At 39.1% G+C, this 144,179-nt stretch overlaps 2 protein-coding genes, 1 non-coding gene and 1 pseudogene across 5 annotated transcripts; 1 reads left to right on the forward strand and 3 right to left on the reverse strand.

Moving 5' to 3' along the window:
- The first annotated feature begins 3,194 nt into the window (after positions 1-3,194).
- CHMP2B (charged multivesicular body protein 2B) lies at positions 3,195-40,088 on the forward strand. 2 transcript variants are annotated; one of them, XM_070406028.1, is made up of 6 exons: positions 3,195-3,455; positions 21,118-21,209; positions 29,587-29,781; positions 33,273-33,375; positions 38,081-38,187; positions 38,388-40,088. In XM_070406028.1, the coding sequence occupies exons 1-6, from the start codon at positions 3,422-3,424 to the stop codon at positions 38,496-38,498; spliced, it is 642 nt and encodes a 213-aa protein (XP_070262129.1). In that variant the 5' UTR covers positions 3,195-3,421; the 3' UTR covers positions 38,499-40,088. The 2 variants fall into 2 exon arrangements, with proteins under 2 accessions (XP_070262129.1, XP_070262130.1); XM_070406029.1 differs by lacking the exon at positions 21,118-21,209.
- A 7,376-nt stretch (positions 40,089-47,464) lies between these two features.
- On the reverse strand, positions 47,465-63,914 carry POU1F1 (POU class 1 homeobox 1). 2 transcript variants are annotated; one of them, XM_070403500.1, is made up of 6 exons: positions 63,773-63,914; positions 60,621-60,692; positions 52,270-52,494; positions 49,382-49,546; positions 48,572-48,632; positions 47,465-47,675 (listed from the first exon to the last, which is right to left on the reverse strand). In XM_070403500.1, exons 1-6 carry the CDS (start codon positions 63,912-63,914, stop codon positions 47,465-47,467), a joined length of 876 nt encoding a protein of 291 aa, XP_070259601.1. The 2 variants fall into 2 exon arrangements, with proteins under 2 accessions (XP_070259601.1, XP_070259600.1); XM_070403499.1 differs by having other exon boundaries at positions 60,621-60,770.
- A 6,653-nt stretch (positions 63,915-70,567) lies between these two features.
- LOC139004613 (U6 spliceosomal RNA) lies at positions 70,568-70,678 on the reverse strand. Its single transcript, XR_011470474.1, has one exon. It is a non-coding gene; the product is annotated as a U6 spliceosomal RNA (small nuclear RNA).
- Positions 70,679-75,992: 5,314 nt separating this feature from the next.
- Positions 75,993-78,593, reverse strand: LOC139003773 (eukaryotic translation initiation factor 5 pseudogene; annotated as a pseudogene).
- Between the last annotated feature and the right edge of the window lie 65,586 nt (positions 78,594-144,179).

The following is a 144,179-nucleotide window of genomic DNA, read 5'->3' on the forward strand; positions in this document are numbered from 1 at the left end:
TCTAATTATCATCTGTCACTATACAGGGTTAATACAGTATTATTGACTATAGTCCCCATGTTGTACTTTACATCCCTATGATTTAGTGATTTTATAACTAAAACTTTTTTTCTTACACTAAGCCAAAGCCTGCTTCTCTGTGATGGACAAGTGTAATATTGTGATTTACAATAAGAAATATACATTTGGTCTTTGTCCCCATTTCTAGCAGAGCTCCTAGAACCCTTGGAATTTCTTAAGCTATGAGAGCTCTAAGGGTGCCTTGAATTCATAACAAACCCCTTTCAACCATACCTCAGGGGACTTTGTAAAGTACCTAAGGATGGGGGCTGGTCACCAGGGGAACCAACCACATGATGAGAGGATTAGATTCTCAGTCTCATCTCCTCAACTGCTGGAGAAGGGAGAGCAACTGCAATTCAGTTTAGCCCCCACTGGCTAATGATTTAATCACTTGTGCAATGTAATGAAAACCAAAAAAAACAGGGTTCGTGGAGCTTCCAGGTCGGTGAACCAGAAGGTTTCATGCGCCACCATGAATTCCACTGCAAATTCCAAGGGAAACAGAAGCTCTGCATTCAGGACCTTGTCCTATGTATCTCTTTTTCTGGCTGTTGATTTTTACCCTTTAATATCTTTCATAATAAGCCTGTAATCTAGTGAGTAAAGTGGGTTCCTGAGTTCTGTGAACTGACCTAACAAATTAATGAAAACCAAGGTTGGGGTGATGGGAACCTCGGATTTATAGCCGATCTGTCAGGTGGCAACCTGGACTTGCTATTGGCATCTGAAGTTGGGGGTCTTTTGGAACTTTACCTTTAACCTGTGGAATCTGAAACCATCTCCAGGTAGATAGTGTCAGAATTGATTTGAATTCTACAACACCCCACTAGTGTCTGAGATTATTTGGTGTGGGGAGATAAAAAAAAAAAAACCACATTGGAATTGGTGTAAGAATTGTAACAAGTGAATGAGAAAAGATGAAAAGCCTGTTAGGAAGGTGGGTAAGAGAAAAAGGGGGAAGAAACTGTATTTGTGTTTTCACTGCTATGTCCCCAGAATAGCATGGTATGTGTCATTAGGTATGCAATAAATATTTTCCACTGTCTGAGCCATTTGGAAGAAGAGTATTGGATCATAATGATGTGATCATAGTATATTAGTTAATTATTTCTTAATGAGATTTAAAAAGAGTGACATTACAATGTTTTCTCTTTCCACTATGCTTATATGTATCTTGTTGATTTAGTGAGTTTGTATGGGCAGATAGCGGTTTTAAACAAATGAAAAATATATTGTTTGTAGTTTATGGCTTCTTTGGTGGCTTAAATCTCAGTTATATTTAAATGTACATGCCTTTCACATAAGAAGTGTTGTACATATCAAATATGCAGCACTGGAGTTTGGCCGACAGTCTCGTGCATATCAGCTTAAATGTCAGCCTATTTCAAACTATGGGAGAACCAAGCTCCTAGAGTGCTGGGTTTACACATCACATATTTCTATTTTATCTTTATTGTAATGAACAAGCCCTGTCTTTAGCTCCTGCTGTGCACTTTTGGAGGGTCTTCCATATGGTTGCTGTTAAGTATGTTGGCATTTTCCCAACTGTTACAATTGGGTCAGTGGGGGGGAATCTGTAGGAGCAATAAAACAAGGGTGACTGCAGCAGGGAGGAGTCTGATTACCACACTCAAACAGCTCCTCGCTGCTCAAGCATTCAAGCACAGCTCAGTGCCATCCATTACAGCAGGCAGCCAGGGAAGCCGCCTTTCTGCCAGAGTTGACTCCAGGAAAGACCAGGTCTTGGGTGCCCAGACGAAGTCCCCTCACTTCTTCACCTTCCCATAGTATCTGGAATGACGTGAGGAGTAATGCAGGTTCACCTTGCCTATTATTGTCATTCTGAGCAAGTTTTTATGAGCAAACTCTTAGGTAAATTTTAGTAGGAACCGCAGGGTTGTCAGTGACCCTGAGGGCTTTCATACCTAAGGGGGGGGGGGGGGGGCGCGCAGGGACACGGGTAGGGGAGATTGGGAAGGGAAGTCTGAATACCACAAATACTTAAAAATCCTTGAGACATGATTCATATAGCTAGAGGTGACTGATAATATTGACACGATTATTGGAGTGTCTTCCCTATCAGAAAACACATCTACGAAAAAATATAGGCCATTATTATTTTTATCCTGTGGAAGGCAGTGTTGCTCAAAGCACTAATAAATACAGTGGGAGGGGAAAGTTCAAAGCAAATAAGATTCTAAATAGTGAAATAATACATTAAACTGAAATATGTGTACACATCAACACACACACACACACACACTCACAATGAAGTAAAACAATGACCTGAAAGACCTGATCCAAAGATTGTATTTCCCATATTTATGCTTATATACACAAGGATTCTTTAAATTATTTTAACATGATATGGGGGGGGGGGTGTCTTTTTTTTCCCCACGGCAAAAACAATGTACCGTTATATAGCAATCTAATAGGTTCACATTATAAGCCATGAATTTTTCTTGAGCAATCTATATATTTTTTTAAAATAGGGTTGACGTGTTTTGTTGTTCATGTTTCCAGTTGAGAACATGAAAGTGTTGCATTGAGAAAGTTGCTCCCCAGGTCCTTCCTCCCCGCCCTCGCCCAGCCTAGAAGCCGCATCACCGGAGGCGACCCGGGGTCCGAGCCCCGCGCCCCGCACCCAGGGCCGCCGGCCGGCGCTTCGTCCCGCCCCGCCGGGAGCGGCTGAGCAGCTGGGGCGGAAGGGAGCGCGCGCTCCCTCCGGAGCTGACACCGCGGCGCGCACCGCGGCGTGGCCACCGGGCCTGCCCTTAGCGCGGTGACGATGTGACAGCTGCGGGACGACCTTAAACCCCCCGGTTCCGGACCACCCACGCGGGTCCCAGGACGGCGAGGACCCCTCCTTCCCGCTTCCCCCGGGCGAAGGGGCAGGGGCTGAGCAAGGCTCCTCTCTGCCGACGCTCAGCACGGAGCCCGCGTTCAAGAAGGCCCCCGAGCCGGCCGGCGGCCCCCAGACCCGCTACCTCCGCAAGCCCCTGCGAGGTCGCGGCTCCCGGACCCCGAACGCGGGAGGACCGGGCGGCAGCCGAGGTGAGGGCAGCGGCGGCGGCTTCAGGCGCCTCAGTGCGCAGGCGCGGCGGACAGCGCGCAGGCGCCGCCCAGAAGTGACTTCTCAAAAAGTGTCTTAGTTCGCAGTCACCTGAGCGCCGGCGAGTCGGCGGCGGGAGGCTGCGCGGATACCGCCTTCTGCGGTCCTGCCTGGAGACCCTGCCCTCTCCTCCGGTCCTTCGGCCTCGCCTCCCCGAACCCGCCCAGGGCCTGTCCTTTCCCCCGTCCTCTCCCGGTCGCGCACCGAGCCGGGCCGAACCGGGCCGCCTGGGAGCGGTGCCTGACCATGGCGTCCTTCTTCAAGAAGAAAACCGTGGATGGTGAGTTCCGGGCCGGCCCGAGGGGGCCCGGCGCAGCGTTTCCCAGGCGGGTCTGGGGGCTTCGGGCCGCGGTTCCCGCGGCAGCCCCTGGGGGCGGGGCTGGCTCCGTGGCCCCACAGGTGACCGCCCTGGTGCGTCACTTTTCTGCTTCCTCCTCCTCCGACGCGCACCCAGCCTCACCCCTGGGCAGTGGCTCCCTCCTCCTGGTGACACCGACCCCCGCCCCGTTTTTTCCTTTAGCCGAATCCTGAGCGTTTGGAGGAGGCAGGATGCTGCTGGCCCCTGAGGGTCATTGGACTTGGTGATTTAATGAATTTCTCGTTAGTTTCGTCCGTTTGGCTCCTTCTCCAGTTTGGATTTGTACTACTTCTAGGCATGGAGGGCAGAAACTTGTACCTGCGGAAGGGGAAGGGGTGTGTGTGTGTGTGTGGGCGAGGGGGGGGGGGGGGGAGGTGTTAAACGGGCTCCAGTTGCCAAGATGAACTTGGGTCTGGGTTGGTCTTGTCCTAAGAACACCCCATCCGTACAGATGTGAAACAGGTCTTGACTGACAGCAACAGAAAAAAAGAAAAGGAACCCAAGGAAAATAACTGGATTTAGTTTCATAATGGATTTTTCTCCCTTGTGTTTATCTTCTGCTACCTAAAGTAAGAGATGTGGTGTGTGTTATCCACATAGAAGTTTACATTTTAAGGTACTTTCATTGTTTCAAACGTTTAGCTCAGTGTTATCCAAAGAGGAAGAAAAGTGAATGAACAGGAATGTGCAAATTGGTGTTTATAAGCAATGTTTGTCATGTATGTTCATATCACACTGATTATGGATAGTCTTGATACTTTCATTGACGGCCACCAGGAATCAAATTCATTCATGTGTTTCTCATTGCATATTGAGTCTAGGTTGCTGCTGGTTCAACCAAAGAATCACTTCTTTGTAAGGGTCTAACTCTGCCACAAAAGGAGCAGCAGCAGCTAGACAGTGATTGGTACAAACAGGATGCTCAGCCCAGACCTGGGGTGACTCCTTCATTCTTGGTATGGACTATGCCAATCCAAGCAAAATTATTTGGGGGAGGATAACAAAGACATCATTTTTACTCTGCCACTCCACCCTTCACTTCAACATGTAATGTCATCTTACCCCTAATAATAAATTTTTACTTACCCTGAGTGGGTGAAAAGATATATATATTTTTTTAATTTCTAGATTTTTTAAATTAACTGAGAGTTTTTATTAACCATTTACAATACCAGAATAACTACCAAGTTGCCTTAGGATGCAATACAATGATGTGAAGTGGGTTTTATGTGTGTTACTCCTGAGAATGTTATTTATTTAATCTTTAACGTGGCACTTTATTTTTTCAGTGTTCCAGTACTACTATTGTGATGTTCAGGTATTATATAGTACTCCAGGGTAGGAAAAAAAGGTTTATTTCTTTGTTTCAGTTTTATATAGTGAGAATTTTACTAAGCAGAGAAAAAGGGTTGCATCTTTCTTAATGTGGTGTTAAAAATTAATTTTTTTAAAAAATTTAACATTAAAAGCCAAACTTGTTAGCTTTAATTGCTTAATATCTGTCAAATGTCAGTTCTGTATTCTCATGTCTGTGCTTTCTGGTGCTTTTAGCAATCTGATGACTACTGTGCTTGAAGTATAGAGCTGAATAAAAATAAAGACAATGAGGGTGTGCACTGAGGGTGTTTAAGTGTATACTCACTTGCAGTTGGGTTAATTCATCCAAGAAATAATGTTTTTGCTAATTAGACTTATTTGGGGGTGGGGGAGAAAGTCTTAAAGATTTTTGCTAGAAACTATGGTACTGATTTAAAGATCTGTATATGAAATTTCTGAATGTAAATTTGCCCATCATCTGCATCTACTATAACTACCAAACTACATACTTGATGGGGTTTTTTTTTAAATTATTATATCAATTCAAATCACTTGATGACATCTTAATTCTAGAACTATACTTTTATAATTTTGATGCAGAGCTTTACTGAGGATTTTACTCCTTGTTTTATTAAATAGTTGGTTTTTTGTTTGTTTAAAAGGTGATGGTATTCTTAGCAGTAATGAGGCTATATATTATGAAATGTATTTTTATGCATTTCTCCCATATTTTTGGACTTGTTGACTACTGATCATAAGATCTTTTACTATTTGCTGTCTTTTTATCTGTTTCAGCAGTAATGAAATTCTGATATATAAGGAAGTATGTAACTGCTTATAGATTTGGAAAATAATTGAATCTTTTTGTCTCCTTGGATTGGCTGGAAGAGTTGCATGCTATATCATTAAAGATTACTGCACATGTAAATTAAAAAGGGAGACAACATACAGCACTTATTACTATTCAGAGTTATGTTTAATTCATTCTTGACACAGAGATGAACAAGTCCCTGCACTGTATACTTTGTTATAGAAATTAATGAGACCTGTACCTCAGTGCCATATAAGAGAAAGATTCTTTTGAATTTGAAATTACAATTGATTCCTTGTTTTTCCTTTTCCTGATTTATAAGATATATGCAAATTTGTTAGGGTAAAGTGTTTACAGTGTGTTGTTTTTCCTTAAGTAGATGAATGGTGACCTATTTATTGGAGCTAATTATGAACCTGTAAATCAGAATGCCATGAGGACTTGTCATAAATGCATTATGCACTATGTAGTTTTTGTCTGTTATACTAAACTAGAGGCCCAGTACACGGATTTGTGCACCAGCGGGGTCCCTCAGCCTGGCCTGTGCCCTCTCACAATCCAGGACCCCTTGGGGGATGTAGTAGTGTGCAAAGTAGCAGGCAGCCAGGGAGGAGCCCGAGCATCCCGGCCCTGCGGCACCTGTCGCTGCAGCTCAGTAGTGCTGCTGCAAAAGCGGGAGAGATTCGTGCCGCCGCAGCATCCCTCACCAGCCGTGAGCCTGGTGTCTGGCGCCCGTCAGTCAGCTGAGCAGCACTCCCGCTGTGGGAGCCCACTGACCACCGGGGGCAGTTCCTGTGTTGAGCGTCTGACCTCTGGTGGTCAGTGCGTATCATAGCGACTGGCCGACTGGTCATTCGATCATTCAGTTGCTTAGGCTTTTATATATATACTAGAGGCCCGGTGCACAAAAATTTGTGCACTCGGGGGGTGGGGGGAGAGGAGGTCCCTCAGCCCGGCCTGTGCCCTCTCACAGTCTGGGACCCCTCAGGGGATGACCACCTGCTGGCTTAGGCCTGCTCCCCGGGGGATTGGGCCTAAGATGGCAATCAGACATCCCTCTGGCAGCCCAGCAGCCCTCAGGGGATGTCCACTTGCCAGCAGGGAGCAGGCCTAAACTGCAGTCGGACATCCTTAGCGCTACTGAGGAGACAGGAGAGGCTCCCACCACCACCGCTGTACTGGCAGCCACCAGCCTGGCTTGTGGCTGAGCAGAGCTCCTCCCATGTGAGAGCGCCCTGACCACCAGGGGGCAGATCCTGCATTGAGCATCTGCACCCTGGTTGTCAGTGTGTGTCATAGTGACCAGTCATTCCCAGTTTTTCTGCTGTTAGGGTCAGTTTGCATATTACCCTTTTACTATATAGGATAGAGGCCTGGTGCACGGGTGGGGGCCGGCTGGTTTGCCCTGAAGGGTGTCCCAGATCAGGATGGGGGTCCCGCTTGGGTGCCTGGCCAGCCTGGATGAGGGGATGATGGCTGTTTGCAGCTGGTCGCACTCCCTTTAGGGTGGGGGTCCCCCCTGGGGTGCCTGGCCAGTCTGGGTGAGGGGCTGAGGACCGTTTTCAGGCTGGAGGGTGACTGAAGCTCCCAACCTCTCCTTTTTTTCTTTTTCTTTTTTATTCTGAGATTTATTTACCTTCTATGGCTGTCACTGGAGCTGAGAGCTGGCTTTAGCTCTGAGGCTCGGCTCCAGCTCTGAGACCTCGGGTGCTGAAAGCAGGTATCTGGGTTTGTTTGGCTTCTATAATTGAAACACTGTTGCAGCTCCAGCTCTGACGGCTGAAAGCAGGTATCTGGGTTTTTTTTAGCTTCTATAATTGCAACATTGTTTCTTAGAGTGCAAGCTCAGAGCGCAGCAGCAGCAGGCAGGGAACCTTGGCTTCCTCCTTCACTGGAGCAAGCAAGCCTCCTGTTCGCTTCAGCTGCCTGGCTGCCGGCCGCCATCTTGGTTGGCAGTTAATTTGCATATCTTGTTGATTAGCCAGTGGGAAGGGTAGCGAAGTTACAGTTAATTACCATGTGTCTCTATTATTAGATAAGGATCAGATATTGACAAATTTGAGGTCCTACACTAAGCCAGCACCAAGTTAGCATTTTGTATGCAGCATCTTATTATAATTCTCACAACACCTGTAAGTACTGTTATTATCCCCACTTTGAAGATGAGGAAATTGAGAGGCAAAGGATGAAGTAATTTGTCCAAAGTTACACAACTACTAAGTGGCAGAGCCAGGGCCTAATCTTTTTGAATATTATCAATGTTATTTTTTTTTAATAGATAATCCTATGGCACAGTTTAATTTTGCTGTTCTTGCTAAGTAATTGGAATTCTCAACTTTTGTTAGTTATCATGTAATGTTACCTTTTGTCTGTGAGCCAGACTGTTCTCTCAGAGTGAGTGGTAGAACTTTAGTATCTAATAACGATAGAACTGGAAACAACTCTCCTTTTCCTGATTCTCTCTTGACCCAATATTTCTTAGGTAGCATTGTCCTACCTCTTTTTGCTCTTCATCTTAACCTCTTGCAGGAATAGTAATGGCTCCTATCTCCACCTCTTTATTTCTCAGATGCTCCCCATTTTACAGCAGTTTGCTTTATATCTCATGAAATGAGATTTTGTTAAGATCATCAATTATTGATAGATCACCAAATCCAATAGCCATTTGTTAACTATCATCTTTTGGGCCTATGTTTTACATTTGAATCTGATAAAAATTTCTTCCTTAAAACTCTCTTGGCTCCCATGACATATTTTTCCTCATATTCCTCTTTTTCTTTCTCCTTTCAGGTTTTTGTTTTCTTTTTTTCCTTCCTGCCTCCCTCCATCCCTCCCTCCCTTCCTCCCTCCCTCCCTCCCTCTCTTCCTTCTCCCTTCCTTCCTTCTTCTAACTTACTCCTTAAATGTTAGTGTTCTATTGGTTCCACCTTGGACTACCATTATGCTAATTGTACATTCTCTATCTGCATGATCTTATTCAGACTCTTATTATTTTAATTTTAACCTAAATCTTGATGTATCCCAAATTTGGTTTTCTAGGTATATTTTTCTAAGAGTTAAATCAAAACATGCAGTAGTTTGATGAGTATTTCTACCTAGATGTCTCAAAGTGTGTGAAATTAAAGAGATCCCCAACAGAAATCATCACCATCCCCTTTAAGTCACTTCCTTTCCTGGTTCTCCTCCTCCAGTGTTTGGGAGTTCTTGATTTTGTCCTCTACCTTCAGTTAATTACCAAGTCTGCTCCTTTTGCTTCTTAAATATTTGATCTTCCTCTGCATTTCTTCAAATCCCTGTTGTCATTCATATCCCATTTATCCTGCACTTTACTGTGTCACCTGTTTTTCTTTGCTATAGCTTCATGGCCTTTAAATCGTTCACCTAGGATGATGGGTGTTCCCTTAGTGCTTATTATTTTGCGTATTTAAAAACTCAGATTGTACTTTCTACTTGGCTCCTACTTCTTGGCATACTAAAATCCTATTATTATTATTATTATTATTATTATTGCTTGTGGGATTCAGGAGCACAGTACAGTCTTCCTAGCATTTTTTTCTGAGCAAAAGTCTCCATGCTTTTAGAATGGATATTTCTAGAAAATGTTTCCCTGTGTATTTTGCCATCCCTATCATGATACCAAAGACTGGTATTTCTTTTCATGCTACTATTACCTACCTTCAAGTCCAGGTGTCTGTGAGACAGATGATCTTTCCCTCTCATTTCCCTATTTATTTAAGCTGAAAAATGACCTTGGACCATTTTCTGAAGCTGTTCTTGAAGGCAGGGCCAGAGCCTGTGTCTTTTAGAACCAAATGTAACCTATAGTAGGCCCATCTAAATACTTCCCTTCAGCTCTCCAAAAACTGATATTTTAATAATAGTAATAAATTCGTTTCAATGAATTCCTCAGGGCTTGAGTGACTTTTGAGAGTTTACTGGTAAGGGAAAAAAACAACACATTCCTTTTTACTTCCTTCTATGCCACCATAGGGCTACATTCTCCTGTTCTCTCTTTAGTGTTGTCTTTCCAAGCAAGTTCTGCTTAGTTTTCCAACTTCAGCCTGGTTCTTAAGTGGATCCTTGGCTACCTGGACCATATGTAGAGTAAAGCTGTTGGCATGATCTTCCACTGTCTTTTCTGTTTCCCATAGTTGTTTTTCTTTTTTTTTTTTCTTTACCGTGTATCAAAACTGGTTCATTAAGTTGATAACATTTCTCCCTGATTTCTGAGATACCATTTCCAAAGCCTGAAAAACGAATTTACTTTGCATATGAAATTCTCATTGCTCCTCACCTACTCTCTCATTGTCATTTTCCTTCTGGCTTTGAATAAATTTGGTTCCTAGAGCCAGCATTTTGTAGGTTCTGACCTTTCTTACCCCTTACTCTTTGAGCTGGTAACATTTTTGCAGCGCCTCCCCCCCCTCCCCACCCCCCATCTACAGAAGAAGATTGCACATCCCCACATAGTCAGGACTACTTTCTACCTTATTGTTCATTGGTGAGCTCCACCATGCCTGCTTTTGCTGAACTCACACTCTTGGCTCTTGTTTTTACTGTCATGATCAGGGTTTCTCAAATACCCATTATCCCACTATACCAGTGCCACTATACCCACTATTTCCAGTGGTACCAGCTGATGCAGAGCTTGCAGATCAATCTAAAGGGAGAGTTCCCTCCCCTCTTGGGATCTGGGTACCAAAAGCCAATTAACAGAAATGGTAAAGCAGGATATGGAACATTTTGTGCTCCTATCTCAATGCATGTGATGGTTAGATTCAAGATAATTGATAGAAGTAAAGTTGCATAAATCAAAATGATTTTTCCTAAAGAATGCACTTAAAAGCAGAAAATATGATATATTAGATTTAAAAGTCTATCATGACTTTAAAGGACAACACCCAGTATATGGTAGAGTAGATGCTGTCTAATAGACCAGCTGACATCCCACTGAGTGGTACAGTCTGCATGTTGTGCCTCATGCTCATGAGACAGTAATCCTGAACTGCCCTGCAAGCTTGAGACAGCCCCCCCTCTCTCATAAGATAGGCACTTAAAACAATATTCTCCGCAGATTAATGAATGTCCATATTTACAGTTGATAATTAATTTTTTTTTCTTTAATCCTCAAATGTGCAAATTGTATGTAAATGAGCATGGTCTAAAAGGACAGCCATAATTCAAGTTGGGCCTTGGCCTCAGACCTCATTAGGGAGGCCCTTGTAGATTTGTTTTGAATTTTCAGCTTTCTTTTTCCTTTTCTGTAAGCAGATAGACCTTACTGACTTGGAGTCAAAGAAAGCAGAAGGACCTTTTCTGTCTATGTCTTCCTACGTCCAAAATTTAAATAAAATCTGAGACCTTATTACTCTAGTGCATGCATGTGTTATCTGGTTCAGTACTAAGAGTCTTAAAGGCTTGAGACAGGCTTTTATTGCCAAGAGTGGCCTGCGTGGTTTTCTCTAAGTGTTGTGCTCGGTATAGGTCAGGGAGGGTGGTGGCAGGGACAGCCCCAGACCCTTTTTACCTCATCAAATGGTGACAGAGAGAACACATCATAGGTGTCCTTTTGACATTTGCAGTTTAAGTTTTCTATTACCACGTACTGTGAAGTGCTTCACAACAGCCCACAAGGTGTAGATGAAGTGCTGGAGTGTAAGGATTCAGGGCATGCTCTTTTACCTGGGGAGGGAAGCAAAGGGTCAGCAGGGGAGCAGGATGGACAGGGGCCAAGCTCCTAGATGTCAGCAGTACCCTGTACATGTTGCTGTCATTGTCCGAACTCAGTGAAAAGAGGGGAAAGCATTGATTACTTAAATGCTCCATTTTTTCTGTTGTAGAACAATATCTGTCATAGTTCAGATTTTACTATTAATATCAACCTTCTTCCTTGATAGCCAGTATATTTTATTATACATTTTAAAGGAATATGTTTAATTATTTTACATTTCAGTATATATGTTTATACTCCTTTAGGTCACTGTTAATTAACATATTGGGATAATAGTTGGCATGAAGTCAGGTGGAAATACAAATGGATAAATAAATAAAATACATGCATTCCCTCCTCTTAAAGAGCTTGTAATTTGGGAAAGAAATCAGACCTATTAAGAAATAAATATAGCCGAAACCGGTTTGGCTCAGTGGATAGAGCGTTGGCCTGCGGACTGAGGGGTCCCGGGTTCGGTTCCGGTCAAGGGCATGTACCTGGGTTGCGGGCACATCCCCAGTGGGAGATGTGCAGGAGGCAGCTGATCGATGTTTCTCTCTCATCGATGTTTCTAACTCTCTATCTCTCTCCCTTCCTCTCTGTAAAAAATCAATAAAATATTTTATTTTATTTTATTATTATTTTTTTAAATATATTTTATTGATTTTTTACAGAGAGGAAGGGAGAGAGATAGAGAGTTAGAAACATCGATGAGAGAGAAACATCGATCAGCTGCCTCCTGCACATCTCCCACTGGGGATGTGCCCGCAACCCAGGTACATGCCCTTGACCGGAACCGAACCCGGGACCCCTCAGTCCGCAGGCCAACGCTCTATCCACTGAGCCAAACCGGTTTCGGCAATAAAATATATTTTTTTAAAAAAATAAATATAATGGAAAATAAACTTGGCCTTAAAAACATTGAAAGTGCCTTAAAACCTTTCCTCATGTTATTCCTTCTGAATTATCTAGAAGACAAAATCATTAAATGTGGGTTTAGTATAGAGATTATTTTTTAAAAATTAAAGAGCAATTTGTTTGTTTTATAGGATATACCTATCATTTCATATGAAAATATTTTACTACCTTTTTCTACTTACCATAATGTGTTTTAAAATATTATGACTGTGTTTTAGTGTATAACATTATATGCTTTCAGTTTATAGCTTAGAAATGTTTAAATATTAATATGTCTATTAACAATAGGCTGTGGAATTTGCAGTAGTTAATTTTCTTTATTTTCCTTCTCTAATATACAGTGACAGTTATGGTACACATATTTACATAAAATTAAGAAAGGGAAAGTAAAACTATTTGATTGAATTATGTTTTGTTAAAATTTCATGTCATGAAACTGTTTTGTTTTTATTACTGACACTATTACAGATGTCCCCCATTTCCACCCCCCTTTGCCCACTTCATAATACTTGGTTTTTCAACAAAGATATCTATAACCTTTACTCTGATTCTTTGACACTAACTGGGTGTATCCAACAATTCAGTTAAATTGTAACACTATCTATCTGGAGTTAGCACAGACTCTACAGGTTAAGGGCTCAGTCCCATAAGACTGTCCTCACTTAATATTTCAGGAACAAGTCCCAGGTTGCTACCATTACTTCTGACCAACTTGTTATAAATTCAGGTGTCACTACAACTCCCTCCTCACATTTGAGAATCATTAGAAAAACTCTCAGAACTCAGGAAAGTGCTTTACTTACTATTATTGGTTTGTTATACGGATAAAACTCAAGAATAATTGGTCAAATGGAAGGAAAGTATTGAGGGGGTGGGAGAAAGAGCTTCCATGCTCTCTCTGGGCATGCCATCTTCCCAGCCTGTCCATTTGTTTACCAACCCAGAAGCTCTACCAGTCTCTTTGTTCAAGAGTTTTAATAACCCAGTCTTCTCTCATTCCCCTCTCCTGAGGGATGAGACTGAAAGTTCCCATCCTCTAATCAAGTATTTGATCTGGTAACCAGCCCCATCCTGACACTGTCTAAGCCCCCCTACCCCCCGCCCCTTCCTGAGTCAAAAGACATTTCTATCACTCAGGAAATTCCAAGGATTATGTGAGCTCTGTTCCAGGAACTCAGGATCGATCTATCTATCTATCTATCTATCTATCTATCTATCTATCATCTATCTATCTATACATACACATAAATACATACACATCCTAGAAATGAAAAAGTATGTATTATTAGAATTCTAGATCTGAGCAATCCAGGCTTCAGCAGTTGCTTTGTACCTGTGTCAATGATCTGGCCACAAATTAACTTATTAAACTTATTAATATGGTGGATACTTTTATTGCTTAGTACTATTGTAACCTTAGACTAGTGGTTCCCAATGTGGGGCACATGCCTCACAGGGGGACAATTTGATTTTTAAGGGAGGCAATTTGAAAATGAGTTATTAACGGTGAATTTTTTGCCTTTCTTGTGGTTCTAGGGGCCTCATATACAGTATATAAATATATATATATATACATATATATATAGTGATGTATTTATGCATTTCATTTCTCTATTATATGTTTTGAAACTTCGCTATTTTTTCATATCACTTAATATTGTTATTTTTTTAACAGTTTCTTAGTGATTTCTTCCTCAGTATTTCAACTGTCCTTTCATTCTTTTATTTTTCTTTTTATGGATGCCATGTTCTTTGGAAGCTTTAGACCAAGTTAATGGCCTTTTAGGTTTATTAGGAGTTCACTATTTGAATAATAAGAATTATATGTCATGGAGGGGGGACATCAGGATTTTAGAGATGCTTAGGTGGGGCATGGCCAAAAAAAGGTTGGGAGCCCCTGCTTTAGACCATCATCACTATTTCAATACTTTGTCTTATACTAAAAACTAAGGGGTTTTTAGTACAGGAAGGGGTTATATTTGAAAAGTTCATTTGTAATTTCACAGTTTTAAATTTAGAGCATATTTTTATTGAAACACTAGGGTAAATGGTAAATGTTTTCATATCAATGAGGAAAAATTGAACAAAACTGTGAGTGTTTGAATATTAAGGATGAAAGGCTTATGATTTTTTTTGAAAGAAAAAGAAATGAGAGCTTTCTTTGCTGTTTTGTTTAGTCTATAGGTTGGACCCCTAACCCCTTTGTGACTATATTTGGAGGTAGGGCCTTTTTAAAGAGGTAATTGAGATTCCATGAGGTAATGATGCTGAGCCCTAATCCAGTAGAATGGGTATCTTTATACGAGAAAGAGATACCAGGGATGGGCACACAGAGAAAAGGCCATTTGAGGATACAGCAAGAAGTCAATTAAATACAAGCCAAAAAGAGAGACCTCAATAGCAATCATCTGCCAACAACACCTTGATCTTGGCCTTCCAGCCTCCAGAACTGATAAAATAAATTCCTGTTCTTTAAGCCACCTAGACTGTGGGGTTTTTAATGACAGCACTAGCAAACTAATAAATCATATTGTTTTAGAATAGGATTTCAGCCAATGCTCCGTGAAACATTAGTATCTAGGAAATGTTAATGGAGATTTCTTAAAAAGGATCCTTGGTTTAATAAATTTGGAAAATAATCTATAATATATTCTTCCCTTAAGGATTTACAATGCATATTCATGTTAAGCATACTTAGAAGTTTGAAGTAAAGAAATATGTTTATTTTTTTCAACTTCACCATTTCCCAAGTATATTTGTCTACAGAATGTCCCTCTTTTTGTTGAATGAATTGTGCATTTCCCATCCAGAAGAAAGAGGTTGGGGGGAGAGACATATGCCTCTTCATCTCCCTTAAAGATATAGTATGGCTTTATATTTCTGTGTATAAGGAACATATAAAATGTGTTCTTAGTAAACCCTCAGCATGAGATATTTGCTGATATAACTTAGCTGAAAAGCAGAGTAAGCAAAGAAGGGGAAATGGATATCTTGTGTGTAGGATATAGGAGCTCTGGCATCTTATTTTAACTTTTATTTAGAAAGTCATTGTAATTGATTAGTTTTATATAATGACTAATGTTTTTCATTTAGTTTGAAATACTGTATATTTTTATTGATATGGTTCTATATTTATAAGGATTATGTCTCTGATAACTTTATTTCTTGTTTACCCAAAAAGCATCACAGCAGCATAATACAGTAGTTAAAATCCTAGGCCATGGTATCAGATCATTTGTATATGAATCCTAGCACTTTTTCTCCCTTGGGCAGATTATCTCATCAGATATATCCTCCTCTGAAATAAGTGTGAAAATAGTATCTAACTACCTTTTGGGGTTATTGTGAAGCACTTGCTATACTGTCTACTACTCAGTATTATTTTTATTCTGAGAAAAGTTACACTCGACACAGAAATGTGTAGAACAGCGGTTCTCAACCTGTGGGTCGCGACCCCTTTGGGGGTCAAACGACCCTTTCACAGGGGTCGCCTAAGACCATCGGAAAACACATATATAATCACATATTGTTTTTGTGATTAATCACTATGCTTTAATTATGTTCAATTTGTAACAATGAAAATACATCCTGCATATCAGATATTTACATTACGATTCATAACAGTAGCAAAATTACAGTTATGAAGTAGCAACGAAAATAATTTTATGGTTGGGGGTCACCACAACATGAGAAACTGTATTAAAGGGTTGCGGCATTAGGAAGGTTGAGAACCATGAAGGTGTAGAACATGAGTTGTGATGCTCCATCATTACAAAAGATGGTGGTTGCTGGCTTTGTTGCTATGTTAGTTGAGGTGAAATTCACATAATGTTAACCATTTTAAAGTGAAAAGGTCAGTAGCATTGAATACATTCACAGTGGTGTATGACCATTACCTGTAGTTCCAAAACATTTTCATCACTTTAGAATCAAGCCTTGCACCCATTAAGCAGTGACTCATCATTCCCACTCACCCCAACCTTGGCAAATACCAATCTGTTTTTCTGTTTTTCTGTATTTATGAATTTCTCTATTCTGGGTATTCCATATGGGTATAATCATAAAATGTGACCATTTATATCTGGCTTCTTTCACTTAGCGTAGCATTTTTGAGGTTTATCTATGTTATAAAACTATCAGTACTTTGTGTCTTTTTATAACTAAACTTGTGACCCAGTGCACAGATTTGTGCACATTGAAAGAAAATTAATTAGAAGGTGACTGGCGGGGTGGGACTGGGAGAGACAGGCCGGACACACCCTGGAGCCAACCTCCCTCGGTCCCTCCCTGGCTTCTGCAAAGTAAGTGGGGTCCCTCCGGCAGGTGGGGTCCCTTGGCCTGGCCTGCGGGGATCAGGCCGAAATGGGCTCTTTGACATCCCCCAAGGGATCCCAGAGTGCGAGGGGGCACTCAGCAAAGTTTCTGTAGTACAGGGTGTGGAATGCAAATGCAGGAGCTGCCCCCTGGTGGTCAGTGCGCTCCCACAGGTGGAGTGCTGTTCAGCCAGAAGCCGGCTCACAGCTGGCAAGTGCAGTGGTGGTGGTGGGAACCTCTCCCACCTCCATGACAGCACTAAGGAACGGAGAGCAGAGTGGTAAGGAGCAGCGAGCAGGCAGGCGGTAAGGAGCGAGGGCTCGTGGACATCCCTGAGAGCCCCCGACTGCAAGAGGGTGCAGGCCAGACTGAGTCGTCCCCCCCCACCCCCCACCAATGCATGAATTTTGTGCACTGGGCCTCTAGTGTATAGATAATATTCCATTATACATATACTAGAGGCCCAGTGCACAAAAATTTGTGCACTGGCAGCGGGGGGGGGGGGGTGTCCCTCAGCCCCACTTGTGCCCTCTCACAGTCTGGGACCCCTCGGGAGATAATGACCTGCTGGCTTAGGCCCGCTCCCGGGTGGCAGAGGGCAGGCCCAATCCCTAGGTGCAGCCCCTGGTTGGGCTCAGAGCAGTGCCGATTGGGGAGTCCGGGCGCCGCCCCCTGTCATGCACAGAGCAGGGCAGATTGGGAGGTTGCGATGCCACCCCCAGTCACACTCAGGGTAGGGCCGATTGGGGGGTTGGGGCATCGCCCCCTGTCACACTCAAGGCAGGGTCAATGGGGAGGTTGCGGCGCCACCCCCTGTCACGCACAGAGCAGGGCCGATCAGGGGGTTGGGGCGCTGCCCCCTGTCACGCACGGAGCAGGGCCCATCAGGGGGTTGGGGCTCCGTACCCTGTCACACACAGAGCAGGGCCCATCAGGGGGTTGGGGAGCTCCCCCCTGTCACACACAGAGCAGGGCCGATCAGGGGATTGGGGCGCTGCCCCCTGTCACACACAGAGCAGGGCCGATCAGGGGGGTTGGGGCTCCGTACCCTGTCACATACAGAGCAGGGCGGATCAGGGGGTTGGGGCGCCGCCCCCTGTCACCCACAGAGCAGGGCCAATCAGGGGGTTGGGGAGCTCCCCCCTATCAGGCACAGAGCAGGGCCGATCAGGGGGTTGGGACGCCTTCCCCTGTCATGAACAGAGCAGGGCGGATAGGGAGGTTGTGGCCCTGCCCCCTGTCACACACAGAGCTGCAGGGCGATCAGGGGGTTTGGGCGCTGCCCCCTGTCACGCTGCTCCAGGGGCCAGGAGGCTTCGCGGCTCCGCTGATCCCAGTGCTGGGAGGCCTCGTGGATCCGCTTGACACCGGGGCATTGCGGCCTCGCTGCTCAGCTGATCCCGTTGCTAGGAGGCCTCGCTGCTCCGCTGATCCTGGTGCTGGGAGGCCTCGGTGCTCCACTTGACACAGGGACAGTAAGGTCTCGCTGCTCCGATGATCCCGGTGCTGGGAGGCCTCGCTGATCCGCTGATCCCAGTGCTGGGAGGCCTCGCTGCTCCTCTGATCCCGGTGCTGGGAGGCTCCGCTGATCCCGGTGCCAGGAGGCCTCACAGCTCCACTGATCCCAGGGCGTGAGGCCACGCGGCTCTGCTGATCCCGGTGCTGGGAGGCATATTACCCTTTTACTATATAGGATAGAGGCCTGGTGCACGGGTCAGGGCTGGCTGGTTTGCCCTGAAGGGTGTTCCGGATCAGGGTGGGGGTCCCACTTGGGTGCCTGGCCAGCCTGGATGAGGGGATGATGGCTGTTTGCAGCTGGTCACACCCCCTTCAGGGTGGGGGTCCCCACTGGGGTGCCTGGCCAGTCTGGATGAGGAGCTGAGGGCCATTTTCAGGCTGGCGGATGACTGAAGCTCCCAACCTCTCCTTTTTTTCTTTTTTTCTTTTATTCTGGGATTTATTTACTTTCTATGGCTGTCACTGGAGCTGAGAGCCAGCTCCAGCTCTGAGGCCAGCTCCAGCTCTGAGGCCAGCTCCAGCTTGAGGCCTCGGCTGCTGACAGCAGGAATCTAGGGTTTGTTTGGGTTCTATAATTGCAACATTGTTTCTTAGAGTGCAGCTCAGAGGCCGGCAAGGCAGGCGGGGAACCTTGGCTTCCTCCATCCCTGGAGCAAGCAAGCTTCCTGTTCGCTTCAGCTGCCTGGCTGCCGGCTGCCATCTTGGTTGGCAGTTAATTTGCATATCACCCTGATTAGCCAATGGGAAGCGTGTCAGAGGTATGGTTAATTACCATGTTTGTCTATTATTAGATAAGGATATCACAATTTGTTTATTCATTCATCTGTTCATGGATATACGGGTTGTTTCCACCTTTTGGCTATTGTGAATAGTACTTCTATGAACATTTATGTAGAAGTATTAGTTTAAGTACCTGTTTGGATTCTTTTGGGTAAATACCTAGGAGTGGAATTGTTGGGTCATATGATAATTTTATGTTTTTTAACTTTTTGAGGGACCACCAAACTGTTATCCACAGGGGCTGAAATAATTTACATTCCTACAAGCAATGTACAAGGGTACCAATCTCTATATCTTCACCAATACTTGCCGTTTTCCGTTTTTGTTTTTGATTATAGCCATTATGGTGGATGTGAACTGGTATCTCATTTTCCTAATAGCTAATGATTGATATCAACTATCTTTTTCGTGTGTTTATTGGCCTTTTGTATATTTTCAGAGAGATGTCTATTTAAATCCTTCACCCAATTTTAAGGGGGTTGTTCGTCTTTGTTTTTGAATTGTAAGAGTTCTTTATATATTCTGGAAAACAGACTCTTACCATATAAATAATATGCATATATTTTGTCCCATTCTGTAGATTGTCTTTTTACTTGATAATGTCCTCTGATACACGCAAGTTTTAATTTTCACAAAGTCCCATTTATCTATTTTTTCTTTTGTTGCTTATGTTTTTAGTGTCTGTTGTATTTAAGAACCCATGGCCAAGTACCAGATCATGCAGATTTACTCCTGTGTATTCGTCTAAGAGTCCTATGATTTTAACTCTTAAATTTGAATCATTAATCTTTTTTTTTTTTAGTTAATTTCTATATGTGGTGTGTCGCAGGAGTCCAGTTTCATCCTTTTTCATCCAGTTTCCCATCACTATTTGCTGATAAAACTATTATTTCTGTTGTTATTGTTTTTAAATATATCTCTTCAATAAAAATTTTCTCTAGTGAAGTGATTAAGATCACTGGTTCTGGAGACAGAACACTTACGTCCAAATCTGGCATTACTGCTTATCCCCTGTGACCTTAAGCAAGTTTTTTAAACTTCCTAATACTCAACTTTGTTATATACAAAATAATAGAAAATCAACTCCCTAGCATTATTATGAATATTATATTGTATAATATATGTAAAATAGTTATAAGATTCCTGACAATGATAGATCAGTTTTGGTAAGAATTACCATCCATATCTGTGATCCTTTGAAAAAATCACTGTCCTATGTAATAAAAGGCTAATATGCAAGTAAACAGCGGAACAACCGGTAGATATGACACACACTGACCACCAAGGGTCTGATGCTCAATGCAGGAACTGCCCCCTGGTGGTCAGTGTGCTCCCACAGGGGGCGTGCCACTCAGCCAGAAGCCAGGCTTGCCAGAGGGCTCACAGCTGGCAAGCACAGCAGCGGTGGCGGGAGCCTCTCCTGCCTCCACAGCAGTGCTAGACTACGAGAGGGCGCAGGCTGGGCTGAGGGACACCCGCCCCCCCCCCCCCGCCCCCCCACCCCACACACACACCAGTGCACAAATGTTGTGCATCGGGCCTCTAGTTTAATAATAATTAACCCTAATTATCATCCATCGGGCCTAGATAAATATTTTAATTCTTCAAAGGGTAAGACTGATGAATTAAGATAAATTTCAGGGCATTGTGTATGTTATTTACTCTTAACAACAATCCCTATTTTATCAGAAACCTGAGATTTAGAGTGTTAACTAACTTTGCTAACAAATAATGATCAAGTGGCAGAGATGGGATTCATTGGAGCATCTGCTGCTTCACTCTGTTATGGTGACTTAGTGCAGAAAAAACCTTTAGTAAACATAACCTTATTTCTTTCTGGAAGTTCATATAATACTGGAGTAGAGAAAGATGAAAAGGATGTGTGTGTATGTGTGACATACACATGTGCCGTATAAAACATTGTATATTAATCAGTTCTCTACAGGAATATTTTACCGTGATTTATGTGTACTTTTGGCTAAACCTCAGACTAGAGCACAGTGCACTCATTTTTATAATTCTGTATATAATCAATATTTATAATTCAAGTTTGAATATTTGATGTTTTTAGTGCACTGAATTGAAAGAAAAATTTAATATCAAATAATTCAATGTGTATTTTTCACTGAGATCTCTGAGCCCAGTTTTTTAAATGGTATTAAAAAAAATTTTACAGCCCATACATTTAGTTTTTCTTTTGTGTGTGGTTCTCTCAGATGTAATAAAGGAACAGAATCGAGAGTTACGAGGTACACAGAGAGCTATAAGCAGAGATCGAGCAGCTTTAGAGAGACAAGAAAAACAGCTGGTAAGTAGAACATTAAATTTCAGTTTAACTTTTCAAACAAATTTGGAAATTATTGTTGGAATAATTAGCTAACTAGGAAAAAGACAGATGGTAGGTGCTAAGAGATTTGCTTTACTAATAAATGGCATTGAACACCTTTCTGCTCTTTCTGCTTGCCTTTGTTTATTGTGTCATTCTGCTGACTCATCAAGATTCTGTGTATTCTGCTATTATAAAATCAAAGTATTCTTCAGTTTGTAAAAGTTATGAATGCCTAGGAAGAAAATATTGCTCAAAACAGAGCCAAATTCTTCTCAGCTAATAACAAAGATAATGTAGTCTTCAAAAACAAGAGAGGGTTACAAGACACTCATAGGTGTCTTACTTGATATTTGAACTTATTTGATATTTTAAGTATCATTGTGTCTGTGATAATGAGTGTATTTTTAAAAATAGATCGACTATCTTTAACTATTTTGTTATGTTTTTTAAATATATGTTGCTTAAAATATTTTAATAAACAGCATGAAGTATAATTGACATGCAATAGACTGTACATATTCAAAGAATACAGTTTGATACATTTTGACATACCTATTAACTACAATCTAGGCAATGACCATATCCTTCATCCCTAAATTTCCTTATTCCCTTGGTAATCCTTCCTACCCATCCCTCCCTGTCTTCCTCCTCCTCAGTCAGGCAATCACTGATCTGTCACTGAAGATTAGTTTACATTTTCTAGAACTTTATATAAATGGAATCATAGAATATGAATTCTTTATTTCATATGGCTTCTTTCACTCATAACTTTTGAGATTGATCATTTTTGTTGCATGTATCTGGATTAATTTCTTTTTATTGATGAATGTTATTCTATTGTGTGGATGTTTCACAATTTGTTTATCTGTTCACAGGCCAATGGACATTTGGGTTATTTCTAGATTTTGGCTATTTTGAATAAAGTTGCTATAAACATCCAATTGAAATCTTTTTGTGAACATATGTTTTCATTTCTCTTGGGTATATTCCTGGAAGTGGGATTGCTGGGTCATAGATTAAATGTATATTTAACTGTATAAGAACGCTCAACAGTTCTACGAAATGGCTGTGATGTTTTCTGTTCCCACCAGCTATATATGCAAGTAAAGCTGTTTCACATCCTGGCCAAGAGTTGAAGTTAACAGTCTTTTCCCCTGTAGCCATTCTAGTGGTGTGTAGCAGATTGTCATTTTAAATTGGATTTCCTAATCGCTAATGATGTTCAGCATCTTTTCATGTGCCTGTTTGCCTTTTACATATCGTCTTTGCCAAAGGGTCTACTGAAATATTTTACCTATTTTTTAAAAGTTTTTTTCTAATTATTTAGTTGTAAGAATTCTTTATATATTTTGGACACAAGTACTTTATTAAATATATCTTTGCAAATATTCTCCCCAGTTCTTGGCCTGGTCTTACATTTTCTTAATAGTATATTTTGAAAAGCAGATGTTTTTATTTTTATCAAGTATAATTTATTATTTTTCTGTTATTAGTACTATTAATGTCCTAGGAAATCTTTGCCTAACCCAAAGTCACTAATATTTTCTCTTATATTTTCCCCTGGAAGTATTAAAGTTTTAATTCTTACATTTAGAACTGTGATCTGCATTGAATTAAATCACTATGTTGTGAGGTAGGGTAGAGATTCACTCTTGCATATGGAAATTAAGTTATTCCAACATCATTTGTTGATAACGTCTTTCCCTGTTCAAATACCTTATCATCTTTGTAGAAAATCAATTGTCCTAATACATGTGGGCCTAATTCTGGACTCTATGCTATTCCATTGGTCTGTGACTATTCTTAAGCCAATATTACACTTTTTAGTGTATCTTTATAGTAAGTTTTAAAGTTATATATAGTGTTAACTCTTCAACTTTGTACTTCTGTTTTCAAAATTGTTTTGGCTATTTCAGGTGCTTTGCATTTCCAAATGAACTTTCAAATAAAATTGTAAATTTCTACATAAAAGTTTCTGTTTTGATTGGGATTACATTGAATAAGTGAACTAATTTGGGAAGACTTGACATCTTAATACTATTGAGTCTTACAATCCATGAACATGTTGTATCTCTTCATTTATTTAGATCTTTCAATTTTCTCAACAGTGTTTGTACTTGTAATTAGGTTCTACACTTCTCTTATCAGGTTTATCCCTAACTATTTCATATTTTTGACGCTAGATATTTTAAAAACAAATTAAATTTCTGTTTTTTTGTTGCTGTTATGTAGAAAGAAATAAATTAATATTTTCAGTATTGATCTGTAATCCTGTAATCTTCCTAAACTCCCTTATTGTAGTAACCTTTATGTATAACCTATTAGATTTCTACACAATCATGTCATCTATGGATAAATTAAACTTTTTATCTTCCTTTCCAATCTTGATGCCTTTTTTTTTAAGATATACCTTATTACACTGGCTAAAACTCTTAATGTTAAATAGAAGTGATTATAGCAGTCATCCTCCTATTTACTGATCTTAGGAGGAAATATTCAGTCTTTCACCATAAAGTATGATATTACAACTAGGATTTTTGTAGACTTCCTTTCTCAGGTGAAGTTCCTTTTTATCTATTATGCTGAAACTTTTTATCAGGAATAAATTTTGTCAAATGTTTCTTATTTTTATTTTTTGTATCTATTGAGATGATTATCACATAGTTTCTCTTTAGTGTATTAATTTAGTGAATTACTTTGATTTTCCAAAGTTGAATCAAGCTTTTGCTCCTGGGATAAATGCTATTGGTAATGAGGGGTGTGTGTGTGTATGTGTGTGTGTGTGTGTGTGTGTTAATATATATATGTATATGTATATGTGTGTGTGTGTGTGTATGTGTGTGTATATATATATATATATATATATATATATATATATATATATAAACTTTGTTTCAGTTTGCTGAACCTTTATTAAGAATACTTGCATTTGTGTTCCTGAAACATATTCATTTGCAGTTGTCTTTTTATGTAGTTTTTTTCTAATCTTTATTGCTGAAAATATTACATATATCTCCTTTTTTGCCCCATTGACTTGCTTTAGCCTGCCCCATCCCCAGCCCCTGGCCTTCTCTACCCTATTATCTGTGTCCATGGGTTATGCATATCTATATGTATAAAAGGCTAAGTGTCCATCCGACTGGTAGCTATGATGCGCACTGACCACCAGGGGGCAGACGCTCAACGCAGGAGCTGCCATGACGCACACTGGCCATCTAATCTAATAAAAGAGAAACATGCAAATTGACTGCACCTCTGCTACACACCAAGCCACACCCACCAGCCAATCAGAGTGACTATATGCAAATTAACCCAACCAAGATGGCGGCCAGCAGCTGCGGAGCTGGAGCAAGCAGGAGGCTTGGTTGCCCTGGCGATGGAGGAAGCCAAGCTCCCTGCCTGCCCTGGCTGGCTGTGACCTCCACTCAAGGCAACAAAGTTTCAATTATAGAAGATAAATAAATCCCAGATACCTGCTTCCAGCCAGCCTCCACTGGGAGCTTGGGTGGCTGCGGGCCGTGGCCAGCCTACAAACAGCCATCAGCCCCTCACCCAGGATGGCCACACTCTCATGGGGTGAGGGTCCCCACTGGGGGCCTTGACCAGCCTGCAAACAGCCATTAGCCCCTCACCCAGACTGGCCAGGCACCCCAGCAGGATCCCCACCCTGAAGAGAGTGTGGCCAGTCTGAAAAGAGCCCTCAGCCCCTCACCCAGGCTGGCCAGGAACCCCTGTGGGGACCCCCACCGTGAAGGGGCTGTGGCCAGCCTGCAAACAGCCATCAGCCCTCACCCAGGCTGGCCAGGAACCCCAGTGGGGACCCCTACCCTGAAGGGGCTGTGGCCAGCCTGCAAACAGCCATCAGCCCCTCACCCAGGCTGGCCAGGCACCCCAATGGGGACCCCCATCCTGAAGGGGGTGTGGCCAGTCTGAAAACGGCCCTCAGCCCCTCACCCAGGCTGGCCAGGCACACCAGCGGAATCCCCACCCTGATCCGGGACACCCTTCAGGCCAAACCAGCTGGCCCCCACCCATGCACCAGGCCTCTATCCTATATAATAAAAGGGTAATATGCAAATTGACCCTAACAGCAGAATGACTGGTCACTATGACACACACTGACCACCAGGGGACAGACGCTCAATGCAGGAGCTGCCCCCTGGTGGTCAGGGCGCTCTCACAGTGGGAGCTATGCTCAGTCACAAGCCAGGCTGACGGCTGCCAGTACAGCGGTGGTGGTGGGAGCCTCTCCCGCCTCCTCAGCAACGCTAAGTATGTCCGACTGTAGCTTAGGCCTGCTCCCCACTGGCAAGTGGACATCCCCCGGGGGTTCCCGGGCTGCCAGAGGGATGTCTGACTGGCAGCTTCCCGGGGAGCGGGGTCATCCCCCAGGTGGTCATCCCCCGAGCGGTCCCAGGCTGCGAGAGGGCACAGACCGGGCAGAGGGACTTCCCCCGCCCCCCAGTGCACAAATTTTTGTGCACTGAGCCTCTAGTTTAAAAATAAACAGCACCACAGACCTGGCACCAACAAACCAATACTCAGCTTCCCCCAAGTGGGATACCCCACTAAATTGCAGCCAACGCTGTCACAACCCCATAGCACAAAATGTGACCCACAGCCCAGCCCAGCCCAGAAACGGTTGCTATGGGCGCCAGGTAATGACATCACATAGCAGCGCCAACTTCCTCTCCCAAACCACTAGCCTCCTTGTAGTTCCTTTAGCCAAGGAACTTGACTTGCTTTATAGCCAGGTGCAAACATTTTACAGTTTAACCAAATGTCTGTGAAGCATTTTCACATTTGATCCTCATAGAAGTCCTGGAGTAGATAGATAGGAGACTCTGTAGAATCCTATTTTCTTTTCATTAGCCAGAAAATGGAGATTTAGAAAGTTTAGAAACTTGACCTGACTGAAAAGAAGTAAGAAATGGTGGAACTTGAAAAATGACTTCTGGTTTTCTCACTGCGCAGAATATAGTTGAACACTGCTACAGTTAATTATTTCACCCTTCGTTCTCCCTGCATGATCTATAATAATAATCTGCTTCGTGTTAATATTTACTGCTGTGTTGCTGAGAGTTACCTGAAAGAGAAGTTGGGGTGCTTCACTGGGCTGGAAAAAGTTTAGCTAAATCAGAAAGTAGGTCTAATTAAGCAAGTTTATTCTATACATATAAAAGGCTAAGTTGACTCGCACATGTGTGATGCATATAAAGCTCTCACTGGCGCCAATCGCACGCGTGTATTTCGATCTCTCATTGTCGATCCTGAATTTGGTTGACATTTCTATTATAGAGAAAGGGCGGATAGCGATATTAAAATATTTCTTCTAATTAATTTCCTTTCAATGTGCACGAATCTATGCACTGGGACATTAATATGCATATAAGTTTTTGGTTGATCTCTTCCCACCCACCCACCCAGCCCAGCCTTCCCGCTGAGAAGTATCTTTATTTACTTTTGACATCAGAGTAATGCTGATGGTAAAGCATGAGTTGGCAAATATCCCCTTACTTTCTCTTTTACTAAAGAGTTTGTTAGGATTTATCAGCAAATCCATTGGGAGTGACGTTTTCTTATGGATAGGTTTTAAACTACAAGTTCATTTAAAAACTATAGATCAGGTTCTCTCTCTTTTTGACTGAGCTTTGGTTTGTGTGTCTAATTTGTCCATTTCTACCAACTTTTAAAATGTGATCACATACTATTGTTCATAATATTCTCGTATTGTCCTTTAACATCGTTAGGATATGAAGTGATGCCCCTGTTTACATTCCCAATACTTATAACTCGTGTGTTCTCTGTCTTTTTTTTATTTTTTTTAATCCTCACCCGAGGATATTTTTCCATTGATTTTTAGAGAGAGAGGGAAAGACAGAAAGAAACATCGATGTGAGAGAAACCTATAGATTGGTTGCCTCCAGTGTGCGCCCTGATCAGGGCCCAGGCCAAGGATTAGCCTGCTTCTGAGAGGTATGTGCCCTTGACTAGAATCAAACCCGGGACCCTTCTGTTCATAGGACGACACTCTATGCATTGAGCCAAACTGGCTAGGGCTGTTCTCTCTCCGGTTGTTTTCCCTCATCTGTCTGGCTAATAGTGTGCTGGGCTGCATATCTGGCGCTTTGGCCAGTTGGGTCATGCTGTGCTGTCTGTTCCTAAAGCACATAGATAGGAAGGTACTGACATCAGGCCAGGCCTTGAGATATGGTCTCATGGCCCCTTCCCAGCACGCAGGCCTTCTTTCTCAGAAGGCCCGGAAGTCTCATTCCAAATTTGGGAGACAAAGGACTGGATAAAGTATAAATAAAGAGAGTTTCCTCCATATTGGGGGGCCCAGAATTTGAAAGACACATTTTTCTCTGGGCCTCCACAAAATTTAATAATAAAATGTAACTCTTGCAGTCGGTGCTACAGTTCAGCCTCTGCTTCGGCAGGGTGCTGTGACTGTAGTCAGCTGGCCAGCTTAATAAAGGCTCTTAAATTTAAATTCTGAGTCGGTGGTCTATCTCGCTGAGTGAACCCATAACAATAGTATATCAATTTGATTATTTTTTTGCAAAAACACACACACCAAAAAAATACCTGCTTTTGATTTCATTAACTTTCTGCAATTTTTTTACTTCTCCAGTTTATAGATTTCTTTGTTTATATTATTTCCTTTCTTTTGTTTACTTTGTTATATATTCTTTTTTCTATGTTAATGCTTTAGACATTTTTAACATAATATTTTTGCCTTTACTATTTTGTTTAATTAATTTTTATACCTATTTTTATTTTTCAATTACAGTTGACATTCAATATTATATTAGTTTCACATGCACAGCATAGTGGTTAGACATTTATATAACTTACAAAGTGATAATTCCAGTACCCCTCTGGCACCATACACAGTTATTACAATATTATTAGTTATATTTCTTATGGTGTACTCTACATCCCCATGACCATTTTGTAACTCCCAATTAGTACTTCTTAATCCCTTCACCTTTTTTAATATAACCTTTAATGCTATAAATTTCTAAGAATTTCTTTTACTATAGTCCACACATTTTGATATGTGCTGTTTTCATTTTATTAAGTTCAAAATATTATTTCATTTCCTCCATTTTTTTTAAATCTATGACTTATTTAGAATCATTAATTTCTGCTCATTTGTGACTTTTCTTTCATTTTTTTCCTTACTGATCTTTAGTTTAATTTTATTGTGGTTAGAGAACATACTTCGTATCAATTCAACCCTCTTAAATTTATTGAGCCTTGTTTTCTGATGTAGAATATGCTGTATTTTGTTGCTTCTTTTTTTTCAGTGTACGCTTGTAAATGAGTATTCTGCTGTTTTGAAGTTTTCTGTAAGTGTTGGTTAGGTCAAGTTAGTAATAGTGTTTTTTGTAAATCTTCTGTATTGTTACAGATTTTCTGCCCATTAGTTATAACAGTTACAGCAATATACTTGTTGATATTCCCTAAGCTAATTGTATATTTGTTTGCTTCTCATTTCACTTCTATCAGTTGTGCTTCATATATTTTTAAGCATTGTTATTACATACATAGACTTTTATGTGTTTTGTATCTTTACGTATTGATTCCTTTATCATTTTGAAATGCCCCTTTTTATTTCTGTTGATAAATACGTAAGTTTTTGTTTGCTTTATGTGATATTAATGTAGCCACTCCAGATTTCCAGATTATAATAAGTATTTATATATAATATGTATTTTCTATTATTTTACTTAGCTTTGTGTGTTGTTAATTAAAATTTGTTTCTAAGCTAGCATATATTTGGGTCTTATCCAATCTGAAAACCTGCCTTTTATTTATTAGATGGACCTTTTCACTTAATATGTTTACATTATTAGCTTTAAATCTATCACCGTGCTCTTTTTTGCTATGCCCCACCAAACCCTTTATTTGTTTTTTTCTTCTTCTTTCCTTCCTACTTTTGGGTTGAGTTTTTAAATTTTCTGCTGGGCTCTATGTGCATACTGTTTTGTAGACCAGCTTTGTATTTGTAGATGAAGGCACTGGTTCTTTCCTATAGAAACATGTGGACTAAGTTGCCCTCTCAAATTACTGTTTTCTTTCTATGACTTTACGACAGCCTCTGCCTCAATTCATGATCAGGGAGAAAGGGTGTATTTTACAGGGGTGGGCAAAAGTAGGTTTACATTTGTGAGTACGTGAAACAGTTTATACTTGTAGTATTCTTTATTAGTTATTGTATTTTCCATATGAACAACTCTAAAGCTACTTTTGTCCACCCATATATATATATTTGACCTGTTCTTTTGAAATAAATCTTGAGGCCTACCCCTCAATGATTCTATTCCCCTCTTTTTATTTCCTCTCTTAGGAATTAGAAATTAAGAAGATGGCCAAAATTGGTAATAGAGAAGCTTGCAGAGTTTTAGCCAAACAGCTTGTACAATTACGGAAACAGAAAACAAGAACTTTTGCTGTAAGTTCAAAAGTCACTTCTATGTCCACACAAACAAAAGTGATGAACTCCCAGATGAAGATGGCTGGTGCAATGTCTACTACAGCAAAGGTAAGTAAGCCTTTATATCCATAGACTTGGAGTTAATCTAATATACTTAAATATCAAGATTCAAATCAGATTTTAAAACACTTCCTGTCACATATGTAGTATAGAATCTGTAATTTTTAGCAAAATGAGTTATAATATTAGATAATCCAGAAAACTACTTCTAGATTCTTTATTGATTTAATAAATTTTATAAAATTTCTTGTTTTAGGACATTTTCACTGTTTCAAGGTCACATGTAGCTTCTAAATTTTTTAAACTGACTGAAAACAGTGTTTGCTTTTATCTCTTATACTGTCAGAGATTTGTGAGCTTATTTCATTGAGCTATTTTGATTACTTTAGAGTAATAATTTCCTCATGATTCATTTTCATGTATGTGTCAGAAGGACACATGAATACTATTAGAAGGATTTATCAATTAATTGTAATAGGAACTTATGTTTAATTTTCAGTTTTTATATTAAAAACTAGAGGCCCAATGCATGAAATTCGTGCACGAGTAGGCCTTCCTTCCCTCTGCTGCCGGCACCAGCTTTCCTCCGTCTGCTGGCAGGCACTTGGGACCCGGGCTTCCCTCACAGCCCTGGCTTCGTCAGGAAGGACATCCCATCTAATTATCATATTACGGTTCTATTATTATAGTTGTTTTTACTGTAAACCTGAAAGGACTGAGCCTTTTGATTTTTTAGTAAATAATGAGCTCCTTGATGCATGTGAAGGACTGTAAGGAACAAGAAGTTTAAGACAAAGACTCTTCTCTCACAGATCTTACAGTTCAGTTGTGGGGAGGGTGTTAAGATATGTCTGAAAAGGAAACTGCCCCTACTCATCAGTCTGTGCTGAGCTTCAGTGAATTGCACAGATCTTTGAATAGAATCATCCAAAAGACTTACATCACTAGTTGTTAAATATAGGGAAGGAGGAGTATGAATATGAAGAGCAAAGTGGGAAAAGCCAGGGAGAAGAGAAAGTAAGGTTCATATGAGGAAAATGGTATATACTTTTGATTCTCATTATTTGCAATAGTTAATGTTCTACAATGTTGGGAACACTGAATCAGTGAATATCAAACTATTGCTCTGAAGAGAAATGCAGGCTTAGGTTCTTGTGAGCCTTTGGTTACAACATTTTTGTCAACCAGTGTATACCAAAACTTGTTTTGTGTGTGTGTCTGTTGAAAGAAACCATATTTAATTGTTGATTCATTAACATTGAACTCATGGCAATAACACTACTCATGTGTGAACAAAGCTAATTTAACAAAGTGTGTTTTCTCCATAAGCACATCACGGCCTTGTAGCACTTAGGAACACTAAATGGCACTTTAGTATTAGACTTGGGGACAATTTTAAAGAGCAAAATCACCAGCAAAGGCACAAGAATGTGGCAACGAATAAGCAACAAAAAGGCCACTTGTTGAGAATAGCTGAGACAAGAATGCAGAATGCCGCCTGTTCGACCTCAGCTGAAAATGTGCAGGTTGGGCGACTAAAACTTTTGGTGCTCTCTGCATGCCCACGAATGAGCACAAAACTAAAAGTTTGACTTGAGGTTACAAATAAATGTTAGTGAGGAGGCAAGTTCAAAAATATGGAATCCAAAAATAATGAGGATGTCTGAATTGGAATTTTCACTTAAATTTCTTAGAAATGTGTTAACTCAGCAAGTATTGGTTTAGATCCTAAAGGGAAGAACTATACCAAGTAATAGAGATGAAATGGAAAACAAAACCAGGCATGGGCTTCACCTGTAGTAGATTACAGTCTATTTAAAAAGCAGCCCATTTAAGAGCTAGTTTAGTGCAGTGATTAGGAACCTAAGTTCTGGAGCCAAATTACTTGGGTTCAGATCTCACTTCCACTTAACAGCTGTGTGATCAGGTCAAGTTATTTCACCTTTCTGTGCCTTCATTCCCCATTAGCAATATAGGGAAAATGGTAGAACCTGGCACATAAAGGTTTTTCAGATTTAAATGTCATTTAACTCTAAATATTAGTACATATAAAGTGCTTAGAACAGTGTCTGACACATAAGTTATATAGGCATTAACTGCTCTATTATTATAATTATTCTTATTAGTGTTATTTACAATAATGATGTAAGTTGCAAGTAAAGTATTCTAATTTACACGAATAAGTATAAAACTTCATGTATACCTAGTAGGATGTAACCAAGGTACATATTCTAATCTGGGATGTCAAGAGCTACTTCTTTAAGAAAGTGGTATATAAACTGAAATCTGAAGTGTTGTTAGTAAAAGCAAATGGAGAAAGCATTCCAGGTGAGAGGGAGCATATGCAAAGGTCCTGTGACAGGAGAGAGCATGACACATTTAAGGAAGTGAAAGAGCATTGTGACTAGAGGGGCAGTAGTGCAAAATGAGACTGGCTTATTAAGTAGAGTTCAATTAATATTTGGTCTCACAGTCCAATTACAGATTTTGGTTTTTAATACTAAGAGCAATGGGAAGCCATTGGAGAATTAGGTATGTGTGGATTGGTAGGGAAGGGGGGATATAGTGTCATACTTATAGTGTCAAGATTACTTTGGCTGCATCATTGCATACTGCTTGTCTGAGAAAAGAATGTATGCTTCACATCTTTGAAACAGTTATGTTTTATGTTGTATAGTGTCTTTTAATACTGAACTAACTATATAACTTGCAGATATATTATAAACTGTATATGTATATAAAATATTGTATCTATATTAGATGGCATTAACCTCTTTTACTGAAATAAGTTGTGAACATAAAATGTAAAAGAATTATTTTCACATATTTTTGCAAAACTCAGTGGTTTGTTTCTTCCTTTAAACCATGGTTTAAAATGTGTTAAAGGATTAAGTACATATGCTAGTGTATCCTTTTTACTTTATTTTTTTATATATATATTTTATTGATTTTTTACAGAGAGGAAGGGAGAGGGATAGAGAGTCAGAAACATTGATGAGAGAGAAACATCGATCAGCTGCCTCCTGCACACCCCCCACTGGGGATGTGCCCGCAACCAAGGTACATACCCTTGACTGGAATCGAACCTGGGACTCTTGAGTCCACAGGCTGACGCTCTATCCACTGAGCCAAACCAGTCAGGGCTCCTTTTTACTTTATATATTAAGTTAATGATTTATAAAAATTAAATTAAATAATTTTTAATTTGGACATTACCTACTTACCACATAATAGTCAAATGTAGTTCTCTCATCTGAATAGTAATGAATTTTTTATTGACAGTGTTTTTTATTACATAATTTTTTGCCCACTGTTCAGATGAGGTTTTCCACACCAGTCTTTATTATATAGATGTTAAGCAGATGGTTTCCAATTGAGTATTTTATTTCTTTCTAGAATACTTAACATTTTTATGTTTGATTATGGCAGAAAGTGTATCTTGTCAAAGCCTGTGTCTGTTTGATGTGCTCTCTTAGGACTTATCCACAGTAAAATTTTCATGATTATGTAGTTGACTTGGGCTTCTTCATATTTTAAAGACAATGCAGGCAGTAAACAAGAAGGTGGATCCACAAAAGACATTACAGACAATGCAGAATTTCCAGAAGGAGAACATGAAAATGGAAATGACTGAAGAAATGAGTAAGTTTAATAGTTAGGAATGAAACTTATAGTTTTCTCATGTTTGAATTAGCTAAGTCTGTTTCCTAGCAATCATATTCTCATCCATGAAAGCACAAATATTGAAAAAAGAAATGGTTTATTACCCTTCTACTAAATAGGTGTCCATATTGTCACAGTATTGTGTTTTTAAATTGGCAATGTATATGGCTCAAAGTTCTATTAATGCTTAACTGAAGGAAAAATATAAACTATGTTATGCCATATTTCTATGCCATACTGGCCCCAGCTGCATTACTTTATTGATTAGTGGAAATAAAATTAGTGCAAATAAAATAACTCTAATATAAATTGGGTAGTTTCAGATATGCATTGATTCTTTCATACTATATATATTGGAGGTAGAGATAATGGAGCTTTTATATTATTTTATTTTTCCCTCCCAAAATTATTTAATACTTGGTTTTCTTCTTTTTTAATATAAAACAATTGCAAATTATAGTAGAACTATGGAGACTACAAAGGAATAAAGCATTTTTTAAAAATCCTTTTTATTTTTTTAATTAAAAAATTTTAATGTTAACATTATTGCAGGTGTGCCCCTTTTTCCCCATCCTTTGCCCACATCCACCCACCCTCATGTCCCCCCCACATGGCCTTCACCTCACTATTGTCTTTGTCCATGGGGTATGCATATATGTTGTTGTTGTTGTTCTTTTTTTTTTTTTTAATCCTTGCCCAAGGATATTTTTCTGTTGATTTTTAGAGAAATGGAAGAGAGAGGGAAGTATAGAAAGAAATATTGATGTGAGAGAAACACATCAATTGGTTGCCTCTTGCAAGTGCCCTGACCAGGGCCCGGGCCAAGGAGGAGCCTGCAACCAAGGTACGTGCCCTTGACCCGAAGCAAACCCGGGACCCTTCGGTCCTCAGGCCGATGTTCTATCCACTGTGCCAAACCAGCTAGGGCTTCATATATGTTCTTTAGCTAATCTCTTTACCTTCTTTATCCAGTCACCTCCAAATCTTCACATTACTCAGATATAGTTACTGTTAATGTTGTACGTTTCTTTCCTATATTTTTCCATATCTTATAATAGTTATTAGATCATATTACATTTGTAATTTTGAACCTTATCCAGCATTTTAAAAACATAATAGTATAACAACATGTGCTTATGACCTCGAATCTTCTCTGATGCCTTTTTTTAAAATGGCTTTGCCCTAGCTGGTTTGGCTCACTGGATAGAGCATCGGCCTGGGGACTGAAGGGTCCCAGGTTCAATTTCAGTCAAGGGCATGTACCTTGGTTGCAGGCACATCCCCAGTAGGGGGTGTGCAGGAGGCAGCTGATCGATGCTTCTCTCTCATCGGTGTTTCTAACTCTCTATCCCTCTCCCTTCCTCTCTGTAAAAAATCAATAAAATTATTTTTAAAAAATAAATAAATAAAATGGCTTTAATATTGCATAACATCAATATTAAATAACAGCAACCCTAATTTATTGAATCATTCTTATAGTGGTTGATAAGGTTTTAAAATGTTTAATATATTTGATAATCCTTTCATAAATGTTTGTTTTATTTTTGTGTAAGTTTCTTAAATCTCCTTAGAATATTAACTTTTATAAGGCTTTTGGTTCATACTACCAAATTCTTCTCAGAAAGACTACTAGTATACCAGTCTCTATTTCACCAGTAATGAATGAGTGACCCTTTACAGCATCCTGGTCAACATTGAGTTATTACTTACATATGTCAAAACTGGCATCATTGTTTTTCAAAGATGCTTTCTAATTCTTTTACAACTGTATAAGCATATGCCAGTTTAGCTCAGCTAGCATTTTAATTTTACAGCATTTAGTGTATAAATAGAATCTAAATAAATTACCAAGGTTACTAAACTCACTATTCTTCTAGTATTCTATTTCACATTATCTATTTTGCTTTTAGGATTTAATGATACTATGTGTCTATTTTTGATAGTTCAAAAAATTCTTTAGTTCTTACTTTGAATGTTTATTTTGAAAAATATGATTTTTTGAAACATCATTAGTGAATTTTTAATGACTGTGAGAATTGTCATTTATATAATGACCACAGTATCTCACATGTTTATTTGGTTTCCAGTGATGGCACAGGTGTGAGCAGATCTTATTAGAGGAATTAACTTTTCCATTAAACTATAGTGAAGGGAATTAATAAGCTCATACTTATAATTCATATATCTTACAGTTGTATTTATTTGTATGTTAGTACTTTGTGAGTGAGTCTGAAATGATAGTAGTTATTGGTGGTTATTTTTTTTTCTATAACCCAGTGATTCCCAAAGTGGGCGCTACCGCCCCCTGATGGGCGCTGCAGCGATCCAGGGGGGCAGTGATGGCCACAGGTGCATTTGGGGGCATATATCTTTCTGTTTAATTGCTATTAAAATTTAAAAAAATTAATTTCCAGGGGGCGCTGAGTAATATTTTTTCTGGAAAGGGGGCGGTAGGCCAAATAAGTTTGGGAACCACTGCTATAACCTAATAAAGTATATCAACATTAGTTTTTTCAGCCAAAGATAAATTTAAAGTTTAAATGGACATCTTTTTAAAATTATAATTTCTACTATGCAGTATTGCTCTAAAACATGTTCACATTCCAGTTTTGGGAAAAAGACCTTTGTAAAATATTAGGTTCTTGATTAATTTTGTTATACTTCTTCTGAAAACATTTTTCTCTGTTAATCCCTTATTAAAAATCCCTGGTCTTTCTCATTTGTCCCCTTCTTTCATTTTTTTCTGCTGCTACTTTTTCATTGAGGTCCTTATAAATTCTGACCTGGACTGGCCCCCCGCCCCATATTACTTCCCTATCATTTGAGTATCACAATTGCTAAATTACTTTTATAGAAGCTAGAGGTAAGGTGAGTATGCTTCTTCAGTGGCTTCTTGCTGATTACAATAAACTCCCCACGTCATAAATCAAAAACAGTTTTCAGGTCCAGTGCTGTTATTTTGCCAGTGAGAATTCTGAGATCGAGACAGGTAAAGAAGTTGCATAGGTACGAAATGGTAGAATTGAGTTTAACATTCAAATAAACTGAATGTTAAACTCAATATATATGCCTTAAGCTCTTTAGCCTTTTCCAAATTTACTTTATACTATTGAGCTAACACAAGAAGTCAAATTCTCAAGTCATGCTCATACAAATCAGAGATCTTAAACAATATTAAGATTTATTAAGATGTCAAGGATACAAGCAATTAAAATGGACATGCAAAACAGGGAGAGGGCTGGGACATCTCAAATAACTCCTGAGATCTTTTCTTATTAGACACAAACTCTTTGACCCAGAATGATAGATGATGTATGTAATGAGGTATACTTATAATCTCATGTTGAAGGAAACATTTAAGATATGAAACATCTTGAATTTATACCTTACATGGTCACTTACCATATGTGACATTTGCTAGAGAGTCATGGCTCATAAGCCCAAAGATGATAGGTTTATTTACTATAGCCATCCTGAACCAAGGGCACCCTGCTGAGAGCAAGGACTCTCTTGCTAGCAGATATCTGTTTACCAGGAGCAGCATGCTTACTAGTACAGGGAGATCAGACTAGGTTACCCGTCCCCTTTCCTTTGGGGACATCCCCCAGTGATCAGGAGAATGATGATAGGCCAGCTGCTTAATTGTTTCCCTCACAGCCATTTTCCATTCATGCACCTTAAATAACCAAACAGAAGAACCTACTTTTTCTTGCATGTATCCCTGTTGCCTTCTAGCATGTCTTTGTTCATTGAATTCCCTCTGCTTCTGTTTGGTCAAATCCTATGCAGCCTTCAAGGACCACCTCACATGTTACTGCCTCCCAGTTGGATATAATCTCTTCCCTTTTTATAATCATTCGTTTTTCTTTTCTTTTTTTCTAATTAAGTGCAAACTACCTAAGATCTTCATTTTTCTCCATTATCTATCAATTGTATTTGTACCACGTTCCAGGCACTTAGTTTCAAAGATAAATGTGACATATTCCCAAGCTTTCAGAAATTCCTTTCCCATAGCTCCTAACATAATGCCTTCTGTACAGAAGGTTTTCCATAAATATTTTAGGAAGGGAAGGGAGAAAGGTGGAAGAGGGTATAGCAATAATAATCATTGCAGGGTTAAATTGGACATCATTCTTTGGACAAGTTTAATAACATATTAAATCTTACACTTTGTTAGAATATTCTACATACATCTTGAATGAAAATTTTAAAAAGGTAAAAATATAATTATAGGTATAAAAAAAGTAAATTGAATCCCAAATATTTACAAGATATTGGATTCTTGCATATTCTTTCATGGTCGGGTTTAACAGCTACCAGTTGAACAGATTCAATTTGTGAAATCTTATTTAAAAACTTTAATCCTGTACCTGTGAATATCAGATAGTCCTTGTTTGTTAAAGATGAATTTAAAAAAATGAGAGTAGACTTGTTTTATTTTAGGATAATTTGTATTGATATGAACATTATTCCAGATTTAGTGTCTCAAAATGTATTCATCAATGAACTGCATTGACATTTAAAAGTGACTTTTGTAATTTGTTGGTTCACCTAAGTTTGTCCTTCTGTAATATAACTGTGTGTGTGTGTGTGTGTATGTGTGTGTGTATTTGGGCTGCCTTCTAAAAAGTAAATGTAGCCTGAAATCTGAAAGTAATCGTTTTTTTCTTCCCATCCTTTCAAGTCAATGATACACTTGATGACATCTTTGATGGCTCTGACGATGAAGAGGAAAGCCAAGATATTGTGAATCAGGTTCTTGATGAAATTGGAATTGAAATCTCTGGAAAGGTATGAACGTCTTCTTTTCTCAATTGGAAATAGTTCCCACTGTTTTTGTCACTTAATTGTTTTAAGTTGTTTTTACTACTAGATGCATGTTTTTATATTCGTTTGGAAAATAAATTAAACCTCTTTGCAGCACATCCTTTATGTCATAGTCCAAATGTTCAATGAGGCACATCTTTTTTTCTTTTCTCTCTTTAATATAGATGGCCAAAGCTCCGTCAGCTGCCCGAAGCTTACCATCTGCCTCTACTTCAAAGGCTACGATCTCTGATGAAGAGATTGAACGACAACTCAAAGCTTTAGGAGTAGACTAGTCGAAAGAGCTATAATACTTTGCTTATTTATAATTATTTAGTTATAATTATAAACCAGGCATATTGCCGATTCCTTTACAAAACACATTTGTTTTGCAAAAATGAAGACCATGAGTGAACAGTTGTTTCCTAACCCATGGCTATTTTGAATTTTTTGCCAAAGAATGACAACGATGCAAAATGGGAACAGTTTGGATTTTAATTAGAACAGTTTAGGAGTGATGATGTGTAAAAAGTTGACGACTTTTCTGCATGGCATAGAGAAATTATATTCATTACTTGTGTAGTTTATGTTCTAAATCCTTTTACACTGAATAAAAAAATCTTGTGAAATGCCACTAGGCACCAACTTAAAAAGTCTTGTAAAAATATTAAAAGTATGTCATTAATTCTATATCTGTTGCTTGTCTTGTAAGTGATATGTGTTATAACCATAAGCAAGTTAGTTGCCAAATTATTTTTAAATGGTCTGAAAGAAGAGTGCTATTTAAACAACCATCTTAAGTAAAAACTGTCGTGAGCTTTTCTTTTACTGTTTTTTCCCCCCTTCGGGAGGATAGTCAAGTTAATAAGTTTATTATCTTTCAAAATGTGGTTGGCACCTGCCTTAAACAGCACAAACATTGTGCACATCTTTAAATTATTTTAACTGACAGAAAAGAAATCCATTTTAAACTAAAATTGAGACCTCTTACAAAAACTGTCCAGGCTGTCTTTTGTAAAGCTTATAAAAGTGAATTGAATATGTTAGCAAAAACAGACACTGAATTAATAATATTTTGTAGTAATAGAATGGAATATTTTGGTCTTCTAAGAAATGAGAAGATTTTTTCCATGTGACATATATTTTAATCTCTAATTTTGAACTGTATTAATGTGTATATTGAACCCTCTAAATTGAAACCATCATTCTCAATTAAGTAACACTACGAAAATGCTCTAGGTAAATTTTAAAATAAACATTAGCACTTTTTTCTTGGTGAATAAACTACAACTTTGTCAGAAATTACTGCCTAAATGTGTGTTAATGTCTTAGCAGTATTTTTAAAGGTAAAATTGGATTAGTATTTAAAGTATGTATAGAAAGTGAGAAGAAATTAAAAAGTAGCAGATTATAGAGATAGAATTTAGAATTAGGTTAGTTTTGAAAAATGATGTAATTATGGGTTCTAGCACATTCCACCATAAAATCCCTGGAACAGATTACATAGGTGTAACATGGTTAATTTGGGATGATGGACATTTTGGACTAATATTGACAACATAATTCATTTTAGAACTAGTATACATGTGGCATATGCATTGGTGGAAAGAATGAAAAGCTAAATAATATAGTTTATAATCTACAGTCCATTTTATAACGTTCAACAAAAGGGTTCCATTGTTAGTAGATTAAATATAGTTACCCTGAGCATCAATGGATCAAAAGATTTTACTGGATTATGGAATGTTAACCCAGAACTGTTTTGATTCTTGGATGTACATAATAATGCCAACTAACTTTAATTTACCTTTTTGTTTACATATGGGGGCTTTTGTTTTTAAAAATTATTTTGTTAAAAAAATCCCAATAAAGATTTTTTGCTATTATACTTTTATAAATCTCTTTTACTCTATTTTTGGCTTCTGCTAAGTTAAAAATTTTATGCATATCCGGTAATTTTTCAAAATAATGATTTTTATTTTTTTCCTGGGAAGAAAATTTGAGAACTCTGCTACTTATATTTTAACAAAAAATTATCTTTTTACAAGTTAGCTGTTGGTATAGAATTGATGTTTGTGAATGTTGTAAGCCTAAGAATTATGTGATTTCACATGAAATTGAACTGATCATCCCTTTCCTAGAACTTTCAGAGGATAAACATTTTAGAATACATTTTTAAAACAGACAAGTCTTAGTGATTTCTTTTATTTCAGTCAAACGTGGCTGCCATGGGAGACTGGGAACCCAGAGGAGAAAGTAGAGTCATGATTTGGCTAAATTTATAAAATGCTCAATGGCAGTTTTTACAAGCACTATAAAATTATAATACCAAGGTATCCTTTACTAAAACTAAAACTTCCTTTAGGTCCCTTAAGATTAGGAAACAAGGACATTAGATATGAACAGAGCATGGAGGAGGTGCAGAAACTCACCAGGACAGAAAGCCCTGGATGCCTAGCAAGGGGCAAACTTGGAAAACAAGAACCTCGCCCCAGGGTAACCTCTCCTCCCCTAGCATATCACTGGTCATGCAGTTTGGACCCCTGATCTTTCATATTGATGGTCAGGTGGTTTAGAACCCCTGACCTTTTCCTCCTTACAGATAATATCTAGGCCTCAGTTGTAAAGGGTGTCCCAGAATTCACGCAAGAAGTAATTTTGATAGAAAGTGCAGGTTTATAATTAAAAATTGTAAATTTTTTATTGATTCATAAAGTATACAGTATAGGGTTATGTATGGAATAGCATATCGGGTAAATGGCCTCCACGGCTTTGCTGGCACATGCGCACTCTTGTTATTGCCTGAGCAGCCGCATTTTCGAAGCAGAATGGTCCGATGATGCCTCCAGCCCAAAATCCACACCAAACAGTGACACGTTGTGGATGCATTTGTTTCTCAACAATCACTCAATTTTCTGAACCCCAAATGCGACAATTTTGTCGATTAACCAAGCCATCAAGATGAAAATGATCCTCATTGAAATTCAGCCACATTTTTGCAAAACGGTCATGGAAAATTTCAACAAAAGAGTGTGTATGTGCCAGCAGAGCCGTGGAGGCCATTTACCTGATACACTATTCCATACATAACCCTATACTGTATACTTTATGAATCAATAAAAAATTTACAGTTTTTAATTATAAACCTGTGTTTTCTATCAAAACTACTTCTTGCGTGAATTTTGGGACACCCTTTATTTCAGCTCCTGGCCCAGAAAAGCAGCAAAATCAGACCGATGGCACCCTGGCTGCCTCTGGACCTGCTACATTGACTAATGACCCCCCTGCCTTGGCACCAACCAGTCAGTGGATACCTGGACCCTGGAAAGCTGATGGATATTCTATTAAGACCCTCCCTACTGTGAGACCTTCCTTAAGATTTCCACCTGCAAGAGAGAGAGAAATATGATCAGGACAAAGGACCCAGGGCGCATGCTCTCTCCAAGGAGCACACCTGTGCCATTCCACCACAGGCACATGTCCCCCAACCTCTAAGGGGCCCCAGGAGACTTGAAACCAGGGGAGCAATGGGTAGTGGCAGCTCATCCTGGGCTAAACCCTGAACCTGTCTCCAAAGCCCCCTTTTCTCTGACTTCTCTGAATCAAAGCAGCCCAGCCTAGGCTCTCCTATTGCTTCTTCTATGCCCTTCCTTGTTTCACTGACCTCAGTACATTTTTGCTGCCATTATCGACCCAGTGACCCTTTGGCTCAGTGCTGTGCAGTCCTTCTCTTTGGATATCCCATCCCCACCCCCTTTCCTCAAATTCAACTTTTCTTTATCCACCATCTGAGATGGCTATTTGGCCTGCCTGTGCACCCCCACATTAACCTTTCAAAGGATTCTTATACATTGAGTTTGATGAAAATATTGACTTCTTTTAAAACTTTCCCTAACTTCCCATTTTTGGCATAAGTGTTTCTTTAACAATTTTTTCAAACAAGCGGTTACCCATGGAAAGAGAGCACAATACCAGTTTCTATTACTAAAGAGGATGCAGCTCAGTGTCACTTTCTATGGTGGCATATTTGTGGATGGAGATGTCAGAGTATCACAGTAGTAGAATGTGGTACAAGGGTGTCATACTAATAGCACCTGCTCTTTGAAAACCTAAGATGACCATCTCTCAGAGAACTGTGTTGTGTAGACCCATGCCTGAGGGGAGTACCTGTTTACGGCATGGCCTGGTGGAAAGGGGCTTAGTATTGTGACCCTATAGATGGGAGGGGGAATCTGGCAGCCAAGGGCTGTATAGTATGTGACATGCACAGTGACATGTATTTTATTATTTGCATCTGAACACCTTTAGGGGAAGCCTGCACTCTCGCCTTGGCCACATGCACATTCCTTTCTAGCCCAGAAGCCACACTTCTAGCCTGATCGCCTGGGCCTAATTTAAATATGGATTCCTTTCAGACACTCCCAAACTGCAATGGTGTGTGTCCAGGTCTGAAAAGAGACCTATGATGACTTTCTCCTTTGATGGTATTACTCTGCATGAATAGGTGTCTGCAGCCATAGAACAACAAATCAGCTTTCAATTTCCTCTCTGTACAAGCTGAGTCCCACAGGGACTCACCTTAATTCCTCCTAGAGTCAATTGGATTGAATTTGCCTTAGAGGAAGCCTGAGGATTGTGAAGTCCGATTTTAGATACACACTCCCCTCCCCAGCCTCCACCATCCTCCCAAGAACTTGAAAACACACACGCACTCCTCCCATCCCCAAATACTGAACATATTTCTTTAACTAAATAAATCTTTCCACCATTAGAGATGAAAAGGTCAATTCTGTGAATGAGTTTGTCAGCCACTTCTACCCCGTAAAGTTGAATGTACCAATCAGTACAAGTGACAAGTAGATGTTTCCTTTCTAATGGACTACTCTACTAAACCGTGAGGATCTCCATGGAAGAACTCACAAGAACATCAGGTCAAGAGGCTGTATGGCTAAAGTAGGCTCTTGGTATTGACTCCTGAAAGAAGGAACACATAGATACTACACAGTAATTTACATTGTTATTTAATTACAGTTTAGGATTCTAAATAACATTAACAATCTTTTATTTTTAAAAAATATCAATATAGAAAATATAATTCTAAAACTAGGTAATACAAATGAGTTGATAGTAAATAGCAGTGCATTTACTAAACTAATTTTTGACTAGCTAAGTAAAGTGTATTATGCTAAGTGAAATAAGCCAGTCAGAGAAAGACAAGTATCACATGATCTCACTCAATTGTGGAATGTAATGAACAAAATAACTAGTGAACAACATAGATCCAGGGACATAGAAGCATGGAACAGACTGTTGAATCTTAGAAGGAAGGCCCTGGAGTGTGGTTGGGTGGGAAGATATTAACCAAAGAACTTGTATACATATATGCATAACCCATGGACACAGGGTGTGGTGAAGGCCTGGGGGTGGGGGCAGGCTAGAAAGGGCCTATGGGGAGAAAGGGTGACATATGTAATACTTCCAACAATAAAGATAAAAAGAGAAAAAAGAATTGCTATTTCAATATTAAATACTGATTGAAAATAATTCCGTTTAGGGAGAAAAATTGGTTCCCAATGCTAGTTGTATCTAAACTTGAAAAGAGTGACCTTATGGGTGAATATTTAATAATATGGTACAAACATATCTACACTAATAAAAGAGAAAGATGCAAATTGACCTTACCTTCGTGACACCCACCAGCCTATCAGGAGTGAGTATGCAAATTAACCAAACAAAGATGGCAGGTTAATTTGCATATGCAGGTGCCAAGCAGCCAGGGGTGGGGTGGAACGTTTGCGTCATCGCCATGGTGACGACGCAGGCGGTCCGCACCACCCCAGCTGCTCCGGGCCTCTGGGCAGTATGAAAAGGTGGAAAGGCGGCTCTGGGCCAGAACAAAGGCAAAAAGGTGGCTCCAGCCAGAGTGAAGGTGGTGCCAGCAGCCAGGGGAAGGAAGGCCCATTCTTGCACGAATCTTCATGCAGGGCCTCTAGTATATGTGATAATTATCTAAGCCAGTGGTTTTCAACCTTCTGGCCCTTTAAATACAGTTCCTCATGTTGTGACCCAACAATAAAATTATTTTCATTGCTACTTCATAACTGTAATGTTGCTACTGTTATGAATCGTAATGTAAATATCTGATATGCAGGATGGTCTTAAGCGACCCCTATGAAAGGGTCATTCGATCGCCAAAGGGGTCGCAACCCACAGGTTGAGAACCGCTGATCTAAGCATATATACATACTTGTTTTTGTTATACAAAGTCAGATTAAACATTCCCAGTAGATTCATACTTAAAGTGTAAAAAAGTCACTGTCTAGATTTATATTGCATTACATTTTGTTTCTATTTGCAAGTTTCAAAGATATATATATATATATATATATATATATATATATATCCCATCCTGCCTTTTGCAAACTAAAGAATCCCTTCCCCAATTTATGTTTTAAGCAGGTGATCTGTCAAGAGAAGGAACTTAGACATCTACATAGCAGAATAATTTGGAATTTTCTCTTGAATAAGAAAAGCCTTTATATGTATACTAGAGGCCTGGTGCATGAAATTTGTGCGGGGGTGGGGGGGAAGGGTTGGTTTCCTCAGCCCGGCCTGCACCCTCTCTAATCTGGGACCCCTCGGGGGATGTCCGACTGCCGGTTTAGGCCCAATCCTGCAGGCAGTTGGACATCCCTCTCGCAATCCAGGACCACTGGCTCTTAACTGCTCACCTGCCTGCCTGCCTGATCACCCCTAACCCCTCTGCTTGCCTGCCTGATTGCCCCTTACCCCTCTGCCTACCTACCTGATTGCCCCTAATTGCCTCTCCCTACCTGCCTGATTGCCCCTAACTGCTCCCCTGCCGGCCTGATCACCCTAACTGTTCCCCTGCTGGCCTGCTCACCCATAACCCCTCTGCTTGCCTGCCTGATTGCCCCTTACCCCTCTGCCTACCTACCTGATTGCCCCTAATTGCCTCTCCCTACCTGTCTGATTGCCCCTAACTGCCTCTGCCTGCTGGCCTGATGCCCCTAACTGCTCCCCTGCCAGCCTGATCATCCCTAACCACCTCTGCCTGCCGGCCTGATCACCCTAACTGCTCCCCTGCTGGCCTGATCACCCCTAACTGCTCCCCTGCTGGCCTGATCGCCCCTAACCACCTCTGCCTCGGCTTCCGCCACAATGGCTTTTCTGGAAGGACGTCCAGAATGATATCCAGAAGGTCGTTCAGTCTAATTAACATATTATGCTTTTATTAGTATAGATTGTATTGAACACCTTCTTGGTGCTAGCTGTGTACTTAAGCATAAATTATCAGGCCCCTGAAAACTTATTTGTTAATATATCAAAGGTTTTATCATCCAATTGACAGTGATTATGTGTATACAAACATATATGCCCTAAATAAACTACCTATATAATACTTGGTCTTTATTAATGTCACACAAAAATAAGAGACCAGACAGTATAATTTTGTAAGCATTCTAAATAATAAAATTTGCTTTAATTGTTCCCATTTTTTCTATATAAAATAAATTAAACATTGCCAGTAGGTTTACACTCAAAATGCAAAATGTCACTATTTGATATTGATATCACATTACAGCTTGCTTCTACTTGAAAGTTTCAAAGCAGTACATTCTTATAGATTAAATGTTTCTTGAGCTACAGTTCTCTGAATTCAAAACCTCAATATATCAAACTATTAATAATAAATTATATTCTAATTAGTTAAACAAAAAATGATAGTCTCTTTTTATGATTTTTGGGATATGAGATTTAAAAAATAAATCACATTATTAAATTTAATCACCCTTCAAGTTTGTAATCATTATTAACAGCACACCTCTCCTTCATTTGATGATGAACAAATCATTAATCAATGAAATTAAAGAATGCATTCCGCTATAAGCAAATGATTTCCAAGGTGCTGGAGAAACAACAGCAAACAAGCAGACATCTCCCTTGCACCTGTGCAGCTTACAGAATAGCAGTTTGAGGCTCAAGAATCAATAAAGCATATTTTCTATAGCTAAACATCAAAACAGTGTCTAGGAATAATGCAAAGGTCATAAATTAATGCTTCAACAAATCTCTATTGAAAGACATTTTTGGGTACTAACATGCCATAACATGTTAGTTTCAGAGGTGTCACTTCTGTCATAACATGTTAGTTTCAGAGGTGTCATATTATCCTATATAATGAAAGGGTAATATGCAAATTGACCCTAACAGCAGAACAACTAGGAATGACTGGTCACTATGACACACACTGACCACCAGGGGGCAGACGCTCAATGCAGGAGCTGCCCTCTGGTGCTCAGTGTGCTCCCACAGCGGGTGCTCTGCTCAGCCACAAGCCAGGCTGACGGCTACCAGTACAGTGGTGGTGGCGGGAGCCTCTCCTGCCTCCTCAGCAGCACTAAGGATGTCCAACTGCAGCTTAGGCCTGCTCCCCGCTGGCAAGTGGACATCCCCAGAGGGCTCCCGGGCTGCCAGAGGGATGTCTGACTGCCAGCTTAGGCCCAATCCCCCGGGGAGCGAGCCTAAGCCAGCAGGTGGTCATCCCCCGAGGGGTCCCAGACTGCGAGAGGGCACAGGCTAGGCTGAGGGACCCCCCCCGAGTGCACAAATTTTTGTGCACCAGGCCTCTAGTTGTATTCATAAATGCAATATTAAAATTCTAAGGCACCTCTGGCTCTTAAGTGCAAAAACTTGAGTTCAAGCCAACCATTAAAGTTGATGATAAGCAGGACATTGGCTAAGAAATTATCTAATTGGATTTTCTCTGGTGATAGTCTTTAACTACGTGACATTACTCTGAAACATTAAAAAGCTAACATATAGTCTTTGGAAAAGGAACATTTAAAAGATCTGTGTGTACACTCGTGTGTGCGTGTATGTGTAGGTGTGTGTTTTGTGTGTGTGTGTTTGTGTGTGTGTGTGTGTGTGTGTGTGTGTGTTCAGATAGATGATAAATAGATAGGAAGAGAGAGACTGGGAGAGAAGGAATCATTGTTTTACTTCTGCTAGTATTTTTGCTTAAAATATACAATGTGGCCTCTGAGAATAATTCTTTTAAATAAAACAATTCATCAAAATAATTTAAATTGAAGTTTAAGAATGTAGAAAAGAAAAGCTTCTGCAAAGTTATTGATATAGAATGATTTTTGAAGCCAACCAAATAACAAATTTCTATTTGTGTTGGGAAAACAGAAAAGAACAAAAAATAGAAAAATTTGCAGTTACACAATAGGAAATCTTATCTGCACTCAAGATTTTCCTTGGAAATAGCAAATAAACTCTGATTCAGACTTGTTTTCACCCGTTTTTCTCTCTGCCTTCGGTTGCAAAACCAAACTCTTACTACTTCTTTCTCAAGATTCAGTTCTTCAGCCATCCTCATGATCTCCTGAGAGGAGGGTTTATTCTGTTCTCCAAAGTGTCTCTCCAGGGCACCTTTTGCAGCAATGCTGGGAGACCGGGTTGGGGAGCAGGCGGTGGGGGTGGAGAGACAGGGTAAGATTATGTTTTGGGCAGATCAAAATTAAATTAGGTTGAATTTTTAAGTATTAACATGAAAATAAAACTTAAAGACTCTTAAAACATTTTAAAACTCTTCGACAAAGATAGGTGTATGATTTGTCATATTTTTAGATACTTGTCTTTTGCAGGGTACCATTCATTACCAGCCACGGGAAGAAACAAGTAGAGGAACAGACTTTCTATGTTTATCCCGCTTTGCACCACAAGAGGGCACTGACTTCCTGGGAAGGAAGGGAAAGCTTCTGTAGGCGTTTCTAAAGGTCCCCCAGAAATCATTTGTTATTTACAATAGATGAAATGTTCAGTGAACAACTCACCAACCAAAACAAAACCTACATTTTAGCATTTCCTCTGTGAGCCTCATGGAGATTACAAAAAAATCAACAACAATCTTTCTAGTTTCAATTGTAAGAAGTCACCTTGGACTTTAAGATTCTAAAATACTGATTACTGATTTTGTTATTTTTAATAACATAAATGCCATATTGCCAGAGTAAGACTTGTATATAACAGGAAAGTAGAAATAGTCACTATTTTTAGAAATGATGGCTCAGTTTCTGTTTTATTCAAAACTTGTAGAGTAAACGTGTTCTTGAATCAAACAATACATAGTATTCCAACAAATGTTTAAAATTAATAGCTCTCCACTTCTTACTACTAAGTTATTGAAATCTGCTTTTTAAAATATATTTTGTATTTTTCAATTGGCTATATCCACCTTAAATTTATATGTTATGTTGCACCTATATTATGCTAAGAGCTTATTCCATTTGTAAAATGTCCTTTTCTTCCTCTAGAGACATTTAATATCTCAAAAGCATACCTTATAGTTGTTCTCCGTTTCCTTTTCCTTTCATTTACTCCCACTTTTTCATTGTATAAAGCTGAAATGGGGAAAACAGGGATAATTACAGAAACCAAGTAGGGTTTAAAACAACAAGTCAGATTTGGATTTCAAATGTTCATTATAAAGCTATGCAAAATAAAATCACCATACATTTTTTAATTTTTTTGCAACCTATGACATTTTGTATTACAAGTCCTAGATAACAAGGTTAATACAGAAACAAATATTAACTTTGCAAAGACAATTGTCTATAAATCATATCTCTATTTGCTTTTGTTGGAACTCTTGCTCTCAAAACTTGCTCTTTATCCAGCCTTGACATATTAGTATAAGTAGATCATTTTCTCACATTAAATCGCTCATTTGACAATTGCTTGTGCTATTCACTTGGAAGACTCGTGTGTGAAAATGCTCTGGTTACACTAGTATTAGGTTATAAAAACGATTACATGTACTATCACTACAGTATAGCATAAAGGTAAGAAAAAAGTCTGAATGTGTTTTAAAAATTTCATTTCACCGCTTCTCATCTATGCCACACAGTCCGGAAAGCCGTCCTCACGCAGCTGATCCTCTCACCATTTACCATCACAGTAAATTTATTCCTGCACTTGCATTAGCCTTCCTTCCTTTTAGTGTGATGAAACAAGACAGTTATTCTTCATCTCAAAGAAAAAAACACAAACCTAAACCTCAAACCTCTCGCTTTAGCATTGTTCCTACCAATCGATGCCACTGTTTTTAGGTTAAAACGTCCCAGAGCCTTCAGAGATGCAGCGTTAGTACCTCCCACTTGCTCAGCCTCCTCCAGCCACTTAGATAATATTGCTTTTAGTTTGCATGCATTTTTGAAGCTGAGCTGCAAGTTTTCAAATCGGCAGATAGTTGTTTGACTGAATTCCGAGCCGTGCACAGCTGCCAGGGCTTCCCCAACATTTGTTTGGGTGTACCCTGCGAAAGGAAAATGAAGGCCATTAGCTTCAGCTTTCAGGAATCATTCCTTTTGGTGCAAGATTGCATACATCTGCGAATCTTTGTCAATTACTCAATACCACTTTTAAGCATATATTTGTTGGTAAATTATAATTTTTTGTAAGGGTCAGTGTAAAATTGCCCTGTACTTCAAAAAAAATATTATTTCTAGTTAATTATTTTTTCCAGAAGTAAAAATCATTGATAGGAATATCTGCCATTCATAATTTTTAGCCAGATTGGATAGATGAGTCATTAGATCAGTGATGGCGAACCTTTGAGCTCGGCGTGCCAGCATTTTGAAAAACCCTAACTTAACTCTGGTGCCGTGTCACATATAGAAATTTTTTGATATTTGCAACCATAGTAAAACAAAGCGTTATATTTTTGATATTTATTTTATATATTAAATGCCATTTAACAAAGAAAAATCAACCAAAAAATGAGTTCGAATGTCACTTCTGACACGCGTGTCATAGGTTTGCCATCACTGCATTAGATAGTTAAAAATTCTTGTATTCTTTGTTATTATTATTAAATATCTGATGAATATGCTCAAAAGTCTATTGTATATTGAATATAATGCATAAAATAAATGGTGCTTTATTATAAATATTTTTATCTCAACTGTTAAGAGTGAAAAAAAATCAACTATATGTTGAAGGGTTCCAAGTAAAACTAAATATATGCTTACTTTTTCTAAAAACATGTCTATTATGAGACTTTAATCACCCAACATTTTATAAACACCTCCAAGCACATTTGTTACATCATTTGGTAATGCTTCTATCTCCTGGAAAAAGATTCTCATTGATTGTCTGGAACATTTTTAGAGTTCAAGTTGCTATGAACCATCAATATTGAATTTGAACCATTCACAGTAATAGATATATCAAACTGCAAATGAATGTTTTAAATTGTCTACTGCCATGTTTATTGCATATTGTAACTACATATTAATTCAGGGCCTACGGCTATATATATACCTGTATGCATAAAGTGGTTACATATGACACCCATGGATAAATATTATTACAAAATAACCTGTGGTTCATTCCACAACTACAGAAGTTTGAACTATCATTTTCAAACCCTTTTTGAAAAATTCACTATTTCATGAATTTAAATTAAGGTTAGTTGTTTCAGTTATTTTATTAAAAACACTTTTCAATAGAAAGTAAACAAAGGCTATGAACAGACAATTCACAGAAACAAAATTGCAAACGACTGTCAAACACATGACAGAAACTACCATGAAGTACGACTTTGAGCTATTTGATTTGCAAAGATCTAAAAGATTAATTGCATTTTTTCCTTCAATAACTATCTAACTATCCTATGTGCCAGTCACTGTTCTAAGTACTGAGGATATGTCATTAAGGAGAAAACAAAAGCAAACAAACAAACCAACAACCAAGCACCCCCGCTTTCATGGAGATCTGAGCGACCCTTACAAGGGACACTCATGATGGCAGTAAATTTGGTACAATGCCGACACAGACAAGTTTGACAACGTCTATCAAAATTACAAGTACTCCTACTTCTTGATCAAGCAATTTTGTTTTTAACACTTTTCCTGCACATATATTTGTATAGGTACAAAATGACATTTATGAAGTTAATGACTGTAGTATTGTTTTTAACAGAATAATATCAGAGACCACATAAATTTACCATCACTAGAGGACTGGTGAAATAAATTGTAAAATGGAATATGACATATTCATTTTTTTAAAAGAAAGCTGGCTGGAGCGGCTCAGTTGGTTGGGTGTCATCCCAAAAGGTTGCCAGTTTGATTCCTGTTTAGGGCACAGGCCCAGGTTTCAGGCTCCATCCCTGGTAGGGGGTGTGCAGGAGGCAGTTGATTAATCAATGTTTCACTCTCACATCAATGTTTTTTTTTTTCTCTCTCTCTCCTTCCCCCTTCCTCTCTTGCTTTAAAAAAAAGAAGAAAAAATCAATAAAGCCCTGGCCAGTTTGTTCAGTGGTTAGTGTTGGCCCACAGACCAAAGGGTCTCTACTTCAATTCCCTGTTCAGGGCATGTACCTTGGTTCTGTAGCCCTGGTAGGGGAGAGTGTAGAAGGCAACCAATGATATGTCTCTCTCACATATAAGTTTCTCTCTCTCTCTCCCTCCTAATCTCTAGAAATCAATGGAAAAAAATATCCTTGGGTGAGAATTTAAATAAATAAATAAATAAATAAATAAATAATAATCAATCTTTAAAAAAAAAATCACAAACTAATATTGAAAGCTCTCCAAAAATAGTTAAATAAAAAAAATCTGTATGTATTGACTTATATATGCATAAATACTCTAAAAGGATACACAAGAAACTAACAATATTGAAAAACAAGAAAATCAAGCAAAATGGATATGTTTTATATATATTCTTTTATGATTTTGAATAATATGAATGCATCATTTATTCAAAAGTTCAAATAAAATACTGTGTAGAGAAAACTGGGTACTTCTAAACTAATTTGAGGTGGTTAAGTTGAAAATAAGTGCCATTAATTTAAAAATCTATGTATTTTGGCTCTCAAAAATTTACAAGGAAATACAGGTTTTTGTAGGATTTTCACACTTGGATTAATTAAATCCACAGTAGAGATGGAAAATGAGAACTGTCTAGGACTTTTGAGCAGAATAGAATAGATTGAACAGTTATACAGTAAGGATCTGCAGACCAAGTGCATACCTAACTTAATTCTTCTCACTTTAAATTCATTGGCGAACTTTTCAAGTTCTCGAATTTCTGGGGAATCCATGTCTATTGGCTCTTCAACCAATTTACTTTTTCGCCTTAGTTCCTGCTTGAAATCGGGGGCCGTGGGGTCCTCTGCCAGGAGAGGCTGGTGCATGGGTGGAAAGCCATGGCTCAAGGTGTGGTCAGGAAACTTATAGAGACAAGGGGTTAAGCTGCCTGTAAGGAAACAAAGAAAGAAAATAAAGGGCTATTTGTAACTACCCACCACTTCTATACAAGCAAGGGTTTTGCCCATTAGAGTCCATTATTCTGCCACAGCCAGTCTGGATTCTAAAAAGGTAACTTCTATTCAGTCGTCTGAGGTCAGAGTAGCTTAGTATAAATGCAATTATTTATTTTCCACCTTCCCCAGAGCAACAAAAGCAAAGATAATGCCAAAGAAAATAAGCCTGGAATTGCAAATATTTAAAACAGAAATAAGCAAATACTTTCAGAAGTGTAAGTTTTTCACCATTTTCTTTTTTTAAGAAGACACACATTCCTGGGAATTTGAAGTTCAACTCCAGCAGAATGTATATTTTGATATCTATTAATCCATTGAACAAATAATCTGTGATGTTTTTTATAATCAAGTGACATGGTTAAGTGCTATGCTGGAAAGTTTTCTTAGGATCAGAAAATTGATTTTACAATAGTTAGAAGCCCGACTGTTTTATTAATAAATGTTTAACTTCACAGAGAAATAATTATGTCTTTTTAAAAATGTAACAAGAGCGGACAAAAAGAGAATTATGAGAACATAAACTACATTAATATGTTTTAAATATATTTGAGGAGTAGACATTAACAAAAGGTAACTTTTAAAGTTCTCTTAAAAAGTCAGCAACACGATTTTTTTGAAAAGTATTCAATATAGTGAAATTATTCCTGATAATTTTTAAGAAGCAAAAGGAAGAGTGTAATTCTAGATATGACAGGTAATCACCTATGAATAATAAAGCATTGTGTTGATTGAGTAGGTTAAATAATAAATCACAAAAACTAAAATATGTAAACATGTTTAAATTGCTTCCAGATTTCATTCTTCATTAGTAGAGAAGAGTCTGTCTCAGTTGGGGAGCTTGGGTGAGAGAATATAAGCCAAATTCCTAGACACTTTATTTTGGTTTTCTTCATCAATCCATTATGTTTTAATTGTAGGTATTTCACTTCAATTTATATTAAATAACACATGTATAACCAAGACACTTTGATATAAATAAAATATTTAGTAATTAATCATGTTTCTGAGTATTAATAAATATTTAAACTGAAAATAAATTACTACAGACTATATGCAATAATAATTCTTGGAAACACTGAAAATATACATCGAGTTTATACTACTTATAATTTCTTCATAAATAAATTCACAAATCAAAGACATGAGTAATAATGTATTTTGCCAGAATATTAAGATCTTACATTAATATGTCAATATGTAATGAGTAAAAGAATAGTGTAAGTCAGCAAATTGTCAGCTATTATTTATATGAGAATATGTAATTATAAAGTGGACCCCTATCCAATAGACTATATTCATTTTCTGAAGCAAAGTGGACATATAAGTGAGAGATTAAACAAAAAAGCATAAAATAAATTTAGATGTTTCACAGGTATGAAAAATATTTGAAAGAAGTAATTCCTATCTAAAAATATTTCATGGTACTTTACAAACCCAAATTATTCAGTTTTACTTTTTAAAAAGTCAGTTAATCATCCAATTAATGCGTTAGTGGATATTAAAGTGATCAAAGAAGATAAAAATGTTCAGAACAATTGTATCAATGTTTAATTTATTACATAGTTTATTTTTGGAAATGTTTATTAATTTTGGGATTCATTTTTAGCTTTCTATTAATTTTGGATTTTTTGTTAGTTGAAATAAAAGAAAGATTCATACATACAAGAAGAAAACTCATCACATTTATTTTGGCATCTAGTTAATATTTATCTCAAGACTTTTCTTTCACTTATGCTTTCAGAGTTGGTTCTTATATGTTAAAGAATTATACTTCTTTCATCACTCAGAAATATCAAATGCAACTTAATACACTTAATGATGAAATACTCTGAAAAACAATAAAAGCAGAGACAAGAAAATCAAGCTGCTGTTTGATTTTGCACATTTAATGTATTTTAAGTTTCTTTAGATAACTCGTTTAACCTATGTCAAATTATGTTTATTTTACACTAGAGGCCCAGTGCATAAATTCATGCACAGATAGGGTCCGTCTGGCCCGGGCCAATCAGGCTGGGAGAAGGGGACATGGGAGGTTGGCTGCTGGCCAGTCCCACTCCCAATTGGGGAGGTGGAGCCAGCCAGGGTGAGGGGCCACGGGCCATTGACCAGCTGGCCCTACCCCCCAGTCAAACTCCTGGTTGAGGGGACAATTTGCATATTAGGCTTTTATTATATAGGATAAGTAACTTTTGCATATATTTTACATGAGATGCCCTAAGGTCTGACTTGGTTAGCAATCTTGACCATTCCATTTCATTTTTTTGCTGATCATAGTCACACACTGCTACAAGCTTTCTAGGACACCTCATGCTGGGTTCATTACTCTTTTCTCATTTTCTTATTCTTATATAAACAAATGAGGTAGGAAGAATTTACAATTTTTTTACCCAAAATTTAAAATTTAGGAAACTTAAGTAAAAGTAAATTAAATGACTTTCCTTGGATGCCATAAAGAATTAACTATACAGTTGAAATTAGAACTAAAATCCCATGAACATTGCAATAAACCCCATCAAAATTCCACTCAGGTAGATCAAATTCTTTCTTTAAAAGACTTCTGCAGTTTAAATTCATTAGTCTACATTAAAACAAATATTTTCAGACAAAAATATTATAATTATTTATTAAAATATTAGAAGTGGGCCATCTCTATTTCCAGAAAATGTTAAAGGTATTTTATATATTATAAATTATCTGGAAAACAAACATTCAGAAAGTAAATTTGATCATGTGTCTGAAAAGTGCACAGGAAATGCCATGTTCAACGGCTTGGCATCCAGAGCAAAAAGGAAAACGTGTGATATGTCTTTATTTTTCATTAAGTGAGTGTATCCGCAATTATACACAGGGACACAGTTTTTCTGGAACTAACCCTAAACAGAAATTCATAATGAGTCATTAGCACAGCCAAACACAGTACATTTTCTATTATCTGATCCTGTATTTGGGGGAGAGGAGGGATTGATCAGTATGGTATATGTGGCAAGATATTTTTAAAATATTCCTAAAGCTTTGCCCCCACTGGCGTAGCTCAGTGGTTGAGCATCCACCTATGAACCAGGAGGTCACAGTTCGATTCCCTGTCAGGGCACATGCTCAGGTTGTGGGTTCGATCCTCAGTGTAGGTTGGGCTCGATCCTCGGTGTAGGTAATGTGGGAGGCAGCCATTCAATGATTCTTTTTCATCCTTGATGTTTCTATCTCTTTCTCTCCCTTCCTCTCTAAAAATCAATAAAACATAATTTTAAATACACACACACACACACACACACACCCATATATATATATATTTCTAAAGCCTAGATAGGGAAAAAGCAAGGTAAAAGATGCTGTGACTCCTGTACAATGGTGAGTCTCACATTCAACTTCCCAGAGATTAATAAAGCAAAGTTGTCTGTAAGCCTAGACAAGCACTCATCTAAATAGCTTGGAAGTGTCTGCATATTCTTCACAGCCCAGCTATATTTTCACATTGCAAATGAATCTACTACAGCCTTGCTGAATTGCTCCATATGTGTCTCTGTCTGGGGGAGCAGAGGTGAATCTTTAAGGCAGGCAACGGGGATGAGGAGGGCTCGCCTTGCAGGGCACTGGTTCAATGTACCGTGGTACCCGGGCAAATTGCGCTCCTGCAGCATGTGGCTCTGACAGATGCTGACAATGTCTTTGAGGTCACGGGCTTGAAGCCTTAAAGGAACAAACACAGGAAGTAGAGAAACAAAGCAAAATACTCTGCCTTGTTGTAGACATACAAGAATGTGCATTTGAATATTTCTATTTTCTTTTTCCCCCCGTGCATGACAATGTGAAGAAAATCCTAAGTTTGAATTGTGACCTTTTCTCTTTTGGGTACTGGTAAATCCTATCCATGTACAACAGGAGTCCTCTGCAGGGCTTTGTAAATTAAGTTTATTTGGAACACAGCCACGTCCATTTGTTTACATATTGCCTGTAGCTGCTTTCCTGCTACCACTTGAGTAGCTGCAACAGAGACTAAAAAACAGGGAAAATAAATCAGGTTACAGCCACTGAGAGACCCTTCATGATTCAGAGGCAAAAGACCTTCAGAATTACTCCTTCCCTCAGAGTCAACACAACCAGAACAAGTTAGGTGGAGGGGGGCGAGAAAAAAAAAGAAAATTTGAGAATGAAGAGATGAGCTCCAAAGTAGGCTATTTCTTTTTCTTTTTTTTAAATTTTGTTTTATTGCTTAAAGTAATACAAAGAGTATTACATATGTCTCCTCCCCGCCCCCCCTTGACATTCCAACTAGAGTGGGCACTTTCAGCCATAGTCATCTTTTCTTTATTATCTGCTCATTAAAGCAAAATGGGCATTCATGTTCTTGATTGATTCCCAAACCTCAGCTATTTTGCTTTCCTCTTAAAATTAGTTTTTAAACAAGGACTCTCATACCAGGTCTTGGTTTGGACATTATGTAATATAACCCTGCTGGGTTAAACATGAAGTACATGGAGCTGATTTGCTCAGTTTCACAGGCGGGTGGGCGTGGGCGGGCAGGCAGGGTGGACATTCCATTGAGCTTGTTTTCTTTCACCTTGCTTAGGAAACTAGAGAAGAGAAACAATTCCAGACACCCAAGAATCAAAGTTTTGAGAGTGTTTGCTGTTATTTTATTTTGTTTAGGAGAGATTTGAATAGCATTTATAATTCCCTGGTTGCTGCTATCAATACTGCAGGCTGTTGAATTATCTAAATTCTCAGAAGTAAAGAGACAGAAGAAGGAATTCAGCTGCAAGAGTATCTGAAGAGAAGAGCAAAAGAGAAAGACAGGTTGAGTTGGTTAAAATTAGCCCCAACTCAACTGTAATAAGGTTGTGATATCCATTCAACTTAAATATGAAGAGACTAAAACTTAAAGATGTTAATGGCTTGAACAAGGCTCAAAATTAGTTTATGGTGTGGCTAACTCATTGCTCCCAATTAGTCTGTCTCTTTGGACCAGGAGGCACAGTGAATTAATCTGATAATTAATGTCTTCCCTACTAACAAAGTATTGGCTATAGCTTTTCCTTTTCAGTGGGTTACTCATTTAATGAAATGCTCAAACTAAATGTAAGCATCAGAGTCTAGGTAATAAAATAACCACATTAAAATAAAGCAATACCACATCCTTTGAAATATAGCACTTTCTGTAGCTCCACTGTTATATGGAATAGGTGACAAGGAACTGCCTTTGTTCTTGATAAGATGCTTCCATGGGTTGTGTAGAGGTGGTTTATTTGATGAACGCCTTGAGACTACTCAGAAAATTCAAATGACATAACCGGGTTTCTCTTTTGTGTTTTATACCTCTACTGTCTTATTTCTGAATTCGTGTGTTTTATAACTCAATTTGTGTAGCTTCTCTGGGGATAAATGCAGGAGAGTTCAGATTCTCTGACTTTAATCTGCGGTGATGCAAATGCTAATACTGAATATATGTCAAAATAGTGACATTCATACAAATTAGAAAGCATATCACATTTTAATGATAGCACTCTCAAAATATATTTGAATATAATCTCTGTGCTTCCTGGGGAGTTTTTCTTGACGTAACAAACATATTTAATTTTGTTTTAAGACTACAGTGATACCTCCAAATCTTAGGGTAACATTTTTGCTTTTGATGTCGCCAACCCAGGCTTTGCATTACTTTAAAGTGTTTTCCAGGGGCCTCTCTGGGTTTGTTGAGTGCCTGCCAGGAACCTCGCACCAGCACAACCTGAGCTGCCTGAGCTTGTTCACTCCAGTCCTGGAAACAGGACGGATTTTAGAATTCTCAGGCCAGCTGGGAACTCACTAGCCTGCAGGCACTGGCCTTGATCTGGTGGGAAGGGAGGTGATAGTAAAATCTGTCTTAAAGTATTTGGTCTGTGGCTGATTTTATCTTTGTGCTGACTTTGGTCCATCGCTGCCTGTTGCTGGGTTTTGAGGATGCATGAAGCCGCACTTGGCTCCAGGGGAATCGCTGTGAATGAAAAGCAAGGCCTCTGCTGGGAAAGAGCAGCACACAACCACGTGCCTGTCAATCCCTGTCTTCATAATCAAATGCGGGGGAGGCCCAGGGAAGCATTCTGCCTGCACCTCTAGTGGCTAAACGCGTGTCATTGTACTCTTCTATAAAGAATGTGGTTTCTCATCAATGAGGGCTGTTCTCATTAACCATGAATACTGATTACTGAATGTCTGAATCATAAGTGATCAGTTTTCAAAGGGGAAGAAAAAAAGTATGGCTTTCCTTATCCTATATAATAAAAGAGAAACATGCAAATTAATCATCCCTCTGCTACACTCAAGCCACGCCCACAAGCCACGCCCACACACCAATCACGAGTGAGTATGCAAATTAACCCAACTAAGATGGTGGCGGCCATGGAGCTGGAGCGAGCAGAAGGCTTGGGTTGCCCCCGGCGATGGAGAAGCCAAGCTTCCCGCCTGCCCTGGCCAGACCTGGGCTCCGCTCAAGGCTACAACGTTTCAATTATAGAAGACAAATAAATCCCAGAAAAAAAGAAAGAAAAAAAGGAGAGGCTGGGAGCTTGGGTCACCGGGGGTGTGACCAGCTTGAAAACGGCCATCAGCCCCTCGCCCAGGCTGGCCAGGCACCCCAGCGGGACTTCCCCACTCAGAAGGGGCTGTGGGCAGCCTGAAAACAGCCCTAACCCCCTCACCCAGGCTGGCCACACCCCCTTGGGATGAGGGTCACCGATGGGGGCTTGGCCAGCCTGAAAATGGCCCTCAGCCCCTCACCCAAGCTGGCCAGGCACTCCAGCGGGGACCTCCACCCTGAAGGGTGTGTGGCCAGCCTGAAAACTGCCCTCAGCCCTTACCCAGGCTGGCCAGGCACCCCAGCAGAACCCCCACCCTGAGAGGGGACACCCTTCAGGGCAAACCAGCTGGCCCCCACCCGTGCACCAGGCCTCTATTCTATATAATAAAAGGGTAATATGCAAATTGACCCTAACAGCAGAACGACTGGGAATGACTGGCCACTAAGACACACGCTGACCACCAGGGGCCAGATGCTCAATGCAGGAGCTGCCCCCTGGTGGTCAGTGCGTTCCCACAGGGGGAGCTCTGCTGAGCCACAAGCCAGGCTGCCAGCTGCCAGCACAGCGGTGGTGGCAGGAGCCTCTTCCGCTTCCTCAGCAGCACTAAGGATGTCAGACTGCAGCTTAGGCCTGCTCCCCACTGGCAAGTGGACATCCCCCGAGGGCTCCCGGCTGCCAGAGGGATGTCTGACTGCCAGCTTGGGCCTGATCCCCCAGGAAACGGGCCTAAACCAGCAGGTAGACATCCCCTGAGGGGTCCCAGACTATGAGAGGGCACAAGCTGGGCTGAGGGACCCCCCGCTGAGTGCACAAATTTTTGTGCACTGGGCCTCTAGTTTCTTAATAATTAAAAAGAGACATTAGAATTTACAGGTAGTATTTAAGAACATCAGTCTTCATTTTACCATAAGGTGACAATACTAACTTATTCAGAATGCTGCTTCATAGACTGAAGAGAAGCTAATAGTTCTGAAATACTTTAATTTAAAGTTTTCATGTTTTATTTAGTTTTAAACTGAGAAATTAATGATTGATAAATTCCTTTATCTAAAGTTTCTTTCTCAGTCTTACTTGTGTGCACAGGTACACACATACACTTGTATTCTCACATAGAGCTTTAGTAGCTTATTGTCACCCATAATGTTTCTCTCCCCGAAGCAGGAATAAATACAAAACATCAAAGATTGTCTAAAATATTGGTGTACAAAAAGAATTTAAAACATTAAAATATAAAATCATTAAAATGTTTTCTTTGGTCATAACCTAAAATTAAGTCATGAGTTTTATGATGAGTGGATCCCTTTGGTCAGATGTTTCCCTTTCTTAAGAAATATGCTATCAATGCCTCAGACAAGCATTACTAAGTAAGTAGTCTTGATCTAGTGATGTTTTATTTATCCAGAAAAGAAACGTAGGTAACTTTCAGGTCAAGATTCTCTTAGACCCAGAGAATTCATCTAAGTTTCCCCAAACTCAATTTCATATACAAAGACAACTTTTCTTACCTGCCATCACTCCGTAGGTTGATGGCTGATTTCCATAATGACAGGAAGGAACAGAGTAATGAAGTCCTGTTGCTGTGTTTTCCAACGTTGTCACCGGGAAATATGTACGCAAGCATTTAGAAGTTTGAATCAAAGACAAAATAGATGGGACTGGTAAGAAAATGTATGATGATTCAAGACATGTTCATTTCATTTCAAAAATACACATTTATGCCATTCTTAAATTGACATGACAATTGTTTGTTTTCATTTGGGGAAAGTTCTCTGAGTAAGTTAAAACTAGGGGGTGCCCTAGCTGGTTTTGCTCAGTGGATAGAGCACTGGCCTGCAGACTGAAGGGTCCCAGGTTTGATTGTGGTCAAGGGCACATGCCCGGTTTTGGGGCTGGATCCCCAGAAGCGGTCATGCAGGAGGCAGCCAATCAATGATTCTCTCTCATCATTGATGTTTTTATCTCTCTCTCTTCCTCCCTCTCTGAAATCAGTAAAAATATTTTTTAAAACAAAATAAAACAAAACAAAAAACTAGGGAGTTAAAGATTGTCAAGTAGTGAGATAAAAAAAAAATCATCAGTGGACAGTAGCCTTTACTGACTATCCTATGCTCTGTGAGGGGGATGACTGACCAGTTTGGACTTGGCTAATTGAGAGTTGCAGAATTTGTTCAGGCTTCATCCAATATAGACATCGTAACAAACTGGCTAGAGGAATAGTCTCTTAAAATTCTTGTGTAAAATGGTATTATAAAGTGGTCTTTCACTGGAAGAAAGACTACAGAAATGGACTCTTGAACTGTTTTTATATTGGTTATTCTGCTAACATATTTTTTCCATCAAAGAGGAAATGGCACAGCAACTAAGCTCCTATTCTATACAATCATGAAAATCCCACTAAATTTAGAGGTTTGTGCAAACTCTGTGACAATGTATAATGTGTTCATGTTGCTGTTGAGACCTTGAGGCCATCGCTTTCTGCATCCACACAATCAATTTGACATTCCAATGATAAAACTGTTCAAAAAATAAGTTGATTGTTGAGTGGTGATGTCTATAAAGGTTGTACCTACTATATACACACAAACTTGTTCATAAGTAGTTACATGCTTCATGGAGTCAATGTGTAATTTGAAAGTAAATTTAAATTACTAAACTTTTTAAAATCAAGCTTTAAACATGAAAAAACAAGATGACTAAAACCAGGGAATATTCACACTAATTAATGTTTCTTCACATATTTAATTTTCTTATTCTCCGTCATATCCTGAATATAGCATTTGCTTTTCATAAATATAGTATAGGCATATCTTCTTGAACAAATATCTAAGAGATATTAAAAAGTAGGGAATTTGGATCTTTTGAAAATATTAAAATATTATCTAGTAATTAAAGTCATCAGGTCTCCTAAAAAATAAATCATTTTTCTCTAACTATAGAACAATGTTTAATATTTTAAAATATCTGCATAAATTCCCACTTTACAATTGACACGTAGAAAGAACTAAAGTTATTTTATATTACTATTACACAAACCTTGCTCCGCATTGCAAAATTAAACAAATAAACACAAAACAAGAGCTCTTATTATTATAACCATTATTTCAAATACTTATTTGGACAAATGATTATGATCTGATGAAAAATATAAATTCAATGCTATTATCATTTAAAATACATTTAGGTCATTTTTACTCATCATATTTTTTTTTACTTTATAAAGTTTAAATACATTTTGTTTCTCTGATTTTGAGCAGTTGGATAAATGATAGGCTAACTTATTAAATATGTTACTTACTTATTTAAAAATAAATACATCTTAAAAATAAATGGGGTTTTGAGTCTAAACTTGCTAAATCATTACCTCAATTCTAAATTTTATTTTCATTCTGAAATAATATTCACACAGTAAATTAAACAAACATTATATTATTCTCCTAGCCCCTATTTATAGAAAACTCTATTATTAAAAATATACAATTAGCTAGTGATAGTTTAAATTTTTATAGCACAAATTTTAAAAAAATATATTTTATTATGATTTCAAGAAACATGTTTCATTATACTTCCATTATTACCTTTCAAGTTAAATAATGAGAATATTAGGTAGGTGAAAAAGATTTCAACATTAATGACTTTGCCAAAGTCTAGCTATGTAGTTACTATATTCTTTAAAATACAGCTGAAGATTAATGCTGAATTTACATATATATTTGAAATCTTACTAATTATAATATAAAGCCTAAATCATTTAAATCAGAATATAAATTTATCAACTCAAATTTTGCTTTCTAAATGTATAATATTTTCCCTATTTAGATTGCTTTCAAAACAAGTGGAAAATAAACATAGCACATTGCTATTTAATAGAAGAAATGTATTCAAGACTTAGTCTATTTATAATTCTATTTTAAAACACTTACTTTACTATATAATTAAAGAATGAATTATGCATTAGCAAAACATATTTATTTGTGTTTCAGACAATTTATTTGAATTTTCAAGTTTAATTTTTATTTAAGAAAGTTATGTAAAGAAAATATTAAAACTTGGTTAGAGGTTGAAATCTCTTCAGAACTCAGTTCCTGGGCTCTAAAGGTTATATATTGCTTCTAGTTTTTATTTTTGAGTTTTGAATTATGCTAAAAGTAAGTTTATTAAAATTACTTAATTAGTTTATTCTTTGAAATCCATTGTTGTTGGTATTGGGAATCATTTAGTTGTGTTCACGATGAAGTATTTGGCTGGTTTTATAATAGTAGCAAATGTAATCTAAAAAACAAATTTTTAAGTTAAGAAAATTACTGCTTTAAAACACTAAATTATTTTAGACTATTTCTTTAGTTTTGCTGTGTATCCATAAACTTCCAATTAAAATGATTTTTGGATTAAAAATAGCCAAATTTACTGCTTACTTATATAAAAAAAACAGATCTTTACAATGAAACCAAAAATAAGTTAAATTACGACACTTACTAATATTGCTTGAAAAATTTCTTAGATATTTTGACTTCTTCAATATCCTTAATATTTAACTTTAAACATATGAAACTGAAAGGAAAAATAAAACTAGCAAAGATATCTAAATTAACAAGATCCAAAGCATCCATTCTGAAATCTTTAGGCCCAGCCACCGGCAGACTGTTATTGGAGTCAGTACCTGTAGACATCACATTGGTGGTATGGTTGGAGACTGGTAGGCACTCGGCAGCGCTGTGATGCATTATCAGAGGCAGAGTTGCAGAAGACTCAGAATTAAGAGGTATAAAGGTATCAGCCGAAGTAAAAGGTTGGCAACTCATTCCCACAGTGAGTAGAAAAATTAGGAGAATTGTTGCTCCCCAAATCAGAGTTTTATTCTATTACTGTCTCAAAGGGCTGTTTCAAATCTCACTACCTGCATATATACATCAGGAAGGCTCTGAAGCGCCAAGAGGGCGCGTGCTGGTATTTATACTGCAGGGAAAGCCCTTTATACATGTTAATCATCTTTTCCCAGGGGTATTGCTTTATCATGTGAACTGCCTTCCTTCTACCTCAAACATAATCCAAGCCCCACAGGAAAGCTTGTTCTGGGTATAGATTGAGGGTAAGGGAGAAATCTGAAACTTTTTCTGACAGCTTCAGTAATGCAGACCTTTTAGAAAGAAATAAACTTAAATAAAAGTGTCCCTCAAAGAAATAATGTTACAATAAATTGAAAAATAGGTGCCTTTTTGTTATTAACACATATGTACATGACAAATGTATATATATGTTTTCCTTTTTTGATAACCTTGCATTAAACTTACAAAAAACAAGAGAACATACTATACAATTATAAGAAATTATGAATATTTAAGTTTAAATTGAAAGAAGCATAGATGACTAAATATGAGAATTAATATATAACTACTGATTCACATTAAATGATGCACCTTTGAAAAATCTGTGGAAACCAATTTCATTTTTATAATATTACTAGTGCCCTGGTGCATGAAATTCATGCATATTAAAAGGGGATTAATTAGAGGAAATATTTTAATATTGCTATTTGCCCTTTCTCTATAATAGAAGTGTCAGAGATGAAAGAAAATTAGTAAAATGTATACAAAAATCTTCCTCCTGTCAGAGTCTGGGGTGTGCCACAGGAACCAGAGTCAAATCCCTGTCTGCCGCGGTGCCTCAAAATTGCGTGAGACCCAGACCCAGCCGGCCCACCCCCATTGGGAGAGATCCAGACCCGGCTGGCCCCACCCTTGTCAAGCCCTGTTGGGCCAAGGGGGCGCAGCCTCAGCCTGGTGCCAGGGTGGGCAGTGCAGCCTGAGGTCCCCTGTCAAGCCCCACTGGGCCGGGGATGCAGCCTGAGGTCCCCTAGCCCAGCCCTGGAGTGGGGGGAATGGCCTGAGGTCCCCCAGCCTGGGCCAGGGCGGGGAGCATGCTGTGAGGTCCCTGTCAAGCCCCGCCAGGTGGGGGTTGTGGCCTGAGATCCCCTGTCAAGCCCCGCCAGGCGAGAGGGCACAGCCTGAGGTCCCCCGTCAAACCAGCCTGGTGGGGGATGCAGCCTTAGGTCCCACAGAACTGGGGTGGGGGCATGGCCTGAAGTGCCCCTTCAAGTCCTGCTGGGCGGGGGGCGTGGCCTCAGGTCCCCTGGCCCAATGCCAGGGCAGGGGGCATGGCCTGAGTTGCCCCGTCAAGCCCTGTTGGGCGCAGGGCACGGCCTGAGGTAACAGGCCTGGCGCTGGGGCAAGGGGCACAGCCTGATGTCCCCTATCAAGCCCCACTGGGCAGGGGGCACAGTCTTAGGTCCCCTGCCCCAGCCCAGTGCCACGCAGCCTCAGGTCCCTCCTGATTGCTCATTAAGGCTTGTTACAGGAACTCGGTCTCCGCTGTGGGCGCAGCCATCTTGTGTTACAGAAACTCCACCTCCACTGTGGGCACCACCATATTTGTGATGGCATGACGGTCAATTTGCATGTCCCCTCTTTATTAGATAGGATTAATGGAATATATTGAATAAAATGGTAGCAATCTATAGAGACAATGAACATGAACAATAGTAGCTCTCCCTTGATTTCAATTTACTCATTAAAATGAATATCTAGTAAACTCTTACTAGATACCAATGAGATTCTCGGCACTTTCTACAGTTACGCCATGCAAATCTCACAACACCTCTATGTGTTACATACCACACCATCCTCACTACACTTGAACTGTGCCCGAACCTCTGATATTAGGCTTTTTGCTCCAGAGCCTGTAGTAACCACAGTAACACTGGGTGCAAACTTTGTACATTGAATATATTGATGTTATTTATAATAATAAAAACATAATGTGCCAATCGACCGATTGGCCATCCGAATATCCTTCCAGACGAAGCCAAGGTGGCGAGGGATCGAGGCCTCTAGTACTAGAATAAGAACACACAATATGCCACAGACACTTGATTCAAAGATAAATATCAGCATCAAGATTTTACAATGATTCTGATTTCAATATATAAATGAATAAATGCAGTACTTTAAAAATGTATACTAGGAGTAAAATAGCAAACAGAAGTAACCTGACAGGCATAGATATAAGTTATGACATTGTTATTAAGGGCCATGTTTCATTATATTTTTTTGAAATTTTATATTACGTATTGTTTCAAGATAACTTGGAATTGGTTGCTTTGTGATAGTTTAATGTTAATATTGAGAATGCACTTTTAAAAAACCTGAAACTTAAATATTTTGTTAATAACCAGTTGATATATTGTAGGAAAAAAGATAAGGTTGCCCAAATCACTAGATATTGCCTCAAAATATTTTTTTAATTTATTTTATGTTTTTCCATTTTTTTAAACTTTATTAGTCTTATTTAATGAGAGAAGATTATGGTAATAAAAAATAATTATCTTACTTTTGCAGAATTCCTATAATTTTCAGACTTTACATATACAAAAAAGTACTTTTTCAGTATATTTATAAAAATAATTTGTTAATAAAACTAAATAAAAATAAGTTCATTGGGCATTGAATATTTTTAAAATTAAATAAATGATACATATAGAAAATCACACTTGAAATCCCCCCTAATAATTTTGCCATTACTTAGAGTCATTGGAATATGTTCATAAAGTATACCAACCAAATGGTAGATAATGAAGAGAACTATAAAACCTGCCTTGGACAAAAATAAACCTACCCAGTGAATTGCCATGCTACCTAAAATTCTAAAATTGAATTCATACTCATAATTTCCTTAATAACAGCTTTAGTTTTTTAATCATTTGTGCTATAAAATGCAAACAGAATGTTACAGTTAAAATTATGTAAAGTCAGGAAATATATGTTCACATTATAGCTTTCTCACTTAATACTACAATCTAATAAATTATCAATTTTTAAATCAGCTTTTTATACACATAATTTTACATAACATTGAATTTTCAAAAATATGTTTTTATTGATTTTTAGAGAGGAAGGGAAAGGGAGAGATAGAAACATCAATGATGAGAAAGAATCATTGATCAGCTGCCTCCTGCACGCCCAACCACTGGGGATTGAGCTGGCAACCCAGGCATGTACCCTGACTGGGAATCAAACTGTGACCTCCTGGTTCATAGGTCGATGCTCAACCACTGAGCTATACCGGTCAGACCATAACATTGAATTTTATAGATCCATTACATTTTAATCATGTCTTTATTGTTGTGTCTTTGTATTTTTTTTTCTGCTTTTCACTTTTATAAATAACAACACAATTAACCTTTTTTGTCCAGAATGTTTTTTTTACACAATGTTTTTACCAGATAGCTATCTTAGATTATTTTGAATATCCCTTCTTAGGATAGATTCTTTGAATGAGGATTATTGATTTTGTCCTATGAGATTTTTTTTAATATATTTTTATTGATTTCAGAGAGGCAGGGAGAGAGAGAGTCAGAAACATCAATGATGAGAGAGAATCATTGATCAGCTGCCTTCTGCACACCCCCTACTGGGGAACTAGCCCACAACCCAGCATGTGTCCTTTACTGGAATCGAGCCCAGGACCCTTCAGTCCACAGGCTGTCGCTCTATCCACTGAGCCAAACCAGTGAGGGCTGTTGTATGAGATTTTTAAAGCTCTTGAAACCATTCCCAAATTACTTTTATTTAAAAAGAAAAAAGATATTTTTAGAGTAGTTCTAGGTTCACATTAAAATTGAGCAGAAAGTACAGAGAGTCCCCATGTACTCATTGTCCCCACACATGCATAGTCCTTCCTACTGTCAACATTCCCCTCCGGAGTGACACGTTCGTTAGAATTGATGAATCTACATTTGCCCATCATTACCGCCCAAAGTCCACAGTTTACATCAGAGCTTGCCCTTGTACATTCTATGGGTTTTAACAAATATATAATGACTGTAACCATTGTAATATCAATAGTTTTACTGCCCTAAAAATTCTCACTATTTCATCTATTCTTTCTTTTTTTCCTCCCTAATCCCTGCCACTGATGATCTTTTAAACTGTCTCCATAGTTTTTCCTTTTTCAGTATGTTATATACTTAGAAATGTATACTATATATAGCCTTTTCAGATTTTTTTCCACTTAGTAATTTTAGCTACTTCTGTGTTATGTCATGGGTTGGTAGCTCATTTCTTTATAGTGCTGAATAATATTCCACTGTCTGGATGTACCACAGTTTATTTATCCATCCACCTACCAAAAGACATCTTGTTGCTTTCATTCAGATTTGGGTAATTATGAATAAGGTTGCTATAAACATCTGTGTGCAGATTTTTCATACATTTTTAAGTTCTTTGGGTAATTACCAAGGTGTTCAATTGCTGGATCATGTGGTAAGAGTATGTTTAGCTTTGTAAGAAACTGCCAAACTGTCTTCCAAAGTGGCTGTACCATTTTGTATTCCCACCAGCAATGAATGAGAGCTCCTATTGCTCCACGTCTCATCAACATTTGCAGGTCCCTGATGGTACATGATGCCTGACGTCCTTCATGTTTTGTTTTGTTTTTTTGGAATCTGTATATTTTCTTGAGTGAGGGGTCTGTTCATATTATTTGCCCATTTTTAACTTGGGTTGCTAGTTTTCTTATTATTGAGTTTTAAGAGTTATTTGTATATTTTGGATAACAATCTATTATCAGTTATGTCTTCTGCACATATTTTTTCCTCAGTCTGTGGCTTGTATTCCAAATTGCTTTTTCAAATAATTTGTTCTATTATGATTTGACTTCAAATATCAGAAACAAGTTGAGTAAAAAACAGTGGTGTATTTTTAGGAGATATGGGTGTTTCTTGGAACTCACAGAAAAGGTCAGGCCATAGGCAGAGACTGAAGAAAAAATGGAAAGCCATTTGCCACATCTCTCTGACTCTCTTACTCTTTTTCCATGTCTCTCATTTTTCACACTTTCTACAAAACAGCCTGGCTGATTTTTCATTTATGCTACCTCACAGATTTCCAGATCACACCTTAAGCGTTTAGCCAGGTAAAGAGATTACTTGCTGCTTCTCAATCTACACTATGAGAGAAACATTCTTATTGGCTATGGCTATTGGTGTATTGCAACATGGTTCCTGTGCCCACACTTGTAAATGAATGGGCTTGCAGTGGGAGCATTCAGGCATTTGTAGGTGTTGAGAAATTATCTGGAAAGACTTCCTTAAAATGTAATTGGTGCTGTTTTACCATTTTACAATAGCACCAGTAGAGTAAAATTGACACTTTTTTTTCATTCTCAATGTCAGTAATGAAATCTAAATGTTAAGGCTTTATTAGTCTGATAAGACAGTAGCATTTATTAATTCAATTTCAATTTTCAATGCTAATATGCTACATTTCATATATATATTATATATTTGTATTTATCATTTCATTAATTAACAGATAGCATATTTTGTCCTTTTATTTAACACCCTTCAGTTTTTATGATCAATTTGTGTTTTTTAAATATATTAAATATATTAATTTTTATTGTTTTTATAATTTTATGATTAAATATTTTCTAATTTTTTGCTTGTATTTTATTTTTATTTTTTAAAATATATATTTCATTGATTTTTTTACAGAGAGGAAGAGAGAGGGATAGAGAGTTAGAAACATCGATGAGAGAGATGCATCGATCAGCTGCTTCCTGCACACCTCCTACTGGGGATGTGCCCACAACCAAGGTACATGCCCTTGACCGGAATCGAACCTGGGACCTTTCAGTCTGCAGGCCAACGCTCTATCCACTGAGCCAAACCGGTTAGGACTTTGATATATATAATATTTTTTATATAAACTAAATACATTGATGTTTTATTTTGTGCATATCTTAATGATTTTAAGTTTTATTCTCACTCATCCAGTGTTTTTTTGTTTGCTGGCTTGTTTTGCTTTTTGTTATTTTTGAACCTTAAAAATTCCTCAAGATTTTAAGCTGCCACATTAATTAGATTTCTAGATGTTATTTATAATTGCTTAAATACTAATAAAATTGGTAGCACAATCTGAAAACTATCAGATAAATAAAAGAAAAATCTACTTCAATTTAAAATAATGAAAGAAAATATAGTAGAATTCTTGGTCAGGAATATTTATTAGTCTGGATCATTCCCTGTACCTCCTCTCCAAGTAAGCAAAGGATAATTTAAAAAATACACTGTTTGAGTTTTATCATAATGATTACATTTTAAGACAATATATAAGCCCAGAAAAATGTTATTAAAAATAATATTCAAACCTATTTATCTCCAAGTATAGAATTGATATTTTTTTTCTTTTTCATGTCTGTGCTTTCTAATTTTTCTACATTTTGCTTCAGATGAAAAGTACAGCATAATGATTCAGTATGTGCTAGTTTCTGGAGCCAAATTGGGCTTGAACCCAAGCTTTATATCTTAATTGCTATGTACTGATTGGCAAGTAAACTTTATCTTTTAGTGTCTCAGTTTATCTTATGTGTAAAATGAAGATAATACTGATTCTTTTTATTTTTTGTGGAACACGTCACAGGATTTGCTGGACACCCTTATGCAGGGGCCATGCAAATCTCTCTTCTCTGTATCGTTCCAACTTAGTATATGTGCTGCCGAAGCCAACACAATAATACTGATTCTTGTTTCATTTAGAAAATGGCATGTAATAAATTTTTAATAAATGTTAGCACTTATTAAGTGAATTTTTATAATAATGAATATTTATGACTATTAAATCAATGTGCTTTATGAGTATTATTTCAATTTATCATCTCATTAATGCAGTGAGGTAGGTATCATTTTACAGACTAGGAAACTGAGTCATAGAGAGGTTAAAGACTTACCAAGAGCTATATAATAAGTAGTGGAGCTTATATGAGAATGCAAGTTGTTTAAGCCTTATATTGTATTAGGAAAAGGTATGTTGATACTGAGATTTATTTAGTTCTAGTTCCATATCTATATTTATGTATATCTCTGTATAGGTTTTTTGTTTGTCACATGGTTTCTGAGAGATAAAATGGGAGGAAAGGTAATTCTTTAAAACACGACACTATTCTCTTGATCTGGATCTCTATATAAGGCTGTATTAGCACCCAGTACATTACATAAATAATAGCAATATTATTTCTTGTATGGCAATGAACTAACACTGCTAAATAATTTAACTCTATTCAACAATGTGTTCAATTTCTGTTAATAATTTATTCTTCACCAACTTGCTATTCAAATCACATTAAAACTAATTAGAATATGTGGTTATTGCTCTCTCTCTCTCTCTCTCTCTCTCTAACATATATATATGTATATATGAGAGAGGGAGAGAGAGAGAGAGAGAGAGAGAGAGAGAGAGAGAGAGAGAGAGAGAAAGAGAAGAATTAAGAGGGGGCATTACCATCAAGATATGAAAATGAATCTAAATTAATTTATTCAGTTAGTCTAAGTGGCAATAAAATGTAGTATTCCCACAACTCATAACTTTTGAAAAGATGATAAATTTTACTCAAAGCAGTTTTTTTAAGAGAAAGATTATAGAGCCATATGGACTGAAAAGTAACTCAGTCACATTGGAAGCAGACATTATTTAAAGCACACGTCAGTCTTGCATGCCATGTGTGGCTCTTTATTGATAATGAAAGCGGCGATGATATGCAGATTATTCCGTTTATTCTTGCTTAAATCTTTTCCTATCCAGAAATCAAGGTTCTTTATTGCCCAAGGAAGAGATAATGACAATGGCTTGCAAGCCTGCTGAAGATGAATGCTCCCTTAATGCTGCCTGAAGGGTAAACTTATCACTTAAGGGACCTAAACGTCAAGGTGAGACACTGACTTAGGAACGATGCTCGCCCGTAAGAGCATATCCCTGTTGTACTAGAGTTCATGGGTAAATTTATCACTTCCCTCACTCATGTAAATAGAGTAAGTCTTGTCTAAACAATGAGCTGCTGTGTCTGAATTAATCTAGTTGGAAAACCTCTTTGCTTCCAGTTTTATTAGACAGCATTAACACATTCTGCGCACAGGTACATACTGGAGTGTATAAATCTTTCACAAAAGATGTTCGCTATTGGAACCTGAATTAGAGAACATATATTTTTATTCACTATACTCATGATATAAAAAAACATGATTAGCTTCTTAGTAGTCATACTGGGTAACACAAGGATATCATATGGTGTAACAAGAAATGAATACAGAACACAGCAACTTAATTGGTATTGTGCCGAAAGAGCCTGACTCCTTTTTCATCTAAGCATCTCTGAAGATGAAAGAAGCAGAATGCTTTCCTCAGTTACAGCAGCGAGATTATTTAATTATAATCATCTGGCCATGGCTTAGTTCATGACCCAAGATAATCTAACGTAGGGGTTGTAGAAGGGAGACAATGTAGACAGGGGTGCAAAGTAGGGGAAAGAAAAGTGTTTCATTTCCTCTGATAGAGATCAAAGGCTACGTTTGATTATTTGGGAGTGCCTTGTGTTTTGTGCTGTTTTTGAGGAGGGCCGAATTATGTTGAATAAAAATTCAATCACTTCTGTGTACTCCCAATGTTTGGTTAAAAAAAACCACAAAAGTGTAGGGAAGCAAAACATTATGGATCACAGTGAAGAATGACAAGTCTTTTAGAAGACAGATTCATACCACATTCTTTAAGACTACCTGTCCGAAAATGTTATCAGTACCATTTATGTCTTCTTCTGCTTATTTTCCTTATTCTACCATGTTTAAAGTATAATTTATGCTGCTTTCATCTTTTCTACTTATCATGAAGAATGTTAGATATGTGGATTATTAAACAAATTTATTTACATTTCTTTGAAAATACTTATTTTATATTCTTGTAGTGTTAATATCACAGAAATTTTGTGATATAAATCTCTTCACATATTTTTATCAAGTACTAGCATTCTTCAGTATAGTAATTGAACAAGTGTGGAAGTAAACTCAAGTTTCTTAAGTGTCGTTATGAAGCAACCAGAATGTGTCTCGGCAGGAAAGCTTAGAAAGAACAGATTAAGACAATTTATAGAATACTTCCTCATGACCTGAACAACAGTAATGAGCCATATATGTGGTATGTGTGTATACATTTATAAATAATTAACTGTCTAGATCTTAGTTCTCTTAGTAAAAACAAAGGTAATTACATTCTTTTTGACAGGAGCCTAGAAGTTTAATTAAGAAAAATTGAAGTGCTCAATAAAGGGTAAGTAAAATTAGAATTTTTCTCCCTGAGAGAGAATTTCTGTCTTGTTAATTAATTCTAGATTAATTCTGAAAATAAAAACCATTCTGTTGAACCCTGAAAAAAAGAACTCTCTTAGAGAATAAAGCTCTTCTTCCCATGGTTCTCAGAAAACATGTAAGTATAAACAAAGTATTCTGACAAAATTTTTCAAACTAGATTAGTTAAATTTTGAATTTTAAAGGATCATATATAATAAGAGTAAAACAGTGAACTGACCTGGAAATGTTTATGACAATAAATAAATAAAACCAGTGACATTGATATTCTTGGGATATTATGAATAAATAAAAATTAAAAAGTTTTTATAGAGTCATTTAATGAAACATATAATTGAATCTAACTAAAATCACTTAATTACTTCCCTCTATAAAATAAAGGTACAGTATATATTAGACTGAATGTAATTATATTTCTAATGAAAAAGTGAATTAGTGACTCAGAAGTCATGAGTGATGAAGGATTAAAATATTGACAATATTTACGAAATATAAAAAAACAATTATTTTATAAAATACGTTCCCCTTTAATAATAACACATATTGATTATTCATATACAGTGAAATAAACATCTTTCTTACTTATCTTACTGTAACTCTACATATTTTTAAGAAGTCAAGTAGATTGAGTGGGAGAAAAGAGATAGGGATGTAAAAGAAGAGGGAGTTGGGGGAAGAGAGAGGGAGGGACTGGAGGAGATTAATACTAGACCTTGTGTATAGAAGAACCATTGAGAATATAGTGTAATGGTAGGAAGGGGCAGGCACACAGGGCATATATGACAAGGAATGCTGATCATGTTTCCTAAGTGACATTTACATATATACCACATAATATGAATCAGTTCATTATGATAGAGATAGTAAGCACAATGTAAAATACCAGTACTACAAAGAATTTTGTCTTCTTAAATTATATCTTAGTATCTGCTTAGTATCTCTTCTACTTTTAATTGATATCCATAATCTTTAGAGAAAATTTGGAGAAATAAGAAGGATGAAAATAGGAGTGGAACAAGTTCCTAGAATTAGTCTATTACGCAAGTTTGTAAAGCTAACTACAGAATTCCAGTTAAAAAATTATTAGTAATGAGAACAAAAGTTCTTTTGAGTTCATGGGGGCTTTAGAATGTTTTAATTGCTTCTTTTATATTGAAGAGCAAAGTACAAATCATAATGGTATTGAGAAACGATGACCTAATCAAGATTAACATGTAAGCACCCAGAAAATCCATTTCTTTTTTATTCAAACCTGAACTTTGGACACATACTTCTGTTTAATGAATATTGGTGCATTAGGCAGAAAAACATCATCTGTTCAAACACAGTTGGTGGTTTAAGGTTTCATTTTTTTATCAAACATCTTGCAAGCCAAGTGATTTCATCAGCATATTCAAATCAATTCCCAGCACCTGTAAAAGGTCACTTGTAACATTTTGAAACAAAAGACAGAGAAGGCAAGATTTTAACCTAAAGACATAATAATTTTAACCTAAAACAGAATAATTGAATTGTTTTCTAACAAAGTTGTTCTTAGTATTTTATATTTCCAATAACTTTTCAAATTCTATTAATAATTTCAAAATAATTTATACAAGTATAATTGTGAGAATTTAATTTTTGATGAAGGTGTCTTTAAGAAACAGTAGGAAATGAAAGTGTTATTTAATAATGGTCCTGTGACACTTGGCTTGCTTTTGAAAAACATTTTGGAATAAGAGCTTTACTTCCAAGCATATATCAAATAAGTACACATGGATTAAAGTATTTGTTTAAAAAATGCAATCTTGCAAGTAGGATTTATAGGTGATTATCTAATCTTATGATGAAAATTGATTTTTTAAAAATATATTTTATTGATTTTTTTACAGAGAGGAAGGGAGAGGGATAGAGAGTTAGAAAAATCGATGAGAGAGAAACATCGATCAGCTGCCTCCTGCACACCCCCAACTGGGGATGTGCCCGCAACCAATGTACATGCCCTTGACCAGAATTGAACCTGGGACCCTTCAGTCCGCAGGCGGACACTCTATCCACTGAGCCAAACTGGTTAGGGCTGAAAATTGATTTTTAAAGAAAAATAAAATGATTCTATTAGGAAAAGACATATATATTTGGCTACATATATGCATATGATAAAGACCTATACGTCAAATTCACCGTAAGTACACTAATGTAATACTTTCAGTTCTGGAAAAATGCCACTCTTGTAATCAAGGCACTTTCTGCCACAAAAAGAAATACCACATAAAATGAAGTGTGTGTGTGTGTGTGTGTGTGTGTATGTGTGTGTATACACTCACTAAAAGAAAAGGAAAGGGGAAGGCAGGAAGTCGGAAAAGAAAGAAAGAGAGATAGAGAGAGAGAGAAAGGGAGAAAGAGAGAGAGAGAGGGAGAGGGGGAAGGAAGGAAGGAAAGAAGGAAGGAAGGGAGGGAGGAAGGGAGGGAGGGAGGGAGGAAGTCTCCTGATAATAAAATTAAACAGAGATGAATACATTGATGAATCTGTACCACATCTGGTTTTTTGTATGGAAAGGGAATGTTGGTCTTAATAATAGTCAGAATCTTTGGTTTAGTGGCCACATATTTTATGAGTATATAATATTATACTCAACAGAGGTGTAGCTACCCAAAGAAATATTGAGATTTAATAAAAAAAGAAAATAAGGACATTGGCAGAAAATAATCAAGATTTTTTTTTTTAATTTTAACATTGTTTTAATCAAGTAATGTAGCAGTTTAAAACAGGAATTTTAAGACAGTTGAATAGAGCAAAGTGAAGGATCACTCTATTAGGATAGCCTCTGTGAATAAAATTTTTATGTGGATTTCAATCTATTGGAATTTTGGCACCAGACTCAACACCAGTCTATGCCAAAATTTTATTTAGTGTTTAGAAGCCCTAAACATAGTTTCCTTCAGATTAAAAGAAAAACAAAAAAAAACAAAACAAAAGGCTCTATAACAGAACCTCATTAGCTTGACACCGGGTATGAGTGCAACCTGGCCTATGCCACCAATATCTCCTATAGGATGTCAGATAATGAAAGCAAGTAGCCAATGGCAAATAATTTGAAACCTAGGTGAGATGTGAATTTGCAAAACCCTTCTCTTTGGTGTGACAAAGCACATTCCCTCCAGATATAGTTTCTGCTGCACTCTCATCAAAACCTATCAAAAGGCAGCTGGAGACTAATTCATTCTCTCTCCAGTAAAATTACTAGATTTTAATTTCTTAAAATATCAAGCTAACAAGATTTTATTATATCAAATGTTTGTATAATTTCAATGTGAAAAAACTTTTACATACATTTGTTAAGGTCTCATTATAATCTGAGATGGATCAAAGAAAATCAGAGGTGAATGAAGAAAGCCCATGCTCCAAATAAAACGAACCCTGTGATTCTTGATTCCCATAGAACACTTTTTATGGAAAGAAATAACTGCAATAATTTCTCAAAACCCTTAACAAGTGAATTTAGATCTTTTTGGGGAAAGAATTCACAAGTTATTTCCAAATCTAAAGACCTGGATGGGCTGGGCCAGGCCCTAAATACCTGTATTCAGTGGCCATCACCAGACTTCATGAGTGTCTAACTATATTCAATGTGAAATAAAAGACACCCAAGTCTCTTGCCAAAATATAGGCTGACTTAGAAGTACAATTTTAGTTTTCTTTTTAAATAAGACATTTTTTTGAGGGGGAAAAAAAAAATCAAGCTTGAGACATAGCAACACTAATTTTGGCAAGATAGCAACCAAAACCTGTATGTCCAAATGTAAAAGGCATTCAAGAATAAGCCATAGTATTAGGGAAAATCCACAGTGAACAAAACATACAGTATAAGTCTAAACATTTTGAAATTGTAATTTAAACCGTAAAAGCTGAAAAATTATGCTGTTTTTTGCTAGAGATTAAGTGCACCTTTTTCTTCTTCCCCCAAATAAAATCATGGAACTATCTAATCAGACCCTAACACTTGAGCTTTCTCTCAGCACAAAGCAACAGCTACATAGACATAAAATGCTCATTTGTTAATAATTCCCCTGGCTCATCCGACTTGCAATGCATATGACTTCAAAGACTAGTTTGGGGCAAGGGTATGTGAACTGGAAAAAAAAATTCAAGTTTCAAAACCTGCTCTTAAAATTAATGTATAGGACACTCAGGTCGTTTTCCTCTTGGTAAGATGAAGGTGTTGCACTGCCCACCCTGGCATGGTAAGAGTGTACACGACCAGATGCCAGTTTGAGGGACTAGAGATAAGACTTAAAAAGTACTGTGTTTCTTAATGGCTGAATAAGGTATTTAAAAATACGTTTATGCTCACACTCTGCTAAAGACCTGCTTACAGTCTCAGCACCTAACAGTTTCTAACAGGCTCCAAGAATCCCTATCAGGTTAAATGATGGTACAGTGTTTTTAAAAGGAGCCAATTGTTTCAGCAGCTTAAGTCATTCAGAGCCAAAAAATTTAAGAATGACCAAAATCAAATCTTTATTTTTATAACTGTATAAATGTGATCCAAATGTGTCCACCACTAATTTTTCAAAAAGAAACATGCTATAAATAAGCAAACTACATCTGTTCACTGATATGTGTATGGACTCCCGAGGTGTCTCATTGGGGCTTAATTACAGACCACTCACAGCAATACGTTTTTAGCAGAAAGTGTAGCATGATGTTAAGCCATGTTAGCTTTTGCACATACATGTTGCACTTCTGGCTGAGGATGCAGAAAGATTCTTAGCATTACAGATAAGCTGGGCTGCACCCACCCCTTTAAATGGCATCAATATCAATGTCATCATCTTTGTTGTCAGACTTCACAGCTTCCACTTTCGGGACACTGGCAGTCTTCGAGTACACCACCTCAATATTCTCATCTTCGTCTTCTTCTTCGCCACCAGAAGATTCCTCCTCTGCTTCCTTCAACCACTTGATAAATGGTTCTGCTTTGACACGAATCTCTTTGGCAAGTTCTTTTGAAACATATTTCTTTGAGGCCTTTTCTGACCAGCTGATGATGACCTCTTCCTCCAAAAGGTCTGCGTCATACATTTCCTTCAAGATATGTGGAATCTTGGAGAGCAGCTGAGCTTGATGCATTGCTACCACACACTCCAAACCATGAAGAAGGTAACGCTGAGCTTTTTTATTGTTGTGACAAAATCGTAGGAAATGGCGCCTGTATTTTTTAATCTGTTCTCTAATCTTCTCATTAAAAAGAACTTCAGTCAAAACAAGAGGTCCCATAGCTTTTACATCCAGTCTTTCTGCTTCAGCAACAATTTCTTTAACCCAACGCTGCTCGCCCGGGACTGGGATGAAGTGAGGTGCGCCTGAACCCGAGTCCGAGGAGGGGCGGCGGAGGAGCGCAGCGAGCAGCGGCCGGGCAGGCGCCGCCGAGCAGCGGGGAGGGGGTGTCCCAGCGACGTCCGGGGTCCACACCCTTCAGCGCCAGGGGCCTGGCGACCTTTGGAATGTTCTCACTCTGACTCAAATAATCAAGATTTAATACAAAACCAGATTACTCACTAATTAAGTAAAAAGGAGATCTGGAATTGGAGGCTAGAACTCAGACTGTGTTCTGTTGTTGTTTTGTTGTTTTCATTTTATTTACGTATTGTTGTTATTATTTAATTTACAGCTTACATTTAATATTCTGTATTAGTTTCAGATGTACAGAATAGTGGTTAGGCAATCATGTGCTTTACATAATGGTCCCCCTAGTATTTCTAGAACATAGTTATTACAATAATATTATCTATAGAGGCTTGGTGTACGGATTCATGCACAGGTGGGGTCCCTCAGCCTGGTCTGTGCCCTCTTGCAATCGAGGATCCCTTGGGGAATGCAGCAATGCCGAAGTGGTAGGTGGCCAGGGAGGAGCCCGAGCTGGGGCCAAGGTGCCACACTACAGCTCATCCCAGCCCTGCTGCTCCTGCCACTGCAGCTGCTGCTCAGTAGCACTGCCACAGAAGTGGGAGAGGCTCCTGCTGTCGCAGCTGCACTCACCAGCCATGAGCCAGGTTTCTGGCTGAGTGGTGCTCCCACTGTGGGAGCACACTGACTATCATGGGCCAGCTACTGTGTTGAGTGTCTGCCCCCTGGTGTTCAGTGTGCGTCATAGTGACTGATCAACTGGTCATTCCTGTCGTAACGGTCACTTAGGCTTTTATATATACACTAGAGGCCCGGTGCACAAAAATTTGTGCACTGGGGGGGGGGGGGCCCTAGCCCGGCCTGTGCCCTCTTACAGTCTGGGACCCCTCGGGAGGTAACGACCTGCTGGCTTAGGCCTGCTCCCGGGTGGCAGAGGGCACGCCCAATCCCTAAGTGCAGCCCCTGGTCATGCTCAGAGCAGGGCCGATTGGGGAGTTGGGGCACCACCCCGTCATGCACAGAGCAGGGCGGATTGGGAGGTTGCAATGCCACCCTCAGTCACTTTCAGGGTAGACTGATTGGGGGGTTGGGGCACCGCCCCCTGTCACACTCAAGGCAGGGTCGATGGGGAGGTTGCGGTGCCACCCCCTGTCACGCACAGAGCAGGGCCGATCAGGGGGTTGGGGCGCTGCCCCCTGTCACTCACAGAGCAGGGCCAATCAGGGGGTTGGGGCGCTGCTCCCTGTCACAGAGCAGGGCCGATCAGGGGGTTGGGCGCTGCCCCCTGTCACTCACAGAGCAGGGCCAATCAGGGGTTTGGAGCGCTGCCCCCTGTCACACACAGATTAGGGAAGATCAGGGGGTTGGGGCACTGCACCCTGTCACATAGGGGCAGGGCCAATGGGGAGGTTATGGCTCTACCCTGTCACACACAGAGCAAGGCCCGTGGAGGGGGGTTGGGGTGCCACCCTCTATCACCCACAGAGCAGGGCCGATCAGGGGGTTGGGGCACCGCCACTGTCACACTCAGGGCAGGGCCGATGGAGAGGTTATGGCTCTACCCTGTCACACACAGAGCAGGGCCCGTGGGGGCAGGGGGTTGGGGCGCCGCGCCCTGTCACAAACAGAGCAGGGCGGATCAGGGGGTTGGTGCGCTGCACCCTGTCAAACACAGAGCCGCAGGGCAATCGGGGGATTGGGGAGCTCCCCCCTATCAGGCACAGAGCAGGGCTGATCAGGGGGTTTGGGCACTGCCCCCTGTCACACTGATCCCGGTGCCAGGAGGCCTCGCTGCTCCGCTGATCCCGGTGCCGGGAGGCATATTACCCTTTTACTATATAGGATAGAGGCCTGGTGCACGGGTGGGGGCTGGCTGGTTTGCCCTGAAGGGTGTCCTGGATCAGGGTGGGGGTCCCCACTGGGATGCCTGGCCAGGCTGGGTGAGGGGCTGAGGGCTGTTTTCCGGCTGGCAATTGACTAAAAGTTTCCAACCGCTCCTTGTTTTCTTTTTATTTTTTTATTCTGGGCCAGCTTTAGCTCTGAGGCCTCGCTGCTGAAAACATCAATACAATGTTGCGGTCCGGGGCTAACTGACAGCCAGTTTTGTTTAGCTTCTTATTTGCAACATAGTAATAGTTGCTTAGAGTTGCAGTTGAGAGGCCGGCAAGTGAGGCGGGGAACGTTGGAGCCTGCAGTCCCTGGAGGAAGCAAGTCTCCCTGTTCGCTTCAGTGCATGGCTGCCGGCCGCCATCTTGGCTGACAGTTAATTTGCATAAGGATACGCTGATTAGCCAATGGGAAGGGTAGCGGTCGTACGCCAATTACCATGTTTCTCTTTTATTAGTGTAGACTAGAGGCCTGGTGCACAAAACTTTGTGCACTCAGGGGGCATCCCTCAGCCCAGCCTGCCCCCTCTAACAGTCTGGGTGCCCTCACAGGATGTCCTACTGATGTCCCTGTGGGGTGCAGGTCTAAGCTGCAGTCTGGCCTCCCTCTGTGGAAGGTAACTGGCCGATCAGGTATATAGATACTTTCTGAAGGCAGCACAGACTCCTTCCTTATTTCTTTCCTCTGTGGTTGGAGAATAGGGGACTAAAAGGTGGAGACAGAACTATGGCCGGGCCAGGGGCTCTTATAGGCAGCAGAAAGAAGGAGAGGGCTGGGGAAAGTCTAGACACGGTTTTCTTCCATTGTCCTCCCTTCCTCCAGGCCCCTCGCTCTGTTCTTTCCTTGTCGTGGTGGATGCTTGGGTCTCGAACTGACAGGAACCCAGCGACGGTGGAGTTCAGCCCCCTCACTTCTCAGCTGAACATACAACCACCTTACATTCCAAGTGGAGCTGTTTTCAAGTGGCTAAAGTGCTGGCAATTCATGCCTCCCGGCCTTTCCCCTCTCAGGTTTCCTCCTTGGGTCAGTTGAAAACTTCACCGAGACACTAAAGCAACTCTGCCCTGGTAGTTCTTCACTGGCCCCTGCCCGGGCCCGGCTGGGCACTCTTCCTTAAGGTCTCTGGGTCCACAGTCTGAGCTCAGGGAGGTCACCCAGAGCCCGTTCCCCCGGACAGGTCGGGCAGGGGGGCTAGCTTGAAGAGCTGGAGGAAGATGGCAGAGTAAGAGTTGGTATGAACCAGCACCTGCTTAGCCAGACTTCCTAACCTCCCCACCGGGCCTAGGCTGGGCCCCTCCCCCATACCAGGAGGATCCCAGCTGAGGTCCCCTCCCTGCACCCAGTGCTCTCCTTCCTGTTCTACCACTGGGGGAAGGGAGCAGCTCACCTGCTCTGGACCCTGCCAACCTGGCAGGCTGAGGCACAGGCGATACAGCCTAGGGTGCTGGTGGCTGCGAGCCTTCTTCCCCTCCCTGAAGCATGGGGCAGGGTTGCAGCAGCTCACAGCCGCCCCTGGGCACTATGCATGGAGACACAACTCTCCACTGAGCCACCGTCCGGCCTGGGACCTGAGGGGGTTGGAGTGGCCTCGGGCTCCCACTGGCCCCACTGAAGCCAGACTCGGCTTGGCCGGCCACCCCCGCCGCCCGAGAGTTGCACATGCCCCATGGGCCTCATCGCTCTCATGAATCGCTGTGGTCCGGCCGTCCCATCTCAGGAAGTGGCCATCCCAATCGCCATGGCTCACTCCCCGGTGCAGTTGGGCCTGCCCAGCATGTAGGCAGGAGCTGGGCCTCTGATGGGAAGGAGGAGGAATGCGTGGCCAGGGTAGAAGTGGGGAACTTGGCGGTGTAAACACAGTCCCCCCCACCCATGTCATGCTGGCCCCTCGCACTGCATTCCCAAACCCCTGGGTGTCCCTGCCCAGCACTGTGCTCTTGGGCCTGGGGTGGGGGTGAGGGATCTGGAGCTGTGGCCTGAAGGCAGCCCTTGCTGGCTTGGAATCGCAGTGGTTGATCAGGGAGGGATGCAGGGTGTCAAATTCCACCTCTCTCTCTCCCTCTCTCTCTCTCTGAGAGGGCCCCGTGTCCCGGCAGGCGGGCAGGGGCTCAGGCAAAGGCAAGCGATGCCAATCACCTCACCTGAGCCCCCGCCTGCCCCCGGGTGGCACACGGGAGTGGGCCCTGTGTTCCCAGAGGGTGGGCGGGGCTCAGGCAAAGGCAAGCGATGCCAATCTCCTGGCCTGAGCCCCTGCTGCTGAGGTTGCAGCGGCGGAGGCAGCTGATCTGGCCCGGGCCTTTGGCCCACAGCCTGCACCTGGACCCCAAGCAGCAGCGGAGCTTCCAGCAGCCAAAGCAGCAGCAGTAGCCAGCTCGCCAAGCGCCTGGAGCCAGCTGGGGGGGCGTCGGCAACGGTGACCAGAGTCCCAGCTCCCCTCTGCCACCAGCCCCGCTGGGAGTGCCCTGGCACAAAGTTCCCAGCTCCCACCGCCAGTGGCCAGGTACTTCTTAGACGCCTCCTCCTCAGCCATACTTTTTCAGCTCCTTTCTTGGGGCCGCTCAGCTGGGGTGGGTGGTGGCGTGGTGGGGGGTGGCTCCCCCTGCTTCCAGGGAGAACTCCTCCACATCGGTGCCCTCAGTTGAGCCCAAGCCACGCTCTGCCTGCTCCCCTGTCTCCGCTCTGCGTCCCAGAGCTGCCGACTCCACGGAAACTTTCGATTCATGAAGCACAGGTCACGGGGAGAGCCCGGGTGGCTCCAGTGCTCTGGGGCCGCATCCCGCCTTCCTGGCCCTCGGCTGGCTGGCTCCTGGCAGGCGGGTGGGGCTCAGGAAAAGCCAAGCGATGCCGATAGCCTCGCCTGAGCCCCCGCCCGTCCCCAGGTCCCCCACAGGAGGGCCAGATAGAGGCAGGGCGGGTGGCGGATTGCCCCAGTCCCACCCACCAGCCCTGGGTCGGGTCACACACGGGATGCCCGCTGCCCCGGGTCACAGATAGCAGTCCCAGATGGCAGCGGGGCAGGTGGGATGGCACTGTCCCACAATGCCTGCAGTATGCAAATTAACCACCATCTTTGTTGGCGATTAATTTGCATATCGTGCTGATTAGCCTATGGGAGGCATAGCGAAGGTACGGTCAATTACCATGTTTGTCTATTATTAGATAGGATAGATAGTTTTTACAATATTACTGACTATATTCTCTATGCTGTAATTTACATCTCTATGGCTATTCTGTAATTACCAATGTGTACTCCTTAATCCCTTCACTTCTTTCACCAATTCCTCTGACCCCCTCCCCTCTGTCAAATGGGAGTCTGACTGTTTTTTAAAAAGTTTTGAAGTAGAAGAAAGTAAAGAAATTCATTCCTAGTGGTAGTTGGTGTGAGTAGAGATACTCAAAGGAACCAAACCTCTTAGAGAAGTTCTGGATGGGAGCCTATGTTTCTTTTGGCTGCCCCTGACCCATATTCTTCCCTACCACTCTACTATCACTGTAAGAACACGGCTTATTCCTTTTGAAGGTTTCATGGTCCATGAGACACTTTCCCACTATATCTGGGAAGGACAACAGTATATTTGACCTTGGGAATGGAACATCTAAAAGGCAAAGCATGTTCTCTCAAAAACAACAGTCATCTGTCAGAGCATAACTTCAGTGAACATTAATTCTAAAAGCCTCCACACATACACACTATCAAGCAGAGGTGAGACTGGTAAAAAAAAAATAGTGGTGAAGGAGACTGAGATCTCAGCTCTATCCATGTTTAAGTACATGGAAGTTTATAAGAAACTTCTCCCCACCAGCTCTACTTTAAAATGAAGGCTCATAATAGGGCATAATTTATTCCCATGAGATTTTATGAAATAATTTCAAAACATGTGAATTTACATTCACAAATTCATCTATATAAGAAATACTATACATGTTAATGCCTGTAAGTCATTTTCTTTTTAAAAAAATATATTTTATTGATATTTTACAGAGAGGAAGGAAGAGGGATAGAGAGTTAGAGGCATCGATGAGAGAGAAACATTGATCAGCTGCCTCCTGCACACCTCCTACTGGGAATATGCCCCCAACCAAGGTACATGCCCTTGACCGGAATCGAACCTGGGACCTTTCAGTCTGCAAGCCAACGTTCTATCCACTGAGCCAAACCGGTTAGGGCTCATTTTCTTTTTAACTCAAATACTTTATCTCTCAAGGCTGCTTGAAATTTAAACTTTAATAATTCCTGCAGATTCCCGGCCCCACAATTTTTCTGGATCTTAAGTCCCTGAAGTTATGGTCATCTGGTTGCAGTGGTTACTGTTTAGGTACCTTTGTTCTGACCTACATGGTTGCTGCTAGCCTTCACTGTGTCATCTCTGCCATGCTTGAGACACTGAAATCCTTGGTGCAGAGCTCTGGGTGTGGGTTGAACCTCATCAAGCACTTTCTGAAGATCCTTGGGTCCTGCCAGAGAGTTGCCTGCATCCCTTCGTCTCCGAGTACCAACACCACTCTATTCTCTCGGCAGGAACAATTTGAAGGCACACATATCCCTTTCCTCAAGTCATTAGATTTTTAGAAACAATCCAGAAAGCCTTGCAACAAAGCCATGGGAGTACTTGAGATAATGGAGAAAGTAAAGATAAAAAATGCAAGGAGAAAATGTAAAAAGTATTTTGCCCTAAATTCTAAAATTTATGTAAAGGAGATTGGGGGGAAAAAAAAGATATTGCTGAAGTTGAAGTCATTATGAAAACTATGGAGAGCTTGAGACTGGAATGCAGCCCTGAAGCATGGTTAGTAATTGAATTGGATGAAAGGACAAATTAGAAAAGCTGAGGCTGTGGAAGGAAATACAGTGAGCAATTGGGACTGCTTTCTCACTCGTCTTCATGGCTATTAGGGCAATATCCCAATTGCACTGCTGTTTTTTAATATTGGCTCTTTTAAAAAATCCAAGTCTAACTTTATCCAAATAAATAAATAAATAAATAAATAAATAAATAACCTGGGATGTGGAGGGGAGCTGAACATCATTGAATGAATTTTTTAAAAACCTAAAAAGAATATCACTGTCATATAATTCTTTTAAAATCTCTTTATACGTACTTTTTCCCCAGAATAATGGTTTTTTACTACATTTTCTTTCTTTGTGTGTGTGTGTTGCAGTTTTTACTGACATGATCTTATTTCCCCATATTTATGAAATAAGCAGTATTTTAGATTACCATTAATATTCAGTTTTATAAACTAACTAGAGGCCTGGTGCATGAATTTGTGCTCCGGTGGGGTCCTGCTGGCCCACCCTGACCAGGGCCAATTGGGGGCAGGGCTGGCCAGGGGAAGGAGCCTTAGGCAGTTGGTGGGCCAGCCCTTCCCCCTGGTCGAATTCCTGGTTGAACTCCCTGTCGAGGGGATAATTTGCATATTAGCCTTTTATTATATAGGAAGATTTTTTTTACAATTCTCCCTCTTAATTACACCTTTGAGATAAGTAAGAATGATGTCTATTTCCACCTACTCCCTGTCGTCACCCACCGAATTTGGAGGAGCTAGATCCTGGCATAAGCATGTCTCTTGATTTTTAAAAGGTTGTTTGCAATGCAATGGTTATCTCATTAATTGAAACCATAACTTGGGGAAGAACATTTACACCTTCTTCAATTAATATTTAATATTAAAATATAAAAGATTATATTTGAAAATGAAATGAATAATTTCATAGGAAGTTTAAAAAAGTCAAATGTAACCCCTTTGGTTACAAGTAAATCAGGGCTCTTACGAAAATGAAGATTAAATTATCATGTTTTATGAAAGTACAAATATACAAGGCACAATAAAAAGTAGAAGTAACCAAAGTAGATATAATGAACTTAAGATACACAATTTATTAAAGTACACAATCCATTTTTGTGTAATGACTACAAAAGATGTCAGTCTTAGTAACAGAAGAAAATTAAGGTTCAAAAAGTTATCTTAATAATGGCAAAAAATAGAATGATCGTACTGCAATAAGTAATTTAATTTCTGGCACTAAGCCAACAACAGGACTAGTTCTACATGAAGGCTATTTAAAGCTGCTTACATGATATAGAACACACCTTTCATATCCCCTGGTAATTATGACCACTGAAAAGGCTTTGATGATAACCACTGGTTATTCCTTTATTAAAATAGTCCTCTTCTCTTGTGATTTGTGTTGACCATATAATTTATCATCCAAATATGTACAGTCTTTAGAAGAAAAGTGGTACTATTAAAAATTGCACTGGGTAACAGGTATAAATTTGGTAAACTGAGACAAAGGGCTCTATATCATGCATCTCTGGCACAGTTGAAGAAACATAGTTATGATGCATCATAATCATAAGTTGTAAAATTGATATAATACCCAACTGAACTGCAGGTGGAAATACAGCAGGAATATATTGACTTGGACTTTAGAACCGGATGGTGGTAAACTTAATTTGGGCATCCAGATGAGACAGTGTGTGACTGGGAGGCTAAGAACACATGCAAAGCATGGAGGAGGGCAATGATTTTTACCTTGTAAAGATTAATGGAAACAAAAGAAAAACCACCAATCAATTATCCAGATTTGCGAGAGTTTTGTGAAATATATGTATATGTATATTTAAATAAAATAATAAAAATGAGGTGTGTTTCTTCCTTTTATTAACCTGATTGTGATAGATATGTAAAATTTTATTGAATAAGACACTGGGGGGTAGGGGAGGCCGGGGGAATGTTGGGGGTGGGATGGGGGGAAAAGAGACATATGTAATACTCTTTGTAATACTTTAAGCAATAAAACAAAATTTAAAAAAAAATTATTGAATTAGTATCTGAGGTCTAATTTAAAACCTACAATTAATTTTTAATTATAGCCTATTTATTTTCCTAGAATGACATTTGCCCATGTAAGAAAGAAAAGTCCAAGTGAGGAAACAAATTAAAAACATTTAGCAATATATGTTTAATTAGCCAAATAAATATAATTTGGTTAATAATTTCAGTCAGCGTATATTATATCATCTTTATTTACTAGCTTGAGCATTTTTCATGTTTAAAAGTCTAAAAAATACATTTGAAATATCTATATATGTTATTATGTATATCATGTATTTGCTAATTTTAAATTATTGTCAAATATTTTTAAGAATTCCAATATTTGACTAATACATAATGTTCCAATGAAATCTTTGATTATAACCATCTGCTAATATCTATGATTACCTCCTTAGGCAAGACTAATAAAAATGAGTTGTTACAAAAATGAAAATAAGTTGTTCAAAAGATAGAAACATTTTCAGAGTTGAGATGCATATTGCCAAATCATCCTATATAATAAAAGGGTAATATGCAAATTGATCCTAATGGCGGAATGACCAGGAACGACAGGTAGCACACTGACCACCAGGGGGCAGATGCTCAATGCAGGAGCTGCCCCTAGTGGTCAGTGTACTCCCACCGGGGGAGCTCTACTCAGCTACAAGCCAGGCTGATGGCTGGGAACACAGCAGCAGTGGCAGGAGACTCTCCTGCCTCCACATCAGTAGGACATCCCCTGAGGGCTCCCGGGCTGCCAGAAGGATGTCTGACTTCCAGCTTAAACCTGATCCCCCAGGGAGTGGGCCTAAGCCAGCAGGTGGACATCCCCAGAGGGCTCTAGGACTGGGAGAGGGCACAAGCCAGGCTGAGGACTCCCCCCCACCCCCCACCGAGTGCACACATTTTTGTTCACCAGGCCTCTAGTGTTCTATAAAGACCTTTATAATTTATACTCTTACTAGCTATTTATGAATGTGAAGTTCTCAACATTCTCTTGAAGCATGGAACAGTATATAGATAAGAAAAACTATGGTATCTGATTATTGCTTTTTAATTTGATTCTTTTTTATTACAAGTTAGGATGATTATATTTTATTCATTTCTTTTTTTGGCCTTTCAATTATTTAATACTTTTTACCTATAATCTAAGTAGCAAGTAATATAATTAGGTGTTAAGACTTTACATATCACCTTAGCCAATTTGGCTCAGTGGATAGAGTGTTGGCTTGCAGACCAAAGGGCCCCAGGTTCGATTCCAGTCAAGGGCACGTATCTCGGTTTCAGGCTCTTCTCTGGCCCGAGCCCTGGTTGGGGATTGTGCAGGAGGCAACCAATCAATGTGTTTCTCTCACATCGATGTTTCTCTCTGTCTTTCCCTCTCTCTTCCACTCTTTCTAAAAATCAACTGAAAAATATTCTCAAGTGAGGATTAACAACAGCAACAAAAAAACTTTACATAACAAGTTGGTGTCCAGAACAGCAAATTATACCAGCACTGATTTAAGCTTAAGTAGGTGAATGGGCCAACACTTGAGTCCCTGTATTTCCTAGCACAGGATCTTCATGACAGGAAATACTTTCCAAGGTCCCAATTTTGGGCATTTGACCAGCAGGCTCTTAATGTATATTCACATTCATTACTACAGTAGGCACGCTGGCACTTAAGTAAATCACAACCACAACTTTCTGTCTTTGAATTAGTCTGTGAACACTAGTGAGAGAATCACAATGAGCATTAATAAAACACAAGTAGAAAACTTGTTATTTTCTTATAGTAAACAATCTTCTGTCATATAAGCAGGCACTTTTTACTAAATTAATATCAATTACTACTAAATCTCATTTTCCTAGCTTTCAGTAATCCATGCATCTTCAAAAGGTATCCAATTTACTCCTGCAGAGTGATTTCTTCACTAAGAATGTCTACATTGTGAGTTGTCAAAGATGGGCTAGGAAGTCTCCAAGTACAGTTTTAGAATTTTAAGTGTAAAGGAATAAGTTGATGTTTTTTATTCAGACAGAAATTATCTCTTAAAAAAGTTCTTTAGAGATAGAAAAGATACTTTTAGCAAATTTACATAAAGAGATAAGTTGGCTAAGGAAATTAAAGAAAGCTTCCTCAATGACATGCCAGCTCAAATCTTTTATAAATTAGCACCAAAATGAATTAGTCATTTTTCCTATTCTCACTCAAGCAGATGGCCAGCATTGACCATCATCTACACTAATAAAAGAGAAACATGCAAATTGATGCCACTCCACTATGCCCACCAGCCAATCAGAGAGACTATGCAAATTAACCCAACAAAGATGGCGGTTAATTTGCATACACAGGCACGGAGCAAAGACTGAAGGCTCCGGCCGGAGTGAGGAGTGAAGACTGAAGACTGAAGACTGAAGACTGAAGACTGAAGACTGAAGACTGAAGAGGCTTGGCTTCTCCGCTGCGGCCGGACCAAAGGCCTGGGTCCCGGGTGCTGGAGGAAAACCGATGCTGGCAGCCAGGGGAAGGAAGGCTTATTGCACGAATCTTCATGCAACGGGCTTCTAGTTTAATGATAAAGCAATACAGGGCAACAAAATGAATTTTCTCCTTAAGAAATTAATGCTTTGAATCAACACATAATTTTTCAATTCAGGTCAAGTAATGTGTCTCCACATTATAGGTGATAACATAAGGCTTTGCTATGTTTTGGTAGAATATATAAGCATTGTAAAGCATTAAATATTTTTGTTATAAAAGTCACATTAGATTTATTTTATATTAACAAGCTCACAAAAGTTTTAGAAATTCTCTTTGTTTTGTCAAAATGGACTGTGATGCTAATAGGAACTAAGATGACAGTGTCCTGGCACCTTCACTGTTAAATTCTCTTAGGGTTAGCTCTGACTCTAGGTCTAAAAAGCAAGAGACAAATTGTGGACTTCCAGGCACCCATAAGGCCTTGCATCTTCTCCATAACCTGGCTCTAATATACCAGGTAGATAAAATGCTAACATTCATATGACTCTTTTTGGCTTAAGCAATGTTTTAAAAAGGGTCAACCTTGCAGAGCCAATACCAAGAATTTATAAAGTCACTAGTTCTCCTGATACTTTTTCAGAAAAAAAGTCTTCAAGGGAAAAAAGCCTACAACAAGTATTTATTTATTAAAGTATTCATTCTTTATACCTGGACTATTTAAAAAAAATTGAAGTTGCTTATGGCAAAAGCACTTAAAATTAGACAATATAAAATAGAGTAAAATAAAGATACTACCAAAAGCCACATAGCATCAGGGAGGCAGAGAGTAGTACCATGGTGTTTGGTCCGGGGAAGGTGAATTAATGACTGCATTAAGGGGAATAGTAAGTTACCCCAAATGTTCAATGTTTTAGTGGCAGCCACTGCATAGCTAGAGTATTGCATGAAGACATCAATACTAAATGGGGGATGGTTGCCAGAGGGGATTCTAGAAATGCTCAGAAAGTTGGTATGAAGGGAGTACTATATTAGATATAAACTTGGGCTACTACATAATTTCATCTTCAGGGTACATCTGCTTTGCCATTTCTCTTCTACTTATTTTTCTGTCCCAGGAAAGGAGCAGTTATCTAAAATATATTGTAGGGATGGGGTGAATGATGATAGTTTCAGTTACTGAGAGTTCATACATGATGTTAAAACTTTTGGTGGATTCATTCATTAAAAACACTTTCTGAGGCAGAGTCATCTGTCTTCTCCTCTTCTCCTATTAACATGCTAGCTTTAAATTACACACCTTTATATAAGCTGACACTCATACTTCCATTCTGTTTTAAAATTTTATTTTAAATCAGTTTTAATTTTTAAAAATTGTTTAGGTGGTTTCCATGAGTATAAGAAGTTAGAAAAAGAAATCTGGAGGTGAATAGAAAGGCCAGTATGAGAAATACTCTGACTATAACATATAATGATAGTTTATCAATTGACTTGGAAAATAGATTGGAAAGTTGATTGAAGTCCTGTTTACTATCAATGAGTATACATTGAGATATATTATGTTCTGAGTATTGCATTTGAGAAAGCTTAAAAGTATAAAGAAATTTTAGAAAAAGTGCAAACAAAGTAGTTGAATAAGAACATTTTTGGTACTTAAAGTTGTAAACTCCTCATTAGAAAGTTTAAAACACTTTACATTACAAAAAAAAGTTCGCTAAAGGTCTGAGATGGACAATTTTATTGCATTTAAAAATGAATTTTGCCCTGCCGGCATGGCTCAGTGGTTGAGTATTGACCCATGAACCAGGAGGTCAGGGTTCAATTCCCTGTCAGGGCACATGTCCAGTTGTGGGCTCAATCCCCAATGTGGGGCATGCAGGAGGCAGCTGATCAATGATTCTCTCTCATCATTGATATTTCAATATCTCTCTCTCCCTCTCCCTTTCTCTCTGAAATCAATAATATATATATATATATAATTGAAAAATGAATCTTAAAAAATAAATTTTAAAATAGGTGAAGTAACTTTTTATACCTTAAATAATGTTCAATATTATTTAATTTTCTAGCTCCTTACAGTGCATTTTTATACTATGCCCAACATGTTGATAATCTACTCATGATACTGACATTTGTTTCAAGTATTCCAGCAGGTGGCACTACCACACACCAAAAGCAGAGAGAATGAAAAGAACATTTATCTACTGACTATTTTCATGAAAATAAACTTTTCTCAAAAACAAGTTGAATACTATTTTAAATAATAACTATAAGTAAAAATTCATAGCTTGACTTTGACGTCTGAGTACTTTTATGAATTATACAGAGATGATTGTCTAATTACCATCTATCTATCAATAGTTGTTTCTTCAGAAAATTTGGAGTTACACAAAAGAGAAGCACCAGAAATGCACATGAAATGTGTTTCTAGGACAAATAGGATGAGGATAGATGCTGTGCAAAGTTTTCCCTGTTGCCCAGCATAACCGTTAAAATAGCATTTGTTCAGGGCAGCAATTTTCAACCAGTGTTCCACGGCAAGCACACTGGTGTGCCACAAGGATTTTTAAAACATGCAATATCTGACTATTTAGTCAGGGGCACTGCCCTCTTTTCCCTTAGATTGCCAAATAAAAGATGACAACAGCCAACACAACAAAAGCTGTCTTGTAGGAATGAAACAATTTTTTTTGTCAGATTGGCAAAAATATATATTTTTGGTGTGCCACAAAATTTTAGTAATTAGTTTATGTGTGTCATGAGATGAAAACGGTTGAAAATCACTGGTTTAGGAGATTCCCACGTGAATGTATTGATTACTAAAAAATTATACTCCATCATTGAACTTTAAAAAATAAACTGAGTCATAAGTAAATGATAATCGTTTCCATTCTCAAGAAAAAAGTTTAACCACATTCATTTTATTATCTTATCTAAAAAATTATGCCACTGAAAACACAGATACATGCAGTAATATAATACTTGTAAAACATAGTTATGCTGTGTTACAAAGTATTTTTTAAATCTGCAATACCAAAGCCTACATTAAATTTGTTTGCTGAATATCAGGGATATGTGAGAAAAATAAACTTTACTGACTGAATATTTTATTTAATTTGTATCCCTAAGTACAAAAGAAGTAAGATATGTGTTTTTTAGTTTGATGTATCCTGGCTAACAACACACTAGAAAATCTCTCTAGATTTGGGCAACTCAGTCTGGCCTCTCCCTTGTTTTGGTAAATACATTTTTTGTAACTTAGCTATGCTCATTTCTTCATGAAATGTCTATTGATGTTCTCACACTACTAGTATGTAATAGTTGAGTTGAGCCATTGTGACAGACTTGAGATAGCCTATAAAATCCAAAATGTTTATTACCTATCCCTTTACAAAAATAATTTGCCAACCTAGCTCTAAAATATGTTTTTTATCTTTTCCTCAAATTACATGAAGTAATTTCTTGAACAAAAGTACAACGATAATATACTTGTTTGTGTATTTGTAATATTTGTGATTTCTCCCTGTCAATCACCTTACAAATAATTGAATGAAGCTTCAAAATTCATTAATTAGTACAGAATTCCTCTACAGATGGATACCAGGTGAAGTCCAGAGGATACAAACAGTTATAAGACTCAATTTCTCATATCCAAGAGCATATAGTCTTTTGTGAGAGATGATAAACTTATAAAAATAATCAATAATACAAAACATGTTAAGCTAAATTCCAAAGAAAAGGCACGGTCAATAAATGATCTAGGAATTAAGGGAAAAGAGAAATTGTTGTTTAAGTTAATTAAATATAGAGGGTGTATTATCAGGAACACTTAAAGCGAGAGAATTAACTTGTTCACAACTAATAGAATTCTCAAATTTGGCAATGTTTTGTGTGGGGCAAATTACCCTCAGAACTGGGACTGTCTTTGCCAATAATAATTTAACACAGATTCACTGTGGGAATTATAATTTATAATAATAGTTTACAAGTCAATAGCATACAGGATAATGTCCCTTAATGAGCCAATAAAAAATAACATATTCCAAAATAATGATAAATTAATTATACCACTGTTTCAGGCAAAGAGGAGATAAAAGAAATAAATTCCAAAGTTAGTTGAGATGTACCTTTCTAAGAGTTGGTTCTTGGTAGAGTCAGCCCTTCCAACTAAAAGCTAGCTATCAGCTGCCTCACTAAAGCAGGCAGTGGCTCTGGTGTTTGCAGGCAAGGTGGGCTGCTCCAGTGGTAATTACTCCCGTGAGTAATACATAGCTTATGCCACTGCCTATAAGAGTAGCTTCACCAAAGCAGGAAACACCAAGTCCCTTCTCTTTCTGAAATTTCTCCACCATTTAACACCACCACCGGTCAAGAGTAGCCTGGCTATGCAGGAGTAAGTGCCTCAAGATCTTCAGAAAGCCATTTAGATCAGCAGAGTAGTCTTGTCCAGACAAATTCTTGGTATTTAAACTTTAAGTGTCCATTGCATGATTGTTGCTCTTCCTCATGTTCTTACTGATAAGTTCCCAGAATCACCTGCCAACTGCTGACCTACTGAGTGCCTATGAAGAGCAATAGATGTTTATGATAGCATTCTGGCACAGCCTCCTCAATGTAAACTAATTCATTTAAATCATAAACAAGTGAATTTGAAATCATAACCAACCAAAACACAAGAGGCAAGATGAGGAAAGAATATTCCAAACAAAGGGAATAGCTTAAATGATTTCAATGCAGTTTTTATAGTTTTACTATTAATGGTATTCGGTTTTTTATAGTTTTACTATTAATATGTTAATATATTACTTAGCTTCATGGCATTTGCTGGTATTTTAATTTACAATGAAAATTTGTGCCCAATTTATAAAATAACAGTTCCTACAAAAAAATATATTTTATAGAAAAGCTATGACTGCATGATGACTTTAAAACCTATAGTTTATACCTAAATTTTCCTCTTCCCTCTCCAAAAAAGAATAGTTTTCATTTTAGTGAAATATAATTTAAGTAAAATTAGTGGAACTTGTCATACAATTTGACCTAGTTTTTAAATACCTGGGTATAACTGAATTTTATCTGAGCATCCTATATAATAAAAGCCTAACGACCAGAACAGTGGAACAACCAGAATGACCAGAGACCAGGGAGATGAGGCAAGCAGGTGAGTGGTTAGGGGCGGTGAGGCAGGCAGGTGAGTAGTTAGGGGTGATCAGACAGGCAGACAGAGGCAGTTAGGGGCAATCAGGTAGGCAGGCGAGCAGTTAGGGGTGGTTAGGCAGGTAGGCGAAGTGGTTAGGGGCAATCAGGCAGGCAGGTGGGCAGTTAGGAGCCAGTGGTCCCAGATTGCGAGAGGGATGTCCGACTGACAGTTTAGGCCAGATCCTGAGGACACCGAAAGGTCCCAGATTGCGAGAGGGTGCAGGCTGGGCTGAGGGACCCTCCCACCTTCCCCCCACCATGTATGAATTTCATGCACCGGGCCTCTAGTATTAAAAGAAACAAATCAAGGGAATAGAGTTTGCTAATTAAGAAGAGAGAACATGCCTTAGCTGGTTTGGCTCAGTGGATAGAGCATTGGCCTGCGGACTGGAGGGTCCCGGGTTCGATTCCAGTCAAGGGCACATGCTTGGGTTGCGGGCTTGATCCCCAGTAAGGGGACTTGCAGGAGGCAGCCAATCAATGATTCTCTCTCATCATTGATGTTTCTATCTCTATCTCCCTCTCCCTTCCTCTCTGAAATCAATAAAAATATATTTTTTTTTAAAAAAAGAAGAGAGAACATCCTATATAATAAAAGGGTAATATGCAAATTGACCCTAACAGCAGAACAACTGGGAATGACTGGTCACTATGACACACACTGACCACCAGGGGCCAGATGCTCAATGCAGGAGCTGCCCCCTGGTGGTCAGTGCACTCCCACAGGGGAGCTCTCCTCAGCTACAAGCAGGCTGATGGCTGCCAGCACAGCGGTGGTGGCAGGAGCCTTTCCTGCCTCCTCAGCAGCGCTAAGGATGTCTGACTGCAGCTTAGGCCTGCTCCCTGCTGGCAAGTAGACATTCCCTGAGGGCTCCCAGGCTGCCAGAGGGATGTCTGACTGCCAGCTTAGGTCCAATCCCCGGGGGAGCGGGCCTAAGCCAGCAGGTGGACATCCCCTGAGGGGTCCTAGACTGTGAGAGGGCACAGGCCAGGCTGAGGGACCCCCCCAAGTGCACAAATTTTTGTGCACCGGGCCTATTAGTTGGTATATATTTCTTTTCAGCTTAATTCATGTGCTTTAATTTCAAGGGCCACAGTTTTTAATAACATTCAAGAGGTTGGAAGAATATAAAATGAATACTTATTGAAGTGAAACTTGGCATTTCAATTGTTTAAAACACTAAGTTATATGACTGTTGGTCCCCAGGTGAAATTCGAACTGGCCCTCAGTTGAGGAGGGTAAGGAGAAACCAAAGAAAGAGGCAGACTACTTTTCAGATTGGTTGTTGGCAGGTTTTTTTAATTTTATTTTTATCTTTTTAAAAATATGTTTTTATTGATTTTAGAGAGAGAAAAGAAGATGGAGGAAGAGAAACATTGATGTGAGAGAGAAACATCAATGGTTGCCTCCTCCACACCGTTTACTGGGAATCCAGTAAGTCAAACCGGCGACCTTTGGGGCGATGCTCATCTAATTGGGCCACACCAGCCAGAGCTTGTAGTTGGCACTTTTAATAAGCAAAGGAATTTACTTATGAGGCTTGTCAGACAACTACATCTCTGCACCTGCCATCCAAAATCCTAAAAGTTTACTATACAGAGGCCTGAATAGCTTTCAGTAACTTATACAAACCAGATGGTCTCCACATACCTTACTCTCTCAATGCTACATCCTTGGAATGGCTCCAAGTTTGGAAATGGTGGGCAGAATGTCTCCCAATTATGCCCTAGCCAGATGAAGACAAACTGGAGCACTCACCAAAAATTACTGTTTAAATGGTGAACTCACAGGGAAAGTGGTTTCAACTCTAATTTCCATTTAACTTTGCCCAAGTCAGATGCTATATGTGATTTGGCAAGAGAGTAAATTTCCTACTACTGATTACCTAACATACTTAATTATTTAAATCTGCTGTTCATATATTAATCAATATCTGCTGATACTAATGAAATTTTGTTACCATTGATAACCACTTAAAATGCTAAGATTTAGAGAGACCAATCTGCTTAGGGTTGTTCTTATGCTCACGCCTTGGCTGTGTACCCATTATACTCTTGGTAGGTGACCAGAATAAATATTTAGGGGGCAATTTTTTCAGCTTCACTGAAGCATTTAATTTACTTGATTATACTTGCCTGTCACAAACAATGAGGACTCCCTGGTTGTGAATTTCAAGATGACTATTCTCAATGGATTATGATCCAATTAAACAATAATTTCTGTTTCAAATGACAACTGTACACAAACAATGGACTGCTTCCACTTGCTTGTTCATAAAATGATTACCAAAATTACAGAATGTCATTATAAAAATGGTAGGTGTAAAAGAGAATGCTAGTGGTAGTGTGGTCAGTTTTTATTTTCACTATTAAACCATCAAATTCTTAAAAAACAAAAAACAATGCCAGTTGTAATGGCAAACTGGTGTGTTTATTGGTTTCTGTGAGTAACTTAAAGAGTTCAATTCTCTGGTGTGTGGCAAAATCAGTGCACTTTTAAAAAATAACTTTGTTTCAGTATTACGCTTCTGGGAATCTCTCCTAAAAAATACTTCAAAATATAAGAATATATTCATTACTGAGTAACATGTTCACTGATCGATTAATGAGTCCCGCTTTTTTGGTTATTTTGCCATGGTGAAATAAACAAAACAAAACAACATTTGACTGTTTCTTCTCACTCCGAAGGTATTTTCAGGTTTTGGAATCTTTGCTCTGAGTGTCCTTGCATAAGAGAGGGCAATTTCGCTAAAGAGAAATAGCCAGGCTTTGGGAGAAAATAAGCAACATGATGCTATTGAAGTTGAATATTTATGATAAGCTCCAGGAAAGTGGAGACATTAAATTTTCAAAAGACTAAGAAAGGGGTAGTGATCAGTGAAGTGTGCATGCTATGGGGACCCCAGACTGAGTTTAATAGACAATGACTTTGAGCCAGGAAAGAAGTACATCCCAGCCCTCAGGGTTCCTAAGGCCTCGCATCGTGCTGCGCTGAGAGCCAGGGCCCATCATCCACAGCTTCTTGGGTTGCTTATCTCCAGGATCCAAGGAAAAATTATAGAATTCCCCTCTGCTCTTTAAAATATTGGTTACAATTGATGTACTGCCTTTAATGTAGGAGAGGTCTTTTGTGCAGAAGAGCTGTCATGATCTGGGCTCCAGGCGACCTCCCCAAGCTCAGTATTTAATATCTTGATCTAATAACTCGTATTTATAAAATTATCCTAAATATTCATTTGAAACCATATGTAATATCAGATTCTCTTAGTGTTTGAAATTTATAAAGGTACTCAAATTGCACACAATAAGACCAATTGTAAGACCCATCTCTATCTACACACACATGCATATAGATCGGTCACAAAATCACACTAGATGCCCAGTGCACCAAATTTGTGCACGGGGGAGGGGGTCGTCCCTCAGCTCGGCCTGCACCCTCTCCAATCTGGGACCCCTTGGGGGATGTCCAACTGTCAGTTTAGGCCCAATCCTGGCAGTCGGACATCCCTCTTGCAATCCGGGACCACTGGCTCCTAACCCCTCTGCCTGCCTGCCTGATCACCCCTAACTGCCTCTGCCTGCCAGCCTGATAGCCCCTAACTTGCCCCCATGCCAGACTGATTGCCCCTACCTTGCCCCCCTGTCAACCTGATCACTCCTATCTTGCCCCCTTGCCAGCCTGATTGCCCCTAACTGCCTCTGCCTTGGACCCTGGCCTAAGCCACAGTCTGGCCTCCCTCTGCAGGAGGCAGCCTGGCGGATCAGGGGAAGGTGCCACCCACATTACCCCGCTGCTGGTGCCACTGCCGGCCTGAGTCTGGGCCCTTCGCAGCCATTGCGGCTTTGTCCGGAAGGATGTCCGGACGGTTGTCTGGAAGGTCATCTGGAAGACGCCCGCTCTAATTAGCATATTACCCTTTTATTAGTATAGATGCTTAGTTTGGCATCCCCCAAAGCGGAGCCTGAGAGAAAGGTTTGAAGACAAGTAGTTGACTTGGAGATGATGCCAGGGAGCAAGAGTGAGGGACAAGCAGAGTGGAATGAAGGAAGGAAAGCCAATGGGGGATGCCTTGTGGACTGGCCGTCATTGCACCTAGTGCTAGGTTTTGGAGATGTTTTTAATGACCTTATGAATTCATGTCAAAACTGTTTTCCCAGAATTGATTCCAGGATACTGGACACTGAATTTCTTAATTTCTCCTCCACCCTACCTCCATATTACTGATAATGGTGACATCTCCATTTATCTCTATTAAAATAAACAACTTTCCATACATCACCTACTATATTTCTGGTAACTCAACTTCAATACTGCTTAAGCCCACAAAGACCTGTAATCCATCAATACCTCTACTTCTAATTGGCCCTCACTTTCTTGTGTCCTCACTCCCCTCTGCATCCAAATAAACTTTCTTATCAAGCATTCTGACACTCTCTGATATACTTCTTTTTCAACTATCTTGCCCTTCTCTCTCAGTTTGATGAAATCACAGAGGAAGCCACTTTTCCTATTCTGTACATCCTCCCCCAGAGAGGGCAACTGAAAGAACAGGCTGAGTCATTTCACTTTACACTCATGATCACCGGCCTCAGGTGGGCCTCCATGCTGCTCAAGAATCATGCATTCCCCAGTTCATTCACTTTCAAATTATGTTTGACGTTGATTTGATGTGATTTTCTCACTCTTCCAACATCTAACGGATCCTTTCTCATCTTTATTCTCTAATTTTTTTCAGAAATATAAGCAATCAGGAATATTCAAGATGGTCTTTCCATCTCATCTCACACTTCCCTGCATAGTATTTCATGTACTCCACCTTCTCTCCAATTTCAATGAATGAATCCCTTTTCTCATATTCTAAATTCTATTACTTTTAACTGCAGAAGGACATCTTGCCAATAGGACAAATTCAGGTTTTATGGGGCCTAAGTTTATAAATTTTGGAGGCCTTCTTTAGGAAAAACAGCACAAAATAGCAAATATAAAATGTGAATTCTTATCTATATATATAAAGAGGTAATATGCTAATTGGTCCTAACGGTATATGAGTCATGACGGGGCAGAAGCTGGTGGGTGGGGATGGGGGCGGGGACTTCCACCCCCAGCGCAGGTGCGCACAGGCCTGCCCAGTGCTTACATCAAGCTGCCTGGGAGGCGGAGGCTGCTCCTGACTAGTGGGCGGGGATGGGGGTGGCCAGCCAAGCCCAAGTCCGGCTTTGGTGGGGCCAGCTGGAGCCTGAGGCCACCCCAGCCCCCGCAGGCTGGATGATGGCTCAGTGGCAGGCAGCATCTCCTTGCAAGGCGCCCAGGGGCAGGTGCGAGGGAAGCGGGGCCTCACCATGGGCTGCTGCGCTGCTGCTGCTACTGCTGCTCAGCAGGAGCTGGTGGCCTGGAGCCAGAGTGGGTGTGCACAGACTGCTGAGCCTGGTAGTGCTGCGCTCCCTGCCTCGCCTGGCCCCATGTCTGCCTCCCGCCCAGTGTTTCAGGCAGGGAGAGGAGGCTCACATCCACCAGAGCCCTAGGAGGCACTGCCTGCGCAGCGCCTGCCTGGCTGGCAGGGACCAGAGCATCCTGGGTGAGCTACTCCCGCTCTGGTGGTGGAAAGGGGAGGAGGGCGCTGGGTGCAAGGAGGGACCTCAAATGGGGTCCTCCAGGCGCCAGGAAGGGGCCTGGCCTGGGCCCGGTGGGGAGCTTAAAAAGTCTGGCTGAGCAGGCACCGGTTCATACCAACTGTTACTCTGCCATCTTCCTCCAGGTCTACAAGCTAGCCCTCCTGCCCCACCTGACAAGGGGAATGGGCTCCAGGCGACCTCCCCAAGCACAGACTGTGGGCCTGGAGACTCAAGGAAGAGTGCCGGCGGGGCCTGGGCGGAGGCCAGTGCAGAACTACCAGGAAAGAGCTGCTTCGGTGTCTCCGTAAACTTTGCAACCAACCCAAGGAGGAAACCGAGAGGGGAGAGGCTGGGAGCTGTGGATTCCCAGTGCTTTAGTCACTTGAAAACAGCCCTGCTTGGAATGCAGGCGGCTGTACATTCAGCTGAGAGATGTGGGGACTGATCACCACCATCACTGGGCTCCGGTTGGTCCGAGGCCCAAGCGTCCACCATGAGAAGAAAAAAACGGAGGGAGGGGCCCGGAGGAAGGGAGGACAATTGAAGGAAATGTGTCTAGACTTTCCCCAGCCCTCTCCCTCTTTCTATTGCCTACAAAAGCCCCAGGCCCGGCCACAGTTCTGTCTCCACCTTTCAGTCCCCTGTTCTCCAACCACAGAGGAAAGAAATAAGGAAGGAGTCTGTGCTGCCCCCAGAAAGTATCTATATACCTGATCGGTCAGTTGCCTCCCACAGAGGGAAGCCAGACTGTGGCTTAGGCCACTCCCTGTGAGTGCTCCCAGACTGTGAGGGGTGCAGGCGGGCTGAGGGACCCACTCCCCCATGCATGAATTTCATGCACCAGGCATCTAGTTTAAAATAAGATAAACCACTAAAGATTTCAAATATAAAAAGATGTAGGAATACCATAAGAATCTTTATGTTCATAAAAATTGTACATTTTTATTAACAGCCTGGTATGTTTCTATAATACATTCTGCCCCATATTTTCGTTGTATATACATTATGCCTTTATATGACAATATTTTTATAATTTTATTGTATAGAGAGAATAGAATGATATTTTAATCACTTTAAGAATTATTGATCAATATTTTAATTTATTATTGAGAGTTTATTCCACCTTCAATATTGGCAATGTCATTTACATTTTTAATATTGTCAAATTAAGAAAATATCTGTTAGGGTTTTTATTTCACATATGAGCTATAAGATTTTAGTTTGTGAATGACATAAATACTCTGAGTGAATAACGGTAACCAGTTTGTTAATGTGTTTTCATATTATAGGTCACATACTATTTCTTAAGTCAGCATTATTTTGTGGTAAATATTTAATAAATGTATATATTTGTCAATGCAGACATAATTTATTCTTTTTTATCAATTGGACTATCAAATAATCTAAGAGTCTATTTATAACTTCTTTTAGAAAATGTATAATTTCTTAATGAATTATTGTTTCTGATATGACTAGAAATTTTGATCTTTTATTCTTCAGAAGGAATTTCTATTGCTTTAATATAGAAAAGTATGAAAAATTATTTCATTAGGAGTTACAATTATGATTTTATATACTGAACTATTGAATGTATCCCAGATAGCAACTTGTGTTGGGACAGGTTATCAATGAAAAGCAAATCCTTTACCTCCAATTTTAGATATCTGGTGACTTGAAGAATTTTCCACAGATTAAAAATGTTTTCTTCACACACTACTAACATAATTCTGGTGCTGCTTTGTCCAGAAGGAAGAATGTCAGGAAGGACATCAGGTCTAATTAGCATATTACCCTTTTATTATTATAGATAGTAAAACTATTTAAAAGACTTACATAAACTCCCTCTCTCTAATTCCTGCAATCACCACATTAAAATTTGTTTTAATATTTGCTATGAAATTCTATACTCCACTTCTGAAAATATGGCTTAGATATTCTATATAACAAAAGGCTAATATGCAAATCAATTGAATGGCGGAACAACCAGTCACTATGATGCGCACTGACCACTAGGGGGCAGATGCTCAATGCAGGAGCTGCGTGCGCTCCCACAGCGGGACCGCCACTCAGCCAGAAGCCCTGAGCTTGGCTCACTGCTGGCGAGCACAGTGGCAGTGGCAGGAGCCTCTCCTGCTTCCGCAGCAGCTCTAAGGATGTCCAACTGATGGTGTAGGCCTCCTCCCCATGGAACAGGCCTAAGCCAGCAGTTGGACATCCCCCAACGGCTCCTGGATTGCAAGAGGATGCAGGTTAGGCTGAAGGACCCCTCCCCCGTGTGCATGAATTTCGTGCATCAGGCCTCTAGTTTTATGTATATTTCCAGATTTCTTTAAAACACTATTAAAATTTCCCTAAAGAAATTCTTGGTAATTTTGACTGATATTAACCAATTAAATGTACAATTAAAAGTTAATATTAACTTTAAAATTAAGAATTTCTATCAGTAAAATTGTAAAACATTTGTTATTTTTGTTGTCATTATGAATATGATTTCTTTATTCAGATCCAGGAAAATTAATAATTTTTATCAGCAAGTTATTTTATAATTATTGCCGGGGTCCAGCCCTGGGGGTCCCCAAAGGTGTGGACGGAGTTGGCGAAGAATGTTTTACATGGAGACAGCGTTCAGAACTCTCTAGCTCTCTTTAGTCTCTGTGGATCTTCCTGTGCCTGGCTGAGGCCACAGAGAAAGATTCCAAGGCAAGCTGAGCCTTTATTTTTATAGTCAGAGGTAAACAAGGTAGTGGTTACCAAAGTTACACTGTTCTTGTGAGTTTCACTTGTTTTTGTTCTTGTTCTTGCTGCACTTCCCTCAGCCCATTAGCTTCCCAGGTAAGATCTAGGGAGCGTCATAAGGTCAAGCCTAATTATGCTAAGAGGATTGTGCCCTCTAAGCTGGGACTTGTTTGTGGCTTTGCCAACAAGTCAGTCCGAGGTTTAACCCTATAGTTGCTTCCCACAAATTATTTTTCTTACCCAATTATCTCATATTTTCTAAACATGCGAATATAATAAATTATGCCATAAATTACATACACATGAATTTTTCAACCAAAATTTTAAGTATTTCCCCATATTATTATTAATTATTTCTCATCATCACTTTTAAGGGCTTCTTGTTAAACTACATTATGAATAAATATATTTATGTAACCCTGTCCCTAGTATTAAAGAGGTTGTTTCCAAGTTTCCACTGTTAAAAATAATGTAATATTAAAGATTGTTATGCACTTTATTTTCTGTATATGGGATTAATTCTTAATGATAAGTCCTAAGAGCCCTTTTCTGCTGTCAAAGGTTTTAATATTTCCATATGAAAATGCTTTAAAAATGTATGTTCCAATTTTTCTCTTAAATGTAAAAGTATAGTAATAATTTTGAAACTCCTATAAGAAAGATTAAGAATGTAGCATCTTTGTTTCACCTTTGGAATAACAGTAGCTCTTCTCTCCTCATCCTTTACATAATTTCATTAATTTAACTCAGGATATAATCATTATCCAATTTTCTCTTTTTCATTACTTATCTAACTTTGCACGAAGATTTACAATAAATTTGTTTAGCTCTACATATATTTGATTTAATGCTCAAAGTCAAATCCTTGTCAGTCAAAATCACCTGGATAATAGTTTGCTTATTTTTATTAATTTTTCAGTTTTTAGCATGACTTTTTGCAATTAATCATTAAGATGATCTCTACCTTTGTATCTTTAGCTATTAAACTTTGATAATGAATGACTGAGCATTCACTTTTCACTTTAAAGTTCTGTAGATGTTGTTCCATGTTCTATTGTTTGATGTTATATAGATACATTTGGAAATCAACATTATTTTTGTTCCTTTGTTAATATCCTGTTTATGTTGTTTTTGTTGTTCCAATCATTGGATCAAATTACTGGAATTGATAGTACGTTGTTCTACATATTCACGGGTATTTTTATTAATTTCTAAGACAACTATTAAACATTAAAAATCATACATATATTCATTTAAAAATAACTACATTATTTTTATGATTAAAAACATTTATTTGCTGAAACATTACAGGACAGTTATTTCTGCATGAGTTTCCTCTCTACGGTGTAATCCTTATAATGATTCTTGCTTAGAAATAAAGACAAAACAAAAAAGTTACTACAGGGTATTTTTTAACTATTACTATAAACTGCTTATGTGATTGGAATATTTTAATACTTATATTAATGCCATTATTTTCGTTATTTTTTTCACACAATGGCAAAATAAAATATTTTCACATAGCTAAATAAACTCTAATAGATATCTATATGCTATAAATCTTAAGATTGCTATAAAAAGCTGTTATTCGAGGCAGGGCTGCCTCAAACAGATTGTCAAACTGCAGCGGGAAGGCCGGGGAGGGTTGGGGAGCAGGAGGGAGGGGGGGTAAGAGATCAACCGAAGGACCTGTATGCATGCATATAAGCATAACCAATGGACATAAGACACTGGGGGGTAGGGGAGGCCAGGGGATTGTCAAGGGCGGGGGAAAAAAAAGGACACATATGTAATACCCTTTGTAATACTTTAAGCAATAAAAAAATAAATAAATAAAAATCACAAATATAAAAATAAATAAATAAAATAAATAAATAAAAAGCTGTTATTCAATTGCCTAATACTATAAGTATTTATTCTTTTGAATCCTTTTGGGATTCTTGTAAAACAAATTTACTCAGCTTACTTCATCTCTATTGAAAGTCAAACTTATTAATAACTGAAAAGCAATCCTATGGTTATGCTCATCAATGTATCAGTGACTTTCTTAGTAAAATGCAATGCAGAACTATAATGTGGGCAAACCAGGAGAGATCATCACAACGTTGAGTACATTTAACCTAGCTCAATGTGTTTCCCTCTCTAAGGAGAAAATAACACTCAAAGCAAGTTAGAATTTCCTCACACCACATTGTAATGTAAAAGCTAAAGGCAGATGGTGTTCACCCAAGGTGGTGTGATCCTTAAAGTGGACACACAGTGTCCCTAAGACTGTGGGCTGAATAGGGGTGTGCTCAGGGCATTTGGAGTTTGCTGCTCATCATCACCTCAGGGTTGGAGATCTGGCCCTTAGCCTTAGCATTTTTCAGCTGCCACTCATGCATTGTTATTTACTTCTACCCAGATTGCAGTATTTTTCATGATGCCCTTTATAATATAAGACAATGTGTAGCAATCCTTAATAACCTATTGTTCCCATCTGTTATCACCATCAATTCCTGGAACATTCACAGGCCCTGAACATACATAAAATTTGCATTTTAACCCCCAGTGTGACAGTTTTTCTAGGAATTCTTGATGTCCCTCTAGCGCTGTTTGTCGCACCTGCTTTGTTAGCCATTCAGTTAACACTTCATACATTTCTTAAAAATGAAACATAAAAGCAGAGACTAAATTAGAGTAAGGAAGCATTTTTAAAAAGCCATTTAATTGGCAAAAAAAAATCCACAGTGGCCCTTTTCTTGGCTGAAACACAAGACATTACTCAATCTTCTTTGTTAAAAGGCAATGACAAAGAATAGTTAATCTTCAGTGCAATAAATATTTTGGAAATCAACTAAATTTTAATTAGTGCTGGTCTATCTATTTGCCTCCACTTTAAAATCTTATAAATTTTTGTTGTGATGTTAAGAGAGGTTGAAAACTGCCTTATTAATTACAAATACTTTAATAATACCTCACATCACAGGCCAGTGTTAGTATTATGATACAGGAATATTCCTTAAAATGCTCATTTTGCCAATGCTTTCTTATACATGAACCATTTAATTTCACCATTAAAAGTGAAATTAAACCTATCAATTATTCTTCACTTACAAAAAATTTTGTTTTATGTCCTTTATTTTGTAAAAAAAATTATCAGTACATATTTTAATTCATTCAACAACTTGTAAATCAAAATCCAGTTCATACAGACTAATTCAAAATGAAAAATAAGTAACCATGTGTTGTGATTTTTTAATTGAAAGTTAAAGAAAATTCAATTGAGCTGAAGAAAAATTCATAGTAACTGTATTATATTTAAGTATACTATTCTAAGTAATAAAATTATAACTCATAAATATGAAACAAACATCTCAAAAGAGCTATGATGATTCAAAATCATTTGAAATATACATATATATGTGTGTATACACACACACACACACACACACACACACAGTGCCTGACTTACTATTCAAATTAATGATTTTTTGGCTTTATCATATGCCAAAGAGATATACATTCAGTAAAAACCGTACTTCGAATTTTGAATTTTAGTTTTCCCCCCAGCTGGCGACATGCAGTAAGGTATTCTCTTGTGATGCTGCAGTGGCAGCGAGCTGCAGTTCCCAGTGAGCCACGTGATCATGAGGGTGATAAACTAATACTCTCCCTTGTACTGTGTTGCCAGCATTTTTTGGATATTGCCTTCTGAGAACATTTAAGGTAGGTTAGGCTAAGATATAATGTTCCATAAAGTAAGTATATTAAATGTGTTTTCAACTTACTGGGACATAACCCAATGTAAGCAAGGAGAGATTAATCTGTGTTTGGGTTTGATCTAAAACTGGCTAATATTTTACAGAGCAATAAATATGTAGGGTTTTTCATCCCCCAGAAAGAACTTTCTGCATTTTTTATTGAACAAAATTTACATGTTAATATTTTTTCCTTATATAATGGCAAAATAGGCAATAAGTAGAATGCCAAATCCAAAATTGCCCTGAATGAACTTCCAGTAATATTTTTTGCTTATTTCTAAGTTTCAAATGATTTTTCTTACACCTATTTGACCTCACAAAGAATTTGAGTGTGTTATCATTGGTCTAGACTGAACTATTAATTGTTCCTTAAAAAAAGAGCGAAATAGTTGTAAATGATGTTAAAGAAAGCAATCTGTTTTCTTTCAAAAAAAATTTTCTTGAGGCTATTTGTGGAAGGTTATAAAATGTTGTTTAAGGACTTCCTTGGGGATAGTGGTCACTGCAATGCAGTTACTGCCTATTGTATAGTCCCTGAGAACAACAAAACAGTGTTCTGCCTAGAGGACAACAAAGAAATCAAATGCAGTCTTCACTTCAAAATTTAACTGAAGTCGTTTTTTTTTTTTTTCTCATGATAAATTCAAGTACAGGGGTGGGAGAATTGCAAGATCTCTACAGAAGAATTTCAAGTTATTTGAATAGGGGGATCAGTTTTATTTACTTCTTTTCTTATAGAAAGTGTGTCCTGCTAGTCAGAACATGTCCTGTGCATGAGTAAGTAGACACTGTTGGTGCCATACGCAACTCAACCAGGACAGTTTGACAACACCCATGCTGTTCTGTACCTGCTTAACTAGATGAGTGCAATGATTATGTACTTTGATGTCACTGCAATAATAAATTGCTACAAGATTTTCCAAATGCTTATTCTAATTTCTGTGCTAACCTTGTCATGACCCGGTGACAAGCATTTAGTGGGCCTGTCACCGGCCTGTGGACCACATTTAATTAGTATCGCACTACCTTGGGAAATGACATCTCTGGATCTTTTTTCTTGTTATGCTTAATTAGTTGATTTGAAATTTTTTAATATTGTCTATCACCTCAGAAATGTTGCTCCCTCTGTCCCTCTGTTTTAAAATGTAGTGGCCAATGTAGCCAAAGCATGAAGCTTACCCAAAAAAACTAAGTTATGGGAATAAGTTTTCTCAGGAAAGAGCGGCTAACTTTATATTGGGTTTTCTTTTTAGCGGTTGAATAAAAATGAAAGATTTCTAAATTAATTAAAACAAGGGTTATACTAATAAAAGGGTAATATGCTAATTAGACCTGATCGACCAGACGTCTTCCAGACATCAGATGTCCTTCCGGATAAAGCCGGGGCCGGCCAGGGGAAGCTGCCCCGGAGGCAGGGAAGCCAGTAGTGGTCGTGGTCCCGGGTGCCTGTGGCCCGGGCCGGAGGCAGGGAAGCTGTCTGCAGTCCCAGGTGCCTGTGCCCTGCCAGAGGAAGGAAAGCCTAGGTTCTGGGTGCCTGTGGCCAGTCAAAGGGTAGGAAGCCCAGGTCCTGGTTGCCTGCAGCCAGCTGGAGGAGGGAAGCCCGGGTCCAGGGTGCGGGGGGCCAACACAGAGGCAGTTAGGGGCGGTCAGGCAGGCAGGCAGAGGTGGTTAGGGGTCATCAGGCAGGCAGGCAGAGTGGTTAGGGGCATTTAGGCAGGCAGGCAGGTGAGCGTTTAGGAGCCAGCAGTCCTGGACTGTGAGAGGGATGTCCAACTGCCATTTGGACATCCCTCTCGCAATCCAGGACACCTCAGGGATCGGGCCTAAACTGGCAGTTGGCCATCCCCTGAGGAGTCCCGGATTGCAAGAGAGTGCAGGCCTGGATGAGGGACCCCCCTACCATGCATGAATTTCGTGTACCGGGCCTCTAGCAAAATTTATAATGCTTTCTTACTCATGCCAGTTAGTTGTTATGTGGTCACCCCTTTAACCTTAAATATTTATTAAGTGAACATATTGACCTATGGTTTATGACAAGGAGAAAACTATTTAAATACAAGAGATTTGCATTTGATGCCTTTAGAATGTTCATAAAAGTGCAAATTGCTTTAAAATCAAACATTAGCATTTGCTAATCTTGAACACTTGACTTATCCTCCTTTAAGAGCACTAATGTCTAATAGTTACTGCAAAAAAGGTAAGCCCTTAGCTCCCTTGATTTCCATTTTCAAACCTGGGTAATTAGAGTTACTTTTTACATGAATCAAAACATATTATGAAAGAAAAGGACTGAAATCAGTCCAAAGTCTGCTTAAAATATGTTAATCAGTGAGTAGATCAAACAAAGACCCTAAAGGAGTTTTCATTTTGTAGATTTGGGGTGGTTATACATGATACACATAAATAATAAGGGATATTTAGAGGTAATCATTGCTAATTAATGAAGAAAACAAATAGAGAAGGGTTTGGTGGTTCAGTGCATGGGGGACTGAAGGCATGAGGGATTGAGTTTGGAGTGTGGGGGTGAGGTGAGGGCATGTTGTTATATTAATGAGTGATAAGCATCTGTGTCCTCAAGAAGATGCATTCTGAGCAAAGAAGTGAGGAAGTCTAGGGAAAGAGCATTTCCCACAAAAAGAACACCTGCAGCAAATGCCTCTAATGAATGGTGCCAGTGTGGTCAAGGAGCACATGAAGCCCGGTGTGGTCAGGGAGCACATGGAGCCCGGTGTGGTCAAGGAGCACATGGAGCCCGGTGTGGTCAGGGAGCACATGGAGCCCGGTGTGGTCAAGGAGCACATGGTGCCCGGTGTGGTCAAGGAGCACATGGAGCCCGGTGTGGTCAAGGAGCACATGGAGCCCGGTGTGGTCAGGGAGCACATGGAGCCCGGTGTGGTCAGGGAGCACATGGAGCCTGGTGTGGTCAAGGAGCACATGGTGCCCGGTGTGGTCAAGGAACACCAAAAGGAGGGAGAGTGGTAAGAGGAGGAGAGGAGCCCAGAAGGCATTGTATGCATGTGTGTGTGTGTGGGGGGGGGGTCTGGGGGGGGGGTGGGGGGGTGAGTTGCTGCTTCACATCTTTTCTCTGTCATCCCTCCTTCACTCTGGCCATTGCCACATCAGCAGGCAGGTAGGACTTGTTATCCCTGCCTACCCAGGGCTGCTGCACTCATGTCTGCTCTGCTCTGCTTGCTCCTGAGCAAACCCCTGGAGCAGCCCTGAGCAAGGGGGATGGCTGCTGGTGAATAAAATGTCCTCATTATGTCTCTTTACTATCTCTAGTTTCCTCACTCTGGTTGTCTGGAATGACTTCCCCAAATAAGCTTCTTGCTTCTAAGCACTTGTGTCACGCTCTGCTTTTTGGGGAAATGGAAGCAGAGACCAAAGTGAGTGGTGAGGTCCTATAGGACCATGTGGGCATTTATGACCTTGTAAGTCTTTGGATTCCTTAGAGTCCAGCATTTTGGACCAAGTTGTGACATGATTAGATTAAAAAAAAAAAGTAGAAATTGAAGGGGGGGGGGAGAGGACTCTATTAATCAAGTAGAATGACTCAGCTGACTGTAGACAGCTCTGTGCCCCCCACGTGCCAAAGCACAAATTCAGTGTTTAATCCTGATCAGCCCAGGAGAGTCTGAACCCAGGCTTACAGCAGCATGCTTAAGTCTCCCCTGGCCTGTGGAGAGTAAGAAACCAGGCCCTTCCCTGCAGATTGGTAACAGCCTTACATTCTGAGCCAAGTGGCAAACATCCCAAGGAGGCTCTTGAGGGTTTATGGAAGTGGAATTAAAATGATTGTAAACGAGGCCACTTAATTTTAATTCTCTCATCTCCTGGATGTTATTACTATTCATTAAAGCAGAAAGCATTTTAAATGCATGGAGAATGAAATTCATTCAACAAAATTATGTTAATACCAAAAGGTTTGTTTTTTATTTGATGTTTCTATAAGTAATTTGTAAAGAATGACTCTGTGTGTGTGTGTGTGTATGTGTGTGTGTGTGTGGTAGTAATAGTAGTAGCCAAAGGTTAAGATTTTAAGAATCTATTTCTGGAACCCCAAAATAATCTGAATTGCTTATTTTCTATAAATACATGAAATCTTCATGTTTATTATATTACCCTTTAAATTCTGTTTTTATATACTGTATTTTGGTACAAGACAGCGTTTTCTTCAGTACAGTGTTAAAAGATGGGTATGTTTGTTCCTGCATCGCACTCTGTCAGCTTCTGCTTTAAGTGAACTTCTTTTAGAACCTGGATGCTAAATCCTTGTTTATTTTTCTCCTAGTATACAATTTGATCATCTAGATTATTTAATAAGTTTGTGGGTCAAAATGTTATATTTAACTTATAAATTAAATTTTGTATTATTTTATCTTATTGTAATTAAATGTTTGCATACTCATGGTTGTGAAGAACCATGAAGGGATTTTTCCATACTTGGAAGCTAACAACTTAGCCTGCCACAGATTCGCGGCACTGGCACAAGGCATAGGACAGGTGGGTTAGAAGCGAAAGGACTTATTTACTTAAGGCACAGTGAGTGGAATGAGCTTCATGCTTCCATCAGTGCCTGCCCCTCCCACCCACCACCAAGTCCCATGGGGATGAGATGCAGGTGAGCATAGATCAGTGATGGCGAACCTATGACACACGTGTCAGAGGTGACATGCGAACTCATTTTTTTGGGTTGATTTTTCTTTGTTAAATAGCATTTAAATATCTAAAATAAATATCAAAAATATAAATCTAAAATAAATATCAAAAATATAAATCTTTGTTTTACTATGGTTGCAAATATCAAAAAATTTCTATATGTGACACGGCACCAGAGTTAAGTTAGGGTTTTTCAAAATGCTGACACACCGAGCTCAAAAGGTTCGCCATCACTGGCATAGATGGATGCTAAACATGCAGTGTTTGTGTCACAATGAGAGCATTTAGAGTTCAGGAAACCTCAGTATTTTATAAGAAGATGGCAAGAAAGTTGGCCCAAATTGTTGCACCAAAGGGAGACATTCTCTTCCTTATACTGACAGTAAGTAAATCCGTCCTCTGTTCTGGAGGGAGACTGTCTCTGACTTAGCAGCCTGCTCACTAAGCAAACGTCCTTGAAGAATAGTCTGGCACAAAATGTTATCAGTGTCTCTGCCAACAAATGTGGAGAGATGTGATAGACTCATAACATTACATTATAATTGGTTTTTGTAATAGAAATAATTTTTTCCAGAATAAAATGTTGCTTTATTATGACATAGGAAGGACTACAAACCATTTAGGGAGGGGAAGAGTCAAACAGTTCCTCAAAACAACAGGTAAAAAAGGTGTATACACCTTGGTAATTAGATCCACAGCACGATCATTGGGAATCTTTTTTTACAATTTTTGTTTATGGTTGTAACAATCACTTTAATTATTAAACACACATACACACATACCACTCCACCCTAGCCATTTTACACAATGAAAGCACACACACCAAACCTAACCAGACCACAAAAGCTCCGATGTATAGGCCTGGGACATTCTAGCACCTGACAGGAGAGGGGCCACATGGGCCAGAGGGCAGCCTGGCCACTCAATCCTCAGGCTGCCCACTGGGTCCAGGCCCTGACCCAATATCTCTGCATTTACACTGCTCGGAGAGGGAAAGTCCACAATTTCACTGTGAAGTGCAGAAGTGACAGCTAATATTTCAGAAATCCAGGTTACTTTGGAAGTAATTTTTCCTCATGGGGAAAAAAAAATGACACCTTAGAAAAGTATACAAACAGGATCTTTTCCTTGCCTTTTGCAGTCAATTCTGTTAGCTTAAGAATTTTTCTATATTAAAACATAAAGGTATTTCTTAATATTTTTATGTAAATGTAAAAAGTCATTATATGAATGTATCATAATAAACTGAATCAATCCCTTGTTACTGAATATTTAATTATTACAAGTTCTTGCTAGTACAAATAGTGCCATATTAAACCTCCTTATACTTATGATGTGAATACACTCTAGACATGTGATTTACTGGTATGAGGATGCATAATTCACTATTGGGTTAAAGAGTATATGGGATTTTAATTTGAAGGCTATTGCAGGACTGTTTTTGCTTTCCTTATGACCTTGCCAATTCTGGGTAGTACCAGTATAATAGGTTAAACAATAGTTCCCCAGAGATGACCATGTCCTTCCTAATCCCAGTACCTGTGAATATGTTACCTTACATTGCAAAAGGAAGTTTGCAAGAGTGATCAAGAATCTTGAGATGAGAAATTGCCTTGGATTATCTAGGTAGGTCCAATGTAATTACGTTGCTCTAAAGCATGTGTTGAACAAATAAACTGATTTATGATTTATTTGAAAGCAAGAAGTGAGGTAGGGACACAGTTTCATTAAATATTTCAAATATTTAGTCAGTCTTCAGAAAACTTTTTGAAAAAATAAGGATTTTTCTTATGGATCAGAAGTGATTTTTGTGTTTCATTCAATTCTGATATATCTTTGTATCTAATTATGGACTCTTTTTTTCTATTATATTTGTCTATCTGTATGCCATATATCTAAGTTTTAACTTTTGTAGTTTCATTATAGACTAAAATCTTATAGTTCAAATTCTAAGTTATAATTCAAACAATTATTGGCACTGTTTTAAGAATTCTTGCTTTTTTTTTCCTGATAAGAGGTAGTATTATTTTTCAAAAGTTGCATTCCCTAAAATAATTCTGTTATTACTTTTAACATTTAGGAAATAATGTTTTTAAACCAAAAACAGAACTTACATAATAACATTTTAGCTTTATTAGCAGCCAAAAAAGTACTAAATAAATGGTTTTAAAGCAAGTGATTAGTGTTTTGTAACAAACCTATTTATATGCTTTTGGGGGGGGGTGGTAGGTCCTCAAGATTTCACACCTAATCCTGGAAACTGAATATGATGAGACACCACTCTCATAATTAGTTGTGTTATATGACCCCATGACCTTAAAATAGAGGGATTTTCCAGATGAACCTTATCTAATCACCTGAGCCTTTTAAAAGTGGTTTTCTACTTTCTACTACAGCCGTAGAGGAAGTTGGAAGGATTCCAAGAACAGGAATTCACATCTTGGCTTTGTTAACAGAGCAGGTCAAATAAGAAGAAATGGGGGTTGCCTTGGTGTGCTGAAAAAAGGCCCCTCAGCTGACAGCAACTAAGAATGGGAACCACCTCCCTTCATGGAACTCAATTCTACCAGCAACCTAAGTGGGCCAGAGAATAGCCCATCCAGGCATACCTTTTTCCTGGGACCCTAAGCAGAAAACCCAGGCAAGTCCACCTGGGCTTCTGACCTACAGAACTACCGGCTAGTAAATTAGAGTTGCTTTAAGCTGCCATAGTTTGGATAACTTATTATGCAGCAATAGAAAACTTCAGAATCTAAAACATGTTTTTGAAAGTTTTTAATAAGAGAAGGAAATGTCTGTTCTATAGTTAAGTGGGAATTATGAGATCCAGACCACATATGTCATTTGTAATCATAGAATGACCATAGGAAAAAAATAAATTTTCAAAAATATATAAAACAATATTCTATATAGTAACAAGATAGAAGCTGTATTTGTCTTTTGAGAGTAGGTTGGACCTCCCATATCCTCTTCTTTGGAAACTATTTCATACAGAAGCTGTAGAAGAGCTAGCTTTAGATGTATCTGCTGGTAGACATCTGACTCAAACTAATCTAATCAAATCCTCAGTCATTGGGAATTTGAAACTGGAATCTATGGTAAAACTAAGACTGGATCATTCAGTTTCTACTACATGTTTTTACAGGTACTATTCTATATATAATAAAAGCCTAATATAATAAAAGCCTAATATGCTAAGTGTCCAGTTGTCCGATCGGCCGTTCAACCAATCAAAGCATAATATGCTAATGATATGCTAAGGCTGCTCAACTGCTCACTATGACCTGCACTGACCACCAGGGGGCAGATGCTCCAACCAGTAGGTTCACTTGCTGCTGGGGTCCAGCCGATTGGGACTGAGCAAGATGGGCTGGACACGCCCTGGCGCCCTCCCAAGGTCCCTGCCCGGCTGGCCAACCTCCCGCATCCATCCCTGGCCCTAATTATGCACCGGTGGTGTCCTTTGGCCTGGCCTGCGCTCTCTCACAAGCTGGGACTCCTCAGGGGATGTTGGAGAGCCGGTTTCAGCCCGATTCCATAAGCCAGGCTGAGGGACCCCACTGGTGCACGAATTCATACACCGGGCTTCTAGTATATAATAAAGCAGCAAGGGAAAAAAGATGTACAAAGAAAGGAAGTAAAGCTAACAGAAAGGGGAAACAAAATTCCTATAATGCCTGACTTTTCCCATTTAACTTCTTCAGTCTTCCTGGCTGTAGGTTTTATTGAATCCCTGCACCTGTCTACAGTGTCCCTCTGGCTTTAGCTTGTTTGAGAAGGTTTATTTTTCTTTCAGTGAAACAATTCATAAAAGAACAATGGACAATTTACATTTTCTTTTGTGTACTCATATGAATTTTCCAAGATTTTTATGTTAAAATATAGAATTTTTATTGCAATATAAAATTGGCTTTAATGTAAAATAAATTTTCATTTAAACAAGAAAAATATTTTAAATTAAATAATGCAGCTAGATAGTCAAAGTGAAAATATGTTTATACATAGTTATAAATGCATCTAAGTTCCACAAGATTTGAGGTGGCTTTGAATATAATATATATGCTGTAGGCAAAATTCACTTTAAGAAATAAAAAGTAAAGCCATTGATAGAGATGGTACACATTATTCCAGGACACTATGATAATAAAAATATAGCAACTGAACATAAAATTTGATTGAGATTTTTCTAGCAGCCGAGAGAGAGAAAGCACAATAGGTGATTTTCTATCCATTGTCTGATTAAATGAAGCATACCAATTCTTTAGAAAAGACAAATTTCCCCCTGGTGTTTTAGTCTGAATGGAGCCTCTTTAATATATAATGTTATAGAATTATAGAAGGTGAACATTAGAAAAGTCAAAAGATAATGTCATTTAAGATATTAATTTTGTCCCCTAGAAATTTGTCTTTGCAAGATAAAACAATGTATCTTGGGTCAGATAGAAATAAGAGTATTTTGATAAATGATGCAGAAACATTTTCTTACATGACTGCCTCTTGATATTATATTACTTAAATTACCATGTATGGAAGTCATTCCTAGAGTAATACAAGTAACGGTCTTGGTTTACAGCTTTCACATAAATATAAAGCTTAGAAAATTAAAGAGATGGCGGCTTGACAGGCATTGGTTTATCTTTTTCAAAAAGAAACTTGGCTCCAACTTGGTCTTGAACTGATGGCTCCTAGCATTATTAAATAAGACAGTTTAATCTTTCAATAAGTATCTGGTGCTCAAACATTTTGTGTTCTTGATTAAAGTGAGAGTCATGTGCTTCAAATGGCAGGTGTGCTGGTGTCAAGGCAATATCCACATTATAAAATAATTAGATATCCTTACTTCTATTTTTGCCCAAGTAGAGGGTACTTCCACCTATCAACTTTGGGAAAAATGGTGCTTGCACTAAGAAAAAAAGATAAATACCCAGAGAGTAAAAATGTGGACTTAGGAAGTAAAGCCACGCTATCCAAGCATTAGAACTAAAATTCATCAAGGTGACCCATGAGGAATGTTTTGGTTTGTTTGTTTATAAGATATAAATTCCAAAGTTGTTGGGAAATAACATATGTTCAGGAAAAAATAAAAGAATGATACATATTGACTTGGCTCTTACCCAGCTTCACATACAGTTATTTTTTTTTTCCTTGAGCAGGACATTAAGTTCCATCTCAGTGGTTTATAGGTCTAAATTTTTAAGGTAGCTGAGGAAAAGCAACAGTTTCATTTCTGTTCAATAGATATTACCCTCTTTTTACTGCCAAAAATCAAGATCATGGAAATGATTTGGCTAAAGGCCTAGTGTAATCAAAGCCACTGCGATAAAGTGAAATGTTTAATTATAACTCTCATTTTCTAAATGCCTTCTTCACTAAATGATTGACCAAACATGGACACAGTCTGCCTTGGTGACTGTGGTCTGTTATGTCAGATGAAAGAAATGAAAGGAACTGGTCTATTTATGTAATTCTTAGCTGAATGAGAATCATTCTTGAGCAAATATATGAGAGTGAAAATAAAGGATAAACAAGAAAAAATGGGGAGGATAGAGATAGATAAACTGAGGTTAAGCATGCCCTTCATAGACAATATCATATTAACAGTAAGAGGAGGTAAGAAGAAGCAAGGATTGAATTTTAATATGCAAGGACTATGCCTAGTAGCCACAAGAGTCAATAGAGCATGGCAAGATATTAAAATTCTTCTAAAAAGAGAGCAGAATTAGCATAAATCAATATGGTAACAAAGTTGGTGAGAATTCTTTATTTACTTTAAGAGTTTCAAGAATTAGAAAATAAATTAAGAAACAAAAATATAAGAAAATCAAAGTTACACTTATAATTACTTGTAAAATATAAAAATATTGTAAATAAAAATAGAAATATAAAAAGACATATCCCATGATCCAATAATTCCTTTTTAAATAATTTCTCAAATAATAATAGAATATTATTATGCATGTACAGGCATGTATGTAGGTAGGTATATTTATTCATACCCACAGCGACATGTAGATATATATCTGGATTTCACTGCAGCATTATTTATATTAGCAAAAAACCTGAAACAATCTAAAAGTATCATGTTATTATGTATATTTTAATAAATGAATTAAGTAAAAAATCAGATTACACACTGCTATGTAACAAAAATGCATACATATATGCAAATATATACAGATCTGTAAAAATAGATGTGCATACTGATATACATTTGCTATATCAGTGTAAGAGGAGAAAGGGGAAGAAGGATGTACAATTCTTATCAGTTATCTTGGAAGATGGAACTGAGCCAATAAAGGATTTTATTTCCTTGCATAATTTTTAATAGAGTTAATAGTATGAAAAATATGTATGAATTTCTATAGTTTTCTAATCTAACACAGTTGATTTTAGATCATATATCATCCGTATACTAGCTATCTAATTTCCACTGATAGACTGTATAATTTTAGAGATTTTTTAATGATATTATGAGATAAACATATCCTATCTAATAAAAGAGTAATATGCAAATTAACCATCACTCCCTCACTCCATCACTCCATCAGAAAGATGGCTGCGGCCACGGAGCTGGAGCAAGCAGGAGGCTTGCATTGCCCCCGGTGATGGAGGAAGCCAAGCTTCCTGCCTGCCCTGGCTGGCCCTGAGCTCCGCTCAAGGCTACAAAGTTTCAATTATAGAAGATAAATACCTGCTTCTAGCCAGCATGGCCTCCTCTCAAGGAGGGGCTGGGAGCCTCAGTTGCCAGGGGCAACCCAACCTGGGCTCCACTTAAGGCTACAAAGTTTCAATTATAGAAGTTAAATAAATTCCAGATACCTGCTTCCAGCTCACAGGCATGGCCAGACTGAAAATAGCCATCAGCCCCTCACCCAGGCTGGCCACACCCCCATGGGGTGATGGTCCCCACTGGGGGGCTTGACCAGCCTGCAAACAGCCATCAGGGTGGGGGTCCCCACCACCCTGAAAGGGGTGTGGCCAACCTGAAAACGGCCCTCAGCCCCTCACCCAGGCACCCCAGCAGGACCCACCACCCTGATCTGGCACACACTTCAGGGCAAACCAGCTGGCCCCCATCGGTGCACCAGGCCTCTATCCTGTATAATAAAAGGTATTATGCAAATGGACCCTAACAGCAGAACAACTGGGAATGACTGGTCACTATGACACACACTGACCACCAGGGGGCAGACGCTCAATGCAGGAGCTTCCCCCTGGTGGTCAGTGTACTCCCACGGGGGGAGCTCTACTCAGCCACAAGCCAGGCTGATGGCTGCCAGCACAGCGGTGGTTGTGGGAGACTCTCCCGCCTCCTCAGCAGTGCTAAGGATGTCCGACTGCAGCTTAGGCCTTCTCCCCACTGGCAAGTGGACATCCCCCGAGGGCTCCCAGGCTGCCAGAGGGATGTCTGACTGCCAGCTTAGGCCTGATCCCCCGGGGAGCGGGCCTAAGCCAGCAGCTGGACATCCCCTGAGAGGTCCCAGACTGTGAGAGTGCACAGGCCAGGCTGAGGGACTGCCCGGAGTGCACAAATTTTTGTGCACTGGGCCTGTAGTCTAATATATCTTCCACTAGAGGAGGAAAACCATTATTTTTACATGAATATACTAGTGGTCCAGTGCACAAAAATCTGTGCACTCGGTCGGGGGGCGGGGGGATGTCCCTCAGCCCAGCCTGCACCCTCTCCAATCTGGGACCCCTGGAAGGGTGTCCTACTGCCGGATTACAGAGATCGGGCCTAAACTGGCAGTCGGACATCCCTCTCACAATCTGGGACTGCTGACTCCTAACCACTCACCTGCCTGCCTACATGATTGCCCCTAACCACTCTGCCTGCCAGCCTGCTTGCCCCCAACTTCCCGCTGCAGCCAGCTTACTCGCCCTCAAATGCCCCCCTGCCAGCCTGATCACACCCAACTGCCCCCTGTACCAGTGTGCTCACCCCAACTACCCCCCCTGCCGGCCTGCTTCCTCTAACTGCCCCCAGCCCCTGCTGGCCTGCTTGCCCCCAACTGCCCCCCTGCTGGCCTGCTCACTCCAAATGGCTCCATCTTCTATTCCATTTGTGTCCTTTCTACCCCTACGTTAATTTCGTGTCCTTAATATGTGGTTATGAGATGTCTCTGTGACTGAGCTGGGAAACCTTTCATGTTTCTCTTTCCTTTCCTTTCATCTCAGGATAACTGAGCTCTGCGGTTTGTGTGGGACCAAAGGCCCTGGGAATACAATGCTGAGCCCTCTGAACTCATTTTATTCTTTATTGTATTATTTGATTCCTAGGGCTAAATTAAACATGAAAACAGAAGAAAATATACCCTTAGATATAGAATCTGAGTCATTACCCAGAGATTTCTGTGGAAGTTGACACTGAGGCATGAGACACATGTGTTCATTAGTCAGTTTCCTCAACTATGGAATGAAGGTTGATTCTGCCCTTCAGATCCTTTGGAGGTTGGATATGATGCATCCAGAGGGATTAACTGGCAGATCTGAGAGGAAGATCAGAAATCAACAGACACTTGTTTCCTTTACCCAGACAGAGGTAGAAAAACACAACTCCTTTTATCGTAACAGCAGCAAGGGCCATGCCTGTGGGAGGAGGAGCAGGGAACCAGGGCTTCCCCCTTGCTCCTGCCCCGCCCTCCCTCCCTCCATCCCTGCACTGGTCCAGCTGCTATCACTATCATGGAACCTCTCAACTCAGGCTCTGACCCTGCCCATCTCACAGGGAGGAGCATGCACAGTTTCTTGCAGACACAGAAGCAGCTGTGGAGTAGGGAGGTGGTGGTTATTCCCCTGAGCAGGCGCTGTAGTCCTTGTTGAAGTCTCCACTCCAGAGCCTGCGAGTCCGAGTCCTGGGAGGCTGCACAGTGGAGGCGCCACATTGCTTTCAGTAGAAACTGAATATTGATAGGAGCTTGCTGGCTGAGAGGAAGGACCAGGAGGTCTGCCTTGCACCCATTTGCCAATCCCCAGTCCTGCTTTGCTAATCGCGCCTTGTGAGCCCTTGCCTGGGCCGCCCATGGGGCAGGGCCTCCGCTGATTGCCATCACCCTGCGTCCTGCCTGAGCCCCAAGCCGCCCAGGGCCGCACACAGAGCGGGGCCACCACCGATTGCCATTACCCCATGCCCCACCTGAGCCCCCAGCCACCCAGAGTCGCACAGGAGGGCCTGGATGGCGTCTCCTGCTGTCCCACCCTGCCTACAGTATGCAAATTAGCCTCCATCTTTGTTGGCAGTTAATTTGCATATCGCTCTGATTAGCCAATGGGAGGCATAGAGAAGGTACGGTCAATTACCATGTTTGTCTATTATTAGATTAGATAATTTGAGCATTTTAGAATTTAATATGAATGTGGCAGAAAAGGACATGAATCTATGCAAGATTCTTGAATGCACACAGACTCTAATACCAATTAAAATAATAGCTCTTTCATAAAATTTTTAAAAAGTAAAAACAGGAATGAAAAACAAATTAATAGGACCTAAAAAGAAATGATAGAGAAGTCACATTAAGAATATATAATATTTGTTGAATTATAAAAGCCATGTTAAAGAAGTCATTGGATGATTTGTTGAAATTATTGAATGATCTGTCACAAAATGATGAAAGTGAGTCCAGTCATATATTTACATGTGTAAAAACAAAAATGAAAGCTATAAGGAAAAAAAATAAAAGATGCTGTAAATCAATGAATAAAGTAGGATGAAGGTTACATGAAAGGCTGTCAATCCAAAGAAAAGGAGAAAGGGAGAAGCTATATGATTTCCACTTGGCAAAGAATATAAAAGATAAGTGGTAAGCTATAGCTACACAGAAACTTTATCTAAAGGAAAAACAATGAAGTAAAAAGTATCAGGATCCCAAGATCTAAAAGCCAAGGGAATAACACAATGCTCATAATTAATGGATGTAAGAGACACTTATATCGAGGAGTGAATCATATCCCACTTTTCATTCAGATGAGAAACAAACGGAAGTCAAAAAAATAATAAAATTGCAACTCATCCACTCATCTACTGATGGGCACTTGGGCTGTTTCCAGATCTTAGCTACTGTAAATTGTGCTGCTATAAATATAGGGGTGCATATATTCTTTCTGATTGGTGTTTCAGATTTCTTAGAATATATTCCCAGAAGAGGGATCACTAGGTCAAATGGCAGTTACATATTTAAATTTTTGAGGAAAGTCTATAGCACTTTCCATAGTGGCTTCACCAGTCTGCATTCCCATCAGCAGTGTATTAGGTTTCCTTTTTCTCCATATCCTCACTAGAACTTATCATTTGTTGATTTTTTCATGGTAGATATTTTGACAGGTGTGAGATGATACATCATTGGATAAAAAAGCTGTAGTGCATATACACCATGGAATACTATGCAGCAATAAAAAAGGATATCTTATCCTTTGAGACAGTACGGAGGTATCTGGAGAGTATTATGCTAAGCAAAATAAGTCAGTCAGAGAAAGAAAAGTATCACATAATCTCACTCATACGTGGAATTTAATGAACAAAATAAACTGATGAACAAAATAGTCCAGAGACATAGAAGCATGAACCAGACTGTTGAATCTCGGAGGAAGGTGTCGGTGGGTGGGTAGGAAGAGATCAACCAAAGGACTTGTATTCATGTATACACAACCCATGGACACAGACCACAGTGTGGTGAAGGCCTGGGGCAGAGGGTGGGGCTGGGGTCAATGGTGAAAAAAGGAGGCATATGTAATACTTTCAACAATAAATTTTTTTTAAATTGCAACTCTTTTTTAGAGTTAAAATATGTACATTTTTATTTTTATGTGAATCTTTACATGCAGATAAAGTTTAAAAGCGATATTTATCACATTGTGATTATCTTGGAGCAAGAGATTCTAGAAATTAAAAAAGTCATTTATAACTCTCTAATTCTTTTAATCAGAAATCAACCTGAGAATCACTGGTGAGGTCAATGGGAAGTATGACTGCGGCCCTGGTACCTTCTATGCCATTTTCCCTTAGGCGGTTTTGTCACTTGGTTTTGTAGAATGAAGAACTTTCTTCTGCTGGTTCCCACTTGCTCTCTGATCCTTTAGGTGTAAATGTATATTCTCTGAAGATGTTTTGAATCGTACTACTATGCACTGTCTCCCTGGGGGCCCCAGGACAGGTAAAGTATTAATAGGAAGGAAAAATCCCCAAATCTCTCATATTGTGGGCTCTTTTAGAATTAATTTTTTCTCAAGGGTTTTAATCAACATCCTTATCAGGATGGCAAAGTAAGCCCTCATTCTGTCTTTGAAGAGTATTTTTTCTGCCAAGTTGAAGAGTCCCTATTCTGCAGGGAGTAGACCATAGTTCATAGAATAGCTCCAGGTAAATAACTACAGGAAACCAACGAGTATAAATCATAACTATACAACAGTGTTGGTAAAACAACAGTTAATCTGGCAAATGGCCAAAACTTGAGAGCTGGACAGGACTTGAGGAACTATCCAAATCAACTTCCATATGAACATGTAAGAAAATAAGGACACTAGAAATTAAGTGACTTACAAGTTTGCTGTCTGTCTTGTTATTAGAAGAGTAGAATGTGCAGAAAGTTCTGTTCAGTGGCAAAAACACAAGTTCGGGAGTTAAGATAGACTAAGTGTAGCATTTTGCCTGTGTGGCCTTTGACAGGGTACATAGTCTTTCTGAATTTTAATGTCCTTTTGAGGTTAATAATATTTATATTATATGATTTATGTGAGAATTCTATGTGGTACAGATAGGTCACCTGCGACACATGACTGTTTAAGAAATAGTAATTATTGTTATCTTGCATACATGTAAGTTCTTCTCTGGCAAAAACATGTTATCTTCAAATTCCTGGTGAGATAAAGTATCTGAAGCACTTGGTTCATAATAGGTACTTAATAAATATTTCCTAAATATATCAAAGAAAGATCCTTCACTTCGCATTACAAATTACACTTAAAGTCATATGTTGGGGATTGATGAGTCTGTAATGGGGATATAGTACTGAACAATTTACCTCTTCATTTGCTTTTCAGGTGGTGTCCTAACCTGTGAATGTGTGAGTGTGTTTCATGCAAATCATAATCTCTGTGTCTCATATTTCAGAATATTTATGTCCACTACTCTTTTATTCAGAGTTTACAGAAAAATTCTTAACTTAACATTTTCTATTCTGTGAAAATATTTACAATTGCTAAATATCAGACTTGTTTAATACCTTCAGAGAAATCATACATTTATGATCTATCATATTTTTTAAAGAATATTAGTCTTGGAAAATTATATGATTCCAGTACAAAGAAGTTAAAAGAAAGCCACTTATATAAAGGATCCAATCAAAAAATGGGTAAATGACCTAAATAGACACTATTTGAAAGAGGACATACTGAAGGCCAAGAGACATATGAAAACATGCTCAAAGTCACTAATCATCCTAGAGATGCAAATCAAAACGACAATGAGGTACCATCTCACACCTGTCAGAATGGCTATCATCAACAAATCAACAAAGGACAAGTGCTGGCGAGGATGCGGAGAAAAAGGAACCCTCATGCACTGCTGGTGGGAATGCAGACTGGTGCAGCCACTGTGGAAGACAGTATGGAGTTTCCTTAGAAAGTTAAAAATGGAGCTCCCATTTGACCCTGTGATCCCACTTCTAGGAATATATCCCAAGAAACCAGAAACACCAATCAGAAAGGATATATGTACCCCTATGTCCATAGCAGCACAATTTACAATAGCTAAGATTTGGAAACAGCCTAAGTGCCCATCAGCAGATGAATGGATTAAAAAACAGTGGTACATCTACACAATGGAATACTACGCAGCTACAAAAAAAGAAGGAACTTTTACCATTTGCAACAGCATGGATGGAACTGGAGAGCATTATGCTAAGTGAAATAAGCCAGTTGGAGAAAGATGACTATCACATGATCTCACTCATATGTGGGATATAATGATCAACATAATTTGATGAACAAGAATTGATCCAGAGACAAATGGCAGGGGAGGGAGGGTGGTTAGAGAGCAACCAAAGGACTTGTATGCATGCATATTAGCATAACCATGGACACAGACACTGGGGCTGTGGGGGCTTGCCTGGGGTGGGTATGTGTGTGTATGTGGGGGGGGGGGGAACAAGTGGGGAAAAAGGAGACATATGTAAAACTTCAGATAATAAATAAAAAAATATATTAAATAAAAAAGAAAGTAGCTTATTATATATATATATATATATATGTGTATATATATATATATATATATATATATACTAATAAAAGAGAAAGATGCAAATTGGTGTCACTCCACTACCCTTCCCATTGGCTAATCAGGGCGATATGCAAATTAACTGCCAGCCAAGATGGCGGCCGGCAGCCAGGCAGCTTGAAGCTAACAAGAGACTTGCTTGCTTCAGTGACAGAGGACTCCAATGTTCCTCGCCTGCTGCTGCCGGCCTCTGAGCTTGCAGTTTGAAACATTGTTACAAATATAGAACCTAAACAAAACCCCAGAAACCTGCTTTCAGCCAGCCCTGATCTTAGAGCTGGAGTTGAAACAGTGTTTTGAATATAGAACCCAAACAAACCAGATACCTGCTTTCAGCAGTCAAGGCCTCAGAGCTGGAGCCAAGCCTCAGAGCTAAAGCTGGCCCAGAATAGAAAAAAAAGGAGCGGTTGGGAGCTTCAGTCACCCGCCAGCCTGAAAACAGCCCTCAGCCCCTCACCCAGACTGGCCAGGCACCCCAGTGGGGACCCCCACCCTGATCCAGGACATCCTTCAGGGCAAACCAGCCAGCCCCCACCCGTGCACCAGGCCTCTATCCTATATAGTAAAAGGGTAATATTACTCCCAGCACCGGGATCAGTGGAGCTGCGAGGCCTCCTTGCACGGGGATCAGCATGACAGGGGGCAGCGCCCAAACCACCTGATCACCCTGTGGCTCTGTGTGTGACAGGGGGCGGGGCCACAACCTTCCTATCCGCCCTGCTCTGTTCGTGACAGGGGAAGGCGCCCCAACCCCTAATTAGCCCTGCTCTGTGCCTGATAGGGGGAGCTCCCCAACCACCTGATCGCCCTGCAGCTCTGTGTGTGACAGGGTGCGGCGCCCCAACCCCCCAAAGGGCCCTGCTCTGTGTGTGATAGGGTAGAGCCATAGCCTCCCCATTGGCCCTGCCCTGAGTGTGACAGTGGCGGTGCCCCAACCCCCTGATCGGCCCTGCTCTGTGGGTGATAGAGGGCGGTGCCCCAACCCCTCCCCCCCCATGGGCCCTGCTCTGTGTGTGACAAGGTAGAGCCATAACTTCCCCATTGGTCCTGCCCTGAGTGTGACAAGGTGCGGCACCCCAACCCCCTGATCCACCCTGCTCTGTGTGTGACAGGGGGCGGTGCCCCAACTCCCCTATCGGCCCTACTCTGTGAGTGACGGGGGGAGCTCCTCAACCCCCTGATGGGCCCTGCTCTGTGCGTGACAGGGTACGGAGCCCCAACCCCCTGATTGGCCCTGCTCTGTGCGTGACAAAGGGTGGCTCCGCAACCTCCCTATCGACCCTGCCTTGAGTGTGACAGGGGGCGGTGCCCCAACCCCCCAATTGGCCCTACCCTGAGAGTGACTGAGGGTGGCATCACAACCTCCCCATCTGCCCTGCTCTGTGCATGACAGGGTCAGCGCCCCAACTCCCCAATCGGCCCTGCTCTGAGCCTGACCAGGGGCTGCACCTAGGGATTGGGCCTGCCCTCTGCCACCCGGGAGCAGGCCTAAGCCAGCAGGTCGTTATCTCCCAAGGGGGTCCTTATAAAATTGATAATAAATGGTTGAAAAATAATTTTAAATTATTTTGTTTACAAAATTAGGACATATGCTCTCTAAAATAATTTGGTGAGGTGTGTCAGGAGTGGGTAGGAACTTGGTTATTGATGGTAAATTTGTCACATTTGTCTACCATTTCTTTTGTTTCAAACCCTGAAGAATTAAAAGAAGAAGAAGAAGGAGAAGGAGAAGGAGAAGGAGAAGGAGAAGGAGAAGGAGAAGGAGAAGGAGAAGGAGAAGGAGAAGGAGAAGGAGAAAGAGAAGGAGGAGGAGGAGGAGGAGGAGGAGGAGGAGGAGGAGGAGGAGGAGAAGGAGAAGGAGAAAGAGAAGGAGGAGGAGGAGGAGGAGGAGGAGGAGGAGGAGGAGGAGGAGAAGGGAAGGAGAAGGAGGAGGAGGAGGAGGAGGAGAAGGGAAGGAGAAGGAGGAGGAGGAGGAGGAGGAGGAGGAGAAGGGGCCTAGACCTCGGCAGGAGGAGGTGAGGGAGAACAGTGACATGGAGTTTCCTTTAATAAAGCCACCTTGCCTTGAATGTAGGTGAATAAAAAGAGTAACACTATAAAATTGCAACTCTTTTATTAATCAGCATTTTCAAAGAATGAAAAAGAAGAAAATCTTTGTATCTAAATGAAAAATCTTTTAAAATTTTTTCTTAAGTTGTGATAAATAATTTGAGAAGGGAAATGGATGAAGCCTGTATCACACTTTACAAAAATTATACACCGAAGGAACTGGGAAAGATCCCCTCATCTAAAATTATTTATCTCCCATTCCGGCCTAACTTCAATTTCCTTTCCTTCCTTCTTTTTCTCTATTGAACTAATGGTTTTGGATGATTATGCTTTATTACTTCAACTCTAAAACAGATACTTTGTAGAATATTTTACTCCCTTCTTCATTATGATTTTAGCCAACTTATAGTTTTTAATTCTTTATAAAATTATTATAAACAAGTATTTCAATAATAGAAGTGTTGAATAACATTGTGTTACTTCATGGCTGGGTGGAAATTTTTTTTTAAGATTAAGGTCTTGCCCTAGCCAGTTTGGCTCAGTGGATAGAGCATCAACCTGCAGACCAAAGGGTCCCAGGTTTGATTCCGGTCAAGGACATGTACCTTGGTTGCAAGCTCCTCCCCAGGCTGGGTCCCTGGTCAGGGCTTGTGCAGGAGGCAACCAATCAACCAATCAATATGTTTCTCTCAGATCAATGTTTCTCTCTGTCTCTCCCTCTCTCTTCCACTCTCTCTAAAAATCAATGGAAAAATATCCTCTGGCGAGGATTAACAACAAACTTAGTAAGGTCTTAAAATGTTGGTTAAATTTATAGTTTTGACAGTTCTACAAATGAAATAAAATTTTAATCCAAACTAATGAATAAGGATAGATGCAATAAAAATATTATTGTATATTTCACTGAACTTGCAATTAGGCACTTGGTCGCAGTGGTGAAAAAAACACACAAAAAAAAACAGGACAGGGAATAAGGAATAAGAGTTGCCGCAGCCTCTGAGCTGTGCTGAAGATGCCCTGCTCTACCTTGCACAGGCTATTCAGTGTTTTGGGTGTGAGGATAATTATTGGGACAAAGTGAGTATGTGCCCAAGAAAGTAAAAAAGAAGTAATCTGAAATTAATATAAATCCAAATAAAATGCATATATGTTATGTCACACACTGGGCATACAAAAGTAAATAACAGGTGGACTTTTCTTAAAGCTTTCATAGTCTCATAGAGAGAAAGTTGTGAACAGATAATTTTAATAAAACATAGAAGGTTACGAAGATCTGTACCAAGGAAGTATGGTGGGAATGAAGACACATTTCTCATCCCTTAGCAGTCTGGCTCCAGTTCCCAGACTGCTGAACTCAGTGCTCTTTGCTCATCCAAGGTGCATGACATTTTTAGTGTCACAGACTATTAGAAATGCCTTCATTCCCTGGATTATTTATCAATTTTTGGTTTCCTTTTAGATCTTTACTGATCTCACTACCCTGGCTCCCTTTCTTCTTTTTCTGCCTTTTCACTGGATATTCTTCAAGGCTCATTTCCAAATTCTTACTCTCTAGATAGCAGATGACAATGAGAACAGATTTGAATGGAAGAAGAATTTGGAAAGGAGATCAGTTTGAAAGCTGTTGTAAGTCTAGAGATGACATCCAAAAAGAGCTTCATAAATACCTTCCATTATGCTCTTGAGGCATAATTATATTAAAATTTCAATAGGCAAAAAAATGGGGGAAACAGGGTAGTAAAATGAATGGAATGTTTTAATTCAAAGAACAGCTATTTAACTTGAATATGGCAGAAGTAGGAGCAAGAGATCTAGGTGTGAATTTTCAGAAATTATCAGTCATTTTTAATTTGATAGTCTGCTATCATCAGAAAAAAATGTTCTGTTTCCATAATGGAAATAAAAATCAATCAAATTCCAAATCTGTATCATCTTGAATTCATTGCTCACAAAGGCAGTGAAAATTAATAATCAAAGAAGCATTTTTAGCCAAAATTCCAGGAATCCAAAAGATTCTTCCGCCAAGAAATAAAAATGTCCATATTTTGAAAGAATCTTTTCATCAAGGCCATTGGAAAGGATTCACAAGATTTTAATGGTCTGTCAATAGAGTGAGATGGACTTAACCGCCCCCACCCCCTTTTGAAGTATCTTCATTCTTCCTAAGCCTTCTCAAGAAGTAAGTCAAGAAAAGTCTTCTTTTTTCTTGGGAATTTTTATTTAAGATTTATGCTTCTTTCCATTCCTCTATTTTTACTGACTTCACATTTTGTGGGAAGCATATTGTAGAAATACCCACAAACATATTGTAGTTAGACTGAGATAGATTAACAACATATTTTTATTGTTTAAAATTTATCTTTATTGTTGAAAGTATTACAGATGTTCCCCTTTTCCCCACAGACACCCTCCACCCCGCATACATGCCCCCCCCCCCCCAGACATTCATGGCACTATTGTTTTGGTCCATGGATTATAGTATATATGCATATATGTTCTTTGGTTAATCTCTTTCTGAACCCCCAAACCCCACCTTCCTTCTGAGATTCATCAGTCTGATCCATGCTTCTATGTCTCTGGATCTATTTTATTCATCAATTTATTTTATTGATTATATTCCACATATGAGTGAAATTGTGTGATACTTGTCTTTCTCTGACTGGCTTATTTTGTTTAGCATAATATTCTCCAGGTCCCTCCATATTGTCTTAAAGGGTAAGAGATCCTTCTTTTTTGCTGCTGCATAGTATTCCATTTTGTACATGTACCACAGCTTTTTTATTCACTCATCTCCTGATGGGCACTTGGGCTGTTTCCAGATCTTAGCTATTGTAAATGGCGCTGCTAGGAACATAGGGGTGCATATGTTTGTTTGTTTGTTTTCTGATTGGTGCTTTGGGATTCTTAGGTATATTCCTAGAAGTGGGATCACTGGATCAAATGGCAGTTCCATTTTTATTTTTTTGAGGAAACTTCATATTGTTTTCCATAATGGCTGCACCAATCTGCATTTCCACCAGCAGTGTACTAGGGTTCCCTTTTCTCTACATCCTCACCAGCACTTGTTGATTTGTTGATGGTAGCCATTCTGGCAGGTGTGAGGCAATACCTCATTGTTGTTTCAATTTGCATCTCTCTGATAATTAGTAATTGAGAATTTTTTCCTTTCTGTTGGACATCTGTATGTGCTCTTTAGAGAAGTGTCTATTTAGGTCCTTTCCCATTTTTTAAATTGAATTGTTTGTCTTCCTTTTGTTAAGTTGTATGAGTACTCTATATATTTTGGAAATTAACCCTTTATCAGATGTATCATTGGCAAATATGTTCTCCCATACGGTGGGATCCCTTTTTATTTTGTAGATGGTTTCCTTTGCTGTTCAGAAGCTTTTTTAAATAAAATTATACTTCTAAGCCATTGTCATAAAAACAGCCTAATACTGACACAAGAAGCATATGGATCAATGGAACAGACAGAGAACCCATAAATTGAACCAAGCCATTACGCCCAATTAATATTTGACAAAAGAGGCAAGAACACACAATGGAATTAAGACAGTCTTTCAATAAATGGTGTTGGGAAAATTGGACAGATACATGCAAAATATGAAATTAGACCACCAATTTACACCATACACAAGAACAAACTAAAATGGATAAAAGACTTAAATGTAAGTTGTGAAACTATAAAAATCCTAGAATAAACCATAAGCAGAAAAATATCAGATATTACTCTTAGCAATATGCTTGCTGATGCATCTCTTAAGACAAGGGAAATGAAGGAAAAAATAAACCAATGGGACTACATTAAAATTAACATATTTAAAAACATATGTTTTTATTGATTTGAGGGAGAGAGGGAGAGAGATAGAAACATCAATGAAAGAGAAACATCGGCATTGATTGGCTGCCTCTTGCATATCCCCTTCTGGGAATTGAGCCCACAATCCAGGCATGTGCCCTGACCAGGAATTGAACCCTTGATCTGTTGGTACAAGGGTCAATGCTCAACCACTGAGCCAAACTGCTGGGCAAGATGAACATATCTTTAATTAAAGTAAATTATTCACATTTTGAATTTTGTGGGAGTGTGAATTTTTCTATCATTTTTGTTAATTATTAAAAATTAAAATTTAAAAATTTAAATACTAATTTGTTCATTCAAATATTTATTAAGACTACTATACAGCAGATATTAGTATCTGTGTAATTAAAAAACTAATACTTTTTATCTTTGAAATTTGATGTAATTTTCAATTTTAAGCAAAACTGTAAGCTTGAATTTCTCTGGTTTTGGTTCTAATAGTATGTATATAATTCAAAATATGGGGATTAGAAATTTAAGGCTTCATATCCCAGCTACTTCAATCTATCTTTAGCCCAAAATAAAAATTAAAAGGTCTAGTAATTTTTCTTTCTTCTTGTAGCCAGTTCTGGTTGGGTAATGCTCTTAATAGTGCTTTGATCATCCATGACTTTTTAGGAACTATAGTCCAATCCTTATCATCATAACCCCAGAATATCTAATAATGCCTTAATAACATTAGAGTCATGGTCAATTCAGCAATTTTTAACCTTTTTAATTTCATGGCACACATAAATTACTAAAATTCTGTGGCACACCAAAAATATTATTTGTTGCCAATTGACAAAAAAAAATGTATAATTTTGATTCATTTACACTGAGGCTATTGTTATGTTGGCTATTGTCATGTTTTCATTTGATAATCTCAGGAAAAAGAGGTCAGTGTCCCTGACTGAATAGTCAGGTATTGCATGTTTTAAAATTTCTAGTGGCACACCAGTTGAAAATCACTTCTATAGTTCATCATTCTAATCAGTTAATATTTTAAATATATTTTTTACATTATTCTGTGATCAAATAATCTAATTAATCAGTTAATATTTTAAATATATTTTTTACATTATTCTGTGATTTTATAACAATCCTTGTTGCCTATAAAATAAAAATCTACACTACTCATCTCAGGATTTCAGATATTCTTCTACAAAATAGCTCATTTTTCCTAATTAATCTATTTTAGTAGTTAAAATTATAGGCATTAGGATCAGAAAATTGGTCTTAAACAACAGTTTCTAACTAGGTCTGAGATCCAGGCCAAGTCACTTAACTTCTAAATCTCTTATTACTACTTTATATAAAACTAGAGGCTCGGTGCACGACATTCATGCACTGGGGGGTGAAGGGGGGGGAGTCCTTCAGCCCGGCCTGCACCCTCTTGCAGTTTGAGAGCCCTCAGGGGATGTCCGACTGCCGGTTTAGGCCTGCTCCTGCAGTTGGACATCCCCCGAGGGGTCCTTAACACTGCTGCGAAGGCGGGAGAGGCTCCTGCCACTACGCTGCATTCGCCAGCCCTGAGCCCTGCTTCTGGCTGAGCAACGCTCCCCCTGTGCGACTGCACTGACCACCAGGGGGCAGCTCCTGCATTGAGCGTCTGCCCCCTGGTGGTCAGAGTGTATCATAGCGACTAGTAGTTCCACTGGTCAGTTGATTTGCATATTAGGATTTTATTATATAGGAGGATGAGGTTAAAGATACCTACCACATAGAGTGGGTAGATATAAATTCAGTAATATGTTTCAAAGTCTCAATAACTGAAAAAGCAGTAAAAAATTGTTGTGGTCATAATGTATATCTTGTCTCATTGGATTTCTTTATACTCATCTAGACTGAGCTGCTTTTGGTGCGCTATACATACCAATTAAATCTAACTAATCTTCACGCAAAAGAGCTTGCTCCTTCCTGTGATGCTGCCTGCCCCACTCCCCATACATCCAGTCCTCAGCCATCCTTCAAGGTAAAGTCAAGACTTATTTTTTCCAAAAGCCTCTCTCTGAACTCTCCATTTTGAACCCCAAATGGTAACTGTCTGTATGGCACACATAGTTTGTTCTATTAACCAAGTATGTTGTTTCAATATATAACCTTTCCAAGAAAATTAGTATTTCTTCTCTAGCAATATTTTCCAAATCAAGATCTATTAGTGGATCATGAAATCAACAGAGGGGGCTGTGACTGGCATTAAACAAGCAAATAAAAATAAAAGCAAAAAAAAGGAAAATAAAAAAGAAGAAACAGATTAGAAATATCAGACTCTAGTAAATCTAGGAAATATGAATATTCTTTGATCAAATTAAAGTTGCATTTGTTTGTGGTGTGTGTGTGTGTGTTTGTGTGTATCCACATATAGATACACACACACACACACACACACATACACACACACACCACAAACATTACCTAGACCATTATTGGTAAATGTTTCCCTCCACGTCCCGTGTGGTTCAGGGTTCAGGGTCTGGAAGAGGAGCTGCACACAAATGAAAGAGAAAAGACACGAGATAATTTGGAAATATTGGGGGCCAGGCGGGTAAGTCCAACTCAGGAGGAAGGACTTCCACCGGTGCTCAGGCCGTACCAACCTTTTATAGTCAGAGGTAAACAGGGCAGTGGTCACCATAGTTACACAGTTCTTGTGAGTTTCACTTGTTTTGACCATAGTTACACTTCCTGCACTTCCTCAGCCCATTAGCTTCCCAGATAAGATCTAGGGAGTGTCATAAGGTCAAGCCTAATTACGCTAAGAGGACTGTGCCCTCTAAGCTGGGACTTGTTTGTGACTTTGCCAACAGGTCAGTCCGAGGCTTAACCCTATATCAGTTTCCCACAACCATTACCTAGAAAATGAAGCATGGCAAATTTTTAAAATATTAATAAAAACCCATTGAATTTTAATGGCTCTGAATCATTCTGGATTGATCCAAACTGAGATCTAACTAGAGAAATGAGTATTCCATGAGTGATGACCTGAGAGAATCTCAATCGAACAGAAAAAGAAATATTGTTTTACATTTAAAAATAAAACTATAATTTGGGCAACATGGACCAGAATGTATAAGCATAATAACATTTCAAAAGAATTGATAGTAAAATAAATCTCAAGACTGGTAGCAAATAAAGTGAAAAAAAGGTGCAGCTATAAGATAAATTATAAGATAAGAATTTATAGTATTTATCAGTAGAGAAAATGCTTGAAGATAAATTTTTATGATGCAATAATATGGCTACCTTTTTTTTTTTTTTTTTTAAATATATTTTATTGATTTTTTACAGAGAGGAAGGGAGAGAGATAGAGAGTTAGAAACATCGATGAGAGAGAAACATCGATCAGCTGCCTCCTGCACATCTCCTAGTGGGGATGTGCCCGCAACCCAGGTACATGCCCTTGACCGGAATCGAACCTGGGACCTTTCAGTCTGCAGGCCGACGCTCTATCCACTGAGCCAAACCGGTTTCGGCGATATGGCTACCTTTTTAATTGAGTCTTAATAATCCTCATGCCTGGATTATTGACCATTTTAAAGTTTAAATAATTGGTTGCAAATATTTAAATATTAAAATATTGCTTTTTATTATTATTTTCTAAATAACAGTTTTCTATTTCCAAAAAATCTGAGATTGTTTCATAGATATAGGATATACTATGTGGTTTTAATTTTATTTTCTATTAAGGGTTGATAATAGAGAACAATTGAATTAAACTAGATAGAATTTCACAAGTAGAAATAAGCGAACATATTTCCCATTGGCATTCAGGATGTTACTATATATGAAGCATGAGTCATTCCCCGTAGCCTATTTTAACTTTATTTTGTATTAAATGCCATATCTGTATCAATTATTGTTTCTTGCAATGATTCTTTCTTAGTAGAAACCATGTTATTCCTTTACTTCACTATCTCTTTCATGACACCGATCATATTGTATTGACAGAATGTGTCCTGACTCCACCCACTAGTAGAATAAGAATTCATCTGTATATAGGGGAATTTTTCTTATCTATATGTATATCTCCAGACACAAAATACTTAATTGCTTAAATTTAATTTTTACAAGGATTACAATCATTAACAAATGTTTACATGTATGCAGATCAACATATCCACCACTAGATGTCATGCTTAGTCACCATGAAGGCCTGGATAAATCTACAAAGCCTTACATGTATACAATTTTGAAATCCAAAAAGTTAGAAAACCAATAATTATCTTAACATATTCTGGAAGAGCAAGACAAAACCTAATCAGACCTTAATTTACTTTGCAGCAAAATCTGATTTCAGCCGACAGTAGACTTTTTCCCCCACTTGGTATAAATGTTAATATGATTGACTACAAGATGCTACCTACATCCCCTGGACAGGGTTATGGAATATTTGAAACATGTTTCACATTAAATTTCTCAAATACAACAGGTTATGACTTTTAAAAAACATCTGGCTCAAGAACATGGTTTTAGGATCATCTTATTCCCCCCCCCCCCCCCGGCTTTATTGAGGAATAATTGAATATATATATCAAGATAAACAACAGATCCATTATCTGACACAGTTAACTCTATTTCTGTGTCTGGTGAGAACACTTAAGATTTACTCTTAGCAAATCTCAAGTAGGTAATGCCGTATGATTAACTATAGTCATCATGCTGTGCATTGGGTCCTCAGAACTTATTTATAATTGAAAGTTTGTACGTTTTGACCTACATCTCTGCATTTGCTTCTCCCATGGGCTCCTAACAACCACCATTCTATTATCTATTTCTATGAAATGAATTTTTTGTTTGTTTGTTTGTTTTTAGATTCCATATATAAGTGATCCCATGCAACATTTGTCTATTTCTGTCTTGGCCCAAGAGTTTAATAAAGAACTTTTGTCCTGCACCAACATGCTCCCTGTTATTTTTCAGGAAGTGTGGTAATGATAATAAAAACATTAATTAAATTGTACTCTACACATCTATGATAGCTCTAATCCCACCAACCCATTTTTTGCACATGACCTCTGCATCTAATTCTGGTGCCATGACCTTATTCTTTTAACATTCACAATATATGCCAATGTAAAAATTAAACTTTGAGAATGTATGTATCTTTTGTTAAAATTTAACTGGTTACAAAATGCATTCTATGCACCAAGATACTTAAGTTTTCTGTTTAAATTCAATTTTGTAATTAGGTTCTCGTATGCTGATAGTTCTATTATAGTTCTATTTGTTGTTTATATTTCATGACATACTTAAATCACATATAAATGAGCTGTGACCACATATTATATATATATATATATATTATAATTTTAGAAGTATCTTTGGTAGCTCATCAGTATCTAAGCTGAAAATATATCAGCTAAATAAGACATAAAGATAGAATTTTTTAAAATATCACAGTTAAACCTGTCACTACTTCTTTCCTCTTTTTCCCCATGTTATGTAAACTCATTTTTAAACAGTATTTTACAAAATCTATCAGAACTGAAGTTCAGCTTTACAAATTCCTCTCTGGTAAAATGATTACCAGATATCAATTCCATTGTTTCTTGATACCTGGCATTGCTTTTTTTAGGTATCTTCTGTTACTCTAAAACCTAACACCTTATTCATTGGCTTCTTATGAGAACTTGAATAGGAACCAGGGGAATGGTTCCTATTCACCTGATTATGAATGAGAGATGGTGGAAACCATAATCAGAGTACATTGGATGTTCAAGGCTAATTTGCCATATGCAGGTGCAAAAGCAAGGACACAGAGATTGTACTGTATGCACTGTGCAGGTGTACCTTTCTATAACCCAAACACTGATGTCACAATTTGGCAAGAAGCCTCTTTAGTCTGAATTGGTAAAAAGATGTGTTACTGACCAGCCGGTGTGTGGCTGCTTTATGGGGCTACTTTGAAGGACTCCTTTGTCTAATAGCTCCTTGTTAGCAATGTCTACTTGATCTGCAATAAAGTTTCTCTATACGCCTATGACTGCTCATATCTTCTCCAATACCTGGCGTCTACGGGGATATATCCCCTAGCAGAGAAGGACCTGTACTCCCACAGAGACCTAGGTCTAAGTTCTAAATCACTTGCAAATTAACTTAACCATATAGATGTCTCCTTTAACCTCTCTGGTTCTTATAAAATAAGGCTATAAATTATGGGTATTTCTGTCTGCATATAGATTTCATAATGGACTAAAAGAGACATTCTGCGTGCTTACTTCCTGCCTAACCATTATTAGGCTTGCTAGAGGGATTAGTGGTGAACTTTCTTCTTGTGAAACCTACATTTCTCAACTGGCTGAACTGAAACATCTTAATAATAACTCTAAACATGCCCCTGAATTATGTAGCCCAAGCCTGTCAAACTCAAAGGCTAACATGGGCCAAATAAAGAAGGTTTAAGGTTATGTGGGCCACAAAAAAACAAAAGCTTTAATTTTCATAGAAACGTAAGTTTATTTCGATAGAGACATGCTAATACAAAGGACTGAAATAAATGAGTAATCGTTAACATAAAATAATAGAACATTTTAATATAAATTAATATTTTTTCTTGAACATTAACTTACCAGACACTGAATAACTGCACAAATTAATAAGTGTAATGCAAATAAACCTATTTTTCTAATTCTCTGAAAAAGAAATATTTTCTGTTACGCACACCAAACAAGTCAGTACAAGACCAATGATGTGGCAATCGGCTGCTAAAATATTCGCTGCTGATGCCGAAACCGGTTTGTCTCAGTGGATAGAGTGTCAGTCTGCGGACTGAAAGGTCCCGGGTTCAATTCGGGTCAAGGGCATGTGCCTTGGTTGCGGGCACATCCCTAGTGGAAGATGTGCAGGAGGAGGCTGATCGATGTTTCTCTCTCATCAATGTTTCTGGCTCTCTATCTCTCTCCCTTCTTCTCTGTAAAAAATCAATAAAATATATTTCTAAAAAATAAGATAAAATAAAATATTCACTACTAGTATTAGTGGAGAGAAATGGTGCGCCTGCAGGTAAGGCGCATAAGGGAAATAAATGCAACATGATTACAGTAATCAGTCATTAGCGAACATTGTAGTTCGTTATTAATAATTATGTATAACAGGATATTGTAAAATTTAAGTTATGAAATTTTTATTAAAATGTGTCTTACATACCGTTATATTGGCTGGGCTGCAAAAATATTCATTGTGGGCCACATGCGGCCCATGGGCCGTGAGTTCGACATGCTTGGAGCAGCCTGAGCTCATCCATCTTGGAATACTCTGATGCCATCCCAGCTCCCTAATAACTTATGCATTTTGGCTTCTTCCTTTTTAAAAATCTTAGCTTGGTTTTGTTCCCTAGCCATGAAAAGAAAACGGGGGGGGGGGGGGGGGGAGTGCTTTGCAGGTAGAAGCAATGGGACGATTAATAATGGTTATTAAGAGCACAGACTCTAGAGCCAGAGTATCTAGTTTTAAATTCTATTTCTATACTTTACTGGCTTTGGGCCTCATATGTGGGTTATTATAATTAAGTAATGTTTGGAATGAGCAAGGTAAATAGAACATCACTTTCATTTATTAATGTTATTTATCAAGCTAATAGATTAGAATTATAAAGCTCTTAAATATGTCTCCTATAAGTTTGGTAATGGCTGCTAGGATTGTATTGATCTTATTCATGAGATAAGTAAGACAGGGTAAGACTGGAGAAATGGACATTTAAATTGCTACAGGTTAAACAAAAATTGCCCTTGAGACATCCGAGTTGAAATTTCAAATAGGAATTGGATATGAATGTCAGAAAAGTGGGCTTAATTAACTAAGTTAAAAATGTGGAGCCATCACTATAAATATGATTTTTTAAAAAAAATCTTTAACACTGACAGTATTAGAGATGTCCCCCTCTTTTCCCCTCATTGCCCTCCTCCAGCCAGTAGCCGCCCCACCCCAGGTTTTCACGACCCTATTGTTTGTGTCCATAGGTAATGCATATCTAATCTAATAAAAGAGAAACATGCAAATTGACCACACCTTTGCTCTGCCCCCAAACCATGCCCACCAGCTAATCAGAGTGACTATATGCAAATTAACCCAACCAGGATGGTGGCTGGAAGCCACGGAGCTGGAGCAAGCAGGAGGCTTGGTTGTCCCGGTGATGGAGGAAGCCAAGCTTCCTGCCTGCCCTGGCCGGCTGTAGCCTCCGCTGAAGAAAACAAAGTTTCAATTTAGAAGATAATTAAATCCCAGATACCTGCTTCCAGCCAGCCTCCACTGGGAGCTTGGGTGGCTGGGGAGCATGGCCAGCATGCAAAAAGCCATCAGCCCCTCACCCAGGCTGGCCAGGCACCCCAGCGGGACCCCCACCTGATCTGGGACACCCTTCAGGGCAAACCAGCTGGCCCCCACCCATGCACCAGGCCTCTATCCTATATAATAAAAGGGTAATATGCAAATTGACCCTAACAGCAGAACGACTGGGAATAACTGGTCACACTGACACACACTGACTACCAGGGGGCAGACGCACAGTGCAAGAGCTGCCCCCTGGTGGTCAGTGCACTCCCACAGGGGGACCTCTGCTCAGCCACAAGCCAGGCTGACGGCTGCCAGTACAACGGTGGTGGTGAGAGCCTCTCCCGCCTCCTCAGCAGTGCTAAGGATGTCTGACTGCAGCTTAGGCCTGCTCCCCCCTGGCAAGTGGACATCCCCCAAGGGCTCCCGGGCTGCCAGAGGGATGTCTGACTGCCAGCTTAGGCCCAATCCTCCCGGGAGTGGGCCTAAGCCAGCAGGTGGTCATTCCCCGAGGGGTCCCAGACTGTGAGAGGGCACAGGCCGGGCTAAGGATCCCCCCCCCCGCCCCGAGTGCACAAATTTTTGTGCACCAGGCCTCTAGTCCTACATAATAAAAGACTAATATGCAAATTGTCCCATCTGGTGGTCATTTGACTGAGAGTTCAACCAGGAAACTGGAAGTTTGACTGCTCACTATGATGTGCACTGACCACCAGGGGGCGGCATGGAACATGGCAGGCATAGGCGAAGCTATGATGGCATCAGGCAGCAGTAGAGGTGCTGCCAACCCCGAATTGGCCTCCTTGAGAGCAGGACCACAGCGGGATGGTGGAGCAGGTGAGCGGGTGGTGCCAGGCCAAGTTGAGGAGACACAGCCAGCAAATGAAACAGAGATAATAAAAACAGCAAGCAAAGAAATAAACAAGAAATCCAGCATTGTGTGGAATTTTAATTCTGGGAGAGACCAAGCTTTTAGGAAAACGAGACTAGCTATTTATCAAAAGCTACTGTGCAGACAGTTGAAATGAGGACAGAAAAAAGTTTGGTGGGTTTTATCATTAAATGTTGATCCAAATTGACAACAGATTCCAGGTAGAGTGAAATCAACTGGGACGTGAGGAAGTGCAACATTTTCGTTAGATTTGCTAAGAAAGAAAGCAGAGAAATTGATGCACTCACTGTATAGAATTCAGAGCCAAGGGAGTACTTTTCAAAGAATGATTCTGGTAGAATCTGATTGTATTTATGTGCTGTTTACATAATTAAAAAATAAGACTGAAGAAATAAGTAATTGACAAAAGCAGATGAGATAGGATACAAAGGGTATGTGGAGGAGTCTGCCACTATTATTATAATAAGAGAAAAGTAGATGAATTCAGGCTCAATTACTTTGTGGATTTGGAGATGTGAATAAAACAAGACTCATATCTAGCAGGTTGTACATTTTTAAGTATTGTGTCAGTCAGGACTTAGTAAAGAAAAGAAAAGTCACTTCAAGGGTTTGCAACAGAAGCCCTTGCAGGGAATTGTTTACACAGAGCAGAGCACCCAGATAGGAATTCTCAGATACAAAGATTGGGGACAGCAGGTTCTCATTATTACCCCCATATGGGAAGGTTACTGGAAAAGATGGTTTTCCTGATTCCAGGCTAAGGTCATATCACAAAGGTTGGAGACAGGAAGCCTCCCCATTGGAAGCAGGAGGAGATGAAGCTGCTTCCAGAGACACCCTAAAACGCAGAGCCAGGAGTGGAAGACAGCCTATGCTTCTTCCTTCCTGTTTTTCACTCTCCCACCAGCCCCTCCCACTGGCAAAGCCAGCAGCCAAACCAGGTCAGAAGGGAGCTGGGAAAATCAAGCTTCAGAAATTATTTATTTGCAACCAAAGTGGAATTAGGGATAGAATTCAGCTGTGATTAAACAAAACCCAGGCACTCACAAGTGTAAAATTATCTTTTTGGTATGTCCTGAATAGAAGGAGAAATGAGGAGAGGTGGGAAGTTTAGGAGCAAGGAAAATATATAATGTGGTTATTGCAAAACAAGTTGTGTGCTTAATAGAGAAACAAAATGAGGCTAAGCATATGAAATTGCCAAATTTGAAGATCAGGGTATATAATAACAGAAAAACCATATGGTTAAACTAAGAGCGGTTTTCTCATTTTAATGTAAGAAAAATAACTATAAAATTTTTAATACATTAAGAAAGAATTTCTATAATTTACTATTAGATAATATTTTTGTCATTAATGTTTGACAGAGAATCATGTAGTTATGCTAAGATTTATAGAAGTTGACAGGACTCAAAGAATGGCATTATTATGATAAATTTACCAAGGATTCAGATATGGTCTTTATAGTTATAGGTAGGAAATAGAAATTTTATCAATATGGCTAGAAATAATTTGTTTATTAGAGAGAATATCAATAATAATTATATTCACCTGATACCCGTGTAGAATTAACATCTTCTTACATTTTCATTGATTTATGGTGGAATCTGCAGCTTCTCAGGACGAGAGAGAGAGAGAGAGAGAGAGAGAGAGAGAGAGAGAGAGAAGCAATGATAATTGAGTCTGAGTTTTTGGATCTCCAAAATCAAATTATTTGACCAACTACTCCAACTTATTTAATAATATATGTGCTGTTTAATAAACATAAGCCTTTCTTTAGATCATATTGACTCATATCCAGAATCAAGGATTATGATTCAATAAAATAATTGACAATATTTTATAGTGAAGCAGAATATGGTTTAAATTGCCAAAACATGTATGGCTGGTAGAAGTAAAATTTCATATAGTTTGTTTTTGTAGAAAGGCCAAATAAATTCATGTCCTGCTATTCTATAATGGGAAAGAACTATTTTAAGACCTATAATTTCTCCAGATCATCACTTACAATCCATTTCATTCCTCAGCAAATTTAAGTAGCAATAAGACACAATGTAGCTTTTCAGTGAATGAACATCAAAAGATCTCCTTGATCAAGCTCTTTCTTTCAATGCTATTGTGCACAGCAATTTCATGGAAAAGGCCCATTGAAGTTGGAATTGAAAAAAAAAAGGCCCAATCATCATTTTTGAAACCAGAAGAATGCTAGAATATGCTTTTTGAGCATTGCTTATAGATTTTCTATTATGGGAAGTCTTATCATTAGTACCAAGAAAATGGTAAGTAGGTATGAAGATAATGATTTATAAGATGGTTAATTTCCAACATTTAGTTTCTACAATAAAATTAGAACCAAAATTAACAGATGGAATTACATAACAGGTTTTAATTAGGAATTAATTATTCAAAGTAAAGAATGAGAAAAAAATTTTACTACATCAATGCCATATATCTCTACAAAAATTCTTGTTTTTCAAATCAATTTGTCATCTTTTTTCTCAAGAAATGTCTGAGAGCTAATAAATGATTTGTTGGTCCAAACATCTAGGAAAGGTTTTTTTTATATAATATTTGGGGGGAAATTACAAAAAGTAGACTTTGATTAATTATACCTTGCATTATATTACATGAGACACATACAAAAACTAAGAACCAAGACAATAATCTTTTCAATAATGATTGCCTTTGGAGCTAAAATTTGACTATACCTAGTACTTTATATTCTCTAAAACCAAAAACACTTTAAGGAAAATGTGATCTCTAAAATCAAGTCATAAATAAAATAAAATAAAATCATGTCCTTATAAACACTTTAGTTGAAGTTTATTTCATAAACATTAAACTCAAGTTTCTATGAAAAACATGATCTACTAAAAATAACTAAGTTTTATATTTACTAAACCTTTGCATTAAAATAATATAAACACTGATAACACAGTAACTGCAAGTTATTTGATAGCCATACTAATGGCATTACACTTGATTTATATTAAATTACACAAAGAATTTGTCTAGTTTCTCAAAAATAAAGATCATACCATGAGCCATGTAACTGAAACTTAAGCAATAAAAGTTCTCCTTGATAATCAGATTGTTAACTAGTAAAAAAAAAAAAAAAAATGCAGTTTTTATACTAATGGAGTATAGACCAGGATTTATTCTTTTTTCCATCACTGTTTATCCCCCATACCCTCTTCCACCTCCATCCAAACCTCTCCCCCACCCCTCCCCCCCGTCAATCACCACATTGTTGTCTGTGTCCATGAGTTCTTTCTCTTTGTTTTTCTTTTGCTCAATCCCTCATCATCCCCTAACAGCCCCCACCCCTGGCACCAGGGCTCTCTGCCTTCTTTCTGAGTCTTGTTTGTCTCTAGAACAGGATTTATTCTTGCATGTACTCATTCAAGAAATATTTGTAGTGATTATGTGTTGGAAATTGTTAGACATTAACAAAAGTGAATCATACTCAGATCATGAGCTTATAGCCTAGTATATAGGATATGATATGGACACATGGAACACAAAGGCATAAAGGAATGACTTGTGTCTGCGTAATTTATGGCACTTTCAACACAGCCAGTCTTCTTCAATATTGTAGTAAACACATAAAAGGTGGTCACACACAGCAATAGCAATTAGAGGCTTTTTTTGGAATCCACCTGTTTGGTATTTGCTTAGTGTTTTCCGTATTAGTGGCTACAAATATAGGTTTTCAATATTCCATTGTGGTTCCATGGTTTGACACACTACTGATCCTTCCTTTTCTGCCTTACTAACTTTAGCAACCCACTATCCTTGACTTGCTTTCCATCTTGAAATTTGCTCTATGTGGAAATTATGTTAAGACATTTCTATTGCTTATCCGCAATAGTCAAGCATGACTTAGTCAGAAGAGGTGAAAGAGTTTCAGATAAAGGGTTTGGGGAAATTAAAGCAGGGAAAGAAGAGCGAGCAGAAGAAGCTTCCTAGAAAGGGGAGTACAGTAGAATATCTTCATTCATATTTAGTTATGTCCCTTAAGTCATTGTGAACATTACATTTGTGAATACT

The sequence above is a fragment of the Myotis yumanensis genome, unplaced genomic scaffold (assembly GCF_028538775.1).
Source record: "Myotis yumanensis isolate MYYU_CA2020_CCGP unplaced genomic scaffold, mMyoYum1.0.hap1 SCAF_2, whole genome shotgun sequence".
NCBI classification, from domain to species: Eukaryota; Metazoa; Chordata; class Mammalia; order Chiroptera; family Vespertilionidae; genus Myotis; species Myotis yumanensis.

Bases quoted from the DNA above. Each gene is read 5' to 3' on its own strand.
- CHMP2B (XM_070406028.1), top strand. From the start codon at position 3,422: ATGGCGTCCTTCTTCAAGAAGAAAACCGTGGATG. The intron at 3,456-21,117 runs GTGAGTTCCGGG...TGGTTCTCTCAG, and splicing joins CAAGAAGAAAACCGTGGATG to ATGTAATAAAGGAACAGAAT. The intron at 38,188-38,387 runs GTATGAACGTCT...TCTTTAATATAG, and splicing joins GAATTGAAATCTCTGGAAAG to ATGGCCAAAGCTCCGTCAGC.
- POU1F1 (XM_070403499.1), bottom strand. From the start codon at position 63,914: ATGAGTTGCCAACCTTTTACTTCGGCTGATACCTTTATACCTCTTAAT. The intron at 60,771-63,772 runs GTACTGACTCCA...TTTTCTTACCAG, and splicing joins CACCAATGTGATGTCTACAG to TCCCATCTATTTTGTCTTTG. The intron at 48,633-49,381 runs GTACTAACGCTG...TCCCCATTTCAG, and splicing joins GGAGGCTGAGCAAGTGGGAG to CTTTATACAATGAAAAAGTG.